Source organism: Phalacrocorax carbo, chromosome 12, assembly GCF_963921805.1.
Source record: "Phalacrocorax carbo chromosome 12, bPhaCar2.1, whole genome shotgun sequence".
NCBI classification, from domain to species: domain Eukaryota; kingdom Metazoa; phylum Chordata; class Aves; order Suliformes; family Phalacrocoracidae; genus Phalacrocorax; species Phalacrocorax carbo.
The window spans coordinates 19257648-19379543 of NC_087524.1; the positions used below are offsets into that span (position 1 = coordinate 19257648).

A 121896-nucleotide genomic window follows, 5' to 3' on the forward strand; every position below is an offset into this window, starting at 1 on the left:
CCTGCATCTGGCAGAGCTATATACACTTGAGCAATAAGTGGAACAAGTACAAACCCAAAAGCGCTGAATTTCTGGCACTAAGCGGGTAAGGACACTTTGGTTGTCTACATGTTTTTGGTAATAGAAGCCCTGAAGAAAATGTCTAAGGCTAATTAAAATCCCAGACAACAAAACCAGAGACTGATTTACAAGCACATTAGTTATACAAGCAGCTATATTTGAGTTTGAGAGGTTTATGTGGTGTCACTGAAAGCTGGCCAAATCCCAGTTTATGCTTGCTAAAAGACAGAAAAAACACTTTCCACGATAAAGCAAACCCTTCTTTTGCCCCCTTTCTCAAAACACACACCACAGATCAAAGGCAGATGATCTTTCTGATAGCCTATAATTTTGCCACTTTGCACACCAGAACAGGAGGAGCTTTGACATTTCCTTTGGCCTTTGCAGCTCTTCCCGGTACCTCACTGACAACTGCCAAGATGTTATTTATTGTTGTTGAGGTGGAGGTTAATGGGTGACAGGCTCAATGTCTGGGAAGAGAAGTCCTGGGTTCCTGTCTTCACTCCCAAAATATGTAAATCTGTACTTGTTCTAGCATTGAACTGTAATTAAACCAAACATTCAAGAAAACCCTTGTCTGCTTTAGCTCCTACACGCTCATCCTTACCCTGCTCCCCGCCCCGCTAGGTTTTCCCCAGTTTGCACACAGCAGAGTTGTTTCACAAGCATGAACAGAATTTGTCCCACCCCCAGAAGGACAGACAGTGACAAACACACTCATGTAGGACATGGGACTTGCTCATTCAGAGCCACCTCCTGGAGGCACATCTTATCCACCACCGTATCAATGCAAAGGGCAAGAACCACCTGCCGCTGTGCCTTGCAAAGGCCCTGGTCACCTGAAACATGTATTTCTGCTCTAAGCATGCCCATGAGCTCTGGGGACTTTGCCAACCTCAACACTGCCCCTGAATTTCTGAGCTGCTTAGGCAGGTACCGTGCACCTACCACCCTCACACAGGTAGCTGTGGCTGTGGGCACGATGCAGGCTTGAGAGCAAGTCAGAGAACTTTCAGGTTAAAACAGAAAACTCATTTGCCCCATCATTAAATAAGGGCAATTTAAGATGACAGTTTTTGACTTGTCTTCAGAAAGGCTATACATACCTTGATTTTCATAAGCTTGCAAAGAAAAATTGGATTCATGAAGCAAACCTAAGATGAATAAAGCACCCAGAAATCAGTCAGCTACAGTCTGCTGTAGAAAAACTTCTCAAGTTCTGAGCAGTCTTGGCCTAGTAAATCTGCAACCAGAAAGTGGGTTGGACAAGATCAGAGCTCAAATTGATCACCAGAAGCCTGAGAAAAATTCTTAGTAATAGAGGATGAAAGCCAGCAGAGCAGACCACAAAATTTTACATGCATGTAATTCATGCTTATTACACAAATAAAAAAATGGGGGGAAAGAGCTTCAAAGCCGTTCTTCAAAACAGTTTGCACAAAGGCGAGTCTGGGAGCACAGGCTGAGAGATAAAAATATGCTACTGCAGGAAAACCCAAACCACAACACCGGGGCATAAACTACGGCACAGCATACAAGCCACATGAACTAGTCTAGCTCTGCTCAGCAGTAGCGAGGGCACAGCCAGAGCAGTGAATCACAGGAGAAGAGCAAGAATGATGAAGGGCTCTAGAAAACATTACCTCTCAGGAAATAAACAGAATTTTAACTAGAGAAGGAGCAATGACTCGAACAGGAGGGATAAGCTTCAGGCACATAAAAGGCTGTTGCAGAGAAGGAAAATGACCTGTTCTCTGTGGCCTGACGGACTGAATGGGCAGCAAGAGAGACAGATGGAGAATACAGTAGGATACTTGCTAGCAGTAAGGACAGGGAAGCACTGAAACGAAGGCTGGAGCCTTCTGCCCTACAGCCCTTTCAGGCAATTAGGCAAACAACGACATAGCTATACCTATACACAGTTATATAACCGTGTCCTTTGTCCTTGCCAGCCCTATTACTCTACAAAAGTAAACATTTTGGCTGCTAAGGACTGTTTGGGGTTTACCTTTTGGTCTCTGAAAGGACTCCAGGAAACGCAGTTTACATTACGGTTTCTTTCAGCTATTTCACTCCTTTCCAGTCAGATTACATAAGCACAGCTTTCAGAAATGCCAAACTTCCTAGGCAACACCCTTCTGCATTTTTTTCTCACTCCTAAGACTAACAGTCACCGTGACACATTGCCCCTTGCAACAATGAGGCCCTTCCAAATGGAAATCAGTCTTACTTCATCCGCAGCAGATGGCAACTCATTTTGTCTCACCCAAAACACGGTAGGGTGAATGGTTCTGTGACCCTGACCAGCAAACTCACTCGTTTCCATAAACTAAGTTGCCTTTAAAATACCACGGGATTATTTACCACTTCCAATTACAAACATGTGACTGCATTTAACCCCTGTGCTTGGCAAAGGGAACACTTTGCATTAGCAGTGATTAATCGGGGTTTAGTCTCAGCTAAAATGAACTCAGTTAAGAAATACAAAAAACAAGCTAGTGCAAGAAGAGCAGCCAACTCCACAACTGCATACCGAACACGGGATTGGCAGGGTCCTGAGGTGCGGAAGTGCAGAAGCACTCACCCTGTAAAAAAGCACAGAAGAAGCTTCCATATAGTGATCGACGGAAATTCATAGACTACAAAGGCAGCACTTGCTGAGGCTCTTGAGTTTCTGCAAGTTTCTGTGGGGCTTGCACTTTTTGAATACACCACATGTTTTAGTTGCATATTAACTTTTTTTTTAATGCAAGGCATGTTTTAATATAAACATCCAGACGATAGAAAGTTTTGTAACAGTAAAAACAGATCTATATGCTTAGACCCATTTTACAAGATTGCAAAGCCAAACACTGAGACCAGGCTTCAAAACAGCATCTCTGTCATACAATCAAAATACTGTACGTACAGAACACAGCTCGATGCTTCTCAAGTTCACCAGCATAACACCCAGTTTGTCAAACCTTCAGCTGTAGAAGTTTTCTCTAGCTACAAATGAGAAACAAATTCTATCCAAAATGACAAGTGCTTCCATCCTACAGACATCTCACCAAGGGGCAAAAATGCCAAATGTGATGTTTTGGAGAGCGATATGAGAATGCAAGACCACCCTTACTAAAACATATATAAATTACACTTTAAACTTTGGCGAAGACTTTCAACAATTAAAGAGATTTCTACAGGTATCTCCCCTCATACGTTCTGACTTAACTGTTCCGCAGGTACACAACTAAATGAACAGAACCTCACCACTTCATTTCCAAGTATTCCAAGATTGGAAACTCTTTAAAATCATTCTTTATTTTCTTCAGAACCACTATAATTTAAAGACACAGCTATGTTTTAAGAGTCAGGTCCTCTTAGGCAAATGGAATGAGAGATGCTTGCTTCAAGAGCAGGCCTTCATCGCACATATTTCAGCACACCACCTTGGGTCAGTCAGCAGATATACTTTAAGAGCCATGTGTTCAGAAAGACAGAATGGTCTTATGAATTATTTCGATGCACTCTCTGATTTCATCCTCCTTAATCACAAGCGGAGGTGCCAGCCGAATGATATCACCGTGCGTAGGTTTGGCAAGAAGTCCGTTATCACGAAGCCGCAAACACACCTTCCAGGCATCATAGTCTACAATTAAAGGAACAAGAAAAAAAAAAAAAAGACACTTATACTACAGCAGAAAAAGTGGCACAACTGCAGCACGTGGTCCATGGGGCCAGACTGTAAACACCTTGCCGCCTGGCAGTGAAAAGATGAAGCGTGTTCACAAATGAAGTGGTCGTTTCTGAGCAACTCCCCAGAATTTGCAGTGAACACGCAAGACTGCTGCAAAACTGCAATCTGTCTGAAGTGACCCACAAGTTTGCCTCCAGCACACCAAGTTTTGCTCCTTCACAGCTGAGTGCTTGGCTGGATGCAGCAATAAATTTAAAAATGTGAACCATGCAAAGGGGAGGTGAGGAACATCTGGATAGGACCTCAGGCAAGGTAACATTTTTGCCTGGATTCCAGGGCATCACACGCACGCCTTAGGAAATTACACCACCTCCCTGTAGCACTTCGTCACTTAGCATATTCATGACAAAAATAATTGTCTGCTCTGGCTTCTAAGCGGTTTTCTCATACAGTTCAAGGTGTTAATCCCTAGAAACTTGTTCTCAGTCATTAGGTTTTCCCTTCCTTGCACCCTCCTGTATTCATTTTACTCTTCTATCCTGGAAACAACCAACCTCAGCCAATCTTTCCATAATCTGACAAAAACTAGTGTTCCAGATGTGGCTAGTTTTCCTCTGATGAAGAGACAAAAGGATATTTGTTGGGAGCTAGATCCACCACCAGGTCTGAACATTATCAAATCTTAAAAGAATTCAAATCATTAAAAAGACATAATTGTTCAGACTTACTTAGTAAAAAACCTTATTTTTAATAGCACAGAGTCACTTGAATAAATTTTCAGTAGGTACTACAGTACTATAGCCAAGATCTGAACCCAAACATGATGCCTGTGAGCCATCCCCCTACTCCATTAAGGTACTTTCTATTTAAGTTGAAAAATATTTTTTCACGCTATGATTCTGCAGTTGATTATATTTCTTACCTTTGGTTTCCCGAATTACAATCGCATTTAATAGTCCTTTTCCTCTTACAGAAGTTACAATATCAGATGGTGTCTTCATGAGCTCATTTCTTAGTATGTTACCCATTATTTCTGCATTTTTAGCCAAGTTTTCCTCTTCAATTACCTAAAGGGAAGTCAGATCTAAAGTCAACTGAAGGGCACTGCATTTGTTTTATGTACCATGCTGGGATGGATGACTAACAGCATTACAATCGCTGAGATACAAAAGCTGTTGCATCCAAAGTGTCACTGCAAAGGCTGTATATCCAAGCAGATTAATATTAAGCCTTTACTCATTCATGTTTACAAGAACCAATGATCTCTCTGAAATTTTATTATAAACTAACTGCTTTTCATTTGCCATTATTTACAAGTAAACAGTAAACCTCTGAAGACTTTTAATCTGTCCAGGTCCACATCCTCGGTAATGATGATGTTTTCTGAGTGACTTGCATTACATGTAGTCAATTATGCAGTCACAGAGTAATTAAAATATGCACTCTGGACGAGACATTTTACTAGCTTCTGTTTGAGCTCCAGTAGCATCTGTATGTTATCAAGATGACAGAACAGCAGCCTCGGCAATATGGTATAGTAATATAAGCCAACTTAAAAATGTCTTTGTGAAATTAGTTGAACTATTTTACTGAATTTACATCAGTGTCTTGAAACTTCCCTTAGATACCTTGTCACTTAAGACATTACGACCATAAGAACACAGAAATTAGAACATATTTCTAGTAAAGACTTTAGAATTTGTTTTGTGATCTATGCAGTTACCCACTACCAGTTTTCCATTCTTACTTAAAGCTAGGTTTCTACTCGTAGCAAAACAAATAATATCATTTATTTAAACAAAGATCATGCCAGCATGACACCCTTTTTGGTTTGGAATCCAACTCTCTTTTACAACACACAAACCTCCAGTGCTGCCATCGCAACACGGCAAGCTAATGGATTTCCTCCATACGTAGATCCATGTTCACCAGGCTTAATGGTCAGCATAACTTCATCATCACATAGTACTGCCGAGACCTAAAATGGGAAGACCAGCCAATTCATTTACATACGTATTTGGAACAGTAAGCTTAAATAACTCTGAAGTAAACTTTTCCTCAGGGCTCAGGAAAGGATAATCTTCAGCCTATAAATTACACTTACACTCTCCGTACAGAGCTGGGAATGTATCTGACAATCACGTAACAGCTTAATCCCTTAAATACACTTTGCTACAGTGGTAACATATAACATCTAACTACAGTTGAGGGGCGTTTCTCCAAACTGAATACTATTTCAAGAGTTTAAGCTTCAATACTCCCTTTAACAACTGAGAAATACCTTCAATCGGCCAAAATAGTTCAAGGCATGTTGTAATTTCCAGCCTAATCAGCAGGAATTTAAGTCACTCCAAGAGGATAAAATCAGTCATGTGGGAATGCCAAACAAATGAAATACTGCCAGTTGCTCAGAAATAACTTTAAAATATATGTTTTAACATACATTAGTATTTTTTTTCCTTTACAGAATTTATCCAGAAATTAATCACAGCAAGTCTGTGATGAACTTCTCTCCAGAGTACAAGAAACTAACCGGTAATTCCAGAATGAAAAGCTGGCCACTGGACACTTATTTTCCTGACAGGATAATATCGAACTGAAGAAAACAGATACAGAGCATCTATTCAATTAATGGGCAAGGGCTAAAACACCTAAAAATCACCAGCCTAAGTAGATGGCATCTAATAACGTGCCACCCTAGCAAGTCAAGTATCAACATAGAAAGTTCAGTACTCTATACAGCCATTTCAGCTCTAAAGTTTATATTACGTATTCCATTAATTGATTATGTATCTCTCACATGTTAGACTATCCGGGTCATAAATCATAGGTAAGCTTGTAAACACTGATTCCCAACTACAACAAACATCAGATTTATTGTTCATTGAACTAGCAGACTTTCAGTGTTAATTAAAAATCATCATTCAACAAATGAGTATTTCTTTGTTACTCACAGGATATAAGCCACCAGAAAGGGCCTTTCCAAGAAGAATTAGATCAGGTCTCACATTTTCATGGTCAACAGCTAGCATTTTCCCTGTTCTGGCTAAACCAGTCTGTACTTCATCAGCAATAAATAGAACCTTTACAGAGACAGAAAGAAGAAAAACCCACATATAAGAGAATGACTTCCACTACCATTCCTAACTCAGTTCAAACAATACAGCATTATTACACAGTAAGTGAAAGACCTGCCAGGTGCATTGCACTAAGTCCTTCCTTTATGTCCTCTAAACCTTCTGTAGACTTATATATTCTGTGAAACTACTAACAAGTGAACACACTGTCCACTCTCTCCAACAGCTTCAGCGTATTCTTTTCTACATAAGGCATAGCCCATGGACGCTGTCCAACCAAAATCTGTTTGCGGTATAACAATGAGTGGGATTCCCAAAAAGCTAGGATTTGTCTATTGTTACTCCCAATGCATCGTTTGTACACTGACCTTTGGAAACTTCTGAAAAATGCCATCTTAGCAACTCTGCAGGTCTTGTAGTCTGATGTCTGTGTCTAAATAATTCTGAAAACCTAAATCCAAGTTTTTGATCTTGTTTTCCTAAGCTGCACTATTGTCATGTACTACTATTTGTAAAGTAGCTCTTATTTCTTTCTTACAGGTAAGTATCTCAGCAATAATAAAGACAACTTTATTAATTACATGTCAATACCTCCTCTGAAGGTACAGAGGGATTTATGTGTAGCACTCGCAAATTAAGAATCAGAATTCTATTGGAACAGAGACCACGGATTTTTAAATCAGACAGGCAACACCAAGGGAATAAGAAGCTGTAAATCAGCAAACCTTTTTTTGTTATTTTCCTTACACTTACAAAAGACGTGGCCTGGGCCTGTGGGAGAGGGTGACCACATTGGTCCTGGAATGAGAATGCAGGGCAGCCTGCTTGTGAGAAGTAGCAGTACCCAAAGACAACTGAAGGACATGGAAATAGGTAGAAACACATCTTCCCACCCTTCCAGAGACACTGAAGGCAAGTGTCTAATTCAGTGCGTCTTCACTAGCAGAGAAGAGAAATTATGGATCTAACACTCTTATTTTCAAAACTAAACACTTCTTAGTAGAATCCAGGCAGGACATAATATTCAGAATAGGAGCGAGGAATGTGGCATGAACCAGGATCTGAGAAAATGTCAAACAAAAGAACAAAACTCTAAGACCTCTGCTCTTCAGAGAACCTAGAAGACCATTCATAAACATATGACCATTTTCTTCAGTGTTTCATTCTGTGACCCGTTACTGTTACTAACTCATGGTAGCACTTAGGCACTCCAGCAACAACGTCCCTTGACAGCCAAGGTAGAACTACTGCAGTAATTGGCTTCTGGTCCAAGAAACTTATCACGTGAAAAATTAAAAGTTAAATTAATTTAAAATAAATGCAGTTTCAAGAACATTCATTAGAAACTTTAATCAGTGACAGCAGTACGAAGCAGTGCATATTTTTCACTGTTAAGAAGTACTTCCTGGTAAGGTATTGCCAGGAAATATAAGAATCATAGAATCATAATTCAGAAAATTCAGAAAAGACCTCTAGGATCATCAAGTCCAACTGTAAGAAGTATCCCCACCCTATTCCACTGAAAGAAAAGGAAATTATTAAATAGTATATGAAACCCTATACGTTATATATGAGGATGACCTTACAAGATATGCCAGTAAACACAGTGTGTAATGTTTAAGCCACCTTCTTATAGCAAATTCCTTACATTGTGTTTTGTGCAGAGGTCCCGCACTCCTGTGAGATAACCTTTGTCAGGAACAACCACACCTGCTTCACCTTGAATTGGTTCAACCATGAAAGCTGCTACGCTGGGATCCTGAAGGGCCCGCTGTAAAAATGGACATACAGATAGGAAAGACAAAAAGAAAAAAAAAAAAAACACAAAAACTTTTACTCGGGTCAAATTCAGAAAATATGGAGATGAACACATGTCACAGAACCTAGCTCTAACCCTGGTGCTCCACCTCAAATAATGATAATAGTATTCATGTCAGGCAGTTATCCCTGAGTGCCATTTCAGTTCCAGCACAGAAACTTATGTCACTATTTGCCTGGAAAGATCAGCTGGTGTGCTTGGCTTGGGAAATGACAAACCTTAAAAATTGCAAACCCAGACAAGCAGATTATCAGATCAGTTCACAAATTACCATAGAAATACTCTGAGTTTTGCGTTACCCCATACAAGACAAACAATTGCTCAACAATTCCCTCAAACAAAAAAGAATGGAGCCTCTCCAGAACAATTTTGTCACCTTAAAGCAAAGTCCACAGCTACATTTTTGCACCATCAAGTTCCAACAGGTTTAGAAGTCCATGAGACTCAAGAGACAATGATTCCCAGCATGAATTTACTACAGCTTTTCTCAGTACTGCCCCATGAACAGAACGAATTCCGTTATCAGTCTGATGGACGTGAATCTAAGTTTCAGGTCTCCAAAGCACATTTAAAGCCTCAAAGTTGGCTGAAAGCCACTAAATACTTATAGGGCTTTCACAGTGGGCAGCCTTACGTAGGTTCAAATCTGAGGAAGCTTTTCCACTCTGTGACTATAATAGAGAGACCTTTATTTCCCCTAACCAAACTCCTAGGAGGCAAGCACCTCTGACCCATAAACCCTCCAACCTTCACAGGCGATTCACTGGTACTCAGCAGATCCAAAAGGCAGAGGACTAACCAACTTGACATTCATGGAGTCGATTTACCCAGATGATGGAAAAGTGGTAATGCCAAAGCGATAAGGTCTCCCCTCAGCATCCCCTTTTCCAGGCTCAACACGCCCAGGTCCCTCAGCCGCTCTTTGTCAGACTTGTTCTCCTGACTCTTCACCAGCTCCGTTGCCCTTCTCCAGACATGCTCCAGCAACTCAGTTTTTCCTAATATCCAAGCTAAACCTCCCCTGGCACAACTTGAGGCTGTTCCCTCTCGTCCTAAAAACCAAGAGGTTTCTCATCTCAGAATACCCAGGGAAAAGCTGCTGAAATGGTAGTGATTCTGTGTAAGTGAAACACCAGCCTGGCATGGTTTTAAGGATGCTGTGAAATTGGAAAGACTTGTTTGCAGCTGCAGTGAATTCTAGTCATCTGGTCACTGACTGAATGCACAGCATTTCTGAGAAAAGTAGGTAAAGTTATTAGTTTCAGAATCCAAGTCCTGACTTTGGAATGTACGCTACTGATCTGAATTCCCTTATGGTTTATCTGCTATTCTTCTTTTGTACCTTGAACATCTTAGTAACAAGGGAAATGAAAGAGATCACATGGTTTTTCCTTTTACATCTTAAAGCAAAACTAAATATCAAAACCAAAGCAGAATTTACACACATTTCCTATACATAATTATAGCATATCTATTTCTTATATATGTCTAGATGCATACATCTTCATGTCAAACCATGTGTTTCAAAGGATAAACTTCTGATTTTCCTGCCTTGCTATTTACTAAAGAGACACTGCAGAATGATTTTGTACAAGAGAATGAAAATTGTCAAATACCTCAAGAGCTGGTAGGTCATTGTATGGGATCACTTCAAAACCTGGCATAAAGGGTCCAAATCCATCATAGCTGGATGGGTCGGTAGAACTAGAGATAGCAGCCATGGTTCTGCCCCAGAAATTGCCAGCTAAAAGGAAAAAAAGGAAAAAAAAAAAGAGGGGTACTGTAACAAAACTGACTAAGAGTCAGAACAGTTTATAGGACATCATACTGTCCATTTGGTAATGCATTTTAAGAGCTGTCTAACAGTAGCATAGTAGCATCTTTCCATTAGTTGTCAGCATTTTACATTGATGCCATAACTACATCATGTCAGGAAGATATCTTTTTTAAAGAAGATGTACAGCTTTTACATAAATATTATTCATTAAATGCAGATAAAAAAGTAAACATCACCCAGAGTTTGTGTCCTAAAAATAAAGCTGCCAGTAAGCCTAAACCAAAAAACATTTCTGTGCATTTTGAAGTTCCAGGAGAACCCATTTGTATTTGTAAAAATACTGTGGCATTCCAGTATTTGATATAGAAACATCAGTTAAAATGTCTAGGAAGCAACTATCACCAAGACTATGATATATTCATTTTAATATTTCAGTTAAATCAACACAACCTCAGCTAATCAATAATAAGGTGCTTAGTGAGACACAGGAAGATTCAATGCCTTCAGAGATTCACAAGCTTTTTCTTGCCCCCACTGATTTCTTTGTGTAGCTGTGATCCTAGGGGCAGAGGATGTTCTCAATCTGCAGTAAATCCTGAAGTCAATTATTACTGACATAGCCGGCTCTAGGCATCCCTTCTATTTACGCCAACATAAATAGCATTACACTGTTCACTATAGCAATGTCTCCTAGCCGAACAATCCCTGCCACACTTTGCTGACTCACATGCTTATCACCTCAAGGTCATGCTAGTGCAATCCACTGTATCCTGAAACAAAGCCCTGATGACTGAATCACCTGAAGCAGAGCAGCCTGTCTGCTGATGGCAGGCTGTCCCCACCTTAGCACTCCAGCCTCTGTTTTGGCTCACCATCAACCTCAGACCTACGTCAAGTTCTCTGGACCGACGCTTAAAGCCACTTTTTGTTCTGACCCTACCTACCCAAGAGAACTTTCTTCTGCCAAAATGCTGGCTCCTGATAAGAGGATTGTTATTTTGTTCTAACTACTTGGCACATAATTAAACATTGTGGTTAAGGAGATGGGATCATAATAATGGAGGACGTATCCAGTTCATCAAGGTGAGAAAGCACTTTTTAAAGGTTAATTGACTGAAGAACAAAAAATATGCGTGGAAGAGAAGGAGGGAGAAATATATTTGTTCAAAGGCTTCCCAGAAGAAGAAAAAGAAATCTAATCTAATTGGTCCTAGAAACCATAATGCAATATGCAACTATGAATTTCAATTTATAAATGCTGTCTAATGACAGTTTATGGTTCAGCTACTATGTGTACCAAAAGTCAAAAATAGTATTTGCAGCTGTAGCAATTGGAAAAAAAGTCAATACTTAAGTAGTAAGCTTGATTCTGGAAGGTTTTATAAAATACAGAACCATTGAATAACATTAGAATTGACAAAAATATTTCAACTGTAATCAAAAAATAGCAAATTCAAGTTATTTGAATTTGAATTTTTTTAGCAAAGCACAATGGTCTCTTCAGGGGCAGGTAACTCCTCCCTGTTACAGAGCCAGGCCGAGCAGGCAGATAAAGGGAAGAAATACACCATGGACTTTCCAGGCCCCATATTTACTTTAGCAATATTGCTTTTACTTTCATTACATGATCAAGACTACAGTATGTCTTGACTGGGTTAATGCCAACTTCTGGAAGACTTTAAGAATGTGGAAGAAAGCCACGGGCAGGCAAAGCCTAAGAGGGAAACAGGCTTAACCCAAATGCGGAATCTATGAGAGGGGTGGCAGCAATCTGAGGAATGAATTCAAGAGAAAGGTATATAAAAATCAACCAATTAGGAATAAAAAGATACTGCACTTTAACATCCAAGCAGTGCTTAAAAGAGCAGAAAGGACTAAATGGCAGGCAGTCACTCAGTTTTTGATGACCAAAAAGTTTAAGTAGTACAAATAAGGTCCACTTTATATATTCACTGCTGTTTATAAAGCTTTATAAACCACCTTAATAACTATGGTTTCCTTCCTGGATTTAAGTTCATCGTTGCACTTCCCTTGCAAAAACCGACATTACACCAGCAGCTCCTGACAAAGCACAACTACCCTCATTGCCTCTTAATGCATACACCTCCACAAGGGAGAAGATCTGAAATGCATTTGTCATAGGAATTATATTCATTCCTTTTGCTTTTACAATCACTTCCATTACAATCACATGCATTTCCTACAGGATGTTACATTTTAAAAACTGTTTATAACTCATTGTAACTACTTAAGGTTAAAAATCAAATAGCCAGAAGCATACACAGAATATTTTGTCAACAGAATATATTTAAGACTGAACTTCACAATTTAGAAGGTGGCACTCAAGAGAACATTAAGGTCCTGTAAGGACTGTTGTAGCCAGAGCAGTAGTTTTTTAATCAGAATTACCAACTGCAGATATGCGAGTACAACAAAACCTATTATAGGTTGAGATCTTAGCTTACATTATTAATATGTCAAAGCTTACAGAGACCTTCAACAGACTTGCTTCAGTGAAAAAAAAATGAAACATTAGGAATACTGCGAAGTAATCGCTACAGCTATAGGAGAAATGAGAGTGCTATATCCAGTGTCTAGAGCTCCCTTCCTCCTCAGTACCTCAACTTGAACATGTGCTTTACATACCTGCAAATATTATTTTTGCTTTGTATTTTGGAATTCCTTTTACAGTGTATGCCCACTTCCGAGCCAGTTTACAGGCAGTTTCTCCAGCTTCCACTCCTAAAACATAAAGCAATACCATTATCACCCTTGTACACGAGACAGGCCATTGATGCAGTACCAAACATTACAAAACAGTTGAACCTCACGGACAAGAAATAATGGAAATAAAGTTAGTTTTTTACCTGTGTTCATTGGAAGAACTTTGTTATAATTGAACATTTTGGTGACAAACTCCTCATATTCACCAAGTACATCGTTGTAGAATGCTCTGGATGTAAGGGTCAGTTTTTCAGACTGAGCTTTCAGAGCATTCACGATCTTTGGGTGACAGTGGCCTTGATTAACAGCACTGTAAGCACTCAGAAAGTCAAAATACTTTCTACCTTCAACATCCCACACATAAACACCTAGGAAAACAAAGGTATGATCAATCACAAAATAAAAGGAGACATGAGATAACACTAAATGATATAAGCTAAGAGGTACAACCCAACCTGGTCATATATAAATGGTATTCTCGCTATTCCTTAGGGCACACCTGAAGGGCTCTCTAACTAGAAAATAATCAGTTGACAAGGAGAGCATGAGCAACAAACTAGTATAGAACAAATAAATGCCCAATGAGGAATCGAGAAAATAAGTATTTCCCATATAAAGCTGCCATTCCACTAAGTAATATCAGAATATTACTTCCCCTTCAAGTCCCTGTCTTGGGTCCTGAAAAGTAGATAGAGAAGAACACTTTTTGTAAGAGGATTGATAAGAATTGGAGAACAAAACCAACAGAAACCAAGTAGTCTCAAAACTTGAGACTGGCAGCTCTGAGCTGTCAAAACATCTACTGATAAACTATTGGATCACTACACTGATAGCATTTCAATATGAACTCAAATAATTTAACCTGCAGAGTATAAAAGCCCCTCAAACATAATTAAAGGCCAGAGTAAATTTAAATTAAGCAATAATACAGTACACAAGGACTTACACAGGGTTCCAATGCACCTTTCTGTGTTCACATTAACATTAAACCTCTCCACACAAGGTAAGGGAAGAAACAAAGTTCCTTAAAACTTTCTTGCTGAGTTATTCTGAATTATGAAGAATATCAGAACTCAGACCTCTATTTAGATAAACCATTTTAGAAAGACTACAATTTTATCAGGCGGCTTCATGCATAACGATCCAGTTCTCTAACCAGCAATTAGCTGTCTTTATTTCATCAATTATCTCAATCCCACCCCACCCCCAGCCCCCAAAGGCTCAGAAATTTATTAGGTCAAAATCATTAAGCCATGATCCCGTCCCATCTACACACACACATCCTATCTACACCACCCAGGGAGACCTAAATAAAATACCTTTTCCTTTTTCCAGAGCAACGGGTAGTGGGTGATAATTGTGGGCACCATATTTAGCCTCACGTTCAAATATGAAATCAGAGGATGGAGGTCCTTGAACGGTTTTTTTGGTAGCAACTGAGGTAGCAGAACTCAGTGAAGTATGAACACCTCGACAGAGAACGGCAATGCTCTGAGAGCGGGTTAGTTTGGAAAACATTATTGACTTCAGGTATGCTGTTATAGATCTGGGGGGGAAAAAGGAAAGTTAATAATTAGCACTAAGAATACTTCAGAAGAAATGTATGATGCGATTAAACTGCTTTTACTGCCAGGATTACAGGTTTCTCAACTCTTTTGCAATTCAATCAAGAAAGCTTACATGAAGTATAAATGATTGCGGTACTAGCTTCAAATAAGTATTTTTTTCTATGTTAACGTACACGAACAGAAACAAAACTATGATGTGTGACTCACCAAGTCTATGAAATAGTCACATGATTTTTGCTATAACTGTTCCTTTTTCATTGTGCCTTAAGTTGTGACTAGATTTATATAAACTACAATAAGAATGTTAAGTTTATCAAACTTCTCATGCTATTGAAACGCCTTTCGTCTAACAAAGATTTCCATAAAACAAATCTTGTCACAAAATCAGGAAGTAAATAACATAATACCAGAAAGAAGCCCCTAGCCCATATACTGTTTAGCTGATAATATTATCAGATTTTATAAATGACTGATTAGTTTTAACTGAGGTCAGCTTTAAGAAACAGAACTTGTGACTTTTTATATAAATAGCATTCTTGATTTTAAAATGTTGCCACCCACACATAAAGCACTCACTGTTAGTAGCATTTTAAGACCATCAAAAAAACAGATGGAACATGCTAGTATGTTGGATATTAATGAACCTTATAGCACCCTGTGTTTTCTTAGTAAAACTCCGTGATTTCCCCCAAATAACCTTGTACTGTTAACATCTAAGGATAATCTGAGGGTAGAATTCCATGAGACAAACGCACTTGCATTTCTGCCCTGTGCCTTCACCTCAGCCAATGCAAAGATACATCCCAGAGAGGGGAAACCACATTGGCATTTTAAAAGCTGTTCAGGCAAGCTCTCCTCACAGCACCAAGTACTGGGAACGGCAGAGAGCCAGCAAGGAAGCAATGATCGCTTGAGCAAGACCAAGAGTTGTCAAAGCTCAAGTTTCTAGTCTTGCTTATAAACAGCAAAAGGTACAAACGCAAAAGGAAGATTGCAGATTACAGTGACAAGCACGTTGGTTATCAAACACAGCCTCCTTTGAAACGTACTCCTCAGCAAACTGAAGAGTTGCGTAATCTTGACACTGCTGTGCTAACACCAAAAGCATACTGTAGAACTTATTTTATACTTATAAATACAGTATAAAAATATACTTATTAAATATCAACAGGAGAACGCAGTGATGGTTTACAGAAGTGTGTTATTTCAGGCTGCTTGCAGAGACAGAAATATTGAGTCACAGATTTATTCTAAATTTATTTTTGAAAAAGGTCTGCACACTGGATGTGCACCTTAAACAGAGATGCATTTCTTTCAGCAGGCTCCTCAGATATTACATTGCTGCTCCTCACTTCTAAGCAAAGCCAGAAGACTATTTTCTGCTTCTACCAAAATCAGCTACCAAAATCCGAGTCTTCAGGATGAGTCAATAGTCTCCATCCCAGCAAGATGAATGGCAGCTCCACAGCTCTGGGCATTTACCAGCTATCATCAATGCCATTAAATATTAGCTATTTGTGTTAATACTCTTCAAGAGCATTATTCAAAGATGTTGCAAATAAAAAAGGCAAACACCTCTCTGCACAGGAACAAGTTTTGACAGAAACTCAGCTCAGCTGCGCCACCCAAAATTACAGCTTGCTTAACTCCTAAAATTTAATTGGTCAGTGACATCCCGGCCCCTGGCACAGCTCCATGACAGAGCAGCTGATTCTGTAACACGCTTCTATATTTTTGGAGATTTTCCAGACATTCTTGAAATGAAAGCTGTAGAGAAATGAAACTTTTCATCTGCCCTGTAACAGACAGCTACCTTTCTGCATTAAGAATTACAGCCCACCAATTTGAGATTCTTCTTTTACTTCTTTCAGGTTGGAAAATCTTACACAGAAATTTTTAAAAGGTCTTTGCCCTCCATGAGGAGAAATGCCCTGCAAATTACACTAGTGAGGCCACATCATTTTAGCTGAAGTGTGGGAGGTTACATGGAATAGGGCTGAGCAAAGCTGAGAATTATGGATGAATCCGGAGTTAATAGGTGAAGAAAAATTTGGTTTTGATGATCAGCAACACAAGATGAACAGAAATTTCAGGAAAGAGGAGCACAGTAAGAGGAAAAAAAACTTTGAAAAACTTATTACCAGCTGTGAGGAAGTGAGAAATATGACCATGCCCTACAGCATGTGGTACCGGAATCAGAAGCCAGGGCATTTCACCAAGTGGAAAAGGTCTTGCATCAGAATAGAAAAGCTACTCAAAGCACAGCTGTGAAACATCCTTGAGCAGCTTTGCTCAAGTGCCAAGCAAGAATATCCAGACAAGAGCACTGCACCTGCAGACCTCGCAGGTAAATTCAGTGGTTCTCTATACCCAATGCCTGGCATACACTGAAATACGCCCCAAGGTAAACCGGCATATATTATCAGGTACATGAAAAACGCTGAGATGCATGTTGATACAGCGTAGAAGAATCCATGCCGCACGGCAGCCTTTACCAAGGGAATACAAAGGGGGTGAGCGCTCAAGAAGACAGGCTACAGCAGGAGGGATATCGGTCTGGACATGCCAAACCACCTTTTCGGGCTAGCACCACATCACAAACAGCTGCGGACCTAGACTGGCAGACAAGGCAGAGTAAGAAACCCGGCGGAGAAATCCCAGCCCCACGCCTCCGTCCCTCGGCCGAGGCCACCGCAAAGGCAAAGACACCGCGTCCCTCGGGACCCCACGGAGGGCGGGAGCGAGGCTGGCAACCGGCGCGGGGCGGGAAGGCGGCTCCCCGCCGGCTCGGCCTGCCCAGCCCGCCGGGAGGGCCCGGCACCTCCCCGGCTCCCCGCACAGCGCGGGCGGGCGGCGGCCCGACCCCGCCGCGGCTCCGGCCCTGGCCCTCTTTGCGGCTCGGCGTCCCCGGCGCCGCCGCGCTGCCCCGGGAACCGGCCGCCGTGGGGCGGGCCGACCCCTCCCGCCGCCTTCGGCCTCGGGGCCCGCCGCGGTCTCGCCCGCACAGCCCCTGTCCCGCCGCCACGGGCCGGAACCCGGGGCACGGCGGCCCCGCGGAAGGCAGGGATCGCCCCGCGGGCCGGGCCGGGCCGGGCCGGGCCGGGCCGCCCCCGCCGCACCGGACCGTACCTGCCGCCGCCGCTGCTGCTGCTGCTTCTCGGCCCGGAGCCCGCGGCGAAGAGGCGGAGGCTGCCCGCGGCGTCTGTCACCGCTCCTCGCCCCGCGGCCCGCCACGCCCATGCTCGCTGACGGCCCGCCGCCGATTGGCCGCCTCCACCCCGCCCTCCCGTCCACGGCCGTCTCCCATTGGTCGGACCGCTCCCCGAGTGGCGAGTACGCCCCGCGCTCAGCCAATCGAGATGGGATGCCGGCACACCCGCGCGCCAAGGCCCCGCCCCGGCGGGCGCTGACTCTCGCTCCCCTCAGAGGCTCTGTCTCGCCCGCCGCTTCGCCCCTTCCCTCAGGCCCCCACCGGCCTCCGCTCCGCCCCACCGAGCTGGGCCTCCGGGACAATTTTTTGCAGGCAGAGAATTCCCCATCACCACCCTACGAGGTCCTAGGGCCGGGCCAAGCGCCTTCCGGCCGGGCGTCACCGCTCAGCCGGCTCCTCCATAGTACCCGTCAGCCGTTGGGCACGCTTGTCCCCCGTCTGGGAAGCTAGTAGAAAAGGACGAGCACAGAAAAATTTTGATAGGGATTGGGAAGATATTGATGGAAGTGGAAGGTTTGTAGGATGATTGTGGTAACTCTTGGCCGGTGGTGGCTGCTGCTCGCCGTCCCGTGGCCTGCCTGCATGAGTAGTGGTGTCTGGAGGTCTTTACGGCCCTGGTATTTTTAGAAGTGCTCCTGAGAGGATAGTGGAAGTCAGTCCTGTTCTTTTGCTTCACAAGAGCTGTATGCAAGCTTATTCCTTATCTTTTCATACTTGATAGTCTGTGGCTTACAAAAAATAATAGGGATTCACTGTTTGCTGATGAATTCCTTACGGTTCCCTGCCTACGTGTAAAATGCGCCAACTTCCTCCACAGCTCCTCCAGCATGGTACTGTGCCAGGAACTGGCTGCTGCTCTCCGCTGGTAGCGTGGCATTGACGGAGCCCTGGTCTTCACACTCTGCTGCCTTCAGAGGGAGGGAGGTGTGTGGGGCAGGGGGTCTGCTGCAGGAGGGCCCGGCATGCTCTGGCAGGGAGCTTTCAGCTGGGAGCCAGCAGGTGGGCAGGGGCAGGCTGTAACTAGCAACCCTGACCTTTCCCCAGACTAAATTACACTTGCAGAGCATTTTGTGACCAGAAAGTCTGGAAGTTTACAAGGAACTGTGTGATGTGTTTGATACATACCTGCTAGTTGTAATCCAAAAAAAAGAACACTGAGAACATTTTCCTTTTTATCTTACCCACCTCACTAGGAGGAAAAAAAAAATCAAAAAGACTCAGTCTTAGCAGTGATGACTGCTAGGTGCCTCTTGCTTTTTGTTCATAAATTGGCCTGACAGGTTTATCAATGCAGGAGAAGAGTTCATTTTTTTCCCCACAAAAAAACCCATGATATCCCAGGTTGCCAGTACAGGAATTTGCATATCTTCCCCCTGCTAAAGCGACCCTATGTTTGAAAATATTCCTGGTTCTTATATCATATCTTCTAACCAAATTGTTCAAACCTCGGCTGTCAGGGAGCAGCAATGCTTATGCATTTGCAGAACAATGCCCTCAGAGAACATTTTCCCAGTGTGCAGTCAGCTTGATGCAGCGAGGGTTGGGAGTAGAACAGATGATACTGTGCTTTTTATAAATATACATACAGTAAGACTCAATTTGCTAATAGATTTATGTCTCTTACTAGCCTAACTCTGCAAGTGAATAGTGCCCTACATCAGCTGCCAAAGCTGAATGCATAAAGCACCAAAATGTCGTGCCTTAGGTGCAAAACTGCAAAACACATTTCACAGTCATGTCTGATGAATGACTACATGGTTGTAGTGTGTCAAGTTTCTTAAGTCCAGAAGCAGTCATTATCTAGGAGCTATTGAAACCCCTTTAATTCTAGTTAAAGGTATAATTTTTTTGTGAAAAACCTAAAATTTTAAGGCTGAAAATAGCCCATCTGTTTTGAGTATTATACTTGGTCCCGGTCATCGCTGGTGTAAGGAAAAAAAACACATAATTTTGTTTGTTGTACACATGTCTTTAATAGCCTGGATAGACAGGGGCCAGGATTTGCAATCTGTGAGATTGATGGGATTTTCCTGGGTAAGAAATGCAGGTTTAAGCCACCTGGCTTGGTGCTTCTTTTGGTTTTTTTTACTTTGGTATTTCATTAGCATGGGAGATAGCTTATCAGTTTGCCGAAGTCATGCTAATGATGCTTTCTACCTATTTAGCCACAAAAATAAGATTGGGAGCTACACTCATCTTTCATAGACTCAGCTCAAAAGCAGCCTTTTGCCTGCCTTTAAATGCTGTTTTTCTCAAGGACACTTCCAATTACTTTAGATTCATCCAGCCATACATTTTTCAGAGGAAGCACAAAAATGTAGAAAGGACAGATCTGTCCAAAGGGTTAAATAGCACACATTGTATGAGGAAAATATACATTTGAAAAATTAAAGAGTGCAAACGAAAGGCAGCCAAGATCAATTGCTGAATCTTGCATTGAGGCTGTGCCACGTGGAGCTGGGGCCATCCTGCCCCAGGAGGTGATTTCAGGAGGCAGGCGTCCAGCCTCACTCCCGGGAAAACGGCGATCACGTACCCAAGTAAACACTGAAGATTTGTGTCTAAAATGCAGAGTTTCAAAATCAAACAAAGAAATAACCCTCAAGCAAGAATGGGCTGCTTTCTTTTGGATTCTGCAAGGCCTGAAAGAAGAAGATAAAAGGCTTGTATGCTCAGATACAGACATAATATGGAATGTATAGGTGCCACATGTAAATGTATTTTTTAATGCTGTTGTGGACTGTTTCTGAGATTAAAAAGTTACGAGTATGAAATAACTCTCAACTGGAATGTAGCTATTCAACACTCGAGAGGGAGTGACTTCCAACCCCTACTTACTGTAAGCTTGATCGCAGTTCTATGCAGGGACAGCGTAGTCCTGTTGTGGCTCACTTTCTTTCCTCCTTTATTTATGGCACTTATAATCAAGACGCAGAAAACATTCACTTTTCTTCTTTAAATGCTATCAAGTTGGAGTTTTAAATTGTTCACATTGTGCACAGTGGAAGTTGTTACCATAGAACCTGAGGCAGCTGCTCTCAGCCTGGTGTAGTACTTCCTGTGGTTTAAAAAAAGGAAAGCAGAAGCTTCATGTGCACTGTTTAGTTACCTGTAGATACCTGAAAGACTCCACATGACAGTAACCAAAATATGAAAAACAGAAAACATGAAATGATCATATTTTACAGTAATTTGCCCCTCAGAAAAGAAAATTTGACCTACTTGAGGAAAGAGGGTTATTATATTCATTCCGCTTATCCAGAAAATACAATTTGACATGTAAGTAAACCATAAAGTTATAAGAAGGAACAAGTTAAGTCATGCCAGTTGTTAGGATTAATTCTGCAGCTCTGTCTCTGGCAGAAATGCTCATTGAAGTCATTGGGAATTAAGCACGTGAAGAGACTGAGGAATTGCATCCCAGTTATTGTGGTTATTTAGGGGTAGGGCCAATATGAGGGAATTACAGTTGTGGCCTCCTAAGTCGGTATGGCTGCACAAGCTTCGTGCGCTCCAGGGAGCTGCTGTGGGAGCTGCTGAAGGCACCAGTGGCAGGGTTGCAGTACCCTTTCTTCAGTTTGACACTCTCTTAGGTCTGCTGCAGCAAGTGTCCGAAGTGCCTCGATAGCCAACATTCAGGCATGCGGCACCAAGCGTTCAATTCTGCGATGGCACAAGAGTTTCTTACTGAGCTCAGAGGAAGAGTTCCTCAGCCTAGAGTGAGAGCCAGGGCAGTCAGCAGGTTGGATATGGAGTTCATCCAAGTCATGAGGCTCAAGGTGTAAGTTCATAATTAGCTTAAACCCATACAAGTCTACAGTGCTGGCAGAAAGACAGTTCCAACCTTCTTCTCATCCCTAGGAAAGCCACAAGGGTAGTCTTCACGCTTTCTCCTCATGTTGAAACTGTGCTGCCACTCAGCAAAAAAAATTATGCGTCTCTGAGGCAAAGGCAGGTTTTAAGGCAAACGTAGCGGGTAGCATATGGCCCTGGAGAACTCAACCTACAGTCCCGGTCTGACGCTGTCCAGGTTCTTCACGCCGAACACTTTTCTGAGACGAGTGCGATGGTGTCACGTACTCTGCAGGCCAACCTTGCAGATGTTTGTGTTATCTGAGCAGGGACTGACAAGAGAACAGGCTGCAGTGATGGGACTCTGGTAAACACGTGTAGGTGTGGATGCAGGGAGACACAGCCCATAAACGTTTCTTGGTTTGGCCGCTGACAGAAAGCACCTGGTGTTGTACTGAGCCTACACAGGGGTGAGACTTCTCTGTGGCAGATGTCTCTCCTGTTTGAAAAGATGCATCTGGACAAGATGCAAGAAGATGAAGGTGCTTTATTACTCTGGTGATAAGATACCAGTGGGTCGGTGGGTGATCTCAAGAATTTTCTACTGGTACACTTCCATCTTGCATTTTCATCAGTGAGAGCTGAAGTTCATGCTGATTTTTGATAGTGCCTTATACAGAAAAATCACTTTCCATGGCCCATATTCATGTTATTCTCATTATTTACTGACAGCAGAATTACACATTAAGACATTTCCTGCAGAATGAGGAACTTTAGTCTTTCCTGCAGCACAGCTAGAATATTCTACAATGCAGTGTGTCAAAACAGAGGAGCAACAAATTGTAATGCATGCAAACCATAACTGCCTCTCAAGTGCAGTTAGAGATTTCTTTTTTAGTTCGTATCTTTCAAGATAGTTTAGCAAAGCATAGCATAACCCCCTCGAAATAGTGCCGTTCTATTGGGTGGGCGTTAGTTAACACAGCTCAAAGCACCATGAACAACCCTTAGAGCTGATATTCCTACTGCAATATAAGCCTTGAGCTATAGTTAATACTGATCCTCCCCAATTTGTTTGTTGGCTTATTTCACAAAGATTTCAGTGATGTTCTGTTTGTTAGATGACAGCATGGGTAACTGAATTATAGAATCAAAATAGCTTAAGTTACTGTCTTCTGTGTTTCCAATGTTTGAACTTATGTTCAGTTCTTTTCCTTTGCAGCTTATCGATGCCTATGCCCAGAGCCTTCCACAAATGAGATGAGACATTTTACTTGTCTGTGAAGCCTGGAGTTAAAGGTAAATGATAAGCTCTTCTATTTCCTGAACTTGTAGTTAATTAAACGGAAGAGCCTTTTTCTGTATTTTCTATATCTATGTGATGCTAACAGTTCTGGTGAGCATCAATCACATTCCTTGGGCATCACACTACCAAGAAGACACAAATAGGAGAGTGTTTGGGAGAAACAACTTTCAGATGTACTGAGACAGATGAAAAGAGCTGTATATATATCTTCAGCTCACTAGTGACTGGGTTTAGATTCTTCTCAAGTCCTGACGTGCAACTCTGACAGTTGTGTACCTGCAGTTCCAGCAGCAACGTGATCCAAGTGTGAGATCTGTGAGAGGAGAAATTTGGCAGGAGACTGAGAAGCCACAGAACCCTGATAAATGGCATTTTTTAGCATAAAAATCAGCAGTAGTAAAATAAAATCCAAAACAAATTGGAGGGAGACTAAGTTTGAATTTCAGGCTTTCAGGTGCCTCCTGTGTGAGCTTGCTTCTTCTTTGTACAAATATATCTTGGTTTTGATCCTGCAGACCTGCTTCCTAACTTCTGTTGACTTCATTCTTGGATTTTATCAGGACAGTGATTTCTGGAAAAGAGAACTGCTTTACCTGCTCTCCAGACTTTCAAAATCCGACCCAGATGGCAGCTATTACTGTCATGAGAGCACACAGAAAATGAACATAAATACGTCTAACTGTGTAATAAGAATAAATATCTTGTCAATTTGGTTAATCTCAGGACTGAGCACTGAACATCTGGATACACTTTATCTCGGGAGCTGGGAAACTCTTCTCAAAATTCCGCCATGGCACATCCCCGCAGGCCCTGCTGTTCAAGTGTTTGACATTGCTGCAGCAAAGATGGCTAATCTTGCTAAATGGTGAGCGCTCATCTGCTTGGGGCTACTGTAGTCTGAAACTGAAGAACTTACTTACATAATTCCTCGTTCAAGTCAGACTTTAACTTGGCATCACTGCAGTGAACGATTAGCGAGGTAACCTATCGCATCACCTGTCACTTGTTGTTACCTCAGGATGACATGCTGTCAGCTCCTGAACTTCCCCGTTCACGACTTTAAACTAGCCTTACATTTTCTAGAATACCAGATAATTCAGAAAATTACAGGCTTTCTTGATAATGTTAGGACAAAAGACTTTGCTTTAAAATCCATTGTTTTAAAACAATTTCTTTTGTAATTATTGTTTCAAAAAATCACACAACTTGAAATATCAGAAATATGACTGGCATATTGCCAACAGGAAGTCGGATCTTCAGAAAGCAGAAAGATCTTGACAGAAGTTACCTATTACTAAACTATCACGCGGCTGTTCCTTAGAAGGGACGAATAAACGAATAAAACATTTAATCTGTTCTTTGCTTTCTGTGGCTTGTTTATCATTTCTTCAAACTAAAATGCTCTTCCATGGTAATTTCAGTGAAATGCCGCATTTCTTGAATTCGCCGATACCTGTGACTCTCGGTGTCATTCAACGGAAGGGGCTGAGTGATAAAAGCTGTCAGTCTGACGGCCGTCCACCAGCACTACACAAGAGGTGTCAGCAAAGGTATTGGATGTTGGGACATCATCACAGAACTGACCTAACCTGAGAGGACAAGGTTTCAACTCAGATGACTCTCAATTTATTATGTCAGGTGCTTAAAGACCCACCAAACCTGACATCTTTTAAGGTTCGTATTTTGCAAAGTCTATTTATCTCTCTGTATTCTCCCCTTCTTTTTAAAAAAATGAATGTTTAAGGCTTCTTTTTTTAAACAATAGCAATAAAATAACTTCCATGATCAAAGCTACCATAACAAGTCAGCAGAAAGTGTGTAGAAAGGAGTAAAATCATCTGTTTGTGTTGATCTTGTACATAGATCTGGTATCTCTGAAGGTATTTCAGTATGTCAGAAGCTTCTTGGTGGAAGGGCCTGGATCCGGAACACAACTGAAATCCCTCTGCAATGTTACAACATGCCTAAGCCCCATGGAATGCCATGTTTTTAATTACATTTTTCATGTGGCATTACACAGAACATAGAAAATGAGATTATCAACTTGAGGAAAAAAATCTAGCTTGGGAACTCTTCAGTGTTTGAAGGGGAAAAGATAAGAGAAATTGAGTTTAATATTTGTGGTACAGTAGTAAGCAAAGGTAGTGTTGCTACAGGCTACACGAATCACAGCAACCACAGAACAGCTCGTGTGAATAAGATGGCAAAGGTGCCAACTAAGAGGCTAAAGCAAACCTGTGACATGCAGCTTGTAAATTAGTTGCATGCATCGTGACCTTCCCAGAAGCTTGTATTGAGTACTCTACCAGAAACAGGGCCTGGAACACGAGTTTTCCGTGTCAAGAAAGTGCCGTAAAGATCTGTTCAAGGTGACTTCAGCTGATATGGGCTCATCCAGGAAAACAAAAGTCGTGTCCAAGTCCAGTGATGCAAGAACCCTATTATCAATTTTTCTTCAGGAGGATCTCACCCACCAAATATTTTGCTAGACGTCTAGTCTGCCTGTGAGCTGTAAAGCTGCTGAAAATCAGACTTTGATCTCGTCTGTGACCGGTCGGTGGGACCACAGCAACGCTTCTCAATCATTCCTGAGTCACCTGACCACTTAGTGGGCTGATGAGGCATTTAATAGATCAGCTGTTATATTTTGTGAGGTCTTTGATAAACACATGGGTACCCTGACTTTCATTGCTTTTGTGAACACGGTATAGAGCGGGCAGGTGGCCAAAGATAGTATCTGGGGTGTTTTATGCAATGAGGTGAACAATAACAAGACTCTAGCTGTGGGACTGAGTAGATCAAGACTGGGTTTGCACATACCTGTTGTAATACGATGGAGGATTGGATATCTGCATCTTTAAAAGGGACTCAGTCTGCTGCGTGCATATCCTACAGGAAAACTGCTGTTTGGAACCCAGCCCGCAGTAACTAATACTGAAACACCTGGCACATTTCCTGCTGCGCATCTTCCCAGTCAGCCCCTCCAGTCGTAAGCACAAGGAATTAGTGTAGTCCAGCAATCGCTACCTGGAGCCCGCAGGGCAGCTGATACGGGGAACAGCCGCAGCAAACCTCCGCGTTTGCATCTCCGGTGCATCTGCCGTCCCACGCAGCACGGGTGAGTCTTTGTGGGTGTGGGTGGCCAAGAGGGCATCTGCCAGAAGGCATTGCTACACACCTCGCAATGTAAACACAACCTGTGCTGCCATCAGGAGGTGGGACTTACACGTTCCACAGTGACAACAAGAATCAGTGGGTGCGTTCCTTCTGAAGGAGCTCTTCTGCCAGAAGCTGGGAGCAGTGGGAGGCCTCTGAGCTCTCTGTCTGCTCCTGGGCTTGGGCCATCCCTGCCTCTCTCTAAATGGTCCTACTTGATCCCAGTAAGGAAAAAGTCCCCTGGTGAAAACTAAGGGATTCTATCCTCAGCTCAGGAACCTGTGTATAGATAGCACATAGCTTATTACAGATGTCCTAGCAAATAATGGGGGGTAGGAGGGAGGAAGGGGGGGTGGGAGGACATAGACTTCAGTTTAATTTTCCAGTCATGTATTACACAACAAATCATATTGGTTTTCTTCATGAAAAATGCTTGCTCACTGCCATTTCAATAGACATTTTATCTTTTGTTCCTCAGTGTGTTTCATTGTTCAGTGTATTCTTCAGACTTTGCAAACCCAACTACATGAGTTTGTCTTTTTTTTTAAAATACAGGTCTGAAAGTCTGGTTAAATTGCCATTTCTAACACTTCCCTAACTGTGATATCCTGGCATTCCCCCATTTACTTCTTTCATTATCAGGTTAAATGAAGTTGATTTCCAAAGTGCTTTTGTGATTCTTGGACCACTGATAAATATTGCCTGTGCAGAGAGAAGGTACCAAAGAATTATGGTTTTTGTCCAGAGGTGAACACTGTATGAGCCAAGAGCTTTCCCTTTCTACGCTTGAAGCACAGCCTACGCTTCCTCACTGTCCTGTGAAGCACCAAGTGCTTGCTGTTGCTGGTGGGGAGGTCTCGGGCCCCGTGCCCTGGCTGCCGTTTTACCTTCTGGAAGAGAAGTGCAGAGGATATGAGCACGGCTCTGCCGAGGGCTGCGCAACCCAGAAGTCACCATGGTTTGGGCAGCCTCAAACCCAGCTGCCGACGCCTGCTCCCTGCAGACACTGTTATTAGGGACGATATGGTGGGGAAGGGGGAGGCTACCAGCTTTCCTGTTCTCTCCGGAGCATGTGAATTTAAAATCTTTTAATTTAATATAGATGCTTTTTTTTTTTGCTTTTTACACGTGGGACTTACTTGTGATTCCCTTTAACGTCTATATTCAGCTGCAAGTAAAGTCAATTTTTGTCTGTGCTTGAAAATATTGCACAAGTCTGTATTCAGAATTGTTAGAGATAATGGATACTCAGTGGGGCACTTCCAAAAGCGTCACCAGTGCGAAATGCATAATCTGGACAATGCGGTGTTTGACAGCAATTGCTATTTCCAGGACTGTTTTGAATTACAGCGCTAATAAGTGGCCAGTTGCCATATCCCTCACTGGAAGCCAAGATCACCCACCCCAGGAGCCGCCCCCTCGGCAGAGCAGGAGGGGAAGGGTCTGTCCGAAGGGCTTGGAAGCGTTTAGCCAGAAAAGCTTTGGTGGCCTGGGATCAGTGCCCCAAAGCCTGCAGTGCCATTGCTGTGCATCGCCTTTCCCATGCTGCATGAGGTGCAAGTCACGCAAAGCAGGAACCGTGGTCGTTATGTTCTCTGGAATTAATCGTAAACCTTTTCTGTGACTCCAGGGCCATAGGAGTGACTGAACGGAGGGGTGGAAAAGAGGCTGGTGTTTCTTGCGTAGGAACCAAGGGTTCAGGTTTCCTATACAGCGCACGTAGTTTTGCCAAAGGCAAAATCGCTGGCAAACCAGAGAGTCTCAAAAAGGTCCACAAACAGCAGAACTGCATCTTGAAGGAAACAATTTATACTATTCGTGTTAGTTTGATTTGTAACCTTCCCAGTTTTTTGCTACGATTTACACTTTTTAAGGAAAAGATCTAATCATATGACAAACAACAGGGCACGAGTCTGTTTTTCCACCAGAGCTTTCAGTACGCTGCAGGTGACCAACGACTTCGTGCTCTGGGAATGTCTTAGCGACAGCCAGAGAACCAAGAACCCGTTTTCGCATGCACAGTGATGACAGTCACCAGTAGAAGGCCACAAACGGGTCAAGAGGATTTAGGTCCGGTTTGTCCTAACTCGAGGCAGGGAAAATGGACTAGGCGAGCCTGCTGGAACGCCTTTCACCTCCTGTGGGGCTTGAGCTCTGAGCTGACTTCAGGCAGCTACAAAGGGGCAGCCGGCCTGTTAGCAGCGTTGCGTCCTGGCGGCTCAGACACCCGGCACTGCTGATTCAGCGGCCAGACAAGGCGGCTCTGAATGTGTGCTGAGCGGTTGTCATGACCCCGTCTTTTGTAACTCTAACGTAAGTCAAATTAGAGTTAAAAAGTTACTTTAATTAACTTGCAAGTAAATACATTCATGCAGCAGTTATGACTTACAAAATCATGGCCCGAGGGGAACCTCGTGTTTTGTTAATAGCTATGCAAATAATTGAGAAGAGGCCGAATGCCTCCTCTGTGGTGTGCAGAGACAACTGCAGGCGATTCCAGTGAACCTGCCCAGCGGCCTGGCGGCGTATGGGCAGCCGCCTTCCCTGAGCCTGGTGTGCCAGTGTCACACCTTGGCTCCGTGCGAAGCTGGAAGCCGGGAAGGTGATGCCTGTGAGAGAGGGGTGTCCCGCGAAGCCCCTCCTTGCAGCCGCCCGGGGCAGTGGGGTACCACCTGCAGTCGCTGCTGCATGACTCGGGGCACTCTCCAGATCCACACCCAGTGGCAAAGCAGCCCACGAAGTAAATGCTGCTTCGTCTGAGTACAATTAAACACAATTAAACATGGAATACTTTAAAAAAACCTTTTTATTTAGACAAACACAAGAGCTAGATAGGATTTATGAGCTAAGTTTTTTGGTTGGAGAGCCAACGTGTACTTTAAAGCATTCATAAGAGACCAAGGGGATACAGTCTTGAACAGCGTGTTGTAATAATTTGTGAAACTGCATGAGACAGATTTTTTTAAACCAATTACTTCCCATCCGTTCAGGGACAGAGAAGCCCCCAGCTAAAATTCCTTTTCATTCCGGTGCTTGTAACGATGAAGATGAAATGTGATTTTCCTTTCTAACAAACGCTCCAAAAAGCAAAAACCAAAAAGCATGTGTTTCTCTGTTATGGAAAATAGGTCTCGGCATGCTGGAAATTCTGTGTTTTACTTATCTTCTACCACAAATGCCCCATTTTTAAAGAAATGAATAATGTAATCATTTTCTCTGATTTATGTTTTCTGCCTCATTTGGCACTAATGCTGCGTTATTACAGGAACAACTGTTCTCTGCAAAAAGAATGATCTTTAGACATCTCATCCAAAAGCTTTGAAGTCACTGGGGATGAGCTGAAAAGAAAGACAGAAAGGCCACGTACATCATCAGCAACCGAACACTCTCCCACTGACCGGGCAGATTTCCTGCTCGTCGCCTGATGACAGGGAGCGGCAATTTCCTACACCTTCTCAGACACAAAGAAAAACTGTCTTCCAGGTAAGGTACCAAGTACACGGCTTGTGGTTTTCAGAAGTCAGAAATGGTAATAAAACTTGGGTCAAATCGGGCAAAAGCAGATGCTGGGGACGTCTTCGCTGGCGAGCATCCCCGGGGTTTGAAACGGCCGCGCGCAGCGGCATCAGGGTAACAGCAGTCGTACCAGGCGCCGCAGCTCCCGCGCTCTCGAGGTTTCAGACATGTGCTGGCAAGCCAAATGGCAACGAGGAGTGTTTTAAAAAGGAACTAGGAGAAGAATCTGGAGGGAATTAGTGTCAGGCATGTGTAAAGAGGGTTACTTTTCCCATCTCCGACGCCTATAATTACATCTCGAACGTGCTAATAAAATCCAGTGGTTACAGTGGCTTTTTTTCTCTTTGTCAAAGTATGTACCTTAAACATGCTGCTGTGACGACTAGGTTAAAAAAAAAAAAATCAACTTACACTTCAACTCGCCATGCAACCACCAGAAGCGAAGGCGTTGCGCCCCGCTCGGAGAGGAGGGCCGAGGCCCGTGTCCGGCTCCCGGGGGGCTCCCGTCGCCCCTCGCAGCCCCTCGCCCCGCCGGCGGCGGCTCTGCCCGCCTCAGAGGTGCGGGGCGTAGAAGGGCCCGAGGTACGCGGGGCCGAGGAAGGGCGCGAAGGGGCCGCCGCCCAGCGGGAAGGCGGCGGCCGGCGGGACCAGGACGTTGGCGGCGGCGTAGGAAGGGAAAGTCTGGAAGGGCAGCGCGCCGGGGCCCGGCGGGCTGGGGCTGCCGCCCGCCGCGGCGGGGGAAGCGGCGGGGGCCGCGCCGTCGGCGCCCGGGTGCTGCTTCTTCCACTTGGTGCGTCGGTTCTGGAACCAGATCTTCACCTGGGTCTCGGTGAGGCTGAGGGAGAGCGCCAGGCTGAGGCGCTCGCACACCGACAGGTACCGCGTGGCCCGGAACTTGTTCTCCAGGGCCACCAGCTGCTCGTAGGTGAAGGCCGTCCGCGCCCGCCGCGGCTTGCCGCACCCCGCCTCGGCCCGCCGCCGCCGGGCGCCCCGCGGCGAGCCCGGCTCCTCCGCACCGGGCGGGCGGGCGGCGGGATGGCTGCCGGCCCCGGTGCCGTCCTCCTCCTCGCCGCGCTCCTGCCCCGCTGCCTCGGCGCCGCTCTCCGCCGGGGAGCGCGCATCTGAGGGGAGATGGCGGCCTCGTCAGGGGGGCGGCCGCGCGTCCCCCTCCCGCCCCGAGCCGCCCCCGCCGAGCCGCCCCCGCCGAACCCGGCTCTTCCTCCCCGACGCCCCCGAACGCGATAAAATAAGGGCGATCGTTAAAATAAAAATAAAGGGGGCGGGAAAATAGGAAAAAAAATAACCCCGCCGGCCGTGCGACGGAACCTCCGCGCTCCCCGCCGTGCCATCGCACCTGCGGCGGGCGGGGGGGGGGTCCGTATGGATTACTTACCAATTAAAAAAAAAAAAAAAGAAGTTATTAAAGTCCCCTTCTGAGGCGAAATAAATCCCCTCCCCCCCTCCCCATCCCCGCGCTAATGGAGTTTCAGATTTGCGAGGGCCGGATCGATAGATGTCATCTATTAAAGGTAAGTTTTAATCGAACAATATTAGGATCAGGCCGGGGGAAGGAGGTTTGAAGTGGGCACCTGCAAGCTGCGGGCAGGAGATAGGCGGGAGTCGGTAATAGGATATCGATCAGGGGGAGCTCAGGCATCCTCCGGCGGGGCCAGGCGGAGCGATCACCCAGCCCGGCCGGGGGCTCGGGGACCACCGCCCGCCCCGGGGAAAGGGGAGCCCCGGGGGCCGCCCTGCTGCGGGACGGGGAGGGGGGGAACCCACCCCGTGCCGTGCCCTGGCAAGAACCGCGGCCCCTCGCTCGGGGCCGGGATGGGGCGGCGAGACCCCCGGGCCGCCCCGTCCTCCTGGGGCGGCGGAGGATGCTCCGCACGGCGGGAGCCGCGGCGGAGGAGGGTGGGGACGGAGACACAGGCCGAGAACTTTTCCCTTTGCAAGATCCAGACTTAAAATACGGCTCCAGCTCCCCCTTTCCCCGGCCCTGCCCGTTCCACCCTCCTGCGGGAGCCCCGCGCCGGGAGCGCAGTTCGGGGGCCGGGGGTCCCCCTCCGCCGGCGCCTCCACCTGCTCGCCCCGCCAGCGCCGGCCGCAGAAACTCGAGCGCGTTCCTACCATGTGCCTCTAGTTTATTCCTCCCGCTGCCGGGAGCTGCAGCGTCCTTTCCTACTTCAACTCTTCCCAAACTTTTCTCCCGCTCTCCCGAGCGGGGGGCGCTGCCCCAGCTCCCCGCGGCCGCTTCGCGTCTCCTGCTGAATTTCTGGGGATCCAGGATGTCTAAGATGGAGAAGGAGATTTTATGATGGATGGGGGCCGCCTTGGCCCCGCGGTCCGGGCATTCCGGCATTACCCCCCCTCCACCCTCCGCGCTTCCCGGAGACCTGCTGGCTCCCAGCGCGGAGCCGGCGGCGGAGGGCTGCGCCGGGCGCGGAGCCGGGTCGCCTCCCGAGGAGGAGGTGGAGGAGGAGGAGGAGGAGGAGGAGGAGGAGGAGGAGGAGGAGGAGGGTCGGGCGGGGAGGGGGCAGAGGAGGGGGCAGCGCAGCCATTGGCACGCCGCCCCCGCGCCCCCTCCCCGCCGCGCTGGCTCCGCGGGGGCGCTGCGGTCGCCTCCCTCCGTCCCTCCATCCCTCCATTCCTCCGTCCCTGCATCCCAACCTCCTGGCGACGGGGCTTTCCCCGTTACCTGCCCCGGGCTGGGTAGGGAGGATGCTCAGCGAGGTGGGCCGGGGGCGGCCCGGAGCCCTGGCACCAGAGCCCGGTCCGTCACCCAGGGCAGCGCGGGGATGCGAGCGCACATCGCATCGCGCATCGCACATCGCAGAGCCAGCGGCTGCCTCTGTCCCCCCCGCCGACCCACCTGCAGCTCCCCCGGGCCAGCGGCGGGCCAGCCGGGTGAACCCCCTGCCTCAGAGGGACCCAGGGAGGCGAGGATGGCTCCCGCATCCCTCTCCTGCACCGAGCAGGCTCCAGGCTTGATGCACTCCCTCTGCCAGCGGCCGCTGGTTTTGGATGTGAATCTATTGCACGGTCCACAGGGAGAAATGAGCGACTTCTCGTTTTGGGGCAGCTCAGGGTCTGTCCAGTCCAGACTCTGAGCCCTAACTCCTGCAGCTCACCTGTGGCGTTCACACTAGTGCCAGTTTATAGGCAGGGAAACTGAGGCATGCCGGCGCTGGGGGAGTACCTGCCCCACCAAGCAGCCCCCCGACCAACCCTCCCTGCCTGGAGTGGAAATGCCTCGTTGTCTGATCATACCTGTAATGAGGACAGCGTAGGCAACAGTGGGTCAAGCCTCTCCACCTGTCCCGTGACGATGAGCACTCCTAGCCAGCCCTGCTCATTCAAAACTTCCTAGCAATGTCTTTCTGTACATCTGTATCCCTTCAGGGGGATGTTTTCCCCTCTCCTTAGCGTTTCAGTGGTTTTCTGGTTCTGTGAATCAGGCCAAGGTGTAGATGAAGGGGCTCCCTTCAGCCGGAGGAGGCCAGGGAAGGCAGCCCTCGGTGGGAATCTGCTTTTATTCCTAGGAAGAGGTGCAGATGACAGCCCTCCTCCTCTTTACAGGTGTCTCAGCCCCAGCAGAACTGGGCTTTCTATTTGCCATTGCAAAGGCATAGGCCTTAAGGTAACAGGAGAGGAAGAAGGTGAGATGAAGATGTGCAGGGCGACATGATTACAAGTAATTGGTATTGTTAATTATGTGGCGGCAGCGTCCAAGAGCCTGTTTGGCACTGGCCTCTGGAATGGGATACCACACACGTGTAGAAGAGAAGGGAGCTCTGTCCTGAGAAGTTCACACACTAGAGCTACAGACCAATAAAGCTTAGTTCTGGGGTTGCACCCTGCGTGAGAATGAAGGCAGTGGTGAAGTCCTGTGTGCTAGCTAAGTATTGCTTAGGCATTTAAAGTTCCTTGAGGTGCAGAAGGAGAAGGAAGGGGAAGGGATCAGCTGCAGTTACTGGACAGCATGCTGCAGAAGTGAGATCAAGTACAGAAAATGGATAGGAAGTCTTAGTGCAGATCCCATTAATGTTTTTAAAACAAGATTCTTTTTGTGGCACAACATCTAGTTTCAAACTACATGGAGAAATCATATGTATTGTCATATGGTAGGTAAGTGCATGGCTGACTATTTTAAGAATGCTCGCAAGCCTTGGCAGAGGGGTTTTTTTGTGTTTTACAGGAAAAAAAACCTCTAATCTGATATATGTGAGACTACAAATACTTCTCTTTGAGTTGTTGTGTCTGCAGGAGCCGAGAAGGGAAACTGTAGCGCTGAGATTAATTTGTGAGCTAGCAGACATCTTCAAACATCATCGGTTTAACACGTGCATGCACAGCGACCTAAAAACATGCACGCGTGTAGAAAGACACACACGAAAAAGCACACATTGCATGGATTAGTTTTAGCAGTCTGTTTGAAGTTGGTCCGTTTCCCAGCTCAGGCATTAAAATTCAGCCTGAGTGCTGTCTTTAAATTGCTTTGATGCTAGGTGGGTTTCAACCCTGACCTGTCCTGATGGCAAGTGATGGCTGTAACAAGCTGCAGATCAATATTCATAGCGGGTGTCCTGGACTGATAACACTATCCAAGACAATGTTCACTATCGGTGGAGACAGCTGAGATATTGCGCCATTAGTGATGTTGTTTTAAATAACCCGATCCATTTCTGGGTCTATTTAATGAATTTCACAGTTTAGATATTATCTTTAAGGAGAAGCCAGAGGCTATTCCAGAAACGGTGATGCAAATCAATGCTGCCAAGGCTCCTCTGCTTTTCTTAAAACAAAGTGGACTACAATTCCACTGCAGCTCCTTACATATTCCGGGAGTTGTGGCACTCTATTGATAGTATTAGCAATAAGAAAGTATTTGGACTTTATCGAAGGAGAAAACAATATTATCGGTAAAGCTGGAACACAGTTGATAAAATCTTATCCGTGATTGTAAAACGCAGGGGATCAGTTCAGTTCTTATATGACAGGTCAGTGTTTTTTTTCTCGGTTCTCCATCCGAAGCGCTGGGCACGTATGAGAAGTTACCGTCGAGGCAGGGCACAGCCCCATCAGCGTTTCAGCTGAGCTGACGCGCGTCTCGTCAGGCTTCTGCTGCTGTGTGGATCAGTGCCATGGTCCCCAAGGGCCGAATCCTGCCCTGCTTCAGTCCCTGCAGACCCGCAGAGGCACCCGTGGCGATACCGGGTGTGATTTGGGGTGCACAGCAAGCCCGAGCCCTGCGGTGGCCGGGGGAGCGGCGCGGGAAGCCACCCTCACACCGGGGGCCGTCCCACCGCGCTCCCGCTCCCGAGGGGAGCTGCAGGATGGGAACAGGCCGAGCTTCTCGTTGCTTCGGAGGAGTTGGAGCCGAATCAAGACAAGACCTGGGGTGCTCTTGCAAAGGTATTGCTGAGGGTCTGGAGCCCTTCCTGGAATGACAAAAGCAGTATAAGTTTTTAAGAAAGCACATATGTTGCCTTTACATTTGACAGCATCTGACTCAGGTGACGAGTGTATTTCAGAGGATGGAGGTTTTCCCGTGGGAACGCAGTGTCTGAGGGAGTTTATCGTGAAAGAGGGAAGGAGCCCTGGCTCTCGCTGACCCGCTGGGCTGCTTTTTTATTGCCGGTGGTGCTTGCCGACCCGTTCAGCGGGCTGTGGGCAGCGAGCAGCCCGGGCGCAGGCACTGCTTGCGTGGAAAGCAGCTTACCCGTGGAAAAGTGCTTACCTGTGGAAAGGGGCAGTCGGTTTGGTGGGTGGATGGAGATGCCGGGCGCTTACTGCTTCCCTGCGATCGCTTGGGAAAACCAAACTTGGTCCACACAGCCACCTGCCTCAGGTGTTTAAAACAAAAATAATAATACTAAAATATAATGATGATAGTAATAGAGGCGGTGCGGGGGCGGCACGGGCTGCGGGAGGCCGGAGGGTGGTGAGCCCGCCATCCCCGGACTACATTTCCCAGCAGCCCCCGCGGCTCGGCGGGACGGGGCGGTGCGGGGCGGGCGGGAGATGGCGGCCTGGGCGCGGGCGGTGCGGGGGCTGCTGCTGGACGTTAGCGGCGTCCTCTACGATAGCGGCGGCGACGGCGGGGTGCCCATCGCCGGCTCGGTGGAGGCGGTGCGCAGGTGGGTGCCGGGGGATCGGCGGGGCACGGAGCGGCGCACCCCAAACCCCTCGGGGGAGGCGGGGCTGGCGGCGTGAGGGGCCGCCCGGAGCGGGGGGACGGACCCCAGGACATGGCGCTGCGGGCTGGGCACCCCAAAACGTGCCATATGGGCCTGGCCTTGGGCTTTGGGGCTGCACCCAAAGGCGAGCGAGGGTGGGAGGTTAAAACCACTCCGGCTGTGCAGCCCCCCCTCCCCCGGGTTGGTGTGTGAAGTTGAGTGGGACAGGACAGCAAACGCCAACGTTTTGGTTCACCTTTGGTGTTTTTGAGGCGTATTTAAAGTGCGAGGGATCCCACTGAGCGTTGCGGATCCGCTGCCCCTGGGCTGGAGGGGAAGGGAGCCGGAGCGGCGCGGACACATCGCATCCCGCCTGGTTTTGTATTTACTGTCATCGTCACACGTGTAGCAAGAGCAGGCAGGGTATGGGAGCTCTGGCACATTCCCCCAGTAATCAATTTTAAAATATTGCCCGTGCTAGCATGGTGCTTCTGCAGATTGATCAGCTTGGCTGTCAAATTAGCTGGGACTTCTTGCAGAGAACTTGCAACCCACCAGAAACGGAGGATTTCAACACTGCAGTTAATGATTGCCCAGGTTAAGGTGACTCCAAAGCAACGTATTGTCGTGGCAAGTTACTCGCCAGCGCCCACAGCTAGCGAACTCCCTCGCTTGTAGCTGGGTAATGTAATCCAGTTAACACAAGCAAAGTAACAGCTGCTAAACAGACAGTGATTTCATTTATTTAACTTACCTTACCTTAATTAACTAGGTTGACTTGCCGGTGTGTCCGTATTGGCCCTGCTTGACTGGAGGAGCAGGATGGGGCTAGGGCAGAGCAATGGCCACAGGGCCATCTTTGTTTAAAGACAGGTATTAATTTGTGGGTCTGCCCCGCTAGAGGAGGTCGTGGTTTTTTGGAAGAGCCTTTTGGCTTTATGTGATATTTTGCTAACCCGCAGCAGAAAATCCAGATCCGTTCCATGTGGCGAGTGCTGCTGTGTGTATCCCACTTGAAAAGTTTTAATGTCTAAATACTGAACCCTTGTGAAACATTGACAGCCTGCTTGGTGAGCACCTCTGTGGCTTCTGACCACATGCTTGTGGTGAGTGCTTTGCTGAGCGGGAAAATATGCAGGAAGAAATATTGAAATCACTAAAATTAATCTCTAAAGTTTAGTTAAATACATGCCTAAATGTTGGTGGAACCGCCATGGAGAAGGCAGAACTGGAGAAGATCCAAATGTACTGGTAATAAAAGAAGTCTTTGCTGCTTTTTTGCTGTTTGTTTTTTTTTTTTTTTAATTATTATTACATCTTTGTTCATATTTCTTGAAATATATGTAGTGGGCACATAAAGTGTTATTGGATGAATCTTCTGTTTTCATCTACAGGATCAGAGTTTCCAGCGCTGTCAGAAAGCAGCGTTTGAAGCAAATTTAAGGCTTATTGGGGTTCTTGGCCTGTTTGTGGTGCTCAGCTAGACGGGGGGAGCTGCGGGTGCTGGGAGAGCCGACAGGAGAGCAGCGCCCCAAGGGAATTGGGTGATATTAGGCAGAGGGAAAAGTTGCTTTTATAAAGACATTGTATTGAAATCCTGTGGCACGTGGATTTTCCAAGGGATCGCATATGACTTCTGTTCCTGTTCCTCCATGTCCCCTTTACGCAGTATTTCAGCATGATTTATGTTCTCATGCCTTTCTGTAGCTATGCGATGGGCTCAGGATTCAAGAGAAACCCCAAGAAAAAAGACCGGTAGCAAAATGAAAGCATTTGTTTTCCCCTGGGTGTGCAGAGCAGCCTGTTTGCTGACTGCAAAGGGGCAGGTGCTGCTGGGGCAGCCTCTGCAAGGATTAAACTTCCCTGGCTTTCCTTGTCTTGCTCAAATCCTCCTGGTACTATTGCTTCCCGCTGAGGCTGGGGCTGATGCCTGTGCCATCCAGTCTTTTGGGGAAGGAGAGACTTCTCCTGCTCTCCGTCTTCCAGGAGAACGTGTCTTACCGCCCTGCTGTCACTTCTTGCCGAAGGGCACGTGCTGCGGGGACCGTTGCGTGCGCCGAGTTTGTGCAGCGTGGGGCAGCCCAGATCATAGCTGAGGCCTCCAGGCATGGCCCAGACAAACATAAATAACAACTACTTAATTACTGTTGGAGATCAGGTCATTCCTTTAAAAAACAGGACATATTCAATAATATATGCGTCGTGGTTCGTCAGATGCTTTTGATGTATTGATTTTTCTCCTAGGTTTTTAAACTTTATTTTCTGTTGGGTTATAGGCTTTTATTTAATAACCTTGTCACTGCTGAAACCTCCTGCATGGAGGCAACGTAAACTCCAATTTAATTTATGGCAACGTCAGAAATATGCCGATGAAACAACAGTAAAATTCTGGCCTTGGACTAAATGTCAGATATTGCGGGCTTTCCCTTGAAATACTGGAAATTTCCATGGGGCTTGTCTGCAGCTTCGTGCACGAGGCTTGTTTCCGAGGGAGTGTGCTGGGAGCATCATGGCTGTTTTTAGCGTGTGTGGGCACCGAGGAGTTTCATGTCAATAAGCAATGGAGAAGCGGTGGTCATAGCTGTGGAAACTGGGGACAGCAGAAGTGAGTATGGAAAAGTGTCAGGAAGGGGAAGAAAAAAGCCAAAACATTTTGGTCGGGTCATTCAATGTAAGTGGTTAAGAATAATCATTTTCCTTGGATAAAGTCAAGTAGCCTTATTTATCTGCCTATTAAGTTGGTAATTGTTCTAGCTCACACCATTTAAAATCTTTATTGACTCATTATCCTGTTGCCAGTTGGTCATTAATATTTGTGTCTGCGTCATAGTACAGCTCGGTGGTTTCAAGCAGATGGATTAAAGCTAAAAGCGGCTCTTTTTTAATTAATTCATTTTTGTATCAATTAAAAAGTCGTAATTGCAGATAGCTAGGAACTCTATAGCTAATTCAAATTGATATGATCTTTTGCTAAAAGAGATGTCTAAAATCTTTTAGTGCACATATATGCCCAATAGGAGTCTTAAATACCAATTTGATAATTCATACCTCAGGTATGGACTCTCATAATACAAGGGCTGACCTGCTGTCTTCAGATCATCTTGCTACATCATCTCCCACACCATTACAGCAATTAGCTTTGTGTAACAACATATAGTACACACCAATAAGAATCCTAAGTAAACATTTTCATTTGCGGTTCGTTTCATATGACTGAAGCCATTTCAGCTCCTTCAAACTATATTTGCTGGGCTGTTTTTCTTGTTTTCAGCCAAATTGTGCTATGCAGTTACTTAAGTTAGTATTTGAGAGAGTAGCATTGTAATTTCTGCCAGTAGGAGTTGGCCTGTTTTATATTTACGATGGCCACGGAGGGGGTGGTTCTCTCTTGTTTCTTTGTCTTTAGCTAGCAGTGCAGTCAGATGGAGCAGAAAAATGACCAAAGAAGCTGATGGACACTGAAACATCCTGACCAAGATGACATTGAGTAACACTTCCCAGTGCCTTAGAGACCCTCCTGCGGAAAGCATCAGTAGTCACTATCCAAGTTGGTCTAACTTGTGATGAAACACCAAGTTTAGAACTGGGAATGCTTTATTTATTGCTAAGGTACCTGTACCTCTGATAAATTTCACCTGTGAAATATCTTAGGATTCAGTGTGCGTTGAAAGGGAATTGGTGAATCAGAGATCAAAAGGATGAACCACAGAAGTATTTGTCGAACAGGGCAGATGTCCTTCCACCCAAGTAATGATAAAGTGAATCTGGATCCTTCTTGTTACTTGGCTGGACAGTGGCAGACAGGCACCCGTGTGCCTAAGGGCATTGGCACCCCTGGTTTAACCCAGAAGCCAGGATTCCAGGAATGCCATTAAATCCACCGGGGACTGTTATTGTTAACTTTAGGTGGGAGTGGTGGATGACTAGAAAAACCAAAAGCAGCTGGATAAGATCATTTGGCCCTTCAAAACTTTTAACCCGTAACATTACTTGATTGTTTAGTTTACTGTGGTGTACGTTTGTTGTTGTTCTAAAAAAAAATCCCTATAGGAGAGTTAAATAAAACACATCTCTTCCGAGCGTGTGCGGTGAACTGGCAGATGCTGTGGAGCAGATGAGAAAGCCCATGGACAAGATCAGAAAGCCCATCGGTGACTTAAAGGCTTCTTCTGGAGCCAGCCTTAACAGCACCTCTGTGCTGTGCTGTTATTGTCTTAATTGATTTACACAGCATTGACATGAGGTGAGCTATTCCCTTTTTATCTTACAAATAGTAGGGAGCTGGTCTCTTACAAGACAGAAGGTGGTTAAACATCCATAAAAGATGCTTAGCCTGTGCTCTGTTATTTGCATTTACAGCTGTGTGCTGATAGTGTGCCCATTAGCATATCCATATGAAAAGCACACAGTAGTTGGACATTTACAACATCCTGTTGTTTGGCCAGTATAGTGCATCTGTTAGCACAACTTTCTACAGAGTCTTTTAAAAAAGCAACGGAAATCTGGGGAGCAGGGAGGCTGTGGAGCAGCTGGACAGTCGTGTTAAAATAAAATACCTGGAGAGACTAACAAGGCGAAGATTGGAAGGAGAACAAACGGAACTGGAACCGTAAAGCAATTCAGCGTGCGGGGGTTCGGGTGGGACAGTTGTGAGTTTACAAAGAGCCATCTGAAAGTGCGTGTGCACCAAGGAGTAGGAAATCTTTGTTATAAGAGAAGATAACCGAACCATGGTCTAGCACAGTCTGTGCAGATGTTCAGAGTTTCAAGGCTTGCTGCGCCTTCAGGACATGTAATAGCAAAGGAGTTTTCCTCCTAGAAAGAGACTTTCAAATAAACTATACAAACTCTTGTGTAAATATCCGTTCTTTTGTTGTTGCACTTAACTCTCTTTGCACGTGCTATCCATGGATCCCAAAGAAGGGTTGGTGTCACCTGCCCTTCCTGAAGCATCGGAGACACAAAAAGATGAAGCAGTTCTGTATTGTTCTGTGGCTGTTCGCTGGCAGAGCCAGAAAGAGATCCAGGAATTGATCCTCGGTGGGTGCAGAGTTGTCAAAGCTCCATTCTAGTCTGTAACACCAGCTATGGCCTCAGTTTTCTGAGGGCAGTGGGCCTTCCTAGCCTGTATTTGCTTTCCTTATCAGCAGTGTTCATTATTTTTAAAAAAAGATCTGTGTCCCTGAAGTTGTGGGTACTCCCAAGTGCTGTCTGCACAAATTGCGTGAGTAAGTGCTTACATTTTTGGAATTTAAACATCATTAACCTTTAGGGTCTTGAGCTACTTACTATCCACCGGCACAATTACGTGCTGTACAAATATTTACCAATAAAGAATAACACTACGCTGATACCTACTACCTAAAGGTACTTGTTCGTCCACAACCTCGCATAAATACTGATTAATCCCTGAAGAGGATGAGCAGCACTCTACCTCAATCTGTGCTTTAGAACTTGACTTGTCTCAGTTTACCACAGCAGGAGTAATTATTTTCTCCATCTTTCATGTTTGGTGAACTCAGTCTGGAATCTTAGAACGGAGCCTGGTTCTTTGCACATCCTCGGCAGTATTGCCATTCACATTCCATGCTGTCTTTGCAAGTGATGCACAGGAATTATTTGCCGATTGCTTCCAGATTAAAATCAGACTAAGTTTATTGGAATGCAGCTTGGTCTTTGAGCTGTTGCAGTGAAATAGGATGGTGCTTTCTGAAGTAGGTAATCAGAGCACATGAGAGTGATTTCTTTCTCTATAAAATAGGCTGAATGAAACCTTTTGGCAATTTACTTTCTTCTTCTGAGAAACAGAATTCATTATTTACAAACAAATACCAGTTTGTATACAAAGTAAGAATTTGACCATGACAAAGATAACTTGATGTTGTCTGAAATTTTAATGGAATAATTTGTAGCTGCAGAGGCAAAAAAACCCCAGCTGCTTTTAGCACAGAATGAAAGCTATTGGAGTATGATTCATTATATTGTCCTTAAAAATGTTTTGCTTAATGCAAATAAATACATTCCAGGCCTAACTGAATCCCCAAAGTTCAGATTTTTTTCTTGACAGCTCCAAAGCAGAGAGTTACCACGTATTTAAAGTCTACCAGAGTTTACTTTCATTATAAAATACACCCGTATTTTTGAATCGCAGTCGGTATCATGTTGCTGTGATATTACAATCAGCCAGCCGCTACAAGATGAGGTGAGAAGCCCTGATTCAGATCCTGCAGTGCAGTTAAAGGCTGGGACTGCTAGGTATAATACTTTAAGCTATTTTGGTAATCTGCAGCAATTAAATGCGTCTTGTTACTGAATGTAGTGGACCAGAAAGGTTTTTCTTATATTCTGCTATGTGCTTCCGTTCTGCAGATTCACTTCAGAAGCATGGATTATTTTTATTAAATACTTGATTCAAGAATTCACTGTTGTGGCATATTGTTGTCTACAAATCTGTAGATAAGCCTGTTGTCTACCCTTCTGTTCAGGCAGGCGGGATGTGATTTACGGTATCAGGTAATTTGTTTGGTAATTCTGGTCTCCAGCTGTATTCAGTGGTCAGAGAGAGGCAGCCTTTGTAGAGAATTCAGGGCAAGACGGACTTTGTGTTTGTTTTGATCTACAACTTCCAATGTTTATTGCTACCTCTGAAAAATTCTGAATGATTGAAATACCTAAATAATGGCATTGGTAGGTTTTTAAAATTTACTTTGAACTACAGTTTAGTGATTTTTCAGTTCTTGCTGTCAAACACTGTCTCAGAGTCGTGTTTCCAGAACCTTTAGTTTTATAGCAGTACCCTTTCTTATTTCACCCCTGCCAACCCTTAAATAACATTGGCCTCTTTTCTTGCAGCTCCTTCATATGTGCCTATTAATCTGCCTTCATTCTTGTTCAAAGGTAATGCCCTCCTATTTTTTAATTCCTTTTGCAATCCCTCCTTTGGATTCCATCCAAATTATCCACTTCTATATATAGAGAGAGGTGAGCCATATGGGTCTGGAGAGGAAATTGTGCTCGTGAGATAGCAGATGTAGAGATGAGTTTCAGACAGAAGAATGCGAGGGGGAGCAGGGCCAAAAAGTGCTGTACGTAAGGATTTGTCAGACCAGCTTTGCTATATAGAGCAGAAAGCTGGACCACCAGAGAACGGGAGTTTTAATGAGCTCGGCTGCACATAGGACCAATGACAGGACATCAGTGAGTGGAAACACCGGGAGATCAGGGGACAAAAGTAGCATCAGAGGTGCGACAGCAAGATTTAAGCAGTTTGGATGTACTGTGAGGATGGCAGAAATCAGAGGAATGGAAAGGTTTGGACACCAGGACAGAGAAGGAACAACCAGAAAGCAAGCCAAGGTCGCTCTGTCACAGGAGCGTGTGTGGGGCTTCATCCACAGTCCTCTGACCTTGTTGCACCTGCTGAGCAAAACACTGGGAAGTTCAGTGTTTCTGTGGAACAGGGAGAGGGTTGTGCTGTAAAAAGTGGCCAAATGAACTAAGGATAGATGAGGGCTTTTATGGCTGGCCTCCATCAGACTTCTGAAGTAATGTTTTTGCTTGGTGTTATTTCAGAAGCTGAAATTAAAGATGAAAAATGCTCGCTGCTGAAATAGCCACTGAAATAGCATGAATGCAGATTCGCAGAGAAAGTATAGTACATTATTGCCACAAATGCAGTTTTTAAGCACATAAAGCAGAGCAAAGGTACTGCCCCCACCTGCAGGTGGTACTGCAGGCTTTCCCACAGCAGGACCCCAACAGGGGTTATCGCTTTCAGCTGGTGCTGAGCCTCTTCTCAGATGTGTGTCCTGCTCTGGCAGTGGGAGGTTCTCCCAGGAAAAGCCTGCAAAGATCAGGCTCGGGATTTGCATTAATTCATACATGTAACATAATCTGACACTTCAAGATGTAACCTGTTCATCGCAGGAGCTAGAAGAGGGTCTTTGCCTTCTGTGTACAGCAGTCTGTGACCTGCTAGGTGATTTCCTCCCCAGCAGTGGCAGGGTGAGCCAGTGAGGCTTTCGTGGGCAATGGAAAAACATCCCATTGCCTGCTACTCAGCAGCGTCTGAAGGCACAGAAAATTTTGATACCTCCCTTTGTCCTGGTCACTTACCATTTTGTGGTCTGGATGAGATTTTACCCAGTTACGCAGACCGTTGAGGACTGGTGCTGATTTCTTGGTGCAAACCCCATTTAATTCATGATTTTGAGTGCGTTTTTTAGATGCTGGCTATAACCGCATCATGCGCAGTGGTTCTCCGTCAACCAGGCAGGCTAAAGAAGTGGTATAAATTTCTGCTCTTTTCAAACTCTTCTGTATTGACTTTGAAACTAGACAAGTCCTTTCTGCTTTTGACCATTCTGCTCAGTTTCTTCTTGGCTGGGTTTCATCTCTTCTTGACAGGAGATGTTTTACCTGTAGCATCAGCACCCTGGCCCTTGCAGAGGACGATAAGCGAATGTTAGCCCTGCCCAGGTGGGAGGACGGCATTGCTGCGCAGGTGCTGGTTTTGCTTTATTGTTCTGTTGCAGGTAGATAACTCTCTGGTACTGTTATTTCCCCATGTTTCAGAGATGGTATTAGAGTGCTGACAAGTTTACTCTGAAGCATACTGGTATTTGTCTGCTGATGCAAAAAAGTCAAATAGCATAAGTGCTTAGCATGCTTTCTTTTCTTTTAAATTAAAAAAAAAACCACACAACAAACCCCCCCCCCCCAAAAAAAAAAAAACAAACCAACAAACCACAAAACCCACAAACCACTCTGAATAACCAAAAGCAGGATAAAAAGCCAGTTCTGGAAGTCTCACAGCCAGCGCTCTTCCAAACCCCTTTGAAGTTGGCGTTGGACAGTTGCCAGGTTCAGGCCTCTTGCCTCTTCCAGGGTTTCCCTTTCTGTCCCCCTGCCCGTCTGCACAGGACCTGACGGCTGCAGGCAGGATTCTCCTTCTGCTCCCGTGTTAGGAAGAACCTTCACTGCAAAAGAAAGTGGTCAAAGTCTGAAGTTTAGCCTTACACCATGTCCTTAGTTGCTTCTGCCACGTGCAGGATGATGTGAATTTAAGGAGCAGTGATGACTTCCAGCCTAGATTCTGGAGCCATTTCTTTTCCTATCAGTGTCACAACCTTTACATCATCTGAAAGAACAGGTTTTGTGTTTTATATGCCCAAAGGCTGCCCATAAAGGTTGGCAAGGGCAGTTGGTTAAGTCTGCACAAGGTCAGTCAGGATGTCTAATAATTGTCCTAACACTTTACCTGTTATGGAACAATAATGAGAGTTTTTTTCATTATTTTCGGGTGAGTGAACCTGGCAGATGCTGACAGCCAGCAGATGTGTAAAGTTCGAGGTGATTTGTAAGGGACCGGCTCATCTGACGCACGGTAATTGCATTGTGGGACATTGTCACTCAGCGTCGTGTCCTGCTCCAGCAGAATGAGGTAAAGGTCAGTTCAAAGAGCTGGTGTAGCGTGAGGGGCAGCTCAGGGCTGAAATTAAAAACCTCATTTCCATCTCTCCCATATGCGTGTGCTCACGGCATGCCTGGAGCCGGGTGGGTGCCCCAGTTCTAGATTGAGGGATTGTTTGGACAACTGAGCAGTTGTTTCGGTCTGGAGTGGGTGTAAATGCCTCCTCTGGTAAGGCTTAGAAAAAGTCTCCCTACCCACCTGTTGGTGTGTTAGCTCAGTGCTTATCTGTCTGCTTATAGTTTTGGGCTTGGAAGTTTCTTCTGTGACTTGTTCCTTTGCTTCAGCGCCTGCGTGCCGTGGCAGCTGCCCGGGCAGCTGGTGCCTGCTCTGCCAGCACAGCCAGAGGGGTGCAACTGGACTTTTCATGTGCTCCCTGCTGCCCTGCACACTCTGCCGTCCCCTCTGAGAGGGCCTCCAGGAAGATCCTTTTGCTGTAGAGATGCTTTTAGCTGAGTTTGCCATTTGTGACACCCTAAAAGGTCAGAAGCTGCTCTCCCTTCACACCTAGCTCCCCGCATGCAGGTGAAGTTCAAGTTCCCCCGTTCCTGCCTGTGGGCATTAGGAGTGGTGTGAGCGGTCATGTTGGAAATGGAGCGGGTTCATCTAATGATGAGCCTGCTGACAGCCCTGAACAGGGAGTGACAGGTGGCCTCGGGATGCCCGCAGCTACCTGGACCATGCAGAGCCCCCGCAGCATGGAGCGCCCTGCTGCCTGCCCGTGTGCTTGGCTTGCGCTCTCATCAGGATTGATTTCTGGTGCTTCTGGAGTCTGACTGGGATCATTATCACGGCCGCGATGTATGGAAGTCAACCGAAGCCCTGATTGACTGGGTTCCCCAGGTGTGCCTGAGCTTCTGTAATAGAGATGCTGATAAATCTGTAATATGCTGGAGATCTTGATAAAATGTGTGTTGTGTATTTCATCTGCTGTCGCCTCATTCTTCTGTACTCGCAGGTATCTAATCTTTATCTTACAACACATCATCACATTACAAATTTTGTTCTTTATTCTTCTCCTAACATCCCCACACTTGCTGGCACTAGAAATTAGAGTAACTTGCTCTGCACGTGCCTAGAATGTGAACACCGGTGGCTGGGTCAGCTCAGTACCTCCAGGTTTCGTGTTAAGCTGGCCAGTTTAGTAGCTGTGTTCCCAGTGCAGTATTGACTCGCTGTGCCAAGCATCCTGCCTCCGTCAGACAGAGACCTTCAAGCTGTCTCTCTTGGTTCCTCCCTGTGCCAAACCTGACCATGAAAACTGAAGGAGAAGTTTTGCTGTGAACACAAGCGGAGCCAGGATTTCCCCCCATGGAGAACTGTGGTTAAAAGCTCCCACTGATTACTTAAGCTCTGAGTTAATAGTTGTTTGCCGATGCGTGCTGGCCTGCAGGCTCTGCTCACGGTCCCCATGCTGGGCATCAAGGGATGGATTCGTCCCAGTTTGTGTATAATCGTGCATGTACCAGTGAGCTTGGCTGTATCGTACAAGGATTTGGCAGAGAGTTAGCAGAGGGCCTTTTTAGAGATGCTAACTTTGAAGGAAAAGGTGGGTTTTCATTGAAAAGGTATTTTTGTAGAAATAAGTCTTCTCTGGAGTTCTTGATGATTTTTCTTTTGTTTAGCATTCCAGGGTATTTTTGAGAGTCCTTTTCATGTTTCACCAGAGAGGTCCCATTTTCTGACCAGCTTGGTCTAACTCTTTGTAGAACTCACCTGATACTAAGCATTTACTGAGCTTGTTTGTTGTGGTGGTAATTGCTGGTGGCCATGAAGGTGTGAAGCAGTCGAGGATGTGTCCAGACTGCTTCTGCTTTCGTCTTGCCTTACAGATGTTTAGCTCTGTTTTTCATCTAAAATTCTGAGAAAGAAGTTAAATTTCTAGTATAGGAAAACTGAATCTCTGCTTTCACCAGGCTGACCTGTGAGGGCGTATTTGTCTGTGAAAGTAGATGGTTAGTGTTGTTCCTGGATTCATTTCGTTGACCTTTAGGAAGAGAAAGAATAGATTCTTATTGTGAACAAATGTCTGCATCCAGGCAGTCGTGAATCACAGGATTTTTTTCCTAAGAGTGTGCAGATAGGCTTTGCATTGAGAATGAGTTTTTTTTAACCACGGCACACTCTATTGAAGTTTGTTATGGATCCAAATTACGCTGCTTTGCTTTTTAACTACAGCAGAAACCGTGTTTCGAATAACAGATGTGGAATACTGTCATCCCACTGTCACACCAATTGTTCATTGTTCTGAGAAGGTCACATCATAATTCATTAACAATAATTATTCCCTGGGTACACCCTGCACTTCTTCACTCAATTGCTTCATTAACTTGTGAGTGAATCTCACATTCACTGCTCCAATCAATGAAGATATATTTATAATGTACAAGTGGATGCTATTAGTTACAATATATTAACTGCCTAATTTAAAATAGAAAAGCTATCTTTATGAAGGGCAATTAACCACTAAGTGTAATTGATAATTCACATACCTATGATTAGGAAAGACAAATAGTAAGAAAGAAATGAATCACCTGCATTATTGAAGAAGACACTGGCGTGCAGTTTTAACGAGTGGAAGGGGCTTTGTGGGTCAGGACCAGATTTCTAAGAATCCTTTGATGGAAAGTTCGTTACCTCGAGGTGGTTTCAGTGTTTACACCAAATGATTGGGACCATCTTTCCTAGAAAAGGAACCCACCACATTTTGTTGTCTTGAGAATCAACGTAGGGGCTTTCCTAATAGAAAAGTCCTTTTTCATCCTAACACAAAGGAAAGTAATAATTATTTCAGTAAGAATTTATAAGCCTAGCCCCTACCTTACCTAGATATCTAAACCCATATTAGCTCAGGTCCTCAAAGATAATGAGGTACAAATTCGCACTAAAACTGACAAAAGTTTGGCATTTTAATAGATTTGAGGAGCCAAGTGACAGCCCCTTTGGCAAATATTTGAAAAACAATTGTGATACATTTTCAATGTTTCTGATTTTCTGTGGCCACTTTGAAATAAGTTGGTTCTCCAAAAGGCTGACAACTCATCCTTGGAGAAGAGGTCCTTCCGTGACATCCCCCGTAGGTCACCACGGCTTGGTTTGGGAAACAGAGTCACTCAGAGGCAGAGGACTTGCCCGAGATTGCAGGGTGCCGCTCCACAGGAACTGTGTCCTTGGCTCTGCGCACTTGGGGCCACATTTTCTTCCCTCGAGAAGCGTTTACCTCTAAACGTATATTAATGAATCAGTTGAAGTACTGTATTTTTCAGGATTAGCCACCAAGTAACAGCACAGGTGTTTATGAGAGATTAAGTGAAAAATGTAACTGAAGCTACCCCAGTGTTGATAAAAGTATCATTGCAACTAGCTGGCCTCTTACCTGGAGTCTGCAGAAGTGCAAAGCTTTGCTGTTACCTCCAGCAGGTCACTGCAGCAGGCAATCAGTAAGTGGAAAGGAGAAAATCCCAGTTAAAATGCTAATAGCCAGTGGTATCACACCAGGTACTGTGCTCGTGGCTGTGCAGTGCCTTCAGTTCATCTGTGTCCATGGACTGGTTTAAAGACAAGGAACTGGATTTAGGGAGTTTTGGTGTATGGATGGAGTGTGTACCTGACAGGCTGTGGTATCCTGGGGATGGTGGGCACTGCCTGCGCTACCGTATTCAGCTTAGCTCTCTGCTCCAGAAGGGCAGTTACATGCTATGGCAAGGGCCCTGCAGGTGAAACTGGCTGTAGTGCCCAGAATCAATATATTTTAGGCATGTCTTGGTCACGGTAAAGGATATTGCACCTGTTTTGGAATTTCCTCTTTGCATTTTTATTGTAATTATCCAAGTTAGGTGTGGGACAGCAAAGCTGATACTCCTAGTTCCTTTTCTATGTCCAGTTAACCCTTCTGCTGCTTTTACTCAACAGGATCAAAGCGTCTGGTCTGAAGTTGCGGTTCTGCACTAACGAAACCCAAGCAACCAGGGAGAAGTTCGTGAAGAAACTCCAGGGCATGGGCTTTGACATCTCCGTGGCTGAAGTCACTGCCCCAGCACCAGCAGCCTGCCGCATTTTGAAGGAGCGCAGCCTGAGGCCACACTTGCTTGTGCACAGCGGTGGGACAATGCTGCAGCAGATGCTGGGTCACGTAGGGAGTCACCCCAGAGAGATGTGGGCATTTGCAATAGAGCAGTGAATTCCCATAGCTCATGGGGGGAAGGCCTCCCAGCTGTTGTTTTCCTACAGGGAAAAGCTTTTTCCTTAGTCATGAGACTCTGGAATAAACTTTAGTCGCCTGGCCTGAGCGAGGTCTCAGTTATGGCAGTGGTACAGGGAAAGCATAGAGGAGTCTGCTGCTTAACCACAGAGACTAGGCGATAGGTGAGGTCTTGTGCAGGGCATTACATTGTCTTTGTTATCATGGCAGAGTTTTTAAGTTTAAAGTGTTTTCTTCTGTTGAGTGTGGGTATGGAGAAAGGAGGTGGATCCTGCCCTTGCTATTATACATTTTCATTCAACTATCCAAGAGTTTGCTTTGGGTTGAGGTGCCTGGATATAACAAGCTGAGATATAACTGAGATGTGGGTGGCGGGAGCTAAGGCAAGGGTAGGAAATGGTTTATTTTGCTCTGTTGTAGGACTGGTGAATATTATGATCTGGGCAGGAATAGAAAGGGTCTGAAGAGCAGCTGATTCAGACTTGGTTTTTTTTTTTTTAATGTGTTGGGGAATGAACGAAGGGAAACATAAATCTGGGGAAAATGATCAGTTCCAATGGCATCTGAAATGCTAAGGGATTTGTGGATTTCATTTTTTTTTCCTCCTTCTGTAGATCTTGTCCCTGAATTTGCTGAGATTGATAAAGCAAATCCAAACTGCGTGGTTATCGGAGATGCAGCAGAAAACTTCACCTATGCAAACCTTAATGAAGCTTTCCGAGTTCTGATTGGGATGGAGAAGCCTATTTTGATCTCCCTCGGAAGAGGGTGAGTTAAGCACTGTTTGTTTCTTCCTCTAGTCTCTATAGTTTTAAATTTTGCCCAGTATCTTTGTACTTAATGGAGCCTGGATATCGGTGTGGGCATTCACACTACCAACTTTTAAGCAGTTAATCTATGTGTCTGGACTGGAGGCTGATCTGCTTAGGTATCTGTTAATGAAGGATCCTCAGTGGGTAAGTCAGTCTCCTAACTTGGCCTCCTGTCCTGAGTCACTTACTTGTAGTCTTTACAGGGGTGTAAGGGGAAACTGAGGTGATTACACTGAAATAGGTCTCTAAAAGGAGGTGATACCCATGCTCCCTGTGAGCCACAGTTCAGCCCTGTGCTGATGCAGGGTTGCAAAGGGCACTGGAAGTCACTGAACTTGCCAGGCCGAATCCTCAAGTTGACTTTGAAAATACTCATCAGCAGGGCCCCTGTGCTGCTACAGCACCGGGTGAGACAACGCTTGAATTTCAGCTGTCGATGGTCTTTTTTCTATAGATAGTGCAGAGTAAGCAGTTGTGTAGGTGCATTTGATCGAGTGCTAGAGGGTGAGAGATAGAGCTGCTCTTCTGAGGAGGAATTGTAGCAGCCTTTAGAGAACCTGGAAATGTGTATAAGCACAGCAAATGCCAGCCTCCAATCCTTCAAAGTCAGCATTCAAGACTGAGCTAGACCTTGATGAAACAATCCATGTGTTTGCAGGTGGTGGTGGTAGGATTAAGTAGCTGTAGTTTCGTAAGCCACTAGGAAAAGGACTTTCGTTGCTTTAAGAGCAAGTCTGAGAGCCTCTTAAAAAGCCCATAGAAATCATGGGGAGTTTGGATTTTGATGTGTGCGTCCCCCAAGTGAATGAGTATTGAAAGAGGCCGGCAGGATTATAGGCACTGCTTTCTTTTTGTCTTTGCCCCTGCAAGATCTGAGAGATGAGAACTGTTGGTTTAGCTGCTGCCTGTAGCCATGTGTTCCTGCCTGAACTGAAAAGAAATTATTTTTAATAGTGAAATAAACCCAAAACAAACAAAAAAAATCCAACAGGCCATGCTTCGATAAAGGGCTGTGGGTGCGGATTTGTGATGCAGTTTGATCTTCCAGCGTCCTGAAGTTACTAATGGTGAGGAGGATCAGGTGGTCCAAAAATTCTCTGCTTCAGCAGACAGTCAGCCTGGTTTCCTCTTCCACGTTCAAATCCTGCCCACATTTGTAGTGGTTGAGATGTGATAGTGGATGTGGCTAATGGCCTGTGTGACGCAAATGGCTTCTTGCTATTTGAGTGGTACTTAAAGATGCCTCTCTGAAAGTTGGCATTTGCATCTCTGCAGGATGATTCATATGTGTGAAAATGTCATACATATCACTTTCATGCTGGTGGCTTGAGAATTGCCATACATGAGGCATAAGAAAAGAAGCCAGGAGAGTTTTTATTTGCTAATACAGAAACCCTCCCAATTTATGAAAGTAGCTGCAATGCACAAACTCCCCCTGAACTATGCTGGAGATGGGGGCAGATGTGCTTTTGAAGTGACAGTTCCTTTTTTTTCATAGTTTGAATATCAAAATACATTTTTAATTATTCTCTGAACATTAAAGGTAAATTTTGTCCTCCTGCTTTCACATGCAGGAAAAATCCAGTCAGGGAATTTGAACGTTTTCCTAAAAACAATTCAGTTAGATGTATTCTGAGATTTTAAACAGGAGGTTATTAATGCCAGCGCTGAATAACGACGAATTCCAGCATCCTTGAAGGAGTTACTCTTATCTGTCTCGCGATGTATGGGCTTAAAAACCACTGCATGTTTAGCTTGAGGAAAGTGTAGTGACAACTTTTTTCAGTGGTTCAATAGACCGTAATGGGCATGAAAACCCTTCTTAGTTTGTGGGTTATTGATACAGCTGGGTAGAACTTAGCAGTGGGAAGGAGCAGTTAAATCCATTGTTTTGCCTTATCTGACGCTCACGATCTGATCTGACACCACCAGTGAAAAGTCCTTACTGTTTCTCAGTTAGAAGGCTAAGGAGAAAATGTTGAGCCAACAGCAGAATGGCTAATGTAAAACAACCAAGTTTTGTGTTATGTAATACCGTCTTTCAAAATGAAATATAGAATCAACCTTTGCTGAAGATTTGCAATGTGATCAATGCAAAAATGCCTTTGTACCCTGGGCATATAAAAGTATTTATTTATTTGGTCATTTATTGATGTAGAAAGCTCTGAAACAGACCCACTGTTATTTTTTTAAAATGTTATTTTTAATTTAAAAATATAGATTTTTGGATATTCTGAGCTCAGTTTTCACCATAAGCGTATCTTTTTAAATGATTGATTATTTAGGTAATGGGAACATGAGTTCTGGTAGGTAAGTTCCCTGACTCGAAGAAGGGAGATTATAAATCGGATGAATTGTTCACCTAACTGGAGAAGCCTTGTTGATGCAAAGGGCCATATACAAAAACCAGCCACAAGCCAGCTATGTTTTTAACATGCAGAATCAGTGTAATTGGGTGGACCTTAACAAGGTGCCTGCCTTGGGCAAGTAGGTTGGTTTTGGTTGAAGTTTTAGTTAGTTCTAAACCACAACAATTCCTTAGAAAACGAAGGTGTCAGAGTCACTGAAGCAGAATGCCCTCCTCCTGAAAATGGAGTGATTTACATTTAGCATCTGTTTTGGGCTGAGAGTGGGAATTGGCTTTGTAATTTCTTCTGTCATGCCACTGTCAGAAAATTAAGCTGTTTACGCTAGACTATAGAAGGTTAATGGCTGTTCTAGCAAAGGTCAAGTGGTCATTTTAAAGGGAGGCTGTGCTGAATAATCGAAAATGGCAGAAGGATAAGGCATAAAATCTTAACTGACTGCTCATCCTACCTTTTTTCCTGTCATATAGAAACCTTTCTTTGCTCTGATCAGGAGAGCTTGGAAGACCTACATTAATGTGAATTGCTATTCCAGAAAAACACCGTAAAGATACTAACTAATTTTGTGAGCTTTATAGCAATAGGAACATTTTTAGAAGGAATAAAATTTAGCTTGGAGGGCTTTCTTAGTCCCGCTAAACAGAGCCCTGGCTTTCCTCATGTGGGAGGCTGGTGACAAGCAATGATGGTCAGCTGCCTGTGGTCCCTTTCCAGATACACCAAAGGAGGTGTTAGAGCTGCTGGTTGGTGCCAGCCTTCATCCTGTATCTGCCAAGGGGTCTCTGTCGCTGATTAAAGGAAGAGCGATGTAACTGCTGTCCTTTGTGAGCAGCTAGTACTCTGTGCAGTAAAATACAGGCCAAATTCATCCTTGATATAAGCTAGTTAAATTCCCTTTGAACCAGTGGAGTTGTGTCCCAGATGCCAGATGGGCATCCGGTCTGAGATCTTTTCCCCAAGCATTGCACGGTGCTGAGCCTGTCCTTTACTTAATTCCTGGTGTTAAATTAAGGCTCCAGAGTTTCTGATGACTTGACTTTTTGTTGCAGCCATATGGACATCTATATAGGCACAGAAATAATAAAATGTGGTTTCTTTGTATTTAACTGCCAACATTTTCATTTCATTGGAACTTTATCACTTTCATTTCCAGACGCTACTATAAAGAAACTGATGGTCTGAAACTTGATGTTGGAGCATATATGAAGGCATTAGAGGTATTTTATAGCTTGCATTATGCTTACTTGCTCTGTGCACCTTGTTAAAAGAGTAACTGGTATAAATATGGGTCATCTTCTGTAATTACTCACCTTGGTGGAGGAAGTTTCCACAGATTGAAACTCATTTGCTGCATTTTGAAGACGGGTGGATTAATTTGTTTTCTGGCTTCGTTCATTTTTAAAAATTTTATTTAAAATGTGAACTTTTACCATTGTAGTACCTTTATTGGAAGTGAGGCCCTTGAAAGAAGGAGTCATAAAAGAAAAGCAGGGAATATTGTCTGCAAGGTACCCAAGAAAAACTGAAGGTCCATTTTATGTTTGGTGTAGCGTTGTTAACACAGCCCTTACCCTTAACAGTTTACAGCAAAAGGCCCTTATTCAGCAAGACACTGAAGTGCGATCCTGTTTTTAAGCCTGATTCAGTGTGCGCAGAACTGGAGCCCAATAGATAAGCCAACCTAATAAGAGGAGGAGAGAATCATTATTCTCCCTTTTATAGGCTTGCAGAGAGATTAAAAAAAATACACAGTGAATGCAGAAAATAAAGCAAGGTAGAGTAATATACAAGCACAGAAGATAGTCAAAATAATGTATGCTTGCAGTACATTCATTTGTATCTGTGAGTTTTGGGCAGAGTTTTTGCCTTCTAGCTAAGTTCAGGCTTCTAGTTGTCTTGGAAAAATCTAGAAACACCTTTTTCAGCATAGTACTGATATTTAGTTGCAGGAAAATAAAACTTCAAATCTGGCTGGTCACATGAATCATTAAAAATATGCCAGGTGGTTGAAGAAACCCTCTACATCTTTTAAGGCCCTCCAGTACTTTTGATCATTTCCTACAGAGGATGTTTGCAATTTCTTTAAGAGTGATGTTCTTCCAAAAATGAGTGATACTGGGACCGAGTCTGAAGCCTGCTCTCGTGACGGAGAATGTAACAGGTTTGTAACTTGAGATGTTTCAGGAGAACTTTCTCTCCTGCCAGAGAGCCGTACATATTTCTGTTATCCAAATTCTCCGATATTCACCTTCACCTGCTAATCCGTTGTGTTATTTAAAGGCAAAATTCAATAATCACGTACCTTTTGTACAAATAACTGGAGTTATGGAGTTGAAGAAATCCTTTTCTGATCAGCGTTTTTCGTGTGTCCTTCTCGCTTCTTTTTTTCCAGTATGCTTGTGATGTTCAAGCTGAGGTAGTGGGAAAACCAGCAAAAATGTTTTTTGAGTCAGCCTTGGCAGAAATGGGAGTTCCACCGCAGCAGGTAAGGTTTTTGATGCTGTGACCACTGGCTGTGCCATGCAGCTGTGCCCACAGATGCATTTCTTTTTTTTGGCTTGCTGTCTTTCGCGGAAGGTTATAGAAGAGGTTGAAAGGAATGTGGCCAGGAGGAGATGGTAAACTCTGGGTGGATATACAAATATTTTTTTCCAGACCCAGTGTGTTATATATGGTGCAAAGAAATATTTATATTCAGGATCTTCCTATGAATTACTCAAACTTAAAAAAAGAAGGAAAATAAAAATTGTTGAAAAAATGTTTCAGAGGGAAAACCCCCCATGTTTACCCATTCTGTCAAATAATGTGAAGTAGACAAAAGAGGACTGACGGCCAAGAGGGTAAATGCTGGCAAGTGAAGTCCTATTGAATTTCTTCTGCCTTGTGTGTACTTGTTACCCTCTTGAAAGGCATGACATTATTTTCTCTTCTTTTTTGAGGGTTCTTTTTGACTGCCTGCTATTTCTCTTTTCATTCCTGGCTGTCTTTCTTTGCTCTGACTTATGCCATCCATATCTTTACCCATTTTAGAGTCTTCCATCCATCCCTCCATTCTCTACTGCGGTTTGTCCTTCTACTTGTACTGTTGTGGTGTGCTTTCTTATTCACCTTCCTCCCAAACCATATAGTTCAGAAGAACATGCACTTCTGTTGTGAAATTCCTTTATTTGGAGGCTAAAGAAAGCACTATAATAGAATAAAAATTAGTTTCCCCAAGGAATTATGGAAGATATTGTACCTCACAAGATGAGGTCCTGAGTGACTGGAGGCTGCAGCATAGTGGAATTGCAGCCAAAATGTTATTTCCTTTGGTGTCAGACTGACTACCTTTTTCTTCAGTAAAAAGGAAAAGCAGAAGTAAAGTATCTTCTAATTTAGGTAAACGGGAAGCACTGACTGACCCCAAAACTCCTTCCAAGTTATTGGATTCATCATGCTCTCCAGAAACACGCTGAATGTGTGATGCTCCCTGCTTTGTACAGCCCTTTCCCTCCTCTCTGTAGTTGCACCCAGATCCTTTTTGTTGATTTGTTGTTATGTCACACAGGACATAAGGATGAGTATGAGATGACTCCCAGACAGCAATGAATTACACAGTAATAATTCCATCAGAAGGCTTGGGTGACATTATAAACAACAGGAGTGAAGTTTGGGTGGCTTGTAGGTCCCTAGAGCCTGGAGATGAAATTATGGCCCTGTAATTCAGTATGTGCTTGGGTTTTACTTTATTATAGAGTGGGGAGATGGAAAAGACCTAGTAGGCCATCTAATCCATCTCCTTCCCTGTGCAGGAGTGTTCTGTGCTTCACGTTTATTAATGTTTTGTCCAGAGTAGTTTTCAGTGAGCCAAACAACTTGGCTTCTGTAAGTAGCCTGGGGACAGTGTTCACAGCCAAGTAGGTCTTGTGGGCAGGCAGCTTTTTCTGAGATTCATTGGGATGCTTCCCTTTTAAACTGCATCTCCTTATTTCTAGTTTTACTCCAGGTGACAACTAAAATAACTGCTTGCCTTCCTGGATATTTTCTCCCTCCAATTACTTCCAGATTTGTTATCATTACAGTAGTTGTCTCTTAGTAAAACTGTGTGTTTAGCTTTCAGCAGCTTGCGATTCGGTCCCTCTGCACCCTCAGCTGCTGCCGTGCTCTTTTCTGTACTCCCTTCAGTTTGTCAATATCTTCCCAGTTACAAGATAGCTCAGCCTGAATGTAATATCCCAGGCACAGCCACAGCAATTATTCAATCCATTCATCCAACCAACAAACCCAAAAATCCATTTGAGACACAGAATGGCATTTGAAGAAAAAGTAACTGGAAAAAAGAACAAAGAACAAACAAACCCACAGAGCTCAGCCCTTGGATACTGTTTGTCTACATCAGATGCATGAAGGTTTGTGTTTCCTTTCTCCTTATATCAGAAATGATTGGTGCACAGGAGTAGGAGGGAGGAGGAGTTTTTTGGGGTTTTTTGCCCCTGTGGCCCTGCGTAGTGGCATTGGTTGCCCTTTTCCGTAGGCAGGATGGTGTGGTTGTCCTCAGAAGCTGTTTTGCCCAGCTTGTGGTATGCTTAGACCGTGTCAGCCCCTGGCACCAAGGGAGGGTATCATTACAGGGATATGACAAGACACTCAAAAACTTTGCTCCGGGAAACAAAGTTTGATATAATGCATCACCAGGCTGGCAAAAATGGTCCCACAGGGTGAGCCTCGGCTGGTGGTTCCCATCAACTTCAGTAAGGTTTGTTTTGGCTACGGAAAAGCAGTAATAGTCCCCGGCAGAGACTACTATTTATTCACTCTCTGCTATTTTCCAGAAATTCATAGTGCTACTAGTGACTAACTTTATATTTTGACACAGATTTATTTCCTTATAGTTTCCAGTGTTAAATGCCATCAATTTGATTTAGTCATATGTCTAGTCTGTAGGTGTAATTTTTTGTATTCAGAGAGATTTGAGACGAAGGGAGTATGTGCCTAACCAAGGAGGAGCACAGTAGACACCCCTGCATAACAGCAGCAGCCACTCCGTGCTTTCAGCTGTGGAAAAAATAGTCCATGCTGCTGGAATTAAAACCTGGATCATGAGGCACGTGCGTAGGAGGAACAAATCACAGCAGAGCAAACTACCTTAGTTCTGACATATTTTCCTAACTTTTGAGTACTTGACCTTGCAACTTTAATGCTCTTTTTGAGAAGGATTTGTAGGTTGTTTAAGTTTGTCATACATAATAATAAAAACTTGGTATATGCCATTCAGTGAGTTCCTTAGTAACATACTGTATTATGTTTTAATCTGTCTCCTGAATGAGCTATACTTCTCTGCATTTGTAATGACGTGACAGGGACTGGTTTTACTTGCCTTTACTTTTATAAAATGTTTGCCGATAATGTATTCCACCTGTGGAATGCATTTAATCCATACCATCATTAAACCGCTTTAGATGAGCTGTGCTTTTGAAAACATATTACAATTTTCTTTCACCTGACTTTTAATGAAAAATACCTTTTTAATAAAGCTGTCTCACCACAGTCATTCTAGACAGTGGCATATCTTAAATTTCTCAAGCTGCTTTAATCAATAAAGTTATCATCAGTCGTTTCCCTTGATAACTGCTTCTTACCAAGACCCTGACTTTGCCTTCTGCTGCTGAGATGTTTTCAACCTGCACTTAGAATAGGAGGAACTCCCCAAAGTCCAATTTTCATTTTAACCTTTCCTCAATGGCCTAGAAATAACAGATTGCCGGTATTACTTTAATAGATTGGAAATTTAAACCTCTTAGAGGTAACCAGACCTATCTTATGATTCAGTAATATGACAAAGAATAACACATCTTAAAGGTTACTGAAATGCCTAATTCATATGTTTTAAGGCAGCTGTAACAGTGGATGATTTTTATAGCTTTACAATAAAACCTAAATAATGTTAAGGTTCCGGTAGTTTTATATAATCATAAAAAGTTCTCTCTGTAGCAAATTGTCCTGCTTTAATGGGAATTATGGCAGGTCATACTGGAGTGCATAAACTACTGGTAGTTAACCAATTCCCATTTCTGCCACCTGCAGGTCTCAGGTGGGAGTTAGTGGCGCGTGAGAGCAGAGGGAGGTCACCCCGGGAGTGGCACGGGGGACCTGCTGCCATGCCAGCATCTCCTTGTTCACTGGTCTCGACAGGGAGAGATGTTCCATCTCAGAAAGAAGAGCGAAGTGGCCGAGTGATGTTTTAAGCTTTGAGTCCTGCTGAAAGCCTGGCTTTCAATATAGAATTTCAGTGCAGAAATGCTGGCTGGCCAGCAGCCTTTGGAAACCTGCCCTGGAGGTTTAATGTATTTCTTTGTTTCACCTGCCTTGTTGTACAGTTTCTCCCAGGTCAGAGGCCACATGCAATGCCCTTTGCGTGTTTGATGTTTGCACAGCCAGTAGTTCCAAGACAGAAACATAATTAACAGTAATATGGGATCCTGAAGCCTAAGAGATTACCAGCTGGGCCATGGAGAATAGGGAGAAAACTAAATGCATTGTATTTTTTGCGTAAAGGGGTTAATACATTAATCAAGATTTTGTGTATAAGCTTTATTTTCTTGTGTCCCTGGCACATTTAGCTTGATTAAGGTTATTAAGCAAAAATCTGCTTAGGCAAAAATATGTTTGACTCTAGAAATGTTCACTGAGTTAAATACTCTGTTGAAGTTTGCACACTTCCTTCTGTGCATCTCTCCATTTGCCTCCGAAGTACCGTATGAGCTTGTCCTAGTAAACACCGCATTGCAACAAGAGCACGACCGGGTAGTACAGAATATTGTTGTCTTTCTGCCTCATTCATTTTCTTACTCCGTAACTCCTTTTCTGATCAAACATTTTTCTGTGATTTTACTGAATACTAAAACTCTGTTTGCACACAAAAAATACCTAGGGTTCCCATTCACCGCCCCACCAGCATCTCTGAAGGCTTGTTAGTGTTGGCTGCCTCTGTGGGTAAGAGTTGTCAGTCGCCACCTCCATTCAGCTCTGGGTCTGCGGACCAGACACCACCAGTAAGATTGCACGCCATGATGGTGATTTCTGTTTCATGGGCATTTGTCCAGTGGGGATTATATTGCGCCTTCCAACCCCCAAATTCTTGGAGGCTGCGTTCGTCTCCTCTGTAAGTCGCTGCCGACCTGGGTTGAGTTTGATGGAGACTCTTCAAGAGCAGTGGCTTCACTCAGCTTTGGGACACTGTGCTTTATTTACTGCGTGTGTACAACCACACGCACCGTCTCACACCAGCTATATGGCTTAGGAAAATATGAATTATGCCCATCTTAATTCTTTGATGATTTGTCTTAAAAACCAGAGAGACTGTCTCACTGCATTTTGCCCTCCTTTTTAGAAAAATTTTTAACCGATCTAAAAAAAGTAACTTCCGCAGAATAATTGAACACATTAATGGTGTGATCCCTGTGTAAAATGTGAACACAAATGGGATCTTTTAATTCTCGCTTTCAGTGGGTATGTGACCTTTCAGTTTTATATCTTTCTCTCTCTTCTTACCATATTGCAGTCAGAGAGGAAGTTAAACCCAGGTTTGACAGGTAGAGTTTTTTTATTTCCCTTGACAGTGCACCTTTTGACCTCTATCTTCTTGCCAATGATTTTTTAAATCCTAAATGATTTGGGAATAATTGCTCCTCCTTTAGTGATTATTGCCCTTCACTGATAGTAAATCTGTGAGATCCCTGGGGACTGGAGTGCATTTTTGTATGCGTATGCCACAAGCTGGCCTGGACAGGCATCGCTGCGCATCTGCAGCTGCACTTGCAGAACTGCTGGGCGTCTTGCAGGAAAACTTGTCTGGACGGGGTAAAATACAGCCCTGGCAAGCAAGCGAGTGCTTGGTGGGCTGCCCCGCTCTGCCCTTTCCCATTTTCAGAGGAAATTAATTTTTAGGGTTTTGAGAACCCAGGACTGAAATTGTCTTTACTTCAGAAATCTCATCCTGAACTTCTGGGTTCGGGCTGAGCAAGGGCGTGCGGGTGGCAGAGGGCAGGTCTGCTCCTGGGGTCCCCCCTGTGGACTCTCCAGGGTCCCCCCTGCAACCGTTACCTCTCCCCCTCAGGGAGGCGTTGGAAGGAATTTTGTAAGAAGAGGGGATTATAAACTGTTAAAGCCAGTGGTTGAGAATGATTAAATATCTCAAAGCAGCTTGAGGGGAAATTGGTAATGGTGGTTGGCTGGGAGCAGTGTTGCCAGGTTCTTTGCAGCTCTGGATGTAACAGTGGGATTATTCTGCTTTCCTCAGCTGTGCATACATCCTTTATTTGCTAATTATTTAAAATCAGCCTGTCATTTTCTCCCCATTTCATGCTGGGTTGTTTGTTTGGAGGCATGGTAAGGAAAGGTGAACTATCTACGCGGGAAGGCACATTATTAGGAACACAGGCATTTCCATGAGCAGAGTGGATAAGGAAAATGGTCCAATAAAGAGGGGATAAAAAAGACTGAGTCCTCCGTCGTCTGGTGGCTTTGAGGAGGTTTGTGCGCAGAGAGCTGCAAAGGCAGAGCTACCTATCCCAAAGCCTGCTGCTGCTCCTTCCCTACGGGCATGTTTTCCCCAGCTCTGACCCCTTTGCCACAAGTCCTTATGTCTCTGTGCTCCTTAAAGGAGCTCTCAAAGCCTGGCCACAGCGGAGACTCTTCTAGGCAGAATGAAGCAAGGGTAGGCATATATAAACTGTTTCAAAATAAACCACTTTAACATGAAACCAGACAAATGAGCCCTGACTTGAGGGGGCATCCTATTATGTCCCATCACCTGAGGGATGATGCTCATCCCTCATGTGAAGCGTATTTTAAAACAACGTGGAAGATAGACTGGGCTGGTAACTGCTATATATAATCTTGCACACCGCACCTGATGCATTACTCAAAAGAGGATTTAGTTTTTATCAGCCGTAGCTGTGTCAGATATATGTGTTCCTAGCTCAGTTTGGTTTGTGAATGCTCTCAGAGTATCTTCTGTTCAGCTGGGGCTTTAGGTGTATCCTGAGAGTCCCTTTACATGCTATTTAATAATTGGGAGAGGATTCTGTTGTAATTAGATGATTAACAAAAATAGCTCTGGAGCTTTAGTGTTTTTAGACTTTTTTGATATGTATGATTTAGTCCTGCCCAGCAGATTGCTTACGGAGTGGGAACTGAAGTGTGTGTGACACACAAGATGAACTGGCTCTTGCATGGTTGCGTGCTTTGTAAAAAAGAGGTGCTTCCGTGTGAAGGCAAAGGAAGAAGATTTTGAATTAGGCAGAACTGGTAACGGGAGTGGCACCTGCAACACAGACTTTCTGTATGTTTTTGTCCTTAAAGCTGCAGCCAGCTGTATGAAAAAGACTCAGCATTCCCTTTAGATTGCTGCTTTGGGAGAAGCCAATCCCTGCTTCTGCACTGTGCGCCTCTTTCCCATGACCTCGCTGACAACGGCCGATTTTTCGGTTCTCTGCAGATGGAAAAGCGCTGGGTTGACTTTCTGTGCGTGCCCAGTGGCGTCCCCCTTGGTGCTGCTCTCAGTAACCCAGCCGCCATCTAAGGCAACCTTGGTCCTCTTTGTAAATGTGCCTTTTAACCTCCCAAACGCTGTATGTGGGACAAGGACCCATCATGACAGACCCTAGAAAAAGCTCGAACCACACAAAATATACAGGCAATTCCTTTAGTAGGAAAAGAAACAGTTTGCATAGTGACTCCATGTATCTGATGTACAGGTATGAAAATAGTGAAAAGTACTTGGAAGGAATGGGAATTCAGGTAGGAGTTTCTAGAGTTGCGAGGTGCCATTGTCATTGTTGTGGAGGCCTGGCAGTTATGTTTAGGAAGCAGGAGGTTATGTCCACAAGGTGAAGATCAAGTGGTTGAAGATGCAGCTAATTAATGTATTTTAGATAAAATTCAACTTTGATACAGAAGGTGCAAAAACACGCTTTAAAATCGGGCAGATAAACTAGATCACGTATTTTCAAAGCTGGTGTGTTTCCCCAGTACCTCTCTTCTCTTCAAAGTAATCCAGAATGCCTTTGGAAGGTTGAAAGCTGCTTTTTTGCCTTTTAATTGAAGATTACTGTTTTGTGTATATGCTGTTTTTTGTTGAAACTACAAAATGAGCACACTCAACCATTTTTAAATTTGAAGAATTAAAAAAAATGTAATAATATTTAATGCAGAATGGTAATAAGCACTTGAAATTTTGAAGATGCGGTAGTTAATGAGAGAAACCCCTTGGATGATACACTTAAATTTAACAAAGATCTTTAACAAAGATAGGAACTCTGAAGTGAGCATGGATGCGACATGTTTTCATCAGACACTCAGACAAATCTTAGCACAGCCAGAAGGCCTTTTCTCAGTTACGTTTTTTTTTGGCAATCTACTCAATTGAGTTTATTAGTATTTGCATAGACTTAAGCTGACTGTAACACAAGCCACACTAGGCCTATACATACCATATCACATTGTGCAAAAATAAATTAATTAGATTTTACAGTGATTTTCCAAATTGCTGTGCCAGTCTGAGTATGGGTTAGGATCAAGCTCTGCGAACTTACACATCTCTGGGCTGCATTAAAAGGAGTGTGGCCAGCAGGGCGAGGGAGGTTCTCCTCCCCCTCTGCTCCACCCTAGTGAGGCCACATCTGCAGTGCTGCGTCCAGTTCTGGGCCCCCCAGTTCAAGAAGGACACGGAACTGCTCGAGCAAGTCCAGCGGAGAGCTATGATGATGCTCAGGGGGCTGGAGCATCTCCCTTGTGAGGAAAGGCTGAGAAACCTGGGTTGGTTCAGCCTGGAGAAGACAAGGCTGAGGGGGGATCTCATCAATACCTATAAATATCTAAAGGGTGGGTGTCAGGAGGATGGGACTGGGCTCTTTTCAGTGGTGCCCAGCGACAGGCCAAGGGGCAACGGGCACAAGCTGGAACACGGGAAGTTCCCCCTGAACATGAGGACAAACCCCTTCCCTGTGCGGGTGCCAGAGCAGAGGCACAGGCTGCCCAGAGAGGCTGTGGGGTCCCTTCCCTGGAGACATTCACCCCCCGCCTGGACGCGGCCCTGTGCCCCTGCTCTGGGGGTGCCTGCTCATGCAGGGGTGGGACGGGGTGAGCTCCAGAGGTGCCTTCCAGCCCCCGCCAGTCTGTGAGTCTGTGATCTCAGTGATCACAAGCTGAAGTTTTTAACTGGCTTTTAGAATAGAGATTTCAAGGAAACTTTTAAGAAAGTTAAGCTTAATTTAAACTGCTTGGAGCATGACATAAATTCATCATTAAGAACAAAATAGGACTAACTTCATAAAATTCAACATTTTCTTTGAACTTTGGCAAATCACTTTGATTTTTGTGATTGATTACAAATTGTGCAGATGTGTACTGCACTAGTACATTGCTCGAGGAGCTATAGCATGAATTATATTCAAGGTAGGATGACTTTTAATCAACACGATGACAATATTATCTTGTTTAATTTGTCTGATGGCAGTATTAAACATCAAATCAAGCTGTTTGTTATGTCAAAGGAGTGTGACATATGGCAGAAATAAAATTCACTTGACGCCAGTTTTTCCCTATTTCATTGTTTTGACAGGCCATCATGATTGGAGATGATATTGTGAATGATGTCGGAGGGGCCCAGCGGTGCGGTATGAGAGCTCTGCAAGTGCGGACAGGGAAGTACAGGTCAGTGCACACCCTACACCCTGCGCTCCGTGGGGGGCAGTCGTGGAAAAGGGGGAAATGAATGTAAGTAATGATTTTTGTGTTCACCTTTCTGCCAACGACACTGTGCTCTGATTTCCTTCCAGCAGACTAATTTCTGAAAGGAGTTGTGGTTTAGAACCTGGTACATATTCAAAGTGAATGCGCAAGAGCGGATTATTTCCATGCTTTTTCCAGATCTTTTCCCGTTGGTGGCACAAACAAGCCATCAAGGTACACTTCCACTTGTAATCTGAACAAACACCTCCTTGTGCAGCAGATAGGCTTGGATGGATAATGACGTTTTCATTTGCAAAATGCCTTTTGGGAAAATGTTGCATGTATGAAAGTGGCAAAAAGGGGAAGACATATTGTCTTTGATCTTTTAAAGGAATATTTTTTGTTAAATGACTGCTACAATTTTTACATCGCTGCATAGAACTGGTGTGTTTCTTGGGTTTTGGTTTAATTTTTTTTGCTGCTGCGTGAAAGTGTTGTACACTTGCTATAAGATGTGTCTGAAACTTCTAGCAGGGTTAAGATTATAAAATTAGACTGTCGACTCGGTGATCTCTGTGGGTCATATCTCACAGCTTTATGAAGGACTCCATATGTCTACTGTTTCCTCCAGACATGTATTCAGCACTGAGATGTCTGGAATGCGAGAGCTGTTTCTCCACTTCCCGTCTTACCAGAGTGCAGGCTTCTGCAGGCTCACCCACTGCTTCCTAATGACCCTTCAAGCTCTTCTCCATGCAGGTGTCTCCATGATGCTGTGCTTTCACTGACGCAAAAGCCACCTCCCTGCAGCTGCTGATAGGAGACCTGAGTGCAGTTAGAAACAGGGCATGGTCCAGGGTTGGGTGGTGGAAAACGAAGCCATCACCTGATGCTCAGGCCAGGTTGGGTTTGAGGTCAGCTCGCGGTGACTCTCCCAGTGCAGTGCAGACATCGGTCCCTACATTTAACGTTCGGGTTCCATAACACTTAGAATCTTCTCTTAACGGTCTCCTCTTAACCGTGACCATGGCTCTTTGTAGTAGGCATCATTCAGCAACAGCATCTGTCATTTGACATAATTTATACAGTTTTTCTTGATTTTCAAGTTCTTGATTTTCTAGTACTGAGACTGTAAAAGAAGGATGGTCTTTTTGGGAGGGATGCAACAAGTGAGAATGGTGCTTGCCATAGGCTATCTGAAAAGTTATTTTGTTAGTTTTCAAGTCAATCTGTTTCTCAATTTTCCTTTTAGTTTGTGTAAGGTGATAATATAATACCCAGTGCCTTAATTCTAATGGACCAGTAAGTGGCAATTTCTGAGGAGAATGAGACAGATACAAGCCAGTACATCTCAAAATAAGTTATCAATCTGAACAAAGCTCAAAAAATCCCAAAGATTAAAAAAGTAAGTATATAGTTTGTGCTGGTGGGATTATTTGTCTGTAATCTGTGTAATCCCATTCATTTCCTAATGGAGAAAATAAAGTTTCAACAGTTGATTTTACCCTGATGTTAATAGGATCACTTTGTGAATCCACATCTTAATGTCACACAGATAGGGGTGTCAGGGAAAGATATGTCTCTGCACACAGAGGTAAATTAGAGCTTTGCTGCTGGACAGATATCTCCTGTGACATACTTTGCCCATTAGGAGATACGCCACAGGTGATGCTGTATCCAAACTGTTCAGAAAACTGATATAAACCATATACACACGCATGCGTATATAAATATGTATAATCACATGCTGGAAAAACATTTTCTTTTATCAAGTTTGAGTCATGATTTCACAGTTGAAAGAGAGTCATCAGCTGTTTGAGATGGGGAAAAAAAGATGGTTTTCCACTGTTAACATTTCCTGTTTCAGTGTGTGGTTGCTGTTATCTGAAATCATGTACTATCGTATGGCAATGAAATACAGGTAAGTGTCTCTCTAAATTGAGCATGTGGTCCTGTTTGTAGCAATTGTGAGTAAAATGAAATAGCTCCTATTTGCTGAGAGAGGCCAGGGATGTATTTATTTTTAAGAATGACTGATTTAGTATATGTGGAAACTGAAAACACTCAGTGAGTATTGAGAGGGATGGAAAATAACAAGTGAATGAAAGCTGATGGGCAAAAGAAATGAAAAATAAGAGAAAATGTCGTTTTTCATAGCTAGTTTAAGGTCTGATATATATAAGATTATGCACAGGTCCTCTCTTTTCACTTAGGGGTTAGCTCTTGTTGACAAAGCTGTGTGCTACACCCAAGTACCTCTGGATGGCACCGTTAGTACATTTACTTCAGTATTAGCCGCAGCTTCGGGACCTCCCCAGAAAGCTAAGGCTGTTCTTGCAAAAGAAGTGCGAAGCACAAAGGCATCAGGGTTTTGTTGTAGACCCTGAGTGTTGGTGCTGTCGGATTTCCACAGATTTCGGTTATGAGAGGCTTGCAGCTTGGGGCATGGGTTATCAACGCATTTGAGTTGTCTCTGTGTTTCTACGGCCGTGAGTAGTTTTTTCCATTTCCACCATAACAATGGTGCTTCACTTCAGCAAAACAGAGGCAGAGCCGATTTGAGAATAAAATAAAAAATAACAGAGGAACAATTCCAAGGAATTGTTGCATTTCACAGCATACTGCTGGATAGGTGGAGGTACCATTGTTTGCACATGTTATCCCAGTGAAGACATTTTGCATGTTGTTCTGTATGTCCAAGGGATCCTGTTGTACCCCTCCAGCCTCACCTAAATGCTGTCCCCAACTGGCAGACATTGTCACCCCCAGTGCACGAATGTGCATCGGGGCAGCTCTCCTGATTTCAGGGGTCAATGCAGTTTACATGAGCATCTTTGAGGTCTGCTGCCCGCCAAGTGCCACCAAAGATCACACACAGCAACACAAAAGAGTACACATGAGCCAAGGTTTACAGTATTGTTCATTGTATTTCAAAGGTACTTCAGCGATCACATGCAGATTGAAGGCTGCAAAGCAACTCGGTGCATCTTACTTGCTTTAATAGGCCAGAAGAAAAAGTCCCCTTTGGCCCTGAAAGCCTTTTATGGAAAGAATCTGTTGATCTGCTGATGCAGGGGTTTCAGCAGTAGATGGGGTGGACAGGTCTTCCGCAGGGTGGGCAGCCTCCAGCCGGGTGCAGGAAGCTGACTTCAGCCTGCAGTGTCGCAGGAGCCTTTCTCCGTGGTGGTGTTTGTGCCTTGTTGCTCGGTGACAGTGGTGACGGGTGCCAGCTCCCCGCTGAACTGAGGAACTGGTTTTGTGAATGCGGGGCGGGGGGTGGTTGGCTTGGCAGGCGAGTCGAGGTCCAGAGGAGAAGCAGAAGGGGTGTGCATGGAGAGGAGGCATAGCCCCGGGCTGCCTCCCTCCCAGGGCTCTCACCCTCCTGGCCTCTGCAGGGTCTTCTTCTTTCTTGGCTACTCCCGGGGTGAGATCCACAGTGTGGATTAAACTGCTGCAAAAACATTCAGTTTTACACCACCTTGCATGGAAGTCCTGAAAATTAGCTCCCTTGTCTCGCTTCTTTCGGATCTTTAAAGTTTAGTAAAATTTGTGCAGCTGATTTCCTTTAGTATGACAAACTTTGCGTGATCCTCACACCTGCATCTATACTTTTCATCTCCTCTAAAGCGCTTAATCCTCAAGCAGGACTTAATCTCAGGTGTTGAGCTCTTTAGATTAGATATAAGGAAGAAATTCTTCATTCTGAGGGTGGTGAGGCACAGTCACAGGTTGCCCAGAGAGGTTGTGGCTGCCCCATCCCCGGAAGCATTCAAGGCCAGGTTGGATGGGCTTTGAGCAACCTGGGCTAGTGGAAGGTGTCCCTGCCCATGGCATGGGGGTTGAAACTAGATGATCTTTAAGGTCCCTTCCAACCCAAACCATTCTATGATTCTATGATTCTCAGTAGCCAAACAAGGAATGGTGTAGATTAGTCCATGAAATGTAACAAAGCCTAGCTGCAACATGGAATAAAATTTCTGCTGGTGCAAGCCAGGGCAATAATGGAAAGGTGAGGGGTTAAGATGGTGTTTTGAATTGACCTCAGCCAGCATGGTCCTCTGGCACGGGGTGAGTAGTTGGGCTGGGCAAGTATAGCCTTTCTGAGATGTGAAATCCAAATATGAAGGGTCAGTCTGGTCTGCAGGTTTGGTCACTCTCAGTTTGTACCATCTACAGGACACATCAAGTCATTGCTGCAGACTCTTGCGTACCAAGGGAAGAAGCTGGTGTTAGTTTTTTTGGCATTGGGAAATGTGACGCTAATTACGAAGTTTCTGTGCACACCTGTATGGAGGCCCTTCATAGCCAACATCTTTCCCATCTAGAGAAGAACATGTACTTGTCTTCCCGCACAGGGTATGTGCTAATTCCACTTGCAGCTAATTGGCCTTGACATCAAACCAATAATTTCCACAATAACTATTGATTCTGCAATACCGCATAATATTCCTGTTCCTCTTTGTAGCGTGCAAGTTAGAGCAGAGAAAAATTACTTTGAGGCTTTTCCAACTGTCTCCCTGTAAAATCGGAAACAGCTTTCAGGTGCGTCAGTGTGTCAAATTGCAGGTGGTTCTTGGCAGGGTGGAAGAATTTCTTAGCCCTTTCTCCTTGTTGTTATTTACAGATCTTGATTTGTAAGTAAAGATCTTCCCATTGCTGGTGCACGGTGGTAGCCAGGAATGTTCATGGCAGTGGTTCCTGCTGCTGCTGTTTGCCTGTGGGCTCCGAAATGGTTTCAGAGTCTTGCAGTATGGGTTCATCCCCTCTCAGTGCCCACGTGAGGATTTTTCATTTGATTAGGGATTTAGCTCATGGCTATGGCTGATACTGCAACATCCCTTAGCTGCCTCGTTACGGACACAAAGGATACCCCAGGGATGGAGGATAAAAGGATCGAGGCCTGTGAGAGCTGCCGTGTCTCTCCGGCTCTGCCACTGTTCTCCAGGAGATCTGGGTCAAGTTACTTCATGTTGCCATTCTTCAGTTTCCCCACTTTATAATTATCCCCTGAGAATAATTATCCTGACTTTCTTAATAAAGTGGCTTGTGATCTGTTCCTCTTATCTGATTGAAAAAACCATACAGAATTTGTACAGATTTATAGGAAATAGGCTTGCCAGGAGGAAAATCCAGACATGAGCAAGACAAAAGTTGTGACAGAGGAAAGTTTTTTTTTAGTCTGCCATCATCAACTGATTAAGGACTGAGAAAAACAGGGTGGGTCTTTATAATAACCTCCTAAATGAAGTTCAAAAATTATTCTTAAAAACCAAGATTTTCACCCATAGATAAATTCACAGCTGTCACTGTGCTAATAAATGAACGCTCATGACACCTTTTGCAAAGAAATAGTCACATCTTACTGCTCTGCAGAGAAGCAGCATCCCTCCACCCTCGCTTTCTTGCTCACTGCGTTACTAACCACAGCCAGGATGAACAACTTGATTAGTCTGTTCACATCTCCTGGGTCTTGATGGAGCGTCCCAGAAGTGCGTAATGAGAACAAACAGGCAGAGGCACTCCCTTTGTGCTGAAACAGAACCAGAAGCATTTCGATGGCCTCACAGTCCTGATAATTAAGCCTGTTTCAAGCGTTAAATGGAAAGACTTCCAACCCTTGTTTACACTGTAAAAAGTTGTATTACAATTCATGTTAGTTAATGTCTTAAGCAATGTTTATTAAAACCTAGTGTCAGCAAGTCGGTTTTCATTTTAGCATGGTAGCTGATTGCAATCAATCCTAAGGCACAGTGTTATCTACCTTTTGTTGCACATTCAAATCACAGTTTGCTCTGTCCACGTGAGAATCTTCACATGTGTTTATCCATTCCTCGGCCACAGTTTGGTTACTGTAATCTTTGAATCAGCTTTGCAGAGGAAGTTCAGAGTAAATGCTGCAGTGCCTTAGTATATGCATGCTCATCTGACGAGAGCCTTACGTTTTCCCAGTACATTCAAATGTCCAGACACAGAAATGAGTTTTAGCATCTGGTGCTTCAGGAACGGGTGGCATATGAGAAGGTTTAAGTTCTTGCCGCTGTGGTGTGCTGTTACAATGCAACCACCCACCTTCCAGCATGGGGTATAGCCAATCGCTATGCAAAATAACAAATTGCATTGGAAATGCCTTGTTGTTCAACTACAAGTGGGGAACCTGGGAAGCAGAACATTTTACCCTCTGACTCTAAAGAATCATCTTTTGTGTGTCTTGAATATTTCTGTTTTCTTAACTGAACATAGCCAAGTGTTTACTTTTCAGTAAAGTTACTATTTGATATTAGAAATAGAAGTTGGACTAGATGATTGTTATAGGTCCTTTTCAACTGAACTATTCTATTCTATTCTATTCTATTCTATTCTATTCTATTCTATTCTATTCTATTCTATTCTATTCTATTCTAAATGCAGATGATACCTGAGCTAAAACACACCTGAAAGGAGCAAGGGGGAGTAGAGAGTTCTGCTATGTTGCATGCAGCTAGTGTGTAAATTAAATTCTCTTCAGTCTAAAAGAGAAATGGGGGTTTGGGGGTTCTATTATTAGCAGGTTAATTTATTCGTTGGTACCATAATAAACCTTGAGGAAACAGAGTATGCTCAGGACGTAGCCATGCTGGGTCCTGCATGTATGCTTGTGTGCTGTTGTGAAAAAATTAATCTGATTATTAGAAAAGAGATCAGTCTGTGATGAGAGTAGGGGCAAGGATAAATAAGGGAGGAATGTACCAGGTCAGTGAGGAAAAGTAATATTACACAGCAGTCTCAACAGTTCTGCTTTCTACCTGTCTAACAACTGGCTTTTCCTTATCAGTCCTGCTCTAATCAACTGTCACATCTCAAACTCTTATGAAAGGAAGCAATTTGCATTTTGCAGATCAAGACAGTGGTGACTGCATCAGCCTGTGCTGCAGTTTTGCTTCCCCTCTTGCTTCACATCCATACAACGCATGCTGTAGGTAGCAGAGACGGCTGCCTTAAAGGTTTCCATTTCTCCTCTTTTGAAGTTGATAAATAAAGGGCTGTAAGAGGAGGAGGTGGTACCAGTATCTACTACTAGAAGCAAGGACTGGGACGGGCACATGGCTCAGGTGGGCTTGATGTGTGAGACTAAACCAGTTCCAGAGCCCCTCTGAAAAGCATCCAAAGTTAATGGCCATTCTGTTTTTCTTCTCTTTCGCGCTGGTGCCTCGATGTCTTGGTATTTACATGGCAGTCTGGGCTGGCAGCCTTCCTCCACCTAGCGCGGCCATGAACCCTTGTGTATCTGCATGAGTAGCACCAGAGCCCTTGGCAGCTGCTTGTCCAACGAGTTTGTGTTTCTCTCCTCCCTGCAGATACATAATTCAGAGGCTGAGGTGGTGGTGGCTGGACTGCCTGAAAGAAGGCAGCTCAGGGGCTTTCCGGGGTTTTTCTGGAGTGTGTTCACCTCCTGCACGCACCCACTGTCACTGCAGACAGCCGTGGCCTCCCCCAGGCTGCCTGTCGAGAGGACCTGCAGACTCCTGGTTGCCTCTAGCTCCTGCTAGACCCCCAGCCTCCCTCCCTGGCACAAGCCTGAGCACTGCAGTCTATGAGGCAGGTCCTTGCTTATTTTTATCTTTAGGGTCCTTTTCTCAGTGCCAGCCTAAGGCTGCAGTAGACGAATACCACAGCAAAGCAGTCCTGGGAGCCGGCTGAGCGCAGCAGTGTTTCTCAACACTTGTCACTTCCAGAATGCCGAGCTGTATTAGCTTGTTCAACATGTGACAGCTATGATGAATACCATACCAATTGCTAACTACTTTATTTCCGTAAAAATGCTAATGAGCATGTTGAAATGTGCTGCAGAAATGGCAGAGCTGGGACAGCTGCACAATTGTGGTTTCACTAGAGATTTCCTTTTTTTAAAACACAGGTTCCTCTTCTCTGCTTTTTTTTTCCACATAGTTAAATGTCATCCCAGCCCACTTGGTGTGTGGAGTCCTCTCAGCAAGCAGCATGGGGAGTGTGGCAGAAGGGGGAACTGCTCTGATTGATAAAACCAAAGTAGAGCATTGTTTTCAATGGGAGAGAGAAGCAAACAAGAGAGAGGCAGGCCAAGTCAGCTGCTGATGTAATTCCCTTGGAGCAAATGGTTTAGTATCTGAAATTTAATCTTCTGGCTTGGGCTCTTGCTCGCACCATAAACATGCTGGGGAGCCATGGTGCCCGAGCAGTACCTTGTACCAGCGCCGTGCAAGCACAAGACAACCAAGTGTTCGTGCTTTAATGCCATGCTACGTGGCCTGCGGATGCTGGAGGGTCACCTGCAGGTTTAGCTAGAGACATTTGTTTTTTCCTCTGAGAGTGGGTTTAACCAACAAACCCAGAATGGCTGTCTAGTGCCCGGTGTGTTTTCTGCTCTTGAGGGGCCCTGTGTTTGTATCACCGTCTGCCTGGGCACACGGCCGTGCACTTGTAGGGGAGCTGGGTGCTCGGAGGTGGGGTGCACTCAGAGGACCACGAGCTGTCATGCCTGGTCCCAGAGCCATGCTGGTGGCCCTGCTGCAGGCATGTGGCTTTTCCAGCAGCTGCAGAAGTGATGGAGACTGGTGTTTGTTCAGGTGCATGGGAGTGGGGCTGCCAGCCTGCTGAGACCGAGGGAGCAGCCGCAAGACACAGGGACTGCTCCCCCTCCAGCTGCTTCTGCTGGGCTTGGGCTGGTGGCTGGTGTTCATCCCCTTTGGGAGGCATGAAGTGACTTGCCCTGAGTTAAAAATAGAGCACCCAGCAGTCCCAGCTTTAAGTCTTCTACATGCGCTGGGAAACTCCGATGGCTCCCTACGTGAGTGGTCATGTACTGCGGCAGGAGTGGGAGCGTAATGTGAGAAAAGGGGTTTGGGTGAAGAGCAGCACTCCCATGCTGCCGCCAGCGCCGGGCAGTGCTCTTCGCTGGGAATGAAGACAGCTTGCAGCTGGTGCTGGGACGTGACTCATGTTCACACTTTGCCCTGAAGTGATTACGATTCTTACTTGTCTGTGGTTTTCAGTCATTGTCAACAGCGTGTACGGTTACACCTCAGCCCTGCGCGCTCACAGGTTGCCGAAAGATGAGCTCATTCAGCATGTGGGGCTGGTGCTGCTGCAAGGGGTTTGTGTCCTGTGTCAAGTGTTTAAACTCAAGCCATCGGCCTCCCTAAGAACAGGGATGGGTCTTGGGCCCATGGGGAGCAGTGCCAGGGAGCCCCGGCTGGCTGCCAGCCACAGCCACTGTGCGCACTGTCACTCACTCTTCGTATCGACCTGCAGCTCGTCCCAAAAGCTTTTTCCTTTTCTTAACTCTGCTCTGACTGAGTCTAAAATGGGCCCACATGATTAGCTGGTTCTAATACTCTGCTAAATGCTGCTCCTGGTCCGTAGGCCCATTCCTGTGTGACTATCATTTCTGCGACACCTTCAGGGACTGACTCCAGTCATTTTGGAGGGTGATCTTGACCATGTTTCTTGCATATTACTTATGCCAGTGTATTTCACAGCTCTGGTTGCTTTTCCATTCCCAGTTGTGCTCTGAGTGCCCCCTGAGGTGCAGGGAGAAGAGGGGGTGTCAGGTTTGCCCCTCCAGCTCCTACTCACTCCCAACGCGTTGTAACTGCCGTCAGCCTACATGTAAGCAGAGTTGCACAGCCTGCCGCTTGGTGGGAAGGTTGGCCATGCAGTGCACGTCTCTGTGGTGCTGCAGGTGGTGGCTGCATTCCTGCAGAAGGAAGGGCTGGGAGTCATCCTGCCCCATTTCTGACGGCAGCAGAGCAAACACCAGAGCTGGTCCACCCAGGTTGCCTTTGCAGGGAGAGCTGGACACCTGTAGGTCTGAGTCCCCTCATCCTTAAGCAGGTCAGAAGCATCTGTTGCTCTGCATCGCCTGTAAGGACAGCTCGCTGGGGTGCAGGAGGCTGCGTGGGCTCTGGGGAAGCTTCCTCTGCCCCTGCCCAGGCTGGGCATGGACCAGCTCCGCCCGCAGCAACACATCACTTGCTTAAATGACCAAAGTGTAACATAGGCATTGGCTGGTCAGTGTGGTGCAAGTAGGGAGATTAAAGCACAGTGTTATTTCACCACAAAGGAGAATCTGGGGAAGGGTGACGGAGTTAGCAGAGCTGGGCGAGTGTATCTTAGCTCAGAGGCTCGGGGCTGCATAATACCTTGCGCTTTGCACGCTGCGGCCACAGAGCCTTTCTTCCCATCCCCCTTGCCATCCCCTGGGACACCACCAGTTCCCAGTTTGTACTGGAGGAGGCGGCTTTCTCACAGTACAAATTTCCAGAGGACTAGGCGGGGCAGGACGCAGCCAGCAGTGCTCCGCAGTGCCAGATCAAATTCAGACCCCGGTTTTGGATTTACAGTTGCAGTTCGTGGAGGGTAGGAGGGAGCTTGAAGTAGCTTTCATCTTGGCGTGAACTGCCGGAGCACCATGCCGAGCAAAGCAGCTGCCACCTGCCTTTAAAAAGGGCTCCTGTGCTGCAGAGCCCCTTCACCTGCCACAAAGCCGAGCTTTGTTCAAAGCCCAGCAGGCGTTTGCAGTTGAATAACATGAACTGTTCAGCTTGGCTGTTGGCTGTGTGACACTGAAATCAGGCCTAAAAATAGGAGGATGTCTGACCCTGAAGTGAAGGATTTTAATTCGTAACCCAGCCTGGCGCCCGCCCAGGGTGACATCATCTGGAGGGGAAGTTGGAAAAGCTTCCAAATTTCTTGCTTTGGGCGCAGGAGTGCTAAATGTGTGTGTCAACAGATAATCAGGCGGCATGTTCACCGTGACCGTGAATCGGGAAGGAGGGAATGGGGATGGAAAGACCTGAAGGTGGAGCGGAAGGGTCAGAGCTGCATGTTGGAAGGGGGTTTGGAGAGCATTGTCTGTGTATAACCCGAGGGGAGACGATAGGAGCAAAAAAAGTCCCATTCAGGCAGAGCCTGTTCCGTAAACATGACAGTTTTGTTTTCTTTTAGGTGTGCTAAAAGGTACTGGGCTACAGCCGAGGTTCTGACCATCAGCCCGCCCAGTGATATCTGGCTATATCAGTCACAGTTGTGGTTTGAGACCGCATGATTTAGACTTGCAGGTGTGTGGGTGCTGCTCATGGTGGCCATGGAAGCATCCGAGATGGCCAGGAACTGAATGACCTCCCATGGTTTCAGCTCTATGATACCTGAAAGCAGCTTTGCGCAGGCTAACCTTCAGGGATTTGATCAAAATCTGTGCTGAAGTAGCATGGATGACCTTGCTATTGTTGTTCTAAACCTGAATTGCTTGAACCAAGTTCTTCTTATTTCTGTGCTAAGCTTCTTTGTCTCCTTTAAAAATGATAGTGTGTAAAAAATGCGGTAGGCAGTTTTTCTCTGAAACTTGATATCTTTTTCCCTCTGGATGCTGCCAGGTGACTCCTGCGCTCGTCCGCTAGCGAGGACACCTTTACCTTGGTGTTGATGAGTGCACGCTGGAATTCGTTGCTCTTTTCAGATGGTGGGAGCTAAGTGTGATATTTAGATGGGGTGTCTCCATTATCTATTTTCCTTATGCCTTTTAAAATCTCATTACATATTTATAATGGTGTTATAGCAAAGATGCCTGAAGCACAGCTGTGGGCGGTTGTTGGTCTCTGAGCCCCAAGTCAAGCTGAAAGAACTGCAGTTGCCGTGTAGACACTACGTCAAGAGCATGCTGCTGGGCATTTTTAACCAGCAATGATAATGAAAAGAGGGGAAGAATTTTACCATATCAATGTGGAATTTAATGTGAAACAAACTGATTTGGTTAGAGACTGAGAAAAGTGCTCAGGCATGCCAGCCCTTCTTGTGGTTTTCATGCTCTTAGATCATCACAGCAGTGAAACTCTTACTACAGACAGTCTGGTTTGTAGACATCTGCCACAGCAACAGGCGCAGACGAGCTGCTTTTCACTGCATCAGCCTTTGGGTAGGATTTGTCTGACTAAGCATGAGGATATTTCTGGTTGTCTGCTGGGAAATGACCAGGCTGCAGTGGCAAAAGTGTTTCACTGGCATCAACTGATCCCATGGAAGGCAGATGATAGCCCAGGTGGGGTCAGGAATTGACTTCCCATACTAGGGTTAAGCACAAACTGTACCTCCAGAGAGGGGTTTGAACAGTTCTTCCATGTTTTACCCATTTTTTATGTGAAAGCTTGAAGCCTGTCTGACTGAGAGACAGTTCTCTATTTGCAGCTAGACTGTAAAACCTTTTAGGTTTTGATCCCTGATACTTTTTATTAAGAACAGCCTAACTGGAATAACCGTGTGAAAGGCAGTGACCTAAACCTAAACAGCTGGAATAAATCTCATGTACGGCAGCGGTGGATGCCAGTCCCGCTGTACATCAGCTGCTCCATTACAGACCTGTCGTTTCATGGGGCATTAATGGAGCTGACATAAATGAAAGCAGGGCATATGCCAGAAGAGCTGGCTTTTATTCTTGCAGACGGAGTTCTTTATTTTTCCTTGCTGGTTGAGGTGTTCTAGCAAATGCTTGACTTCCTTGTCATCTTTAAACTATGAAGAGAGGTGGGGAGTTGGCTTTTACCAAAGCAAATGGACTTTTGCTTTGAAAAGTCCCTTCCTGCAGCTTTTGGCACGACTGATCACCCTGCTCTCAGCAGTCTCTGAGCTTCATGATACAGTAGTTTTGTACAAAGCTGCGTTTTTATGCACACAAGCTTTTAAAGCTGTGTCTCTTTGAAAACACATCCCTCGATAGTCATCCTGTAGTTTCACACACAGGGCTGGAGATGGGTGCGGAGGACTTAGCTGGGAAGAGGGAGTGGGCTCAGGGGCTGTGAGGCTGCCACCGGAGGTGCTGGCGGACACACGGTGATTACCAGCACTGCTGCACGTAGCATAGGTTGTCAAATAACATTCAGATAAAACTATTGTTAAAAGACTGTTACAGCATGAATTCAACCGTATTGTGCATTCGCTCTGAGGAGCAGTCCTTACTGAAATACTCACATCTCCTTCCCCATGCCAAATCCTCCTCTCCCCATTGCACAGAGCACACACAGCCTTAAATGTGCCAGAACATACAGAGCAACTTTTTCCCCTTGCCGTTCACTGGTTTCCATGTGGGTTTTTCTACTGTGTCTTTCTGGCAGTTAAATACAAGCATTAATGCCTTTATTTCCAGAGTGGAGGTTTGGGATCCTGCCTTAACTGTGCACGCGGGGACAAGGGGCACAGAGGTTAAAACTAATGCTGGCCAAAGGGTCAGTTGCTCACATGCTTAGTTTGAAAGTGCTTGAGCATTACATGGAAGCATGTGTTGGAAATGCCGCTCGCAGCCACCGCAGGGGCATCTGTGTGGGCTCAGCCCTGCTGCAGATGGGCTCCCAGCTGGCACTGGGCAGGCGCTCGGGAAATCACAGTGCCCAGAGGAAAGCCTGGGCATCACGGAGGAAAGGCACAGCTGGGCAGAGGGAGAATACGCTCCTCTGCAGGGCGGCACTGACCCTTTTACTCTCAAAAGCATTCCTGTCTCCCTTCAAAGATGCCGGTCTCCTTTGGGCTGGCTCACACGGGCTCTGCTGAGGTTGCTCTTCCCTCTGTCCTGGCTCCCGTTAGTGGAGCGAAAGGACAGGTTTTGGCTGAGGACTGTGAGGCCAACTCTGGTTCGTACAAAGTGGGTACAAAGACCTCAGCTGAAAGAAGAAAAACACAAAACCTGTCTGCATTTAAATCAGCCTAATTAAAGTGGCTTTTTCCAGGAGCTGGCAGGCACCGCTGCGTTGCCTGCCCAGAGTGATTTGTGCAATTACCGTCTTTTGTGTTTGTCTGGTGGGGTTTTTTCTTACCACACTCATTTATGGGACATTGCTCAGGGAAGATCACCTGTGTGCAAGACTTCATTTTAAATTTAGAAAGAGGGGGCCAGGTTCTCATCTGCTGTAAGGAGTGGCATAAATCGGCGGAGCTCTGCAGATGTACACCTGCTGGTGCTCCGGCCAACTGGGTGTCTGGAAGTAGCTTAGCAAGTGCAAAAGAAAAAAATGGTTTCTCCATCCATCTGGAACACATTGCATACATCAGGGGAAGGAGAGGCATTTGTGAGAGTGAATGCTTCATTTATCAGTGTACAAGCTATTGAAAAGACTGGAAGTAGCTGGAATAATTATAAGCAAGATTAGTCTTCTTGGAATGGAGAAGTAACAACAATCCTAATTTTACCAAATCCTCTGAAATTTACTGTCTATTTATTTAACACCCCGGACCCTTTCCTGCGGCAGAGGATCGGCTAAATTTATGGAGGTGCAGTTTAGTAACCTAAATACTTTGGAGTTCATCTGCACGGCCTGTGGGCTGCTCTGGTTATTTTCACTGTCACCGCTCGGAGGCTGTGGGAACCGGGAATGCAGACGGGAGTGCAGGGGTGCACAGGCCAAAAATCAGCTGGAGTCAGTTGAAACACTCTTCTTCCACTTGCTTTGCAGGCGAGAAGTAACCGGCCTTCATAGGCAGCTTTAGCTTTTGGTGCTGTTGGGAAGGGAACAAAGCTCCTTCCATCCCCTCTTCAGGAGCTGCCTATTTCTTACTCTTTCCAGCATGTCTGTGTTTTTTTCCCTGCATGTAAGGAGAGGTGATGTGTATTCAGAAATTCCCCGTGTGGGGAAGGTCACAGTAGCAAGCGTATATTTGGAGAGCTGACTGCAGACTCCCTATGACAAGCCGTGGTTATTACCTGTCCATCCTAGAACCTTACCAAAACTGAAAACCACTTCTACAAGCTGAAGTAGCAGCACAAGAAGGAAAATCCCTCTGGGACAATACAGGGTTTGTTAAAAAAAAGAAGAGGTTATCCAGAATCCATGAAAATGAAGGCAGGCAAGGGAGCAGAGCTATGGGCCTGGAAGCCCTTTGGCTGCCATCATTTAATATTGGGAGAAGCTGCCTGGACTGGGGTTTAATAATTGTTGCTGGTCTTTTTTGTAGCAAGTTCGTAATTGCTAGGCCTGTCTGCATTTGTGGGTTTATGAGCTGGGCTGCCTTTTGGCTGAATATTTACTCTTTTTTTACTATGAAAGTAATTGTCTTTTCCAGTCCAGCATGCCTTGCAGGAGTTGAAACGCATAGCCTTGATTTCCTATTCAACTATAAAGCACTGTGGGATTTTAGAGTTGTTATAAGCACCCACAAAACCCAAACAACAGACATTGAAAGATGAAAATGTTGGTCCAAAGAAGACAGAAGGAAAATTTCCTTTGACTCCTTCTGAGTCAGTGTTTCAGTCAAGAGTTTGGTAGCACTGTAAGCCTCTGTGCTTCAAGACACAAGCCAAATGCTCACTAATAAAATTTAAAAGGCAATTTTCCTTCAGGGCACAAATTCTAATATAAAATCTACATTTTCCTAAACCACTGTCAGAAACTGGCCACTGTTGAAAGTGGAAAGCACAATTAGATCAGGCTGCCTGTCTGAACTGGTGTGGCAGCTCTCCTGTGCTACGCCTTCCTATATGAATAGGCAGGAGGGGTGCGTTGTCACTGGTAACTGCTGCATCGTCACCAGGAAGGCCACAACTCCAGATGGGTTGGGTAACTGGGGAGGCAGGAGGGGAAGAGGGGTTTGAACATGTGTTTGGGGGTGTATTGGGAAGCCTCCGTGCCCCGAGTGCTGAAGCAGTGTCTTTACAGTCCCGTACTCCCAGCTCCCATGCTGCCATCCCTGCCTGCCCCTCACCTTGGTGGCTGACTCACATTTTTGCATACATCCAAGTCCTGAAGAGTTTGGGTGAGGTGTCAAATGATGCAGGATTGGTGGTTTATTAGGAACGTCACTGCTTTTTAGCCTGGGAGCTGGGAAATGGTTGGTGTGAGCAAAGCAAAGGAAGAAATCTTTGCATTGTTCTTGGGAAGATGGTGGGACAGCAACTCAAAAAGTATCCCCCGCCACCTGTCCTCAAGAGAGCTAACACCCGTAGTGCCAGCTCTGCTCCACATTCGACCCTTTTGTAGGCAGCTTGTTGAACCTGAGAGCTGACAGCTGCTCCAGGTATTAGGAAATCAAAGTGACTTCCTGAGGTCTTTGCATCTCGCCAGGTTCCTGCTGCACTGTGAGCAAAAATTACAGAAGCTGGGTATCTGGCAGCGAGGTGCAGGTTTAGGAGTGGCTTCTGGCTCGTGTTGCCAGCTGTGCAGCAGCTCCGGTGCAGCCGTGGATGAGGGAGTGCACCATCCGTGCGTGGCAGCCTCGCCGGGCTGGAGAGACGTGCAGGTCTGGTCTCTCTTCAGCTGAAGTTGATGGGAGCCTTCCCCATCACTCCCGAAGAGCTGAGAAAGGTCTTGCAAATCTCACATGCATAGCTTTCTTCCTGTTTTCTTTTATTATTTTTAAAACATTGCACACCCCAGTCACAAGGGGCAGAAGTGTCCTTGAAATCCTGACCTGGGATAGCTTTCAGCTACAAAAAAAATGTGGCAATATTCTCAGTGCTGTGTCTCGGGAGAGTGTTTTCATGTCACGTAAACACAGGGTTTCTCAGAAGTTGCTCTAAGAGGCTTTTGGAAGGTTTTTGGAAGCATGTTACAGGAGATGTTAAATAGGGTGGTCGCAGAGGGGGAGATGGAGTAACCTCCTTGCTTTCCGTCAGTGCCTTGGATCCTCTGTTCCAGCTGCAGTGTATATTATTTAGCTCCAAATTGCTTCTTCTGGCACCCTCCTCCCACACACTTGTGTACTAATATGGCCATTCTCAAGGGCTTTGTCCCTGCCAAAGCACAGCCTGTTACCAAAAGAAAAAGACAATTAAGAGGAAGCAGTGGAGTTTGCCATATAAACGTTTAAAACTTACCCACGCTGAATAATAATGCAGAGTGTCGTTTCATCCAGACAGATGCTTCCTGGATCGAAAGGAGCGACTGGATCTGATGGGAATGGATAAACAGCTTTGCAGCTCTCAGTTCCTGCAGCTCAGGTCCCCAGTGTCATCCCAGAGACTGTCCCCCCTGCCTGGCTGTGGATCGCTGCGCTGTCATGCAGGGTGGCTCTGCGTCGCGGAGGCTCAAGGGAGGGGTGTTCATGAGCAGCCCAAGCCCTGGTGGCTGAGGGGTCTAGATAGGGACCTCTGTCCGAGCCCCAGAGTGGTTGATGCTCCTGCCAGGGTCAGTAAGGGTGCAAGCAAGCACATTGCCAGTGCCAGCAGCTCCAGCTGCCTCCTGACGCCTATGTGCTGCAGGCTTCCTGCTCTTAGGCAGTGCCCAACATCATACACCCTTGTCCTGGGGGCAGAAGTCATCTCTGGGTGGCTCTGGGCAAACCAGGGCCATGGAAAACTTCCCTCAGTCCCCCTTCTGTTGCTGGCATTGTGCCCATGTGTGCACTTCTGCTGTCCTTCCCAGATCATCTGCTGCACAGGTTGAAGTTGCTGAGCAGGGACCTCCTTGCTGCTGTTGGCTGAGCCATTCCCGCGCAGTCCCCTTCGAATGGTGAGGGCACGTCTTGCAGGCTTCCATTCCCAGGAAAAGCCAGGCACTTTCTGAGCAGGATGCTGTGGCCCCGCGGTGCCTGGGTAACGAGCTGTACTGGCCCTCCTGACTTTACCTGAGGAACGAGGCTGGGTTGCAAGCCTGAGGGAAAGGTGTCGGGAGAGCTTTCGGGGAAAAGCAAACCAAACCATCACTGGGATCTGTAGATGAAGAGAAATCTGGGGCTGAAAACAGAGTGCCGGACCAGCCCAGCCTATCCTCCAGGGCCCTGCTACACTCCCAACAAAACCCATGCATATGGCCAGGTGGGTTTTATCCAAGAGAGCGGTGCTCAAGGAAAAACATACAGAAAAGCTGTGGTGCTTGTTCCAGCTCACGTGCACCTGTGTTTTCTGAATGGAAAAGTCCACGATCCGGTGAGAGTGGCTGGAGAGAAACCCTATCTTGCAGCCCTCCGCAAGGGCATTGCAAACAGCAGAGACATGAAACAACCTGTACAGGAGAGTAGTTGGTGGCATCCCTCTCACTTTTGCCTGACCTTTTTCAGTGCTCTCTAACTTGATTACCAGCCATTCCCCTTCTCCTCCAAGGCAGCCTGGCAGACGGTGTTGACAGGACCAGCCACTCAACTGGAAGGAGGTGGCAAGAAATGAAAAGCAACAAGAACGTTACTGTCTTGCCCAAGATTTCTCTACTGGATGTGAGGGCTGCGATACAGTATTTGGCTGGGACCGGATCAAATGCAAGCTGCATCCGTATTCAGGGCTGTCTCGGCCGGTTAGTAAGCTAACTTGATCCCAGGTGGCCATCATCTGGAAAGTGGCTGATTGCCAAGTAAATCCAGGAGCTGCTATCTTTATAGGAAACTCCTAGAAGATTGACTAGGCAGTAAAACAACAGTTTTCTATAGCAATTACTCTGTGGGGAATTTGGCCAGATCTCTGCCTTGCAAATGTATAGGACATATGCCTACAGAAATCCTTGAGAGTGTGATAGAACTTAATCAATCCCATTTGTTTGCATGGAGAGTCAGTCCAGATCTCTGGCAGACACCCAGGGAACGCTGGAGGCAGCATAACCTGTTAAACAAAGATATGTGTGGCCCCGTGAACAGAATACACCAAATTTGCCTTTTTTTACTCAGTCAACCCCTCCCCTTACTTCATCTCAGATGCATGCAGTCTGTGCTCATCCTTTCATTTTCCTCATCTTTTTTTCCCTTCTCTGTGTCTTTGCCCCAGATTCCTGTCTTTATTTATTTGTTTCTTTATTTATGTGTTCCCTTGCTTTCTTCTTATGCTTCATTCTGTGCTGGGAGGCAAGAAGAGGCAATTGCATGTGATGGGGCTGTTCTGTGACGCCACTTGCTGCTGGTCCCTGTAGGTCCAAGCTGTGCACAAGCAACAGATAGTGATAAAGAGCAACCTGTTGGCATGGTAATGCATGGGGCAGCTGGTTGGACTGTGTATTTATGGGATTGAAGATACAGGCGACATGGAAATATGAAGATCTGGTGGCAGCTTAGGCTTCTCCTCTGTCTCGTTTGGCCTGCTGCCTGTACAAATAACATGGAAGTTTTGTGTAATTACAGGAGATTTGAGAAAAGTTTGTCCTCTTGGTTTATCTGTTCTGAGTTTGCAGTTTGCGTACCAACCGCATATTGTTTGCCATCACTTTTAGTGCTTCCCCTTTTTCTCTCTTTATTTTCGGGATCTTTTGTACAGCAGGAGGAAAGGGGACCTTTCCAAAGCCACAGCACTATGTGACTGTAAAACCTCCGGCGGAGTCAGGCCAGGGTATAAACTCCCTAGAGTGGCCAGACTCTTACAGAGAAGACAGGCCACTGTCTCCAGAAAGCCACGTGGCTGTCGCTGTGTTGTCAAGCTCATTTCAGAAGACAGTGTGAGAGAAGTGTCCTTTATACTGAGATTGCTGTGCCTGCTTTCCAAGTCAATGCTGGCTCCACATCCAGAGCCAGCACTTGCTATGTAGTTGGGACACTTGGCAGGGATTTCCTGTCTACAGATCGTAATTACTGGGACAGAAAAAACCCAACCCTGAGCCAGTCTTGGTCTTATCTGCTGGGTTACTGAAAGAAAGGGTACAAACCCCCCTGAATAATCCCCCCAGGAGATTAAATATGCTATTTAACACCTTCCTAAAATAGCTAGGACTCAAAAAAGCACCCTAGTGTTGTTTCTCTGCCTTGCAGATTGTCTGCGTAAAGCATTCTCTAGTAATTTGGGTACTACAGGCAGTGCTGGGGCTGTTGCAGAGTGTGGCATGTGACCAGTGTGTTGGGGGGGAAACAGCGGCAGCATCAGAAAAACTGAAATGTGAGATAAGCAGATAAATCAGCCTTGCTTTTCCTACAATAAGCCAGTCTGGTGCACTGGAAAGCATGTGGGCGGGGGAGCAAAACCTAGTTGGTGTCGTGGAGTGAGTTGAAGTTTGGTCCATCATCATGGGAAAATCCCAGGGATTTCAGACATACCATCCAAATCTCACTTCTTTTGTTATTCGCAGGCAACAGCCCAGCTTTGTCTGATTTCAGAGACTAGTACCCACACTGGCCTGTAGCTGGAAGTGAAGGAAGCCCTTCCTCCCTTGAACAGCTGCTCTGTCCCTCCTCTCCCCTCCGAGGAGACCCAGAATCCTCTGTGGATTGAACCTGACAGCCAGGGACTCCCTTTTCCTTGCCCTCCTTTCCCATGGCAGTGCTCATTCCTTGGGCTCTGCCTTCCTGCCTGGTTTTTATGAACATCTGTGGCCTTGCAGAACCAGCGCACCCTGTTTCTGAAAACCTCGGCCACGCTGTTGGAAGTCCCGCTGCATCTGTGGATCCTGCGGAGCATCACTTTGGCCAGGCAGCCTTTCCAGGCCTGCATCTCTCCTGCAGCGTCCAACTCCCCATCCGAGAAAGCCATGATTTTTTGTTCTCCAGCAGAGCAGCAGGTCCCAGGTCGTGGAGCCACCTTTCCAGCAGATGGCATCAAAGACAGCGAGTTCCTCCGCCTCACCCGGCTCCCCATCTTGGGCTGGAGAGGGCTGTTTCCCCACAGTCCCATTTCCCAACAGCGCTGGAGCAGCCGTTCCTTAAAAAAAACAAGCTCCTTAAAGCAATTGAACCTTAGAAAAAGCAAACTGCGCCTTGCTTTTCTCTTGCTTCAGCATTAAGTGACATGACCCTTGTCACATGCCAACGTGGGGCCTGGTTCTCCACCTGGCAGCAACGCCTGAACGAGTGCTGCTCCCTGCCTTTCACTTGCCTTCAAGGGTTCAGCCATAATCTCGCCTGAAAAATGCTGAAAATGCAAATCTGCCACAACTAAACCTGTTTCACAAGGGTGAAGCTGGACCATGTTCTCCAGGTGTGGTGTACCACGGTGCTACCCACTGTCACACAGTGCTGCAGTGTCACGGAGGAGTTTCCTTCCCAGGGAAAAATGATGAAATGTGCCAGTCACTTTGTGACTGGTTATCCTGTTCCCTGGGAACGAGGTGAGCAGAGCTTGAGGAAGAGGCATTACGGGAAGAAAGGGGAATAGAGGGATGAAGCTGAAAGAAAACAAACCTGATGCAAGTGCCTGGGACCATTCAGGTGTTTGGGACCATCCTTGGTTACAAGAGCTGAAAAGCTGAGAAGAGTGCTTGAAATGAGAGACCTCTCAGGTGACACTTTATAACTCAATACATAAAGATTTGGCAGGCACCCGAAGTCTCACTATTAGTATTTTTTGTTGAGAAGGGACAGGTGGGCATGCTTTTGGAATGCTGCTGTGCATTTGTAAACCCTCTATCCCAAATGCATTCCTCACTTGTAGCTTTGGGAAGGTTTATTTGCACAATAAAATGACCTACTTGACAATACCTGGGGACTTCGCCCCAGTGATGAGCCCATGGCCCTTAGCTCTCACATGCAGTCCCAGGAGACGGGCAGAATTTGGCTTTGCATGTGCTGAGGAATGAACGAATAAATAAATAATCCTTCCTGGCCTATGCAATTCACCATTTATAGTCATGCAACAAAATCCTGCATTCTGGTTTTCAGAGAGCTGGGGAGTGGCTGGGGGCAGGGAGAGGGAGAGCCTCTCCATCGCTGCAGGGGGAGCCTTGTCCCAGGCACTCGGGGCAAGGTCTGTCTGATGGGGAGGGCTAAAAGGAGTCCGTACTCTGCACACATCACAGGGAAGCCATCCAACAGCAGCTCCATTTTGAGTTATCCTTGTCTGGTTTCCACATCGCTTACATATATATATGAACAGAAAGGCCAGAAGGGTTTGGTTTTGTCCTGAGGCTATGGAAGGGCAGCAAGGGAGTCTGTTATTTGCCTCACAAAAAGATTCAGCTGCTGTCCCATGGACTGACAGGGCTTGCCTCTAGTGTTTTGTAGGTTTGGCCATTGACTTTAGGGAAGTCTGGAAAATTCACCTTCTTTTTTCAGTGAAGGCAGCACAATACCTGGCTGGAGTGCTGGGCCCCAAGAGGATGCTGCTTTACAAGCCAGTTCAAGGAATTTGACTTGCATTTCAGATTTTGAAGAGATTTACACAAAAGCTTCCTCAAGGTTGTGCCAGGGGAGTGCAGCGAGGGGCAGGCAGTGATCCAGAGCCAGGCAGTTTGTGACAGGGTGTTGAGAGCTCTGCACTGGCCATCCCAGGCACAAGGACACGGGAGGACACAGCTATGCCAGAGCTGTGCTCAGAGGGATTCCTCCTCTCTTCTTGTGTGCATTATAAAATGTCAAGAGGTTTGTTGTAAGGGGCTGGGATTATCCTGCTCACTTAGCTTTATATAAACTTTTCAAAAATAACATTTAATTTCATCATTTTAGTGAAAGAAACATCAGCTCGCATTCCTCTTTGACAGATACTTGACACTCCTGGGAAAGAGGAGCTCATTTTAGCCTGTGAGATGCCTGTAGTTGCTTTTTGGGGTATGTGCCCAGGTTCACTTTATCTCAGCTAAAGTAGATTTCCTTTTCTTTGTTTTGTCTTCTTTTTAATTTTTTTCTAATATCTAGTTTATGGGGCTGTGGAAACAGCCATCCTGGTTGCTGCAGTTCTGTTAAACACTTTAAGATGTTTTCAGCTCATCTGTTTTCGTTGAAGCACTAAGCATGTGCTCAGCTTTAACAAAACCTTAATCTTGTCCCTTAAGATAAGGAGAAGTTCCAGTATCTTGTTGAAAAAGGAAAGATTTGCTCAATCTATGCAGAATGCAGTGTTCATCATAACTCCTGAAATAGAGGTAATACAGAATAAATTTGTCTGCTCCTGCTTAGTTCTCAGCATAATCCATTGATAGTACAATATGCAATTAGCAAATAAGGGCTTCACTCGAAATCATTTTGTCCTATCGTCTGCCTCAAAGCTGGAGCTGAAAAAGGTCTTGGGGAAAAGATTGAGTCTGGTAGCAGAGTAGTTGAATGCACATCCCGGCTCCCTGCTGTGCTCCTTGAGGGTGCGTGTTCAGAAAGCAGGCGGCTTTAGCCACGGAAGTGGTGTATTACAGCCCTTCTGAATAGCCCACATTACTCTTCTCCTGCAAAAAAAAAGGTGGAAGGCTCTTTATCTAAAATCAGAATTGCATGAAAATTAGCTGGGGCTGGTGAAGTAGCATCTGTGTTACCTTTTTCTTAGCCCCTCTTTACCTCTCCTCATCTCAACATGTAAATCCTAACGTTAATGGGATTTATGGCACAGAAACCTCAGGAGCAAAATCTGCAGCTTTTGGAGGAAGGTCTAGCTTAATTTTTTCAGTATATCGTATCACTTCTATTCAGGTTGTTTAGCTGCAGTGAGCTCCTGCGATGGTGTGCTGGTGCTGGCTAACTTTCCTAGCTCTTGCCAGAGTTATTTGGCAATATTTGTATACACAGAAATACAGGCTCACGTGCATTTGAGGCTGCTTCTTTTACATCCTGGAAGCAAATGAGCCCAGCAAAAGGAGGTGCTGAAGGCAGCTCCATTATTAAGCCAATGTTTCTTTTCTTTTCACCTGTGTGTGGTTGTTTGCAGGTGCCCCGGTGAGCACAGGGGTGATGGGGCAGTGGGTTCGCCTTGGGTGGGTGCTCACGTGCCTGAGTACAGCCTCTCAACAGAGCCCCTAGCTTTGGGGCTGCCTTCCTGGGGTTTGGCTGATTTTTGTGGCAACAGTGCTGGATGCTGGGTAGAAACTCCCAGCAGCTTTCTCTTGCTTAAAGTCTTCGGTGTGTTTGTTTCTGCCGGTACAAGGCAGAGCGGTCATTGTCTTGTACCCTCACTCACAGCCTTCCTCCCGTCCCTGGGTGGTGGTGTTCCCAGCCCATCCCCAGGTGTGCATCCCATCCACAGCGTTCCTCACCTTCTTTCCCTCCACTCCTGGCGATTGCATTTTGAAGTCAAAGCACTAATGGGGCTCTTCTATTGCAGACCGCTGCTGTCCTGAAGTCCTGTCTTTGTCCTTGAGTTAGATGGAATCATCTTCTCCTTAACCTCATCTTTATTTCACAACGAATATGCAGGGTGTTTAGGTGTTTAGACATGGCTACTCCTGGCTGCAGGCTCTCTCCTTTCTGGGGCTGCCAGTGTGAGCGATGTTATCTTATGCTAATGTGTTCACCTTATAGCATCTTCTGTCTCTCCAGCTCTTGGCAACATTATAGGCATGTAATTAGGTTTACTCCCTTCAGTATTCCACTTGGTGCTACGAGCAGTTGTGTATCTCACTTCTCAGAGGTGGTGGTTGCAATGCAGCCCTTGCTGGGCTCAAACCCTCTCTGCCTTGCTTGTAAATTCATACCTTGGACTTGTACATCAGGCAACAGGATTTTTAAATCAACTTCCGAATTCTAGTGTAAACTCTCCTCCCTCTATTAATGCAGGGTGCACCCAGGTGTGTACAACCAAGGACGTGGTATACTGGGTGAACACCAGTTACTAACTGGGTTAGCATGGCCAGTTAAGGCTGTCTAAAATGAGATCATACTGGAACTGAAAAGGTCACAGATGTCGTGACACTGCCACGGCAGGGCTCAGCAGCAGTAGGGTGGTGGCAGGGCAGGTTGAGAAGGGCTCTGCTGATCCCAGACTCCCCATTCAGGCAGTGATCGGGGTTGAGTGAGGTGACCAGAGCCATCGTAAAAATACTAATAAACTGCTGTATCACAGTCTGGGGGAAGATGTATGGGTATGGTTGTGGGTGTGTTGTAGGTGCTGTGGCACCAAGACCAGAAGGGTTTGCACCATCAGACTTGTTGCAACAAGTTGCACATCTCCGTCGTGTGTTGGAGGTGAGGTGTTGCTGCGTGGCTGTGCTGAGCACGGTTTGCTTCAAGTGTGACCCGAGAGAGGTATTTTGATGACAGGAAGCCTTTAGTTTAGACTGGTCTAAGTGTCACCTCGCATACCGCTTTGTGACACCCTGACTCATAACCACATGCTCTTCCTGAGCTCACACGTTTTCCTCCCCAGCCCTGCCTTTGAGCAACTGCTGCTCTTACAGAGCCTCTCCACCGCTCCTCAGGGCCAGGAGACCAGAAGGGAACTGCATGTTTCTGATTCTCCCCTCAGCTCTGTCTGTCTGTCTGGGGGAAGCCAGTTTAGAGAGTGGCTTCCTTCCACCAGCTGTGTTCCAGCCCAGCATGCTTCTGCTGGAGCTGGCGGCTGGGTGTCCAGCAGCACGCCTGGCCTGGTGATGCTGGGGGCACCTGCAGCAATGACAGCACTTGGGCAAATGGCACCCGCAATGACACCACCTCTCAAAAGGCAAGCCCTGGCACCAAATTTAAATAAATGATGCACCAGCCTGTCGGTGCTTTAACTGCCCAAGTCTGCCCTGTGGTTTTGGGACCCTGCTCCCTTTCAGAGCTAAGTCTGCATTTCCCCTGTGCCCTTCCAAGCACCTCTGGGTGGTTTAGAAACAAACCTCTTGCAGGAAGGGTTGCTGAAGACAGGCAAAAGTCACAGCTGGGAGAAAAGGGATCACAGTTATTTTAAATTTGTTTTTTGGTGGTTGGAGAGGTCTCAGGAGTGGTGACTTTTTGACTTCGCAAACGTGTCGCTTCTCATAGGAACTGGGTGGAGATATCACCTACAGCAAACAGCATTCTCCTGCCTCGGACAGCATCCAGAAAAAATGAAAGGGTTGTGTGTTTTGTCTTAAAGAAGTGCAGAAACGGGTGCTGCCAAAGGAGTGGTAGAAATTAAGTCCAGTGCTTTCCAGGGAGAGTGTCCTCTTTCCAATCCCCTCTTCATTTAGCATTAAAAAGTTGGATTAAAGTAGGTCAGTTCCTCCTAGGGCTGCAAAGTCGAGAGCCAGAGCTGTAGCATGGCGCAGACAAGAGATGCAAGCGCTTCACCTCTCAGTCCTGACCTCCAGGACTCCTGGTGTTTCAGCCCTGTGGCTTCTGGAGCTCTGCTTTACTTTTCTGATCAGAGATTTGCTTGACCACTACTGATATATGAACGCTAACACCTTTTTGCCGTGGCTGCTGGTAGCAATATGTGTTGTTTGCTCTCTTGCAAGATAGTGATGACCTTCCCGCCCTACACTTTGTGCAAGAGCAGGGTAGCAAGTGGTACAGCTCTTACTGCAGTGATATGCAAAATGCATTTGCACTGAGTGATTCAGAAATACAAACTTTCTTCTTCTCTTCCCCAAGCCACTTAATCGGAGGGAACTGAGGAAGTCAGGATTTATAGCTGGAGGGCAGAGGAGGAGTTGCATGGAAGCAATGGGCCAGATCTATATTCTGGCTATTTCTGAGTGCACAAGAAAATCTTATCTGTGTGCATCATTTAAAGCAACATGAATTCCACTTAGATGAAGAAGCTAATTAAGTTCTGCAGGCGTTAGACAACACATTCATATTTTCAACAATTTGACCCCAAACAGCCATTAAAACTCTTTCTGATGGCTAATATATGTTACACGTTTTTGTTTTAATTAGAACAAGATTGTAATCCATACTTCAGTTAGGTTCATTACACTTATAAACTTAATGCAGTCAAAAGATCAATTGGTCATTAGCTAAGTAAGTCCACTGTAATTAACATTTACAGAAAACTTTTAATTGTGTGCTTGTCCTTCATAGCAGTTGATGAGGGAAGCAAAGCCTTTCTTCCTTATGCTGCTGATGTTTAAATCAGGTTACAAGCTCTATATTGTGTGTCCCTAATTTGTGACTGGCTAAACTGCGTTTGTAGAGGCCGGTTAGGAAAGACAGCAGCTGGCCCAAAGACACCAAGTCCCCAGAGGACTTCATGGTATGGACCATCCTCTCCCCAGACAGCTGGCTGAGCTGGATGGGGCTCTGTGAGCATCGTGGTGGGCTGGTCCAGACCGTGATGGTGTGGTCAGCTCTGGCCAGATGTACACAGTGGTTTTTTGGTGGAAAGTGGAGCTGTAGGGTCAGGTCTGCTCCCCCACTATCTTCTGACAGCTTGTGTTGGCCTTCTGTTGTGCTTGGGCTCCTGGGGCATCCTGTGCCCTCATCATTACCCTGACCAAGGTGGGATTTCCATGCCCTGCTTCGCTGCAGCATCCTGCCGTAGCACAGCCAAAGCACAGGGACAGCCACGGCCAGACACTGAGCCATGGGGAAGCCGGAGCAGTGGACACTATCCTCCCTGCCAATTAGCACAAGTTTGCAACGGCTCTGAATTCAATTAGTGCATCAGCCAAGCGGGATCCGATGCAGGGATGTTCACGGAGAGGGAGTTCTCCGAGCGATGCACTGAAACATTTCATCGACTTGAGACCAGCCACGCAGGGAAGGGATCACTGAAGGGAGAGCAGCACGAGTGCCAGCCAGTGTTGCCATATTGGGGGACACACCGGTGGTGCCTGGGGTTGGTGGCACAGGGCTCCGTGCGTTGTTGGGTGGGCAGGTACAGACACCCACGCCAAGCAACGTGATGGAGGCCATTGAAGCCAACAGGCTGTTGGCCGAGCTGTTGCAGCAAGCTGTGCCTTTTTACACTGGCAGCCCCTAGGTCTTCTCCAAAATTGCTTGTCTGCAGATAATAATGAATAGTCCCTTTATACTTAGTAACTGGGCAGTGCTGGTTTCGCCTCCCTGAGAAAAATCAGCATCCCTCCTTGAAAGGACAGAATTATGCTCCTTTTTCCATATGTGGGCTGCATAATTCACTATAATTTTATTATCTCTGTGCACTCAGAAATACACCACATGGCTCTTCTGTAAGTAGTGAAGATAAGAGGCTACACCAGCATGAATTTTCTTTAATAAGATTACACTATGATAATAGGCTACTAGAATAATTTAGCTCCTAATGATTTTGTTCTTTCTTGCTTCCACATGATCAAGGGCAGTATGCATTAAAGTTGCAGAGGTTTTTTTAATTATGCAGTAGTAAGTATATATTTTATGTAACAGCTTTAATATTCAAAGGGAATTTTTGTTTTTGTGGGAAATACTTATTTGGTGTTGCCATTTTCAAGGCTCTGTGTGTGGAAGCACATGCAGGCATATGGTCGAATTTCTGCAATATACTGGTTGTGTTTTTTGTGGGAAAAATCCAAGTGTTGAAACATAACGCAGCCAACCAAGCTGTCTGGAAGGGGATCAACCTTATAATACTTTAATCTGATAAAAAAAAAAAAGTAAGAATTATAAATTATTTCTTCATGAGGATGAGTTGCCTAACATCAGGCATTCGAATTAGGAAACACTGGCTCGACTCCCTCGGGGCCTCAGTTTCCCTTTCAGTAAAACAAATGAAAGAGTTGTTGGGACTTTTAAACCTGCCCCAGTGGATATCCCAGACGGTTTATATTGCACTCTGGGAGCGCTGAGAGATTTAGCTCCCTAATATTTGTAAAACTCTCTAAGATCTTTAAAGAAAGAGTGCTAAGTCTTATTTTAACATTCCCAGAGGCAGCGCTGGGTAATGGCTGTCACCTGGATTATATCCAGACTTGGGAGAGCATAATATCATCCATGATCCTACCTGGCACTGAAAGCTTTTCTCCCTTCATGGTGGAGTTGGCTTGGCCTTCAGTGCTATCAGAACCTGCTTTGCTACATGGCAGCCTCCCCCAGATTACCGCTTTTCTGGCCTAAATGTGGCTTGATTTGGCCCAATTTGAACAATAGCTCCTCAGTTTAATTTATATCAACATAGTTCCTCACATAAGTGGGAAGGGTGGAGGCCCAGTGCCACACATCTGTTAATCAGAGCCAAATGTCACTTTGCAATTCATGGATGGTTTGTGCAGGCTGGAGTGGAAAGGAGAGCTCTGCAGTGAAAGACTTTTGAGGTTTTCTCTTAAAAGACTTGTCACTGGAGCATGACATGCTCCCCCACCCCCCCACGTCTTTGCGGCTTATGTAGCATAACTGAGAGGACAGAACTCACACCAGCTGGCGAGTTGTGGGCAAAATTTTTCCCTTCTTCAAGGACCTCTCTGGGTCCACAAAGAGAAAGGAGAGAGAGAGATGTCCATACATCTCATGAAGCTTTGGAGATATATAAAGGATGAGGGATTTGCAGCAGATGGTGTTTGCACTGAGGTCATTTGGTCTAAGGCTGCTCACCATTGCCACTTGGGCATGGTGGTGTTCATTTGGGAGTGGTGGTGGGAAGCTTTATCCGGGTGGAATTCTGGGTTCAGGGGCGGGCGGAGGGCACCAGCATTTCAAAGGTGGCCTTGCTCTGTTGGCTAGAAGAAGGTTGTATAACCCAGCGCTGGGAAACTCATCAGCTGCCTGAGCTCTGCTTGCACTGGGTTTCTCATTCCTTTGCCAGCAGATGGGAAATAGTAGCAGAAATTTTCCAGCTAGATAGGGCAGTGAAATCAGTGGGTACGGAGAGCAGGAGAGGATTGGGTGAGTTTTCCTTTATGGTGGCAAAGGCCTTTCCCTGCTGCTGTTACCCGGAAGGATTTAATGAGTATGTTCTTCAGCTGCTCCTCTGCCATTGACCCCAAGTTGAACCCTTAGGTTAGGAGCTGACTTTTCATTTGGGACTTACAGGGCATTATTCTGCAAGCTAAATCAGAGCCCAGATGGCTTAGAAAAACCAAGAGAGCTCCAACCTGAGAGCAGCTCTTGCCATGCACGTTCCCATGCTCTTTCAATAGGCTGGGGCAGCTCTGCCAAGTGTGATTTCAGAGGAAGCTTGGAAAGAAAGTCCAGCTCCGTCTGTCGTCCTTTCTTCGGAGAACTTCTGGTGCCTTTGCGATGGGCAGAATAGCCAAGAGAAAGGGCTTTTACAAAGCTCAGAGCTGTTCTTCTGTGTGTCCTGCTTTCCTTCTTCCTAGGATGTGTCCTTTTCCTCCATGAGTCACCCCATGGATTAGAATAAGAGACTTTTTAGGGCAAAGAGGACAAAACAGCAGAGGCTCTCTCCTCAGAGCTGTTGTGCTGTGGTCATTTGTTCATGGGTCTGCAAGCATCTGTCATCTCTAGGCCAGGGAGTTTAATCCCAAAGAGCTCTGGCGTAGTCCAAACTGAATTACTTCAGCATGTTTGTATGCGTAGCTGCACGCCGTGCCGGGTGGCTGCCTGCCACCCCTCGCCAAAGGTGGATGTGTTTCAGAAGTGAAGCAGTTTGCACGTACATAAATATTCAGTGCCTGTGGGTGAGCCACAAACTGCGCCAGTCGCCACTTGGCATGTTAAAATATTTCCTGAAATTTGCTGGGAGGGGTGGATGCGCGAGGGCTGCAGGATTTGCCTCGTTAGCAGTAAAACAGCATGCCAGAGGAATCAAACCCCTCCTGCCATGGTGACCCCGCTGTGTCTGGCCACATCCCTGCAGACCGAGGAGGTATCTCTGCCCTTGGGCACTGCTCTGGCATTGACCTTGGAGCCCCAGAGGTCCAGGAAGGGGCCTTGGGGATGAGATTGCTGGTCCCAGCTCCCCACATGGCGCTGTGTTTCCACTCCTGAATTCAAAGGTGGCTTTGCAGGTGCCCATCCAGCCTTCGTCTCGACACCCAGCTCTGTGCACCAAGCAAGCATGCCTTGGCTCTGAGCAAACACCCCTGCTGCTGCTTCCTCCTCCTGCGAGCCGCTTGCTGGAAAACTTCTAATTAAAGCTAGATTATTGGTCTTGGCCCTTCTTGTTAGTGTTTTGGTTCGGGGTTTTCTTTTTTTAAGTCCCTTTAAAATGTCTGGATAGATGATATCAAGGTTAATTTGTTTGCGATAGAGGAAACGTTTTCACATGGTGACTAAATGTTGTTGGAAAAGAGCAAAATGAATAGCTGCTCACTTAATCCTGATTAAACTGGCAGCTGGGAGATATCGATCAGTGTGTTCACAGCAAACTATCCCTCTCTAATGTGCAGGGTAAACAAGCCTACGACTGCGGTTACCTTAACCCTTCCTACGTCAGTAGGCTCGTGCACTGGTCAGGCACCTGAACCGGAGCATCGCTTTTCCTGCTCCCCAGCAGAAGGGCTTTGCACAGGGTTAGCTCCCTAGGCAGGGGCAGCAGGAGGGTATAGCCAGCCTGGGATTGCAGAGCGGTCAGCCAGGTCTAGCTGTCCCTGGGCAGAGCACGGGGATCGCTCTCCTCTGGGGACCCTCAGTGCCCTGCACTCCTGGCCGCCGCTGCAGCCATCACAAGGTATGCTTGAAGTGGATCAGAGTGTTTCATATAATCCACAAAAGCTGCCCTGAGAGAGTACCTGGGAGTGAGTTAGTTACTGATTTTAGGTGTATAAATCAAAAATAGGGCTTGGCCAGAGGGGGCACCAGTTTGAACCTGGTCCGAACTTTGCTGATGTTTCCGAATCCTGCTGCTTCCATCGCTGTTGGTTATTTTCCCACCCATCCTGCACCTCCCAGCCCATTTGTTTGATCATGCGCTCACCTCCAAAGTCATAAACCAGAAAGTAATTTTGAGGCTGCTGAGAGAGAGAAGGAGGCTGAACAGCCCCGACTTTCCTGCTCAGGTGCTTTATTATTCTCACTAAACACATGTCCTGCATTAGAGGCCATGCATTCGTAATGCAGCCACTGCCGGGGTGTCTCCAGAGAAAACAAATTGCCCTGGCTTGGGCCTGTCTTCAGTATCCACAAGATCACTGCATTTTTGGACCTCTGCTGCTACACTGTGGTTGGGTTTCTTTTTTTCCTCCAATGCCCAAGTTAACACAGACCAGGTCTAGAAATACCTAGAACTGTGTTCAGCCTCCCAGGGAGCAAGTGGTACCACTGGATGGGCAGTAACACAACAAGGCAAAGGAGCAGCTTTCTGGAGGGTACCCGAAATGTGCTTTCCCCAAGGAGATCAGTACTGCAGCGTCTTAGTTTTATCCTTGGCAAAAATTTCATTTAAAAGAACACAACTCCTGCTGTTGGAGGTACCGTAACTAATACCAGGTCCTGTGCAGAATTAATTCTTCATGGTAGTTCTCGGTAATGATCTGTATTCAGTACTTCTGTGAAAGAGCAGTGGTTGTTTCTTGAATGTCAAATGACAAACTGTTTTTCCACTGGGCGAGCAGGAGGCACGGAGGGGAAGTGACCTCCCCGATATCTCAGGCAGCACCGCTGCCAAAACTGGCAGCTGGCTCTCCCCACCCCCTCCTGCCCTCACCCTTGCTCTGCTTCTCCATCCTGGTGCTCTGCTCACCTCATACTTGACAGGATGAGGGTTCCTCACCCTCCCAGGTATCCAAAGAAAGATATTTCTCCAGATGTTCCTCCTCGTGGCACGTGACATTCTTGCAGGAAAGTCCGTTGTATGCTATAAAGATAGGCACTATTATAATCACTGTCCTTGGACAAACAGGCTCAGGCTTCCTGTTTTCCTCATTACCCTTATTCCACCAAATATTCCCCAGTAGGTGCATCCACACAATAGCTGACTTTCAGCCCACACTTGCATCCTCTGTGCTCCAGTCTCGATGATTGATTGCTGTTGGACGACGTCTCTCCAGGATGCTGATCATCCTTTACAAAGTTTTCTGTCCCTGACCACAGGGTGGGCCAGCTCCTCCTCCTTGCATCCAAGTTTATGAGATACAAAGCCGTGGCAGATGAAACCTGTCTGCCATAGGTGAGTGGAGTTAAGCTACTTTACAGCTGAGGAAGCAGGCATAAATCGAAGTGGAGAGAGTAATGGAGTTCTGGCTTTATCGCAGGGTGCTGCTGTTCTCTTTTTTAGATGGTAGAGAGCATTGTCGTCTCTGAGCTTGTAGTTCAACTGTACATGCAGGCTCTGGTGCCCTTACTGCATTCCCTCGGGTTGGTGGCGTCGCTCGGTTCTCCTTTGGACACATGCTTAACTCCCAGAATGTTGGCAAACATTCATTCTGCCATTCCCCAGGGGACTCAAGCGATACTTTAGCATATTTGCATTTGAATTGTCTTCATTCCAGCCTGGACACGTATGGTGTTTCTTTGCTAAAAGAGTCATTGAGCCCACTCATAACTGACCGCAGCATATTTTTGCTTTGCAGAACTCTTTCAAGCCCCAAGGAGATGCCAGGGTGAATAATGGGAGTGTTTGCGGGCACCCAGAGAGCCTTCAGGCCTTGTGTTCATCTTTACCTCTGAGTGTAACCCCTGCTCCATAAGCCCTGCCAAATCTTGGTCTGTTCTTCCATCCTCCATATGCTGCCTTACCGGCCTGAACAGCCATCTCTTACTTCTTAGTCTGTCATAGGAGAACCACCAGTTAGCAAAATACTCTCAGTTAACCTTACTGAGTTATGCCTAAGAGCATAACCTACCGAGCTGCCGCTACCCTTGTGTTGGCAGCTGTTCATATCTGTGAGATGAAAGAAGGCACAGGTGGTGCTTGCTCTTCAGAAGTTGGGTTTTGATGCGCCCCTTTGTTAGTCTGACACTGATGCTGCTGGAGGAGGCTGAGGATCTCCGGTATCCCCATCCCTTTTCTATCCTTTGATTTGCAAGAGCCTTGTGTCTCCTTCTCACCCAGTGAAAACCTGAACCAGGTGAAGGTGCAGGCAGAGAACACTAGGGGCAAAATTGTTTTCCTACTCAGAAGCAAGAAGCATGGAACCTGAGGTCACTCCACAACAGCCAGTCTCCCCTGACTAGTAGGACAAGAGGCCCTTGTCTTGGGGTGATCTCGCCCCAGATGGCTTCCCTGTCCACCTGCCCAAACTCCCCTGTCCTTGTTTCTGTCCCAAAATGAGGAGTAGAGAAGGGGACCGGGTTTCCCAAGGGGTATCTTCATAGTCACTGGCCATGCTGTAGGCACATGGGCAATTTGCGTATGACAAGCACTGAACTGATGCAGCATTCTCCTACGTGTTATGCTCGGATCTGTTTCCCTCTAGTTGCTTGTAAATGTGTTTGGTTACATTTATGTTCTGCATGTGGTATGTGATTTGGACAAATAAGTGAATACATGGGTCAGTGGGCAGACAGGTGGTTATTTTAATATCTGGGGCAAAGAGAAAAGCTCCCTTCTTTTATTATTGTTCCTAGGGACACGGAAGAGAAGGCTCTTCATTGTTGAGTTATATATCCTTGCCACCTTGAGGGTAGATCCTGATTCCAGGTTATGCCTGGAAAAATCTGGTGGAGTCACAGTGTGGATTCATTCACAGTAAATAAAACCTAAGTCAGGGGAAGGTGGTGGGTAAATTATCTGCCGCGTGGGATAGTCGTTCTGAGGGAAAATAAAGAGGCTTCTGTGATTGCTGAAGTTGGTGTGTTATTTCTGTTTTACTCTTCTGCAACATAACTGACACCACTGATCTCTCCTCTGCCTTGGGCGGCACATGTTTCATGGCCGTTAGGAGAAAGCAGCTCTGTCTTTCGTGTTCCGTAGTGTGCTTGCATTTGCCCCTTCTTCGTCTCACAGCCTTGGTATCACTGGTATTATGACAGAACATGTTCAGCATACAGCTATTAAAATTGTAGCTCAGATGGTGCTGATCGGAGGATGACATCTCCTGAATAATTTATTTTAACTGAAAAGATTTGTAACACTTAAGTGTTAGCAGAACTCATTTTAACTCTTTTTGAGGCAGCTGCTTGTTGAGCTTCACTTGTTTGGGCAAGAAGAGGCTTGGCCTGTTCAAGCATGGGTTGGACATCTAAAGGGTCAGCCAAAGCCACCACTGCCCTTAGGGGCTCTGAAACTCTTGGTCATGGTTCTTTGGAGGCTGGAGGAAGAGAATCTCCAGAAGGACTCCAAAGGGAAGCTGGAGCTGTTGGAAGAAGCAGTCATTAACAGTTGGTTCCCCCTACTTTAGGAACAGCAAGCTTTTTCCAGGTTGGAGTGTTGAAAGAGGCTGTAATTACTGGCTGAAAAATATTTACAGTAAGCAAGGAACGGCTGGCTACCTTTAATTCCTGGCAGCAGCTCAGTTCCTTGGGGGCAATGACTGTAAGTACTTGCTTTCAGGAGTAGGTGCTTCAATCCCCTTGTCTGTCAGGAACGCACCAATTTGTTGCTGGTCCAGGGGTTTGCATGGGAGTAGGTGAACCAGAAGGAAGGAGAGTGGTTTCTGTGATCATAATCCTAACGCTTCAGACATCTCTAAAGCATGTTGGACCCTTGAGAGTACATGCAACCGTTGTCTAGGTGGGAAAAGCAGACTTGGTGTATGATTAGGCGACACTCAGAGCATGCTTTTGTCTGTGCACTGCTTTTCATTCCCAGGTCTCAGCTGGTTGAAGGCTGGGTAGTTTTGCTCTGCTTTATATGTGTTGAAATTGCAATGTAGACTAATTGGTTTGTGCAAGGTCACAAAGATATCATTAAACATGGGTGCCAAACACAAGACTTTGGGTTTTGATTCCAGCTTATGTCATGGGACTGCCACAACTGCTACACAGAGCCATGCAGTTACTGCATGGGATCTGGCTTTGCAGACCCAAGGCTTGGTCCACTGGAAGGAAAGCAGGGCCGTTACTTTCTTGTATACATTTAGTGGAAACTTTGTGCAGGGGACATCCTTGCACACAAGCAAACAACCTAAATTTCCAAATTTATGCTGGCAGAAATCCAGTCATGAGGCAGAGATCAGCTCTAGGGTTTTTTATCAGTTATATTCTTGGCATTGGTGTTAGAAAGGCCAAGATCATTTATGTGATGGTTGTCTAAGAGGTCTCTTCCTCCCTCTTTTGTTTACATACAAGACATTACACATAGAGAGACAAATTCTGCTCTCAGCTGTGTGGGACCAGTTCCTACTGAAGTCAAAGGAAGCTGCTCATAGGTGGTAGAGACCAGAATTTGGCCCATACTTTATGGGCAAATTTATCACTGAAATTGCTGTGCCCGCACTGCGTGCCCCACAGGCCACTGCTCCAGCCCAAACGGGCGCAGCGCTGATTCGCAAACAACTTCTCCCTCTTGCTCTCTCACTCTTCTTCCTCTTACTGCTGGTCTTGTCGCTTGTAGAATTGTTTCATTGCCTTTCAGTAATTCCTCCAGGTTCCTACCAAAACTGAGTTTAACAGTTTAGATAAGACACAGTCTGTGCTTGAAGAACACAAAATCTGTACTGGGGAAAGGGAATGGAAAGACAGAAATGCCCTTATTTCTGGTTTACGGATGAGGCCCTGCAACATTGAAGGTGAAGCTCTGATGTTCTTGAAATTGATGCCAAAACCCGTTTATGACTCCCAGGAGGCCAGGGCATCGACCTGCTTGTGACTGATCCATCCTCTGGCCCCTGCTTGGACACAGATTCATCCATCACTGAATCTTATCCCCACTTAATCTTCAAGGGACTGGAAACACCTCACTCTTCTATATCTGGCTTTTTCATAATAAAGTTTCAAAATGCTTACACAAAAGAGGTAAGTATTGTTATTCTCATATTCCAACTGGGGAAACCAATACGCGGAAAGGCAAAGTGACGTGCCTGAGGTCACGCACCAGGCCGGTGTCAGAGGCAGGAGGCAGTTCTCCATGTCCTCTGCTCCTTCCCAGCCTCTCTTATAAAACCAAATAGCAATAAAATGAAACCTTGGCTCATACCAGGAAAAATGAGATTTGGAGCTGCATCAACTCAAGATCAACCTTGGAGTCGGTTTGGCTTGGTAGAAACCCTGGAGTTAATGACCTCTGCAAAATGGATATATTTTTGCATAACTAAATTCCAAGAAATAATTAAATCCCTCTTAATTATCGAGACAGGAACTAGTAGGAGAGAAGAGCCAGAATCATTAGGTCATATTCATCTTAATCTATCACCAGGCCTAACAAAAATTTGTCTTATGAATAAATATACCCTATAAATTAGTCTAATAATTTTTTTCCCGTTGAAATAAGCTGTCTTCCTGCTTTATGTGTCATTTTAAAGGAAGATAATTGAATATGAATTTTTTTCATATACAGAGAAACACACATTCAAAATGAGTAACATAAATGCCAGTGTATATATGTGTCTGTGTGTGTCTGTGTTTTGGGGATGGTGCAGACATCTGCGTAGGGCATGTCAGACTGAGACTGACTGACTGTTCGATAGCTGTTGGCGTGGGGACGGATACTGCTCTCCAACCTGGGGAAAATTCTCCTCAATTCCAGTTTCTTTGTGCATTACCAATTACTTTCAAATGTCTAAAACTCAACAGCAGTTGCCAAAATCTGTGTTGCCTCCTGAAAAAATGCTCTTAATTTCTTTGGGTTTAGATTCCAAATATGTGGCTAAACTAAGCTTGATGATCGCTAAGGTTTGGTTTTAGGCAGATTGTGAGTCCACGCACAGAGTTAGTGTCTGGAATATGGACACAGCTGTGACCATGCTGGAGCTATGTCTATGAAAATATAAAAACATTACTTTTAAAAGAGATTAATCTTTTCCACATTTCCTGCTATGGTTGGAGGTGATTTCCACATTGTTTTGTTCTCAACTGTCTCAGTGCTTTGTCTTCTCATGCCTGAGAATCTCTCCTTGCAGTGATTTTACAGCCTCACGTGTTACGTACACATGAAAAATGGTTGGTTGAGTAAGAGGTTTTTTGGTTTCAACCAGAAAAGACATATATAAAGTCACTAGAAAGTGGCTTTTATGAAGGGAGGCACATATATACCATAAAAGCAACTGGAAGGGTCTCTGAGTGAGATACAAAGGGACTTGCCATGAGCAGAAGTAAACTGAAACTGGGTCTTCCTCTTGATTTTAAGAGTCCATGTTTTAATACCTGTGAAATACAAGTGCCTGTATGCACCTCACTGGCTCTGCCAGCTTCCCACTACCTTGTTTACAACACAGTGTGCAGTCTCAGAGTCACATAAAGCTGTCAGACGCATGAGGATGTTTCTTGCTTAGGCTGGAAAGTGAGGGAGAATATTGCATTGCTTCAAAACTGTAAGGAGAAGGTTATAAAATTATCATGCCTGTAAATTCCAGATGTGAACCATATGACTGCAAAGCCCTTCTCTCTGTCCTTGTTTAAATGGACTCTCTCCTAAGCCTCCTCAACATCTGTCTACCCTGAAAGTGCAATTTTCCCTGTGCTCAATCACATGCACAGTGTAAACCTTGTGCTGGGACTAAAACGTCTTTTGAAAAAAACATTATGCAACTGATGAAGTGTTTGCTTGGGATTAGGTGCCACAGTTAATAGAAGCATTAAAAAGTGTCTCTGGCCACTGTCCTGTGTCGCAATGGCCTCATATCTCCTCTCTTCTGAAGATGGATGTCCATCTGGTTTGAGTGGCTTTTGTCCTACTCCCTGGGCACAAAAGAAAAAGGAATACTGGGCTTTTAAAGATGGAAAGTTATGCAGCAGTGCTAAATATAACAGTATTTCTTGGACCTGAACTTAGGATAACGCTGTTCCAGCAACACTTCCAGCACAAATGTAAAAGAGGCAAGTCTGCTTATAAGCACTTCAGGGTGTTGTTCTGATGTAGGGAGGTATAGCCACGTGTAAGGGCGGCAGCTTTGGGAAAGCTGGAGAGCAGGGCTGCATTTGGGGAGCCTGCCTCTCCACTGCTGGGTTGAGCCCGTGCGAGGCATTCGGACGTGTGTCATCTTCCCAAGAACGATCAAGTTACACGCCTTGAGCTTTGCCATAGTAGCAGAGGAAGGGAGAGTACAAAGGTTATGGAAAACAAAACATTAATTTTCTTGACCAGCTGTGTTACAAGCAAAGTGCAGCTTATTTATACTCACGGCATACCATTCATAAATCAGGCCTGCTCTCCAGCAATGCATTTAATGAGAACTATTAAATGATTTCATGATGTACTCATCGTTACCATCTGATAAAAACCAGCGCTCCCTCCAAGGACTGGGACTTTTCAATTGCAGCTTTTTATGCTCGGGGAAGGAGGTGCGGAGGAAACAAAGCCCTTGGCAGCATCAGACGTGTTCTGCGGATGTCTCTGCAGGGACATTGTGTCGGGAGAATTGATCGCTCGCTCAGACCGAGCTCGGAGTCTTGCAGCTTTTAATTAGGGAGATGGGCCGGTGACGTGAATAGCCCTTTGGTTTTATGTAATACCTTTCATGTAGCAAATACCCGATTCTGATCTCACCTCCATCTGCCAGCGCAAATCACGGCATTGCTGGCCGAGGTGGGTGCTGCTCCCCAGGGGTGTGTGAGGCTGGACCCCAGCCCATGGTGCATGATGAAGCTGGGGAGCTCCAAGGCATCCATGCACAGGCCCTGCATGTCTCCTGTGCTTGCAAAAACAGGACTCGTTTGCTATTTGTGTAAGCGAGTTCAAGCCAAAGGGACAGAACCCGATGTAGCGTGGCATCCAGGAGGCTCCCCGGCCCGTGGGGGCTGCGTGGGCGACCCCGAGGGCTTGTCCCCATGGGAAGGCACGTGCATGGCGATGGGCGTGCAGATCTGTCTCCAGCCCTCTGGATCCCCACCAGGTTTCCAGGCAGGCGAGGCTGGAGCCGATGGCTGCACAGAGCCCTGTAAGGGCTCCTTTGTCAAGGGCATACCCAAGCATTAAAATCACGGGGATGGCTAATTTATGTGAGAAGGTTTTCTATGAATCAATGGAGAGGGCATTGCTGCCCAGAGGCTTGCCCCTCTTGAAGTGTTTAATTGCTAATCAGAGTCTGGATTCAGCAGCTCCCATTCTCTGACGCTTTCTGTCTCTGTCAGTAAAACTGGAGAGGCTCATGCTTTGTAACAAAGATGTTTATCTTGCCCAAATTTGTGGGAAGCTCTAGGAGGCTGTCTTTTCTTACTGCATAGCTTTAATGGCGAAAACAGTTGGTGTTACTTATTTTCCAGCCAGATTTTCTGAATGGGGGCTGGGAGGAGGATGCCTTAATTAATCCTTTGGGAAAGTGGTTGGGATTCTGGCTTGTTGTTTTGGGTTTATATCTAAATAGTATCTCCCAGATTCAGGGTAGTGAAACTCAGGTCCGAATGTTGCCTCACCTTTCTACATCTCTCCAAAGGGTACTTTTTCTTTCTACTTCAAGCGACCTGCCCCATTATCCCAACTGAAGTTGTTGCCAGCCTCTGAAGCCTGCTTCTTCCAATACACCAGGGCATCAGCAGTCTACGAGTATCTGTGGGCCAGCTTAAATAGTGCTTTATTCCTCCTGAAAAGTAATGCATGGTCATGGCGACTGGATAGATAGTATAAATGTCTCAACAGACTATAGTCAACTGAAAAGAGAAGGTCTCTGTACATGTATTGGCTGCTTTTGGCAGGGGCTATTGAATTTAGCTTAGGAAGGTACCAAACGTTCATTTTTCTACCTGTTTTTTAATCATCCTGACAATCTAGATACAGCACCTGTGTGGAGGACAGCCTTCAGGAAGGTGAGGTGGTCCCTGCGTAGCACAGTCCCCAAGGGCTGGGGGTGCTGGTGGGCTGCTGAGGGGCTGGGGCTGGGTACCTGTGGACCTCCTGCTACCCCGCTGCGGAGGGACACCGGCAGCGGCACTGCTGGAGATTGGGGTTGGGGCTGGCTCACCACCGGTCCCAGCTCGCAGCTGTGCTTGTGTTTTACAGCCTCGTTAGGGCTTATCACGTGGGTGGGTTTCCCTTGCGTTGTCTTCTGGAAGCCTACCAGCCCTGGAGAGCAAATGAGCTGGGTTGCTTTAGCTATGTGACAATGGAGAGATCACTCTGTTGATTTTTTTTTTCCCCCCAAAGAAGGCAGTGCCCTTTCTTGGGGAGGAAACAGCTGTTATGAAAATCATGTGCGTGAATGGCGGCGTCGTTTAGCATTGACTTAAGGCTTGTCTTCATCAGCAAATAATTTTCAGCAGAGCATGATTTCACCATAGTATTTACTGTGATCTGCTGATAATTACCTGAGAACCTGCATAAATGTTAATTAAACATTTTTCAGGCCGTTTTTCATATGATCTGGTTTCTTGGGATTTCCAGAGCTTTAGTATTCTCTGAGTGGTATTTGCTGGGTTAGCTGCAAAAGCACAAAAAGCCTTTGTTTGGAGTCAGTGTGCTGACATGTAAAAGCCTGACATGGGATACAAGCTACCATTAGCCACAGAGGCTAATGAGTTAAAATCAGATTACAGTAATGTAGGCAGAGTTAGCTTTAGAAACTGTGAGTGATCACAGGCTTTTCTACTTCTAAAGGCTGGACAAGTGACATCCAGAATTAGGAAATACAGTGAAGTTGCTGGAGCCAGGACTCAGGCAGATGCCATTCAAAGTCAGAGTTTGCGGATTGCCTCTAGCAATTATCTGTAGTTAAGTTTTGTAATTTTAATTTTCCAGAATGTCCCACATTGTTTATAACTAGAGTTAAGACTAGTGGTACAACAGAGACAGCTGCTCTCCCAAGCCACATGCCTGTTTTTTTCCTTTGGGTTTGTTTGCTTGTTTGTTGTGTAAGATTTTAAGGCTGGCTCATGCTAACCTGGTTGCCATCCACCTAAATTTTTCTCCTGTAAATAACCTCTCTTCGCCTTGCGGGTGTTATTTCCCATGGGTCCCATCAGGTGTCCTTGCCCACGGTGCCTCAGGAGCTTGGCTGATCTTACTTAATATTAATGAATCATCAAGTATAGGTAACTGCCAACCAAATCGTAACACAGTCCATATCAAAAGCACGTTATCTAGAAATCCAGGGCCCTGAGTACAGGCATGTGGCAAATACACACCCATGGGACGTCCAGGAACGGCAACCCGGTACTGCCCAAGGGAGAAGTGTCAAGCAAATATCGCCTCCTCACTGAGGGCAGCATAGTTGTGGAAGCTGAGAGTTGGTTTTAGTGATATTAAATTGGGCAAAAAATTAGAAATATAAAAAAGGGGGGTTGGTAGCAGAAGAATGAAGGCAGGTGCAGAGCACAGGAAAATATTCCTACACTGGAATACCTGAAGTAACCGAGAGAGCTCCTAAATGTTGGAGAAAACTCAGCTTATCCTCCTGGTGACTTCAGAGGGTTATTTTAAGATACAGATATTTTTACTTTGTTTTTACCTCAGTGTTGTAGAGCTCTGTAAGGGAAGGTTGGAAAACGACTTCTTGAAGCGTAACCAATGTGAAGGGTCATGTGGTGGCAGCTGCCAGACCTGTGGGTTTTAGGATTTGCACAGCCTGTGGGTTTTAGCCTCCACTTTGGAAGCTGAATCAATATTTTGTTAGGTTTTGCAGCAGAAGGATGCCTAGGCAGCATTTTTTCAGTGCTTTTTCTTCATGCTGAGGTTCTTCAGCCTGGGTTGGAGTTAGTACTCTTGCTCAGGATTTACCCACTCTTGTGACCCACAAGAGGATTTCACACCTGACTTTACGGAGCAGTGAAGCTGGCTGGTGGACTTTGTCATGAGTCAGGGCTGGACTTTGAGGGTACGTGGAGGAAAGCACACTCCCACCAGTGCCTCCCTGCAGGCACCAGTCTAGCTGTTCTGGGCTCACACATGCATCTTTTTCTTCTTTTTTTTAAGTGACATTGAAAAATGCAAGGGATGTAGAAGGGACACACAGGTGGAGTTTGAAGGTTGGGGGAAATACCTTGCATTTGGGAATGAAAACATTTTGTTTGTGTATTTGGATGTGGATATTGTTCAGCTGCAGACAAGGAGGGTTAATGGATATGTCCGCTTCTGCTGTCGTGTTAGGTCACTACAGGACTTCTTCAGCCTGTACTGGCTAGTTACTAAATGCCAATATACGCAGTTATAAAACCTGCAGAGTACTGCATATATTGTGAGCTACTTGAAAAGCTCACAGTATAAATATGCACGTGTTTGGTGTAAAGCAAACACGTGCAATATTCTTAAATGTTCATGGCTGTCTCAAGACATGCCCATTTGTATGAACTTCGGGCAACTCCAAGCTGCCCTGCTGTTTCGATCCAGCATGAATGTATGAAACGGGCGTGAGGTGCATAAACAGGTCTGGAGGAAGGTTTTCCATTTGCTGCAGGTAGTAATTGATGGTGGGAAAGCAACCGGCAATTAAACCCCTTACATTGCTGAGCATTGATGTATAGTGCTTTAAGTTAGAACATTTCCTGTAATGTTTTACGTAATGAAGATGAAGTCTCTCTCTTTATGATCTAGTAAAGTCCTTTCCACACAAAGACTTCAGTGGTTGATTTCAAAAATTTCTTTATTATACTTACATACCCACATAGCACACTCACACCAAGCCTACATTTCAAGTTATTGCTTCATTGTAGACTGGGAAAAACCAGCAGAAAGGATTGATTAGCCCTCCACAAATTGCTCTTGGCTGTCTTGAATGTACTTTGGAAGGCATTGGGTTTGTTGGGTTGTTTTTAACTTCATAGACAAATATCTCCACCCTAAGATGCCTTGTAAGAATTTAGCAATATGTGCAGAGAATAGTTGTCTTGGCTGTTCCACCTCCAGTACAAAGTGATCCTCTGAAGTATTTTAAGTAGTAGATTTTCTCAAAGGTATCAAGCATGCTATGTAAATAAACTTCATTTCAAGTCAGTTTGGGTTACAGAAGCAGCTGGTCCGCAGCTAGAACCAGTACTATGGGCCTTTCATTCTCTAAAGCATTATTCTTCACTTGAAGTTAGTGCAAAGAGAGGAAACTAGTCTCAACAGAAATACTCAGATAAAAGCAAAAGCTACAGATACCAAGAAGGTGAAGCAGTCTCAAAGCCACTGTTCTTGCTTATTTGGGTTTTTTTCTCCTCTGTTTTAAAACTGTCTTTTTTTATTGGTTTAATGTTTAAGAAATGTACCAAGTTTGATCTGTTCCTAAGAAATACTGAGTACTGTCCCTGAGCAGGTAGTGCAGCAGTGGAAACTGAGCTGCTGCAATAGCCTTACTAGTGCTGTGAGACCATTTCTAGTGCTCTCCCAAGACTTGCAGGCTCCTTCAGTTTTCCCTTGGGAGAGGTCAAATACCTGCGATGGAAAAATCTTGCATTGTGTGTTGCACTGGAGGTGGAGGTATCATCCCCCTGGGCCCCCTTTCACTCACAGCTCTTCTGGGCACCTTGCACAGCCTGATCATTGGCTTCTAGGTCTTGGAGCTCATGAAGAAGTGACTCAGAAACCATCTTAGCCTTACAAGGATGAATATGGCAGGGTCTAAAGACAAAGTGGTGGCAGCAGTGGTGCCTGGTGTCGTTGTTCTGAGCGTGAAAGGTGCGGTATAAAACTAGCAACGTCGGAGTCCTGATGATTTTGTGGTTTCAGGCTGTGGTTTGCATGTGAATAACAGCAGCAATAAATTGCGGTGGGAAGTATCTAGTCAGTCGCACACAACCTAATTTAAAGAAGCTATTTGGAGGTGCCCACAGTATTTATTAGCCATTATATTTATGAAGGCGGCAGCCGGGGACTGATGGAGAAGGTGGTGCCAGAGGCTGTGCAAGTCCAGCACAGGATGCAGACATTACCTGTGCAGAGCTTATGGGCTGCAACACCTTGAGCTGAAACCACATGTCCCGAATGCTTTACCGCTCAAACCCGAGTATCCATCAGTCAATTGCTTCAAATTTGGGATTAGTTATTTGATATCATAGAGCAAAAAGCCCATTGACTTGACTGGGACAAGATATTTAACAAAACTCTTGGAAGACTTCAACAGGGCCAGGGGTTCACACTGAGTCTGCACGAGGCGTGTGCTGTAGCCCTCTGCAAGTCGGACACACCAGCAACCTTCATCTGAGGAGCTCAAAGCTGGAAGGAAGTGAATATAAACCCTGGACTATTCTCCTGGTCCAAGCAGAGGGCTGAGAGCCAGGAGCACTGGGGATTTAATCCTTACACTAACAATGTTAGCTTAGCATACTTTCCGGAATCCGTTCTTAAGCACAAATGTAGATGTGGTTTGACACCTTGAAAAATGTGCTAGCTAGCTTTCCTCAGCCCGGCGTCCCCTCCCGTGTCCTGCCCAATGCAGGGACGAGGTGGAAGAGAGCCAGGAGAAGGAAGGTGCGGCGGCCATCCCTGCTGCCTCCCTGCGTGGCTGCAGTAAGCGTGTTTCCAGGGCAGCGGTGCTGCACATTTCCTGCTACGCTTCAGAAGAGCTTGAGATAGTTGGACGAAGCACGGTTCATAAATGGAGCATGTCATCATTCTTTGACCAGCTTCCCATCTTCATGAACGTAATCAACAGTGGACATCCCGATTTCTCTGGAGGGAGGTAGCCTAGCCTAAGATTGCCGCCACCAGTTAAAAAAGAAAAGGGATCCAATGTGGGCTTCCTGTTGCTGGTCTATACAAGATCGTATTGTTTTCTGTTGGCTTTGGGACCCTGCTCCCCAGCGGCCCCGTACGGTAGCCCAGGGGCTGCAGGCACACAGCACAAGGCTTACTTTATTATCCGCTCAGCTGCTGGGCGAGCCTGGTTTTCTCATCGCCAAAACAAAACAAAAAGCAAAGCTGCTGATCAGCTCCGTCACTTTGGGCAGCTGACGCAGGCTCTGAAAAATAAATGCTCTGTGGGCAGCCACCTTTGGGGAGTCGTATGCCAGAGGGCCAGAAAGAGCTGCTGTCTGGGTGATGTGCACTGAGCCGTTCCCCTTACTCATGCAGTCTCTGCTTTTATAGTAGCCACTGGCAGAGGCTGGAAAGAGCTCAGAATAATCTATGGGAATCTGTTACTTAAAAGAAGAAAATTATATTGTAGTAGAAATCCAACATCTTCAAGCAAAGGCTGCATTGCAGTAGGTGCCGTGCAGCTAGAAGAGGATACCCCCTTGTCCAAAAGCTCACTGTCTGTAATGCAAATGATGCTGTATGGATACATCAGTAGGCTTGCAGATATCCAGAAAAATACTTCCTAGGCAAATGAAGTCTCATCTCCGTGGCACTGCGGTCATGAAAGCGACTTTAGGCAGACATTCACAGCATGCAGACTTCCAAAAAGAAGATTATGAAGATCTCATTTACAGAGTGGCTTAAGCAAATGAGCCAAAATTTGGAATAACTGTAGCATAGTTTCTGCTTTAGAAGGGGCAGAGGTTTCTGAGGAGCACCCCCAAGTTATTTGGGTGGGCTCTGCATGCTCAGGTGGGACTGAGCCGCTTCAGAAGGCGTAAATAATGCACAGACTCAAAACTTAGGCTGAACTCATGCTGGTTAGTTCAAAAGCGTATTCCCTTTTGTTGTATCAGTTAAAAGCATGAGCATGTTTAGAAACAGGAGGGTTCCTGACATCCTTGAGTGTAGTGAGGTTGGATGTAATACTTCTATCTGGTCTGGGAGGAGAAGTCAGACAGAGACCCCGCAGAGAGCTCCTGCTGTGCCGGGGTTGCTGCGTGACTATGTCATTGCCTTGTCCAGGCTGAGGAACTTTGCAGCCAAAGATGTAGTGTGAGCCTCAGTTTTCCAGACTGATTTAAGACTGATTTAGTGAGCATCATCTGAAGACAAACGTTCTCCTTAGGGTAGCTCAAATCCTTGTTTGGTGACAAACAGTCTTTAAATGCTGTATCTTTGAGTGCCTCGTTTAGAGAGTTACATTATCACTGTAACTTTGGCCCGATACTTTTTAAACTAATCCAAACAGCATTTGAAATCTGAAATGAAAACTTCTTTCTTTTATAATCTGCAAAGCTTCTTCCTTGCTAGTATCTGGAACTACCAGAGTTCTGCGACTCAGATCTCCACGTGTTGCTTTGGAAATGCAGAAGGCAGCATTCATTTTACACATTTCATATGGATTATGTAAGCAACATATTAAAGGAAAGCAATGAAATATTCTTAGGTTAAGGTCTTTAAAAGCACCTAATAGAGTAAGATGCCTGAACACCACTGAGCTTCAAATTCAGCCCTTGAAATTAATCTTTCCCACTCTCGTGTAATACTAAATCCCATTAATAGCTAATGCATTGGTTGCATTTAAGATGCACATCTGTTTGTGTATATGCACAAAGAAAATATTTATGTCCAAATTCTTTCTCAGAGGCGTTTAAAATTATTTTCTACTGAATTGAGTAAGGTCACTTGGCAGAGCCATGCAGGTCAGCACTAATTAATCCAAGCAGGCAGGGCTGAGTCTCACGGTGCTCACAAACACCCTGTTAGACCGGATAGTTTGGCAAAGCAGGGGCAGTTCTCAGATTTTCTCAGCAAACAGCATATGTGCATTTAACTTTTGAGGGGGAGAGGGAGACTTGCTTTCATTGAAAACATCTGTGCTGTACTTGCACTGCAGCAGTAGGTGCATCCATACGTACAGTGCAGAGCTTCTGATGCCCCAGTCCACCCCCATCCAACCTGGGGGCTGTTGCACTTACACAAACATGCCCGGCATATACGGTTCATTTATACCATGTGTTCACAGACTGCAGTAATGCAAGACATAGGATTTATCGTGGTTAACTTTATCTAAACTTCATCTAAAAGTTAAACCAGATTCTTTACGCCTAACCCTGGCTGTTGAAGAACTGGTTCTGGGGTATGAGGTCGTCATCTGTTTTAAATAGGGTCAGTAGGAAAAAAAATAATCTCTTCCAGAGGATATTTCCTGTCCGGACTTGTTATCTAAGAAGATGGGATGAACATGGGATGAATACTCTTCCCTTTCCCCTTGGAGGGACCTGTCTGTCCTGAGGGGGAGGCTCCTGAAGAGGTTCAGGTGACCAGCCTGGGCACAGCGTCTTGCTTTTGGACAGACAATGCTGGGTGAAATGGGTCTGAGGCAGCGTCATGGGGGAAACCCAGGTGACCAAGGGGTGAATGTGGACCTCTGCGGAGGCAGACGCATTTTGTGTTCTCAGAAGTTTATTTGCTTCCTCTAGCTGTATTGGTTGGACTAACAGAGTAAGTTGCGCAGATATTACCAATACCTGTCCTGACTGCATGAGATGGATTAAAATTCTTTCCATGGGGCTGAGGATGGCAGTCACAAATGCCATAACCCTTCCACCTGAGTCTTCCCTGAGGAGTCCAATCAGGTATCCATCATCCCAAGCACAGAGCAAGGCTGGCTTTTGAGCCATAATGGCTTAACCTTTGGATTCAGAGTTGGATGGGACCGCAGTAGGGCCCAGCTCAGGGCCCACACGATGCCTTCAGCATGTCCAGAGAAGCGACCAGAGCCCCATGTGGCAGAAGGGGCCAGCTGAGTGTCTCACCATCCTGATGGTCACCAGGCTCCAGCTCTTCCTGCAACGCCAGCTGTCCCCCGGCCATGTGTGTTCAGGGACAAGCAGGCTGGGAACCAGTCCAAAACCAGAGCAGGCGTGTGTGCTGCTCCCTCTCCTCCACTGTAAGGCTGGTATGCACGCTTTTAACGCCTGGCCTCTGCTGAACTGCTTTTGCTTTACAAGATGAGAGAGCTCTGCAGTTTGACAAGGAAAATTGCTGCCCAGATGCCTGAACACCAGTGCTCTGCTTGTTTAAATATTTGCTCAAACCAGCTTGACTTGCCAGCGCATTTTTGTGTGAGGGGTTTTGGAGGGGGTGAAAAGAAGTCAGTGCATGGTCTGGTATAATGACATGAGAGCGTTTAGCCAGCAGTACCCTCTGTCCTGATGGCAGCACTTTGCATCACATCTCCCCATCGCTGCCCCGCATTTCTTCTTGCCTGCGTCTTACTTAAGATGAATCTGTATATGTCCTATACACAGGCTGTACAAAGACTGTGTATATACAAAGACAGGACTTTTAATCTCCAAAATTCTTAATCTGGTGTGTTCACATGCACTGTATTTCCTGAGAGAGAAAATAAATAGGGATGGGTGGAGGAAAACAGCTGCCTGCGTCATCCGCTTCCTCAGCGTTGTGTGTTCAGTGGCCGGTTGGTGCGGTGTATCCTGCAGAAATGGCAGGAATTGGGATTATTCAAGGGATGACTTACAACTGGCATGAGTAAAGGTCGTGCCTGTGAAGAGGAGTATTGGAAATACTTGTGTTGACCCTCTCCCAAGCTTTATGTGTACTATCCACAGAAGTTTGCCACTGCCAGCCTCCCACTTGCGATCTATCCTGGTCACGGCTGTTTCTTTTACTTCTGTATTTTAACAAAGCCCCACTTGCTCTGAACCACTTCATACCAGCAGTTATCATCACCGTTTCCGACCTCCTCCTTGCTCCCCAGTGTGATGTCCTGCATCGGATCTTGGCGCTATGAGTATTTTTAAAAGACCTGGCAGAAGACCTGGTCGAGCAAACTGCCGCAGGGACACCAAGCGCTCCCCTGTGCACCTGTTTTAGCCCTACCACCACTCTCAGCATCCTCTTCTAAGCAGTTATTTCTGAAATTGTGTATCTGAGCTCATTAGTTAGAGCATCACCGTGCAGCCAACTGATTAGAAACAAAGAAATTACCACAACACTCCAAATTAAATTTTCAGCACATGTACATTTGAAAAGTACAATTGTTCACCCCAGGAGGTGCCTTGAAATTCAGAAAAACAAAGATCTGGGGAATGTTTGCTAGCATTTGCCAAGCTTTTTTTTTTTTTTTTTTTAAGGTAATTTATGCAGGAAGATATCTCCCTATCCCCTCAATCTCAGGATTTTCCTGTATGTTGAGGCGTATTGCCTGGAGAGTTGTTGTACCTAAGCCGGTTTATTCTGCTCAGTTAAAACTGTGGCAGTTTAACATAAATGGGAATGATTAAGAGGCAAGCCCACAGACTTCCTTCAGATGTTAGCAAACAATTTGGCTGTTAATTTTTACCTGTTTGTGGATGCTTGAATTTAAATGAGTCACGATTAAACACAATTAGCTGTGCGCGCAGTTCTGGGAGACAAGAGAAGAGCAATGGAGGATGCTGGTGTGCTCTGACACGGGTTTTCTTTCCCAGAGCTCTTGCAAGAGTGTTGGCCGGGAGGAGGTGGCATGGCAAGGTCATCTCTAGAGGCCACCAATTTCTGCAGCAACACAGAAGGCATCCCTGGCTGCGTGGCTTGTGGTTAGAAGTTTCTGTTGATGGTGCCTGCTTCCCCAAGCAAAAGCATCTTCCCAAATGATGGCAGCAAAGCAAAGGAAGGTGCTAGATGCTTTGTGGGAACAAACCTGCCCTGGGTCAAGCATAGCAGCTCTCCAAAATCTAGTGTTTTAACCACAAAAGCCTCTCTTTCTGTTCTGGGGAAGATCTGGGCATGACATGAGATACAGGATCCAGGTGCGGGGTTCCCTGAAGTTCTGGGACCTGCTCCAACACTGGGTGCATTCAGTAGCTTTGGTGCAGGGCTGTCTCTCGTCGTAACGTTAGGAGATGTGCTCTACAGCCATTCATCGACCGCCCATCAGTGTGCTGTCAGTCACTGTGATTTATTTGGGGTTTCAGTGCCAAACTGATTAAATTGCACGTTTCACAAAAATGAGAGTTTCACTCATGGCACTGAGTAAAATTATTGCATCTGTCCAAAGAAACTAGCAGAGGTTACAGTGTCTGTTTACATTCTGCATAAAGAAAATCTTGTTAAGCTCTGTCTCACATATTTTACAGCCATAGTAAGAGCCCCTGAAGAATACGCTGTCAGGAGAAATGGTTTCAAGCTTTTTTATCTAATTTTGTGCAGCAGAAGTATATGCTGTTTAACTCGGGAGTTAGTGGGAAGTCTGTGTGGTGACACAGACAGTTCCCCTGTACAAACAGAGGGAGAGTTTGTGGGATGGGTTTTACTCGCTCTCAGAAAGCTGTGCTGCTGGAAAGGTCAGCAATCGTGGGACACACAGCATTACAGATCAGGTTTGCCAAATGGCTGCAGCTCTGTATGCTGCCATGGGAGTTTGTCTGCCTTTTTCAAATTAACTTCTGAGCCTTGCTTTGGCCTTGCATGGTGTTTTTCCTACGTACCCCTATTTTTAAAGATCTATGCAAAAGCTAATTTTAACCTGTGATACCAATCATGTGTTGATCAGTCCCCATCTGCTCCTGTTCTCTGAAGTCAAGTTTCAGCAGGTCTCGGGTTGAGTTAGATTCTGGGGCTGTTTCCATCCCTGGGGCCATGATTATCCATGTCGGCTACCTCCACTTAAGACTTTTATCTGCTAATATTTTGTCCACACAGTAATCCAGCTGTTTCCTTTTTGTTCTCCATATGTTTTGTTGGAAATGAGCACAAGTGAGGCGTTTAGAAACTCATTCCAACCGGTGCGTGAAGTTTTCTAGGACAGCACGATGTGAGGGTTTGGTGCTCAGACTGGACGCACCCCCTCGTTGCTCCCAGTGGGGTGTTTGGCTTCCAGCTCAGCTGGACACCTCTGGAACCCAGCCACGTGTTTTCCTTTGCAGATGCTCTGCAGCTCCAATTCCCTTTGGAGAAATGGTCCCGCCATGAGAGCACCGTTTGGAGCCGGCTGCCAGCAGCATCCGATGCCTGCCCTGACCCACAGACTACACCCAGAATCATAACTGATATGGGAAAGAAAAGGGTTAACCCAAAGTCTGTGGTTTTAGAGGCATCCTTTTATGCTGTCCCTAGCAATGCTCTCTTCTGCATATATTTGCTTCATTCACTTTAAAGACTTGTAGTAGTTCCTGCAAAGGACTATGCAAACCAGTGTAGATCCCTTCATCCATCACAGATACTCAACTGCATCTGGGTGAACCATTGAGAAAATTACAGAGCAAGTCAGGGCAATTCGAGACGATTCCTGATAGCTGAGTCTAGGCAGGGAATTTAGCTTGTCAGAAGAGATCTATCCAAATGGAAACCTGACCCAGACAGTAAGTGAACCTTCTTATTCTTGCAGAAGCTGATTTCTCGCTGCCCCTTACGACCTAGGATTTGGTTTTATGCTTCACCAGGAGGAAGCCGTCGCTTTCTGCTAGTCTGTAGCCCCATGCTGGAGCTTCTCTCACCAAGTGATCGAGTGAAGAGTTAAAATTGCAGAGCCAGTTTTCTGCAGCACCCCACTGCTTCCTTGATGTCTCAGACTGAAGCATTGATCTGAACTAACCAGTTTAGTATGGGCGGAGGATCTGGCTCAGAGCACATGGGGCTATAGATAGCTGCTCAGCTTCTGCAGCACTGACAGTGATAAATGGTCCCTGGGAGAGGAGGATGTTTAGTCATCTCTTGAGGATGATTTGATGGATGTGAGTAACTACAGAGTCTCCAGACCTCTGTCCATGTCGCATCATGCTAAAGATACTTCATGTCTTTAATGCATTGTAATGTACAGATCATTTCAGGTGGCTTTTTCTTTTGAAGAACATATTCTCCTAGCATTGCCCTGTGCACAGAGGGGCAAGCACAGCTCGTGTGTCCCTGAGCCCTCACAAAGCACCAGGACCTGAGAAGGACCACCCTGGATTTCAGAGGGTGCCTATGCTAAGCCACTTCTTTCCCTGACTGCTTCATACACCAACAAGGTGGCTGTGAAGAGACGATGTAGGAATGAAGTGCCACATGTCACAGCTGTCATGGCCAGCTTGGGCTGGAAAATGCTACTTGTGTGCCTGCCCATGCAGGCTGCGGTGCTCAGCCGCTCCGAAGGGTCCTGCTTTACTGAAAAGAGTGTTTCCCAAGGCTGTAGCTGATTTTTTACAAGCAAGTTTGTACGCTGGCCAAGACTGCTGACAGCTCAATATTCAGCTACAGAATATAATTTTCTGTCACTTTGATTTATGTTCTTCTGTGCAACCAGAGTCCCACATAAAAAAAAAAAAATCAGAAGTTTATCTTAAAGTTAGCTCAATGCAAGTTTATTCTTCAACTGGCCTGGCAAATTAAAGATATTTTTAGATTACTTTTTTTCATTTCTGGAATATGAAAGAGAAAAGTACTAAAAAGTAACCTCCGCAGTCAGCTTTGTGACCCGCTGTTGTGATGTCTGCCATTGTGCAATGCAGAACGAGTCATTGCCGTCAAAAGAGGAGCAAAGCTGAAACCATGAAAGCAAGATCTGCTCTTGGCTGAATTTTCTACCTGCACCCAGTGGCCCTGTCCAGGGAGGCTTTGACGCACCGGAGCAACACCCAGGAGGACATCAGGGCCAAGCTCCAGAGCTCAGTGCTCCACCGAAGGGTAGCTTAAAACTCTCAGTAACCGAGGGTTTCTCCTGGGAAAAAGCCCGAATCCCCCCAGGGAGGGCTGGCATGGAGCCACGGCCTCCGCTCCCTTCGGATGGCAGAAGAAGGGCTCGCCCTCCAGCCTCTTGGGTTTGCCTGGAGGTTTTATGCCTGAGCTCGCTCTTCTGCCTCGCTTCTGGCACCCAGATTTGGGCTCCTGAATTGTTTCGCTGCATTTGGAGCATTGCTTCTTGGCATTAGTGTTGGGGGATTATTGCTTGCAGTTTCCTTCTGACACATGCTTAAAAGAGCAGTACTGAGCTGGGGGGGCAGGAGGAAAGGCATGGCTTGGCTATTTGTGTGCACTTGTGTGAGTTACAAAGCATTCTGCGAGACAAAGGAAGGGGCCGCATGAAACAGCTCTTGGGGTGGCACTGACAGGAATAAAAGCTCTTAGCACAGCCCTAGGAAGAGGCAAAAGAACAGGGAAGTGTGTTTTATTCCAGTTCTCTGCTTTCCTACAGAGTTCAGACAAATTTATTTATTGCATTTCCCCCCACTTAGCAGCGATGAGCATATAGGTAATCGAAGACATGTGACATGTCTCAAAGTATGACTCCGAAATGTGCTGTGGGCTGAAATGAAGTACATTTTCCAGCCCAGGGGTAGGGGTGGCTGGTGTGGGGACAGCGTGGTGTCACGGGGCTGGTCCCCACCACGGGAAGGAAGCGGGGTCCTGGCTGGAGCCAGGCCAGGCAGGGCAGGCACCTGCTGAACTGCTGTACCCCATCTGCTTTAATGGGAGACATCTGCTGCCCGAGGGCTGCATATTCCCCTCATTTTCTTCTGGATAAAGCCCCTAAAGTATTAGTAAAATGACTGTGCTGTGAGTGAGGCTGTCTGTCTGCAGACACGGGCAGCAGAAGGGTATGTTAGGGTCCCCAGCTGTAACCCTGTAGGGATTATGTTATCAGACTGCAAAGCAGAAGAGAATTGGGTTCGGATGAACAATAGGGTGTAGCAGATAAAAATGAAGCCCAGGTCCACCCCGGCGGTCCTGCGGGGCAGGGGGTGATTGGGCAACACGCGAGGGTGAACCTGTAGCTCCCCTAGAGCTAAGGTGGTTTTAACATTAAACTCGCTGGAGCCAGGAATTGGTGGCTGGCCAGCCTGTGTGTTGTCATCACACGTTATTTGGATGAATAGGTAAAAACAGCTTATTTCCTAATTTGCTTTACTGCAGTGTATGTATATATACACACCCACCCCCTTCTGCAGCACACATTTAGTGTATTCAGTGACTGACATTTAGCTGCTGAGTTACAGGTGGATTTCTGTGTAGTCAGCACAGATATCAATCACAAAATCCTTTTAATAGATCAAAGTGTGCTGTGTAATTGAAAATTTCTTGTAGAAGGGTTCATTTCAAGCAGTTCTTAAAATTTTCTCCTAATGTAAAAGATGAGAAAGAAATGTTTTTCAGGGTGTAGAATGGAAAAAAGTTTTGATCGTTACTTTTTTTAGATCTCCACTCAAATTAAGGATTATTGACAAGAAATTAGTATTTTACCATGCTCCCCAAAGGTATTTCTGTATTCATAAAAGCCTCTTGGTTAAAGGAGGGGCTGACCAATGATTGCCACCTAAGGGATGGATAGATGCTGGATTTTTACTTGCTTTATATTTGAAGGTTTTTCTTCATAGTATATTAGAACTTGCATTACCTTCAGCAGCCTAAACCTTCAGTTGAGGAAAACTTAAAAACCATCATAACTACTGTTCTTATTGCACCCTAGCCCTGTAACAAGATAGAATGTGGAAAATTTAGTAAAGTCCCATGGAATAACTTTCTCCCTTTTAAATAAGATGCTTTTATGACAGTCAGCACCAACATAGAGTCCATTTCACGGAGCCATCGTCCTTGTGCCAGACATGGCTTTGCAGGTGACACAAGGAAAGCTGAATATCAGTGTCTGTTATTTTTCCTAGTTGCGTACTGTAACTTTGCAGAAAGTAAAATCTCAAGCACTGTGGGCTCCCGAAGGAGGCCATGCCTTTGCAAGGAGCTCGTGTACTCGGACGTTAGGAGCGCAGCCAAAAAATGAACAGAAAGGAAATAGCCCTGGGGAGCTTCAGTGCTGGAACTGAAGAAATAATTTGGTACTTGTACAGACAAGTGCTCACCAAATTCTGCACATCATAAATAATAATAATCTCTGTGCCTCCTATGCATCCACTGGGAAATGCATCTTCCCTGCTGAGAAAATGGCCCGTGCCAAATAAAGGTTTGCCCTTTACAGGGAGCGAGAGAGATGGGAGGCGGACATTAGGGCTTTCATCTCTTTCCCAGAGGAAAACCATTAAGTGTATAAAATACGTATGTTTTCTCTTCAGCAGCTGTTGGGTTTCTCAGCCCAAGAGCCATAACAGGACCATGAGGTTTGGAAAATTTCTGCCTCCCACATCCATCCCCCCCACCAGCAATGCTGCTGAATCAGTAAAATAGGATTGTGCATCTGTGCCTCGTTAGGCCAGTACCTCTAATTAAACCATTGGCAAAAAATGGTTTCAAGCTGCTCTGGGGAGGTGACTTGTGGTGGAGGGCGAGTCTGAGTCTGACCCTTTTCGTGGTAGCATCTGAAACCACCACTGTTAGATTTAAAAGAAGATGGTGGTCCTGCAAAATTAAACCCTACCAGAGCCTTCCCATTCACTGAAGCTATGTACAGGCCTTCTGTGTCTCTAGGTTGGAAGTGAGTTCTTCTTTCTTTACCTATTTCTAGAGAAAAACCATGGGAGAATAGTTATTTGCACAGTTTCATAGAATCCTAAGCTTGCAGTGAAATGTCCTCCCAGCAATGCCTGTCTGATACTGCTGTTGCCTGAATGAAGTGCCATGTAAGTTGTAGTGCATTAATTTGGATGGGTTAGTTAACGATGTAGGTTGTCTTCCATACAAGGCTTTGCAAAGTTTTGCCCAGCTCAGTTGTACAAGGACATGGGATCTACTGTAGATGCAGGAAACACATGGGTATGGGGGAGGTTGGGGGAAAAAAACAGAAGCGGTAGGAATGTGAAACCCGGGCTCACCCAAGGGTGCTCCCTCTGGGGCCACCTCGGAGCTGCCCTGGGCTCTGTGAGCACAGCAGCAGCAGGACGGCTGGGGACGTGGGACCTGGCTGGGAGCCTGTCCTTGCTCAGCCATGCCCTTCTGTCGCCTTTGCAGGCCTTGCGATGAAAACCACCCCCACGTGAAGCCTGACGCGTACGTGAACAACCTCGCCGAAGCAGTTGACATTATCCTCCAGCAGCTGTGAAACCGACGGCGCTGCGGGCGACTGGAAGGAACAAGGAGGAGGCCTTGCATGCAGCCCCTCAATGAGGCCGCTTCATCCCCGCCATGAGGCCACTTCATCCCCTCCCGCCTCCATCTGACGTTAACAGACCCAGACCCAGCCTTGCCCGGGGTGGCGAACACCTGCAATCCTAAATGTTTCGTGTAACGGTACTAAAACTATCTACTGACCTCCTCAGGGGAATGCTGAACTTGCTGTCCTCTGGCACGTCTTGAACATCTTCCCCTTGGTGCCCTGCCCCTGCCAGCACAGGCAAAATCAGCTCTCCCAAAAGTGCCAGGTTTTTCCCTGGCTGGGGCTGAGCCTCGTCTGCCTGAGGGGAGCCCTGAGGGCGGTGAGGAGCCTCTGCCTCCCACCATGCTGGGAGGCTCTGTCCCTCTGAGTCTTTGCTCACACAAGGGACCCAGCCCGGAGATACCCAAGTGGGAAACGGGGGGCCCTTCACGGACAAGCTTTGCTGTTTAACTCACCCTTTCTGTGCCTTTTGGGATGCCCAAGATGGGATGAGGGATGTCCTTGAGGGGTGATGGAGGCTGCCAAGCCCTGAGCTGGGGTGTGCCGGCCCAGGCCCGCTCTGCACCGTCCCATGTGTGCCTCTTGCTATGGGTGGCACAAAAACCCTGGGGAGGGGGACAGCCCCAGCACCCTTGGCAAGCCGGAAACCATGTTTCTGCCACATTTAGCCCCTGTCCAGCAGCGCCCTGGGTTAGGGCTCCGAAATCCAGTAACGCTGCGTCACATTATGGAAAACCGTGTTGTCCTGTGGGGAATAAACCTCATCCTGTGCATCTGGAGCATTTGTTGTTATGTTCGGTCACATCAGCGCTGGCGGGGATGCTGAGAGGGTCTGAAATGCTTTTCCCTGGCTGGTGTAATCTGGGGAGGGCTGTGGGGCTTTTCCTTCTCTCCGTGGCGGGTCGTGCAGGCAGACAAGGCTGTGGGGGGACGCAGGTTTCCTACCCCCGTCCCGTTACAGCTCGCCCGCGCCTGGGCGCTGTCGGTGTTGAGCCCCGCACAGCTCCAGCTCACCCGCCGGCGGGTGCTCCGGTGGGGAGCATCGCGGGACGGCATGGCAGGCGTGCTTCGCTCTGCCATGAAGGCCAGTGCGGACAAATCCGCTCCAGCCGATGCTGGTGCTCCTGCTTTAAGTTTCCAGTCCCAGCTGGGAACCAGCCTCTGGAAAGCACCAGCTCCATCAGTCCTCCTGTCACAACTATAAATTCTGCTTTATAAATATTATGTGGAAATATTTAGCCACTTTCTTGCCTTCTCAGTAGGCATTGCTAAACTTTCCTCGAAGTCTCCTAGATACCAAAATCACACAGGCACGTACCATTCCCTGATGGCTGTAGCTACCTGAATAGGATGAACCCGGCCTACCTGAACATCCCCCGGGCCTGATCCTGCCCCAGCACCCAACGCAT

At 45.9% G+C, this 121896-nt stretch overlaps 3 protein-coding genes and 1 long non-coding RNA gene across 4 annotated transcripts; 2 read left to right on the forward strand and 2 right to left on the reverse strand.

Annotated features, from left to right (window-relative positions):
• Window positions 1-3339: 3339 nt before the first annotated feature.
• On the reverse strand, window positions 3340-17942 carry OAT (ornithine aminotransferase). The gene is made up of 10 exons (XM_064464348.1): window positions 17831-17942; window positions 14453-14679; window positions 13277-13501; window positions 13056-13151; window positions 10249-10376; window positions 8462-8584; window positions 6691-6819; window positions 5601-5714; window positions 4659-4803; window positions 3340-3688 (listed from the first exon to the last, which is right to left on the reverse strand). The coding sequence occupies exons 2-10, from the start codon at window positions 14649-14651 to the stop codon at window positions 3528-3530; spliced, it is 1320 nt and encodes a 439-aa protein (XP_064320418.1). The 5' UTR covers window positions 14652-14679; window positions 17831-17942; the 3' UTR covers window positions 3340-3527.
• A 241-nt stretch (window positions 17943-18183) lies between these two features.
• Window positions 18184-24721, forward strand: LOC135315564 (uncharacterized). Its single transcript, XR_010375043.1, has 4 exons — window positions 18184-18595; window positions 22927-23003; window positions 23734-23875; window positions 24432-24721. It is a non-coding gene; the product is annotated as an uncharacterized LOC135315564 (long non-coding RNA).
• Window positions 24722-28960: 4239 nt separating this feature from the next.
• On the reverse strand, window positions 28961-32129 carry NKX1-2 (NK1 homeobox 2). The gene is made up of 2 exons (XM_064464513.1): window positions 31813-32129; window positions 28961-30803 (listed from the first exon to the last, which is right to left on the reverse strand). Exons 1-2 carry the CDS (start codon window positions 32042-32044, stop codon window positions 30235-30237), a joined length of 801 nt encoding a protein of 266 aa, XP_064320583.1. The 5' UTR covers window positions 32045-32129; the 3' UTR covers window positions 28961-30234.
• A 3561-nt stretch (window positions 32130-35690) lies between these two features.
• LHPP (phospholysine phosphohistidine inorganic pyrophosphate phosphatase) lies at window positions 35691-121266 on the forward strand. The gene is made up of 7 exons (XM_064464349.1): window positions 35691-35822; window positions 49243-49430; window positions 50146-50299; window positions 53863-53926; window positions 55102-55194; window positions 64312-64403; window positions 120343-121266. Exons 1-7 carry the CDS (start codon window positions 35707-35709, stop codon window positions 120431-120433), a joined length of 798 nt encoding a protein of 265 aa, XP_064320419.1. The 5' UTR covers window positions 35691-35706; the 3' UTR covers window positions 120434-121266.
• The last annotated feature ends 630 nt before the right edge of the window (window positions 121267-121896 follow it).

Excerpts from the sequence above, each read along its gene's own strand:
- OAT (XM_064464348.1), bottom strand. The coding sequence starts at position 14,651 with ATGTTTTCCAAACTAACCCGCTCTCAGAGCATTGCCGTTCTCTGTCGA. Across the intron at positions 13,152-13,276 it reads AGTTCTTCCAATGAACACAG|GAGTGGAAGCTGGAGAAACT; the intron begins GTAAAAAACTAA and ends TTTATGTTTTAG. Across the intron at positions 6,820-8,461 it reads ACCTCTGCACAAAACACAAT|GTTCTATTTATTGCTGATGA; the intron begins GTAAGGAATTTG and ends GTCTCTGTAAAG.
- NKX1-2 (XM_064464513.1), bottom strand. The coding sequence starts at position 32,044 with ATGCCGGAATGCCCGGACCGCGGGGCCAAGGCGGCCCCCATCCATCAT. Across the intron at positions 30,804-31,812 it reads GAATAAACTAGAGGCACATG|ATGCGCGCTCCCCGGCGGAG; the intron begins GTAGGAACGCGC and ends ATCTCCCCTCAG.
- LHPP (XM_064464349.1), top strand. The coding sequence starts at position 35,707 with ATGGCGGCCTGGGCGCGGGCGGTGCGGGGGCTGCTGCTGGACGTTAGC. Across the intron at positions 35,823-49,242 it reads TCGGTGGAGGCGGTGCGCAG|GATCAAAGCGTCTGGTCTGA; the intron begins GTGGGTGCCGGG and ends TTTACTCAACAG. Across the intron at positions 64,404-120,342 it reads GTGCGGACAGGGAAGTACAG|GCCTTGCGATGAAAACCACC; the intron begins GTCAGTGCACAC and ends TCGCCTTTGCAG.